The sequence below is a fragment of the Equus caballus genome, chromosome 21 (genome assembly GCF_041296265.1).
Source record: "Equus caballus isolate H_3958 breed thoroughbred chromosome 21, TB-T2T, whole genome shotgun sequence".
Lineage (NCBI taxonomy): Eukaryota > Metazoa > Chordata > Mammalia > Perissodactyla > Equidae > Equus > Equus caballus.
The window spans coordinates 64,253,526-64,379,193 of record NC_091704.1 but is presented as its reverse complement, the minus strand read 5'-3'; the positions used below and the strand labels follow the sequence as shown (position 1 = coordinate 64,379,193).

At 41.6% G+C, this 125,668-nt stretch overlaps 2 protein-coding genes across 4 annotated transcripts; both read left to right on the top strand.

Annotated features, from left to right (window-relative positions):
• The first annotated feature begins 18,641 nt into the window (after nt 1-18,641).
• MARCHF6 (membrane associated ring-CH-type finger 6) lies at nt 18,642-103,052 on the top strand. Of its 3 annotated transcripts, none has more exons than XM_023625850.2 (26): nt 18,642-18,948; nt 39,493-39,589; nt 40,393-40,466; nt 42,797-42,940; nt 48,190-48,262; nt 58,607-58,775; nt 60,258-60,447; nt 61,898-61,959; nt 62,570-62,602; nt 64,781-64,832; nt 68,294-68,352; nt 69,632-69,712; nt 69,947-70,015; nt 70,095-70,169; nt 71,228-71,362; nt 73,150-73,269; nt 74,531-74,631; nt 77,145-77,282; nt 78,787-78,991; nt 81,099-81,168; nt 84,007-84,188; nt 87,248-87,382; nt 90,812-90,901; nt 92,847-92,979; nt 94,327-94,462; nt 100,268-103,052. In XM_023625850.2, the coding sequence occupies exons 1-26, from the start codon at nt 18,930-18,932 to the stop codon at nt 100,356-100,358; spliced, it is 2,733 nt and encodes a 910-aa protein (XP_023481618.1). In that variant the 5' UTR covers nt 18,642-18,929; the 3' UTR covers nt 100,359-103,052. The 3 variants fall into 3 exon arrangements, with proteins under 3 accessions (XP_023481618.1, XP_070102145.1, XP_014590421.2); XM_070246044.1 differs by lacking the exon at nt 18,642-18,948 and adding an exon at nt 19,177-19,445; XM_014734935.3 differs by lacking the exon at nt 18,642-18,948 and adding an exon at nt 37,676-37,828.
• A 6,309-nt stretch (nt 103,053-109,361) lies between these two features.
• Nucleotides 109,362-124,763, top strand: ROPN1L (rhophilin associated tail protein 1 like). The gene is made up of 6 exons (XM_023625848.2): nt 109,362-109,865; nt 110,207-110,361; nt 113,939-114,062; nt 115,232-115,393; nt 123,062-123,237; nt 124,583-124,763. The coding sequence occupies exons 2-6, from the start codon at nt 110,231-110,233 to the stop codon at nt 124,644-124,646; spliced, it is 657 nt and encodes a 218-aa protein (XP_023481616.1). The 5' UTR covers nt 109,362-109,865; nt 110,207-110,230; the 3' UTR covers nt 124,647-124,763.
• Nucleotides 124,764-125,668: the final 905 nt, after the last annotated feature.

Genomic DNA, 125,668 nt, shown 5'->3' with positions numbered 1-125,668 from the left:
TTTTTCTTAAAGGTTGGCACCTGAGCTAACAACTGTTGCCAATCTTTCTACTTCCCCTTCTCCTTCTCCTCCCCAAAGCCTCCCAGTACAGAGTTATATATTTTAGTTGTGGGTCCTTCTAGTTGTGCCCATCCCTTTCTGAGGCCCAGATCCTTTCTTGACCTTCAGTTCTAGCAAACCGTATCCTTACAACAATGCCCCCTTTATGCATAAGATAATGTCACTGGGTTTCCGTACTTGCAACTCAAGAGTCTTGATACACATGCCTAAACCTACCTCACTCAGGTGTGCCCCTGAACATACCTGTGCTAGTTTCCTGGGGCTGCCCTAGCAAATACCAGCAATTTGGTGGCTTGAAACAACATTAATGTATTCTCTCACAGTTCTGGAGACTGGCCACACTCCCTCTGAGGGATCTAAAGAAGAATCCTTCCTTATCTTTTCTAGCTTCTGGAGGCTCCAGGCATTCCTTGACTTGTGGCTGCATAGCTCTAATCTCTAACTCCATTGTCATATGGCCTTCTCTGTCTGGATCTTCTCTTCTTCTGTCTCTTATAAGGGCGCTTGTCAGATTTAAGGCCCACCTAGATCATCCAGGATGATCTCATCTCAAGATCCCTAACTTAATTACGTCTACAAAGACTCTTTTTCAAAATAAGGTCACATTCACAGGGTCCGACTATTAGGACATGGACCTCATACCTCATGCAGGCTTCTCACCAGGCCTCAGCCAGTGGAACAGCCTCATAAATTGGTACATGTATGATATACAAAATTCAACTGGATAGCATTTTAAATACCCATAAGAGTTGGGTGTGCTCTGAAAAAATCAGAGAAAGCAAGACTCCAACAGGTTTAAAATTCCTTCATGTCAAAAGGAACAGGCATTTACATATTTTAGGATCCCTATTAAGTCATAAGTGTTTGAATTAAGCGATGTGTGTTACTGGAGCAGAGGAATGTGAGCTACACCAACACACTTTGTTGAGGCTGTTGAGTCATTGACTAAACAATTTTAAAAAGGGTTCCACATGACTGTCAGGCAGTGAGAAATCCATTCTAGATCTCTGCAGCATCAGGACTTATGTTTGCCTGAAGCCACTGGCCTGAGTAGCCTCTGTTAACTGGCATGGTCACTATCCACTCCTGTGGGTAAACATCTTTTAGTAGAAGAAGATTTAGAATTAAGTCTCAAAAACTTCATGAGAATCAAAACTGTAGTATTATCATGAAATTTGTTAAGTAGGATATGTGCATGTTTGGTATTTTATGTTCTTGGAATAGATAAGAGAATTTGACCTATTGGAAGGTCAGCCATGAATCCCCAATTTAAAATGTGTACAATTAATTTAGACTTGTGATTCAAGGACGAAGTCTTACTAGGTCCATTTACCATATTGAAACGATTAAGAGAACTTAAGTTTTGCTTCCTTTGTAAGTTTAATTTATTAGATTCCCTGTAATTATTTAGCATTCGGGAATGTTTTTTGTCATTAATTCAGACAACAAAAATACTTTAAAAGGAAATCAGTTATGTTACGTTTATAAATGCAGTTAAAAAGATTTGAAGATGGTTAATTAACTAAGTTAGAAAATGAAACCAAGTATGATCCAAAGACCTCTTGAAACGGACGCCTCAGATTTGCTAGATGTATAACAAGAAAAATGAGATCTGTGACTTGACTTTAATAACTAAGAGAGAATAAGGATTTGGGATTTGTAACTTTCATATAGTGAAAATTAAAATGTAAAGCCAAAATAAACATCTGCATGGTTCTTTCTGTACCCAAAAAACTACCCTCAAGGATACCAAGAAACGTAACAAATCCATGCCGTCTTTTACCTATTTCTGGCTGGCAATATATTGAATACTTTCTAAGGGCCATCCAAAGTGCATCAACTTCTTAAAAACTTTTCGATCTCCTCATCTTCAGATCATGTGTACAACTGCTCTGTTCCAAACCACCATTTTACTTTATTTGTGTCCGTTACACGGCCTCGATCCTCGCCTTGAGCTGTCGATTTGTGGGGTTGTAGTAAGTCAGGGTGGTGATTAACAAAAGATATTTATTTAATAAAAGTGATAATGCAAAGGAAATGCTCATTTAACCCCCCAAAACTACTAGAATAAACACTTTATATAAAAGTCAAAGTATCATTAACTATGGTTTAATGTTTCTGCTGCTAAGGTAGTTTTGAAATGAACAGCATTACAGTTTTATGAATTTAAATGGAGAGATATTTATAGCAGCTCTGTTCATAATTGCCCCAAATGGGAAACAACCCAAACATCTTTCAATGAGTGAAGAGATATACGGTGGTGGTGCATTTATATAATGGAATACTACTCAGAGATAAAAAAGAACAATTTATTTATACACCCAACACATGACCGGGTGAGTGAAAGAAGCCAGTCTCAAAAAGTCACATACATGATTCTGTGTATATGACATTTTTGAAAGGCTAAGCGGTAGGAGCGGAGCACACGGCAGAGGTTGCCAGGGGCTGGGGACTTGACAACGAAAGGCAGTTATGGGAGTTTTTTGGGTTGGTGGAAATATTCTTGATCCTGATTGTGGTGGTGGATACGCATACCTACACATTGGTTAAAACACACAGAACTTTGCCCAAAATCAAACATGTATTTTACAGTATGTAAATTTAAAATACATAAAGAAACAAATATAAAAAAGTCTAAACAGTAATTCCTTAACTTGCTCTTTTTCTCTAGGTATTTGTTGCTCAGTATTCTGGTGAACAAAGGAATAAATTCTGTTAGCGAATTTCTTAATTTCAAGAGAACCCCATGAACGTAGTATTGTCCAGTCATGTGTTTCTTTTTCAATAAAACAACAAAGAGGTCCTTCCTGAAATCCTGATACTGGGAGATAAGTTTTAACTTGAATTCCTGCAGGAGAGAAAGGTCACGATGTCAGGGTGAGAACACAGTGCCTGCACAGTGAGGCTGAGAGCTGCTGTGAGGGAAGTGCCAGCATCGAAGAGGGCAGAAAGGAGAGCATGATTTTGCTAAGTCAAAGCCAAGTGCAAAAGAGGACAGGTTCAAACTCCTTTGGGTTGGAAGTGAGCAAAGCATTGGTGAGGACAAAATGAGAAGCAATTGATGAACTCTTTTATCAGTTTCTCTTTCTTTCTCCCTAACCAGCCCTTAGTCTGAATAATAAAACTTCTCAGTTCTTTTTTTAAAGATTGGCACCTGAGCTAACATCTGTTGCCAACCTTCTTTTTTTCCTTCTTCTTCCCGCCAAGGCGCCGCAGTAAGTAGTCGTATATTCAAGTTGTAGGTCCTTCTGGCTGTGCTATGTGAGACACCACCCCAGCATGGCCTGATGAATAGTGCCATGTCCACGCCCAGGATCCAAACCAGTGAAACCCTGGGCAGCCGAAGCAGAGCGTGTGAACTTAACCTCTTGGCCATGGGGCCAGCCCCTCAGTTTTTCTTTTAATGGGTCAACATTATGATATTTTCGCATTCAAACCTAAATTCACAGACTTTCTTGAACAACTCTGCTTTCTTCATTTCAAAGGCAAAAACCCTACCTTACTGATCTGGAAAGTGGGGAAATATCTCATTTGTTTTTATTTTTCATTTTATTTTATTTTTTTGAGGAAGATTAGCCAATCCTCCTCTTATTTTTGCTCAGGAAGATTGGCCCTGAGCTAACGTCTGTGCCCATCTTACTCTATTTTATATGTGTGACACCTGCCACAGCATGGCTTGTTGAGTGGTGCGTAGGTCTGTGCCTGGGATCCGAACCAGTGAACCCTGAGCCACCAAAGCAGAGCGCACGAACTTAACTGCTATGCTGCCAGGCCAGCCCCTGTCTCATTTGTTTTTAGACACAAGGTCTATCTATATAGGAAAAGGATTCCATTCTGTCACCATTTAGAGTGCTATTTGTATTAGTTATCTACTGCTGCACAGCAAATGCCCCTGAAATATAGTGGCTTAAAGCAACAATATATTGTTTCCCAAGTTTCTTCTGGCCCCCCTGGGTTCAGACAGCTGGTGGAAATGCTGGGAATGGAAGGTCTAAGATGGCCTCAGTCACATCACTGGGGCCTTGGTCTGGCTGTCAGCTGGGCTTCCTTCTCCATGTGGTCTCTGTGTGTCCCAAGAGATTGAAATGGAATTTACAGTATCTCTTAAGGCCTAGTCTGAGAGGTTGCACAATGTCACTTCTGCTGCATTCTACAGGTGAAAGCAAGCCCAGAGGCAAGGGGTAGAGAAATAGGTCGCATCTCTTAATTTAGGGAGGAGCAGCAAAGGAGTAGGGACACAGGGATACCATTTGTTGGGGGACCATAACTGTCATAGTGCACCACGGTATTGTTAATGATGTTTAAAGCTCATATAAACATTAATTAAATTAGCTCTCAGCTCTGGAACTGTAAACTGGAAGAAATTAGGTTAAAGATATATTGTGGATCAGAAGCTTGCATTCACTCCAGCTTTGATGTAATTAATCTTTATTTTAAAACTCTCAGAAACCACTTATTGATGAGTCAGAGAAATCTGACCCTGTGGTTTTTATGGGGATTTTCACCATCACCTAAGAGAAAAGTAACGTGGAATCCATTAGCTATTTTTAAGTGCACTATTATTATCTGATTGTATGTCAACTCCCCTAGGTTTGTTAATGTCTAAACATTTCACAATGTTGTGGCATTACAAAAGGATCCAGTTCCCAAGAGGATGTGGGCACACCTGAACATGAAGGTGAACCAGAATTGGGATGCTGGTAGGTCCCTGGAGCAGCAGGCACAGAGAAAGGCGTATAACCATTGTGCATGCAGCTCAGACGTGGCCCTCTGCCACCGAAGGCTGCCAAACCTGTCACACTCTGGCAATACACAGGGAAGCTCAGACGGGGACCAGGGCCACGCAGACATCTGACCACCTCTGCAGTCTGTGCTAATTCCAAGAATTCCCTGGGAAGAAAGTGCCTGTAGGTTCAAGACCCAACTCCCTAGCACAGCATTGAAGTTGGGCCTAAATTTACCCTCCTGGGCCTGTCTCCCCTGCTGCCATCCGCCTCCTTTCTCCACAGCCAAGAGCATCAAGTATCACATGGCTAGGCTTTAATCCACGCTGTTCCCCTCTCCTTGCTGCGAAATCTCTTGGAAGTGGAGGTAAATATTATTTCAGCTGTAAAGCTGTGCTCCTCCCCACGCCTCACCAGAACCTCATCCCAACCAGCCAGCACTGGGTGGTCCTGTGGACTTCTGCACTCTCTGTGTTAAAGCCTCTGTAACCGGTTAAAGATGGGCGTTGGGATGTCTGTCTCTCTTCTTCCGGGGTAGAGGATGTCCTCCCTGGGTCCAGCCCTTCCTGAGCTCTGTCTCACTCCTCTCAGTACAGCGAGCAGTTCCTCTTGTAGGTCTCGATATAGTAGGCTTTCTGTAAGCAAGGTTCTCTGTCAACAGCTGGGAGGTGATTTATCCAGCACTTTTGTGATCTATTCAGTTGGCTTTTGAACTGGCTCCACCTCCCTCTTCCTAAAATACCTAAAATTAGGTCTTTGATGGTGTTTTTGAAATGTTAGAGTTGCTATATAACCCAACAATTCCATCCCAGGTATATAGCCAAGAGAATTGAAAACATATGTCCATACAAAAATTTATACATGGATGTTCATAGCAGCATTATTCACAATAGCCAAAAAGTGGAAACAACTCAAATGTCCATCAACTAATGAATGGAGAAATAAAACGTGCTATATTCATACAGTGGAATATTACCTGGCAATAAAAAGGAATGACGTACGGATACATGCTACAACATAGATGAACTTTGAAAACATTATGTTGAGTGAAAGAAGGCAGCTACAAAGGATCACACATTGTATGATTTCATTCACGTGAAATGTCCAAAATAGTCAAGTTTGTAGAGACAGAAAGGAGATTAGAGGTTGTCAGAGACTGTGGGAGAGGAGGTATGGGGAGTGACTGCTAATAGGTATAGGTTTCTTTTTACAGAGAGGAACACGTTCTAAAGTCGACTGTGATGATGGACGCACATGCCTGTGAATATACTCCACCAGTGAATTGTACACTATAAGTGGATGAATGGTATGGTATGTGAGTTATTCTCAATAACGAGGTTAAAAACAATTGTTCTTTGAGCACTGTTAAGGGGTATTCTAGTCTTTAGAGGGCTGTTTATGGTAGATCATTTATGTTCTAGGTGCAAAAAAATCCCACTGGGCCCGTTTCTTCAAGCCTCCATCTTCCCCTCTCTGATGGGTGGGTGGGGTTCCGGCCGGCAGAGGGCACCTCCAGGGAAACGGTGCCCGCGAGGCCGGCCTGCAGGCGCGCACGGACCGCCAGGGCGCGTCCCCGGGGCCTGCAGTCCGAGGAGAAGGGTGGCACCCGACACTAACGGAGCTGTTTGGTGCCAGGCGCCCCCCAGCCTCTCCGGAAGACCCCGAAACCAACCATAACCGGACCCGCGGCCGAGAAAGGGCTTCTCCGAGGACGCGGGTGGTGGTGGCAGCCCCTGGATCCCGTCCCTGTGGGGTCGCTGCCCACCTCAGGCTGCGGGGGGACAAAGGAGAACCGCGGGCTCCGCCAGGGGCCGGACGGGCGGTGTCCTTGGGTGGGCGCGAGGGAAACCGGGACGTATCAATAGAGGGTGCCGAGTCAGTGGAATCGGTCCTGACTCTCCGAGCGAGGAGACCTGGCTCAGAAACAAAGGGACCGTAGGGGTGGGGAGGTTTGAAAAACGGCAATATTGCACTGCGGAGAAAATCGGAATGTCGGAGCAGAAGGGATTCGAGAGGTCGCGGAGAAAGCAGGAACGAGACTCTCGGCCGAGAGCTAGTGTGGGAGGCCGGGAGCTCAGGGACCACGTGGGACCCCTGCCCGGCAGGGTGGACACCGTGGACAGGGCAGGCTGGGCGCGCGCGAAGAAGCAAAGAGCTTGCAAAGAGTGACAGCGGCGTAGATGCGGCATGCATAAGATGCACGGAAATGGATTAAACACCACCACCGTGTGCTTACGAACCTCTACTCAAATGGAAACCGCGTCCCAGCGCCCCACAGCGTCCTAGTTTTGCCTCTAAACGGTGTGCCAGCTGGAGGAATCTGAGAGACAGGAAAAGGGAGGACGCCTCCCCCGGGGAGCTGGGGGTTGGAAGGAGAGCCCCTGGCAGTCCGTTGTCATTCACCTGGAGGAGACCCTGGAGCTTTGCCTTCGGGGCCAGCTCGGGCCGCCTAGTCACAAGTTGCTCCCTCTCCTGCCCTCCAGCCAAAGTGGCGGGGGTGCGTCAGGAGCTGATGATAGATGCCAGCAAGAGTTGCAGGGGTGAGCAAGAGGGCGGCTGTCCCTCTGAGCCTTCTTTCTTACAACTGTTTTTACTATCACAGTAATTTACGTTCATTATTTAACAATATATAAAATACGTTGTGATAGAATAATGGCCCTCTAATGTCTACCTCCTAATCCGCAGACCCTGTAAATATGTTACAAGGCAAAAAAAAGAGGAGACTTTGTAGATCTTGTTAAGGATCTTGAGATGGATGAGTGTCCTGAATTGTCCAGGTGGGCCGAATGTAATCCCAGTGGTCCTTAGAAGAGGGCGGCGGGAGGGTGAGAATCAGAGAAGAACTATGAGGACAGAAGCAGAGGTCGGAGTGATGCCATTGCTGGCGCTGGAGATGGAGGAAGGGGACTCAAGTCACGGAACGCAAACAGCTTCTAGACGGAAAAGGCAAGGAAACAAATTCTCCCCAAGAGCCTCCAGAAGGATCCCAGTCCAGCGAACACCTTGATTCGGGCCAGTGAGACCCATTTCAGACTTCCGACCTCCACAACTGTAAGATAATAAATTTTTGTTGTTTGAAGCCACTAAGTTTGTGCTGGTTTTTTATATAGCAGAAATAGAAAATGGAAACATGAATACATACATTAAAAAAATAAAGTCAGTCACTTGTAATCCACCTCTCAGAATGAACTCATGGTTTTTAATATCTATCACTTAGCGGTCAAGTGATGACCGGAACTGGTGTGGGGAGGCACACGTACAGGGTGAAGTTCGGTATAGTTGACGCTGGCATGTCCAGATGAAGACACTCCAGTAATTCTGCCACCTAAGTAGGGCTCGAAGCTCACCCAGCACCCACATCTGGGTTTCCAAATACCATTCTCCACGAAAAGGAACCAGGGCTTCAGGTAGAAATGGCTAATTCCAGGGTTCAGGTAGGAACGGTACAAGATGAGCTGGAACACATTCTGTCACACTGTGAGGAAGTGCTCAGAGAATAATAGGAACTTAAAAGGACAAAAGAAAGTTAGCTTGAAGGGGCTCCCATTGGACAAATCTGGGATAATTTGACCAACAATAATGATAGTATTGAATCATAACTATTCTTACTTTATTATAATCATAGTCTAAAGAATTCACAAGCATATACTGATATAATTATAAAAATAAAAAATATAATAATAAAAATAAATAAATAAATAAATGGAGAGAATGGAAAGCTCTTCTTAAATGGAAAACTAAAAAATGTAGAAGGAATAGTAGAATTAGAAAGTGTCATTTGCAATCACCATGGTGAAAATTGTGTCAGGGAGAACCATCAATGGATACTAAAACGGTGGGTGAAAGTTTAATGAGAAACAGGATTTGTAAACGGTCTCAAAGTATCTCCCCAAGGATACCAACTACAAAAGGGGAAAGAGTAACTTTACAGTGGAGGAAGCTGGCAGCCATCTTACCAAGTGATCAGAGTTAACGTCACCAGTCACGGGACAAATTGACAACATGTGCCTGCGATCTGATGCAACAGAAGGCCACAACATCACTTCAGTGCTGCTCATGCCAAAAATGCATGAATTTCACTGTGAGGAAATATCAAGCAAACCAAATGGAGAGATGTTTTACAAAATAACTGGCCGGTACCCTACAAAAATGTCAATGTCATAAACAACAAAGAAAGACTAAGGAATTATTCCTTATTAAAGGCAACTAAAGAGATCTGACAGCTAAATGCAGTCTGGATTCTGTATTGCATCCTGGACCAGGAAAAAACACTTTTTGCCCCTTTTTGTTATAAAGGATGTTAGTCATGCTGCAACATAGATGAACCTTGAGGACATTATGCTAAATGAAATAATCCAGTCAAAAAAGGATAAATATTGTGTGATTCCACTTTTATGAGGTACCTAGAATAGTCAAATTCATAAAGACAGAGTAGACAGTAGTTACCAGGATCTGCGGGGGAATCAGGGAGTTGTTGTTCAATGAGGACAGAGTTTCCATTTGAGACGATGAGAAAGTACTGGAGATGGATCGTAGATGGTATAGGCTGAATGTTTGTGCCTCCCGAAATTCATATACAATATTGAAACCTAATACCCAATGTGATGATATTTGGAGGTGGGGCCTTTGAGGGTGGAGCCCTCAAGAATGACGTTACTGTCCTTATAAAAGAGAGCCCAGGGAGCTCCCTTGCCCCTTCTGTCATGTGAGGACACAGCGAGAAGACTGCTGTCTGTGACAAGGAAGTGGACTCTCGCCAGTCAACTAATCTGCCAGTGCTGTGAGCTTGGACTTCCAGCCTCTAGAACTGGAACATTTCTGTCGTTTATAAGCCACCCAGTCTATAGTATTTTGTTATAGCAGCCCAAACAGCCCAAGACAGTGCTGATGGTTGTGCAACACTGTGAATGTACTTAGTGCCACGAATTGTATACTTCTAAATGATTCAAATGGTAAATTTTATGTTATGTATATTTTACCACAATGGAAAATAATTTTTAAGAACTGCAACTTAAAAAAAAACAAATTAGTAGATGATTGGCAAAATTTGCATAAGGTCTGTAGATTATATAATGATGGTGTGCTCATGGTGTGTTAATTCCCTCATTTTGATAAATGTATTCGGGTTATCTAAGAAAATGTCCTTTCTTAAAAGAAATATATAGTGAAGTATTTAGGGGCAAAGAAGCATCATGTCTGTAATCTACTCTCAAACAGTTTAGAAAAATTAAAATGAATAATTAATACAAATTATTCATATATGGATAGAGAGAAAGAATGGCAAAGCAAAAGGGGCAATATATTAACATTTGTGAATGTGGGTGAAATGTATATAAGTATCCATACTATTGTTGCAACTTTTTTGTAAGTCTAAAATCATTTCAAAATAAGTGCTTTAAAAAATTAGAAGAGGGTCAGCTAACTGGAAGGGAAGGAGACATTGTCTGGAGAAAACAGAATGTAAGCCTGAGGTCCTGATGCAGTGAGCAGTCTGGGCCCTCGTGGCTCTGGGATGCACTAACTCAGGCAGCCCGAGAACAAGGGATGCATGCAGGGTCTCAGCCACACTGACTGGTGAGGAAGAAACAGGTTGGGAGCCCTTGGAATGGAGGCTAGGGCAGCCCCATCCACTTGCGGAGATAGGCCAGTATCCAAGGAGGCACGGTGAGCTTGGGTTTGGTTCAGATGGCCATTCATCCAGGGAATTTCAATGGTGTGGGTGAGGCAGAGAAGACAGGAGGCTGAAGCTCAAAGTCCTGACAGTCCTATTGCTGGAGGTGGAGGGAACAGTGTTTAAGCAGCAACTCATCCTCCTCCAGCTACACAAACAACATGGGAGAATCTCATAGACTTAGTGGTGAGTGAAATAAGTCATAGCCACAAGGTCCATACTGTCGGATTCCATTCATATGAAGTTCAGAAACAGGCAGAACAAATTGACGGTGATAGAAGTCACATTCATGTCCTCGGAGAGTGAGTATTGACTGAGAAGGGGCAGGAGGGAATTCTATGCGGTCTGGGAAATGTTCTATATCTTGATCTGGGTGCTGGTTACAATTATCATGATGTGCACTTGGGCTTTGTGCACTTTTTATTGTATGTGTTAATCCTCCATTTTAAAAGGTTTAGACCGCCCCCACCCCCGCCTTGGCATTGTGCACTGATATTGCATCCACGTAAACAAGGCATTCTCGCAGGTTCAATGGAGATTTGATTTACGTTGTTTGTTATTTCGTTGCTAAGCAGAACAGTCTAAGCTGCACAACCAAGTGACGCCAACTATTAACAGCCAACGTGGGGGATGCGCGAAGCCAAGGATCCAAGAGTGATCAACGTGTGCAATCCCCACTCCCAGCCTCTTTTTGCTCTGGAGGGGTGGGGGCTGGGAGGAGGTGAGGGTGGAGGTGGAGCAGCTCAGACGGAGCAGCAGGCCTGGCCCCTCCCTGGCGTGGGCTGGCTGCAGGGAGCCCTCGGCTGCATCCATCTCCATGGCAACTGCTTCCCGGTACTTGGGCTAAAATGAGGCTCTGTGGGTGTCACGGTGGTGATTGCTAGTCTCACAAGCCATGGAATCAAGTGGCCTGATGAGGAAATTGATGAGTCGCTGCAAAATAGGCTGATGCTTGTTGGGGAGGGCCATTCCTGTTGAAATGGGACAGATTCGAGGCTTGGGGTGAGGCCTCAGAGAGCGTGGCGAAGGTTATCTGAAGGGCAGGGATGGGCAGGGCACCAACAGAAAGACCTAAGGGCCAGCTAAAACTAAAACGATGTGGAAATAAACGAAGACCACTCAAAGGAGAAAAGCACAGGCTATTCAGAGCTTGCTTACAAAAGGAGTCAGCCACTGACAAGTGTTTGGCAGAGACTCAAAGGCAGGAGTGGGAAAGCTTTCTAGTGGTAAAAGAGAAGGCTTCAGATATGCTCTGATCAGAGGCCGTCGGCCTGGGGAAGCTGGAAGAGGGCATCCCGTGTGATTGGTTAGGGCGCACATTTGGCTTTCTCTGGTTGGTTCTAAATTGGAAGCTGGGCCAAAAATGAGGGAAGCTGTCAGGTATTGATTAAGCGTTGGCCCTTCTGGGCCAAATGCTGCGGTGGTTGTGATTTGGCTTCCTGGACTGGTTGCTGCAGATTGTGGGTCACAGTTCTATTGTCATAGACGGTCTGGCCACTGTCTGTCTATATATTCAGTCTCTCAATGAATACCCAGAAGTTAGACAGTCAAGAAAGTGGTCTTATTAACAAGAAGGTGAGGCACTGTGCAGTGTAGGGACACAGCTGGGAGGGCCACCCCAGGAGACGAGGGACATGGAGCATCACAGGGAGAAAAGTAAGGGAAGGAGGTGAGGTTAAACTCCCATCTGAACTCAGAAATATGGGAGCAGGGCCACCTCTAATGGGGACTCACGGAGTCTCCTGTGAACCCAGGATGTGTTCCTGGCACAGCCCTGGAGCCAAATGCTGAGTGCGGCCACATCAGAGGCATGGGACCTGGGTAACTCACTGAACCGGAGTGTCCCCTTCAGCTCCTGCCTCACCAGAGTGTTGAGAATTGAATGAGTTAATAAGCATCCAGTTTATTGGACAGTGCCTGGCACTCAGCAAGTGCTCCATCAATATCAGATATTATTTGAGAACTTCTGAGTAACTGGTCAAAACTTTGAATTAAAAATATTGTTAGGATCAATATCAAAACTATGTTGATATACCCTAGATCTAAAGAGTCAGAAACCTGGACTTGGAGCAGGGTGAAGGGTGGCGGGTGGATTGAAGGGGCCAGCAGTAGAAACACATCATCTGTGGGCACCAAGACATATACATTTGATCCAGCCTATATGGCAGCTTCTCCCCAGGGCCAGAGGAGGAAGGGGGGATGGGCCAGGGGGGAGACTGGCAGCTCCCCTGGAACTCTGAGTTTGGAGTGAGGGAAGAACAGTTCTCTAAGGGAAAGGCAGATATTGTTGCCAGGAGAAGGAGGGATAGAGACCTTCACAAACAAGAATAACATGTATATGTATTCATACACTTTAACATTTGTGGTCAAATAGAAGAGTTAAACCTAAGAAGTGTAGAAATTCTAATTAGAATCCAAAGTTACATCTAAGCAATCAGAATGGTAATCATTACATGGGTCCCCCAACTAAGGTTGTGAAGAAGATTCTTTCCCAGTAAAACTAGGCAGTAGCCCCTAATTCAATGGTAACCTTCTTTGGGGATAGGAATCAGGTCTTTGACCTGCCTGTTGGGTTCTAACATAGCATACTCCACAGAACAAATACTTGGTAAATGTTTGATGCTAATGAAGATACACGAGAAGATAACAAAAGAAATTCAGCTTCAGAGCTTAATGGTTTCCATAAATACAGGAGTGAGAGGTGCCAGACAGTCCCTAAAGTTTCCTTTGGGTTCCATATATCTAAGATAAAATCTCTGAGGAAGAGCTTCACTCTCAGGGAACTACGCAATTTCAGGTTAGAAGCCAACATATCAGAAGGAAATATATATTGCAAGAGACTCATCAGTTAGAGAGATGTTCCCTAGGGGCTCAGGGAGCTGCCCCCGAATGTCACCACGTGTGGCAGAGGGGGTTGAAACTGGAGGCATGGCTACAGCCTTTACAACCAGCAAGTCACTGTTGATGTCTGAACTGGTGGTGAGCATGAATGTTCCCTGACTGCTGTATTCGTTTCCTGTGGCTGCCGAAACAAATGACCACAACCTGGGGGGCTTGAAACAACAGAAATTTATTCTCTCACCGTTCTGGAGCCAAGAAGTCTGAAATGAAGGTGTTGGCAGGATCCCATTGCCTACGGGGGTTCTGAGGATGGTCCTTGGCTCTGGCTGCACCATTCCATTCTCGGCCTCTGTCTTCATGTGGCCTTCTCTTCTCTGTGTCTCAAATCTCCCTGGCCCTCACTCTTGTAAGGACGTCTGTCACTTGATTTATGGTCTTCCTGGATAAGGCAGGATGATCTCATCTCAAGATCCTTAACTTAGTTATGTCTGCAAAGACTGTTTTTCCAAATAAGGTAACATTCACAGGTTCCGGGGGTTAGGGCATGGACATATCTTTCAGGGGCCACTATTTAGACTGCTATTTCACATCCCAAAGGCAAGCACGTTAAGAATTTCATGGTTCACTCCTGAAAATGCTTGTCAACTGCCATGGAGCTCCCATGACATTCTGGAGCTGAGCCCGTGAGCTCACATGGGGCAACCCAGAATCCACTCTCAGAGACAGGATTTATTGCCAGCCTGGGGTGATCTGATTTAGCCTGGGAAATCCAACATGGCTTCAAGGAATTCCTGGGCTATAGGATCTTCTAGATGTGGAAGGTGCCATGGCCAATTTAGACGCTTTTCTACTCTCAAGGGTGGATCCCTTGGCTCATTTATCCTTGGGGTCTGTGGACTTGTGTGGTTCAGCATTTTACGGAGTGTATGCTTGGGCACTCCAGCTGTGTGAGACAGCCTTGTAGGGAAGGGTTCAGTGGCCGAGGACATGCAGACACCACTGGTGACCACATTCCCTCTTGTAGCTTCCCAACACATTTTAATAGACTAAAGGCACCCAGAAATCCTATAGTTGAGAAGCCTAGTATTTCCCAAGTTGCCTGCAACCCTTTGCAGTTCATAGATCATACTTTGCTTTGGAAGGGAGACCTACCTTAAAAGAAATGTGTGGACATGCCAACTCCATCTCCTCTGGGTTGGCAGAATGAGAGAATGTCAGATTACTCCCCCCTTCTGATCCTATTTGCAATCCCAGGGCAGGCACCAACTTCTGTCTTTAATGGGCTCCAGGCCTTGCTGGGCACCTGCTCACCTGCTGACGTTTTGCTGCATCCCAGGATTCAACTGTGTTTGCCCAGGACTTACTGACCTTGTTTGACGTTGCAACAGAGAGCTCAGAGTCCTCAGCTGCGCTGAGTCCCCTGCAGCCCTCCCACATTCTGCCCTTTCACAATAGTCACGGAACATGCCTTGTTTGTGGGTGAGCTTTTGTGTACATGGGCACTAAATAAAGTTTCTCCTGTATCTGGCTTCATTGAGCAACGAGGTCAGAAAAGTGGCAACTTGATCTGAATTTATGCGCGGCTCAAGAAGGGGTTCCCAACTTGTCTTTTTCCTCCTTTGGTCTCTTCAGAAGGAACTCTCAAAGCCTAATCTACATGATGCGGATAAACACTTAGGGCGCTGTCACTCAGGAACACCTGGAGGAGTCAACGGTGATTTGTCTTTCTTTTACTTTTTTTTTTTTTGCAAGAATTAGGAGATTAACACAAACAGAACAAGGTTTTATTTCACATGCCGAGACTCAGGCATACCTTCTTGGCAAGCTTTGCTTTTCTCATTATGTCAATCTGTCCCATCACTGGTGATGTTAACTTTGATCATCTAGTCATGTTGATGTCTTCACTGTAAAGCTACTGTTATTCTTTTGGAACTGTTGGAAAATATTCCAACAATATAATAAAATCCTGTTCCTTACTGAAACTTCGCCCAGGCTTAGCTTCCATTGACAACTCCAGCCTGAAGCACTCTTGTGGTTGGCAAATGATTTTCTATTTATATCATTCCTTTTGCATTTATTGGTTGATGTTATACTGCAAAGGAAGAGCTTTTCTTTCTCCTTATTTATTTATGTCACTATGAGCTCATAGATTCCTAGTTTATTCAATAGGTTATAATCTGTTACTGTATTTCTTTTAACGCGCAAATTGTCCCCAATTTGGCCAACGGGAACCCCTTTGAGCTGGTTTCTGTGTCCTTTTAACATGCTCCTGTCAGTCTCTGAGCACTTCCTTTGTTTCTGTCACAAGATGTTCCAGGCTCATCTTATAGTTTCCCTACTCCAGCCCTAAAATCTGACATTTCTTCAAAGAGTCTTGGATCTCTTTTTTCCAAAAATATGAATACTTCAAAAAAAATTCTCACTTTATTGTTTTAGAGCAGTTTAAGTTCACAGCAAAACTGAGAGAAAGTTAGAGTTTCCCATGTACCCCCTACCTCATACATGCATAGCCTCCCCTATTAGCAACATCCCCCAACAGAGGGGTACATTGTTACAACTGATAAACCTACATTGACACATCATAATCACCCAAAGTCCTACTTTACATTAGGGTTCACTCTTGGAGTTGTACCTTCTATGAGTTTGGAAAAATGTATAATGACACGTATCCATCATTATGTTATCACACAGTCTTGGTTCCTTTTAGTGGAGTGTGGTATTAGAACCCAAAATTTGTATGCTCAATGTGCTTACAGCTACTGGGCTATCACTGCATGTAGATTCTCTCAGAGGACAGAACTAGGAAATATATAATATACATATTCCTAGTATGTATACTAGGAATATAGTATATTTTTGATAGCATATATTTGATAGTATATATTTGGAGGTTACAATATATTCTCCTAGTGTATATATCTAAAATATAATACATATTACAACGTAGAGTCACACAGACGCATATATATTTCTACGTAGATTTACATCTTGTTAAAGTGAGTTCATTACAATACCTAAATTTCCATTCCAACATCTTAGGGTTCTTTCTAGCCTTTCTCCCTTCCATGTTAGTATTCCATGTTAGCATGACAAGACTACAGTATCCTCATGGCACAGTAAACACACACACAAATGAGACTGGAACACGTGTATGCTATATCTTTACATGTCTCTTTTGATAAAAAGAACATTTTTTTCAGATAGAAATTCTGTACCAATTCTAACACTGATAAAAGTGTGATAAATGAAAACATTTCTGTATAATAATCAAAAACAACGAGAACTTTAATATAATGGACATCTATTATTTTCTCCTCCCTTTTCTTGTGGGAAATGTTCTTTCTCCACCTCAATAATGTAGTTCAACAACGGTGTCCATGTTCTTACAGATCTTAGTTCTTTGGCACAATCATTTGGTTCAGGGATGGTCACCTAGCTAGACCAATTAAGTGTCTTTCTCTGGGAATTTTTCACTTGGGACCAGTGATCATCCTCCTCAGCCTGTCTGATGGTGAGGCTGAAGATGTGACCTTGAGAGCTGTCAGTGGCTTTGTCTCCAGCCATGTGGAGCAAGCTGGTCTGACAGCATGAAGCTAACATGCAGAGAGAAGCAGAGCTTAGGGATGGGGGCAGAGAGAAAGACTCTGGTGCTAGCAGTCCCTGAGGCCCAGTACACAACTACCCTTGTCACAGTTTGTTCATGTCAACAGTATATTCCTCCCGTTTGCCTACCAGTTTAGTTGGGTTCCTGTCAATGGCAACCAAGAGAGTTCTGTATCCCAAAGGGCTGTTGTGTTGCGGCACACAGTAGGGACTCAACGAATTTTGGTTTATTACTCTAATATTTAACCTCCAAAGGCCGAATGAAAAAAGGTTGGGGCAATTCTTAATTCTAGAAGTAACTTTCCTTTGAGCATCACTAAGGAAGACACCTAAAGACAAAAGGAGAAAGCCCTCCACCCCCACTCCCTACACATACATTCCTCCAATCCTAACTGGCTGTGCTGCCAGAAGCTTCGCATACCTGTCCTGAAATACGGCCAGCACTTCCCTCAGCAATTCTCAAAGCCTCCCTCTTGGAATCCTACCTCCTTATGCTATACCATATCTGAGACTGGATCTGGTGGTCCTGAACCTCACCCCTGGTCTGAGCTAAGTGAAGAGTGCTCTGCCACAGGCCTTAGGGCGTTGTGAGCTCATGTTGGTGTCGGGTGGGAGGGATGGGGTTTTGGCAATGGCCTCCTTCAAATTCAGTTTCTTGGGAGAGAGTATAAACATATTTAACGAAAGGCTTAAATATGCTCGATTCTCAACGTCAGCCCTTGAAATCAGTGGGTCTCCATTACCGCATCAAGAATTTGCTTGCTCACCTTGGGTAACAAGTGATATTAGTTAAATCAGTGACATTAGTCTTCAAGGGCTGCCCTCTTTCTGGAGGACTCCATTTTATTATTTTTATTCTAAGTCTCCTTCTGATTGATGAGGCTTGGGGGAGGGGTCTTCCCAATTTCTTCCCTCACACAGAGAAGAGATTGCTAGCATTCTTGAATCTGTTTCTGAGAGTCATCTGCATATCGTTTAAAATACTTTTTATTCAGGTTAGCGACATCTTTGCTTTACTCAGGCAGTCCTAAGGAGGTGGCTGGTCTAATGTGAATTCTCTAAATAGTTCTTCATTTAGAGAAAAGGCCAAGGATTACGGCGAGGAAAGGTGGTGTGCTCGTGCGGGCACACAGCTCAGCCTTGCATCAGGCCGAAGCAATTCAGCCCTGGCCAGGTAAGCGTCCACGACACAGAATATCAAGCCCTGTCCGCATCTGAACCGATTTCCCTCAGAGGTGGGTGTTTCGACTCCCAGACCAAGCGGTTTATTGAAGGAGTCTTTCCACTCAAATGCAGAAGTCTCTCTGGGAGGAATTTTGGTACAGCTAAAGCGTTTGTCTTCCTACACTGCAGTGATGTTTTAGTACTTCCTCAAAACGTGCATGAGAAGTACCCGGGTCCCGAGCAAAAATGCATATTCCTGGGCCCGCTCCATACCTGCGACACCAGAGTCCCGGGGCGGCGGGAGGGGGCGCAGAACCTGCATTTTCCCGGGTGCCCGGGAAATTCCTAAGCCCCCCGGAACCTTCGTCGTGCACGGCGGCCGGGATGGCACTGGGCTCGTTGCCTGGCGCCCACTGACGCTGCTCTGCGTCTCGGCTCTGCGCCCTTTGTCGCCTCCCTAGCTGCCACCCGAGTTCAGCTCCAGCTTAGGTTTCAGCCCCAACCCTGGTGGTTAGCTGGGCGCAGCACAGGACCCGCCGCGGTGAGACGGCCCCGCCCCTCCTCGTCCCGCCCTCTCCGGAAGTGACAGCACCTGTCGTCGGGCGCCCAGCCCCTTCCGGCCCGCGCCCCGCCCCGCCCGCCCCCGCGCTCCCCGCCCCTCCCCCCACGGCGCCCGCTCCGTCAGCCTCTCCCTCTCCCTCTCCCCTCTCCTTCCTCTCGCTCCCTCTCTCCACCTGAGCATACGCACCTGCCCGCGCGGCTCCGCTCCCTCCTCCCTTCCCCCTCCCTCCCTCCCTCCCCCGCCGGAAGGCTCGGGCCTGGGCCGCGGGCGCTCGCGGCTGCGTCACCGCCGCCCCCCAGACAAGATGGACACCGCCGAGGAAGGTAAGGCGGCGGCGCCCGCGCCCCGGCCTCGGCCCCGGCGCAGGTTCTGCCCGGGCGTGCGGGGGCCTCCCCTCGGGCGGGGGCGCGCGGAGGCCGCGGCGGGGCCGGCGCCCGGGCCGTTTGCCGCCGAGCCGCCGGCGCGAGGGGAAGCGGGAGCGGAAGGTGACCCTCGGCGCCCCCGCCGCTTCCCGCGCGCGCCGAGGGCGGGGACCCTGCGGGGCCGGGGCCGGGGGGCTGCGGGGCCGGGCCGGCGGCGTCTCCCGCGCGTTCCGCCAGGCCCGGGGCCGCCGCCGCCGCCGCCCGGGGGCATCTTCCGCACCCTCCCCCACTCGGTTTTGTCTTTTTTGTGGTCGTTGTGCCCGTCGCCGTACAGGCCCTACCCCCTCCCGACCGAACTTCTTTGTTGACTGTGAAACTTCGTGAAAAATAGCCCGCCAGGTGACGGCCGAGTGGGGGGGACTGACCCCTGCTTAAAACCTCGCTCTCCGCGGAAGAAGGTGTTTACTGAACGAGGAGGAGGAGGGTCCAGCGGGTGGTTGGAAGCGGGGAGGCTCTTTCGCATTCTTTTGTTTTGGTGTCATTTTGTTTTTCATCCGTGACACCAGGGCGCAGTGTTTTGCGTGTTCGCTTTGTTTTGTGAGTGCGTGTGTCTCGGAAGAAGCTGACCCGTGTAAATTGAACGCATAAGGTGTAAACACCCATGAGTATTGAAATGCATTTGCTGATGCAAATGCACTGAGGGTAGGTTATTTTTAAGCGGTTTTATGTTTTTAGAGCCTGTCAGATCATTTAGTGAGTCTCTGGAGGACATTACTAGATTATCCTGGGTCCTTGATGTTTTGGATATTTGATGTTTGGACATTTATGCTTTGGATATATTTTTGTGGGGATATGATAAGCGTCTTTCAGCCTTATGGATTGCGATTTTGGTGGTTTTACGTGAAAAATCTCGAGCACTGTCATGGTGTGGAATAATGAGTGATAAAAAGTTTGATATTGTCTATGCATGTTATCAGTTGATAGAGCTCGATTTATCGTTTTTTAAAAAAGTCTTTCTTTAGATAATCAGTAAGCACGTCAACTATGAGGACATTTGCATGTGACACTGGACAGTTTACAAAGCATACTCACATGCGTTCACATTTGATCCTCATAACAGCCCTATGGAGTAGATAGGTGTTATTATCTTTTATAGATGCGGAAATTCAGGCTTAGTTATCTTAGTAGCTTGTCCAAGTTTCATACACTAGTAAGAGACAGATTTGAACCTAGACATTCTGATTACAAATAGAGTTTCCTAAAAAAAAAAAAAACCAAAAAACCCCCCAAAAAAACCAAATAGAGTTTCCTTTTATTATGCCCCAGTCGTGTTTATTATACACAGTGAGTGACGCTAATCGCCACAGGAGACTCCCTTGGAAAAAATAGTAAAGTGAAACTACTGACAAGGGTAGGGATTACATTCTTTTTGACAGGTGGTCCGGTGTGTAAATTTCCATCTACATAGATTTCACATCCTTTCCGATTCACATTTTAATGACTCAATCTAGTAAGGCATGTATTTATTTATTTATGACTTGATGTGTACTGACAAATTATAGTAAATTCCATTCTTTCAGCCTGGGCACTTAAGTGCTTGTGTACATTCATGGTGCAATAGTGGTAACTCAGGAATTGTAGGATCTTGAAGTTTATATGGAATCCTGAAAGTATTTTTAGTGTACTTCTAGTGCTTAAACATATTTGTGTCATTGTACAGTTATAATCAAGGTGAGATATAAATGGTATTTATTTACTGACTTGAACAGTGTTCCCTGTAGGAATAACTAACATTTACTGAGGACTTGATGTATGGCACTTTATAAACATCTCATTTAATTCTCAACATTTTTAGGTGGGCAATATCCCCTTTTCACAGATGAGGATGGTTTGATTAACTTGCCCAAGGTTATACAGGTAGCACATGTCAGTGGCAAGAGTGATTTTCAGGTCTGTAGACTCCATGGTTGAATTAGGTGTTTCTAAGTGTATGCCCAGTGTCCACTGCTGTAATAGCTTATTTTTGTCACTCCCTTTATTGGATGAATTATTTGCATAATTTGACAGAACCTTATTTTGCATTTGTTTTGTAAAACTATTAGTCATGAAATGAAAGTGAGTTTTAATATTTCTCATGGCTATTTTTGCAAAATTCCAAATTGGGAGTCTTCTGAAATTTTCAAAATTAATTTAAATTTAACTTGAAAAAACACTGGAAGGAAAGGGAGGATTACAGAGGATTTTATGGTAAAAATGATACAGTGAAGAAAAAAGCTTGGAAACAGTTGTTCTATTTGCTAAATTAGTTATTATAGATTATTTCTTAGATTAAAAAAATAACATTTGGGTTTTTATCCGATTACAAAAGAAGCAGTTTTTATGTAGAAGGCTTGGAAAATATGGCTGAACAGAAAGAGAACTAAATTTAAAAAAATCTTTTAATCCTATTGCCCATTGTTAAAAACACTGATCATGTTGTTTACTTTTGTTTGTTAATATGTTAACTGAGCAAACAGACTAAGAATGTTACTAAAATACCAACCATGCAAAGAGTGTAACTCTTCCCTCTCTTTTAAAAATAGCACATTACTTTCCTCTAGTGGTACCATATATGATGTTATAATGTTCAGAATGTTTTGTATTTGTAGTAAATGATACTGAATTCTGTTAGAAAATTGGTTGTTGGCCAGATGGATTTTGGCCCTTCATAGTGTTTGCTAGATTTTAAAGCTCTCTAAAGTGTTCAATGTATTAAATTTTATTTTTTATTTTTTATTTTTTTTGCATTTCTTTATTTATTGAGAAGATTCAGTCATGAAAACTACTCATTTCCACTTTCCATTGATTGAGCTACAGACTTTAAATAATTTGGGATCTTAGCTTAATCACTTATTAATTATGGACACAGGGAATAAAATAAATGAACATATCTAAACCACTCTTGATTCTTGAGTTTTCTAAGAGTAAATGACAAATATGAAAAAATATAAGTTTTGTTTTGGTATTTTTTAGAAGGATACTGCAAGAGAATACTTCCCAGAACAAAGGGAAAGGATACAGGTAAATCCATTGCCCATTTCAGTAGCCTCTCACTCAATCATAGAATACTGGCGATTATGTTTTTGTGTTAGAGGTGGAAAAATTTAGGAAGAGAAATAGAGAATTTTGGCTTATAATAGAATTGTGAAATATTTTTTAGTTGTACTATTACTGGCACTGAGCAGATTCCCAGACATGCAAAACATATTGTAACTAATAAAATATAAAATTCTGTCTTTACAACATTCTCTTTATTGCATCAGGATCACAAAAGCACTGTGATCACTGAGAGAATGGGTCCTAATAGCCAAAACAACTAACTTGTCAAAGGCTATAACAGTATTAATTAGAGGAGCTTCCAGAGATATTATCAGTTGTATTTTAAATAAAAGGGAAATGAAGCACACAGGAATTAAATAACTTGCCATGATACAGAAAAATGAAGGTGTGATGTCACCGAGATATGTCTAATTGGAAAGTCTTTTCTTTACATATCCTCCGTACATCTCTCCCCACAATATGCACTCCTTGCCTTACTGAATTACATTTTGAGATATTTTGGGGTAGAAAAATAAGCACAGAACTATGCCAATCAGGGCAGAATCTGAAAATTCACAATTGTTATCATTGCTATTTCATGAGCCTATACAAGTTTTTACAAGTAAATCAGTCTGAGAGATTAATTCTCAGTCCATAATACCTTGTGTGAGCTTAATATAAGTGTGTTAAGAGAGTCACTAGATTTCAAATCAGTGTGAGCCAAATATTCTAGTCTATTGACAAGTCTTTACTGAAAACTTTCTATCATATGCAAGTTACTCAGAAAAGTTTCTTAAATTCTCCTGGCTGAACTCTAGCAAACCATATGAACATTGAAAAGAAATCCTAGAGTCTTCATTCACTGGGCTGATTCATAAGCATGCGGATTCTCCTGCTTGGAATAAATCATCCGTGTCACATGGCCAACTCTCAGTAATTTTTCAGGTCTAAGCCTAAATATCAATTCCTCCATGATATTCATCACTGTAAACATAGCTTCTCATTAGATAGCGAAGACTGTTGTTACAAAGTCTCATAACACTCTGTATGCTCCTTTATAATGTTTATCAGTGGAATTATATAGTGTTTTGTGTTTATGTGTTCAATTCCTATTTTTTTCAGTTGACATAAGCATCCATGGGAGCAGGAACTTTATCTCTCCTGTTCAATGCTATTTTCTCAGAGATGTCTCTTGGCCTTGAGGGCCCAGCCCTGTGGCCAAGTGGTTAAAGTTCTGCGCACTCCTCTTTGGTGACCTGGGTTTGGGGGTTTGGCTCCCAGGTACAGACCTATTCTGCTCACCAGCCACACTTATCCCAGAAGGGTGGAGTCAGATATGTTTGATGAAGACTGTTAACACCTACCACAGGACGACCTTGCTGGCAACTTGATCTTGGACTTCCCAGTCTCTTGAACCGTGAGCAATAAATTTCTGTTGCTCAAGCCACCCAGTCTGTGGTACTTTGTTATGGCAGCTCAGGTAGACTAATATCCTAGGTCCGGAAATTTGCATTCCTTACAAGTTCCCCAATGATGCTGATGCTGCTGGCCTGGCCGTCACACTTTGCAGCCGTTGTCTATGGAGCATGGCCTCAAAGATCAATGTAAACATAAGTCACGCAGGGATCTGGTTAAAGTCCACATCTTGATCCAATAGTTTAAGAGTAGGTGGGGCCCGAGATTTTGCATTTTTAACAAGCTCCCAGGTGATGTCGCTGGACTGTATTTTGAGTTGTTAGGTCATAGAGACGCTGAACTGTAGGAAAATGCCTCTTAAATTTTATTTTTGTAAAATCAACAAGTTTGTAATCCATTCTCATAATACATAGGATGGATGAATCATTCTTATTGTTTGTGTTTAGTTTGTATGAGTGCAGTTTTGTTATGTAAACTGCTATCCATCATCAAATCTTTACACCTCAGAGCTGCAGGAGACCTTAGATATGCAGCTTCTGACCCTGCAATGCACCGAGATATTTCAGTTTCAGGAAAAAAAAAATCTGTCCTTTGCCCAAGGATATACATTTTTTTAAAAGGAAAAGCGCTCACTGTTGGAATAGATATTGCAAGGAAGTATTGATATATGAAACTCCCATCAAGGGGCTGGCCCCGTGGCCGAGTGGTTACGTTCGCGCGCTCCGCTGCAGGCGGCCCAGTGTTTCGTTGGTTCGAATCCTGGGCGCGGACATGGCACTGCTCATCAAACCACGCTGAGGCAGCGTCCCACATGCCACAGCTAGAGGAACCCACAACGAAGAATACACAACTATGTACCGGGGGGCTTTGGGGAGAAAAAGGAAAAAATAAAATCTTTAAAAAAAAAAAAAAAAGAAACTCCCATCAAGATATTAAACGTTTTGCTATAGTAGAGTGCTTTCATTTCAGCCCAGTGATACATAGAACTCATTTTTTTTTCATTTTTCTAGATTACTTCTTACACTAACAGAATATAATGCAAAATCTTATCAGCAGTTTTTTAATGGAATGCTGCAGCAATTGTTCTTTACGCTTTATGAAACATTCATTGGGAAGGTATGAAGCTGAAGTGTATTGCAGTTGATCATGTTCTTTATTTACTATGGCAAAAACTTGAGGTGACTTAGATTTGGAAAAAATGAGTTAAAAGGTTGGGAAGTTGTCAGAACCAGGCAGCTAGTTACTGTCTTTCTAGAACCACATGGTCTTTTATCTCTGCTTCCAGACATGTTGGCTTCATACTTCTCACCACAGATCAGCTTTCACTGCTTTGGCATGCTCATGAGCAAGCAGACAGGCACTTATTTGACAAACGTTTATTGAGCACCTGTTATGAGCCAGGTACTATTTTATGCGCTTGGGCTAGGCAGGGAGCAAGATAGACAAAATCCCTTCTTTCTCAGAGCTTTGCATTCTTGTTTTTGGCTTGGTTGAGGAGGGACGGAAGACAGAAAAGAAGCATGTAATAAATTATCTGGCGTAACTAGAAGGTTGTAAGTGCCGAGGAGAACAGTCAATCAGGAGGGAATAAGGAGTGCCAGGATGTGAGGAAAGGGTTGCAGTTTTCAATGTGGTAGTAAAGGAAAGCCTCACTGAGAAGGAGCAAAGGAGAAGGGGCATTAGACATGTAGATTGCTCTGTGGGCAGAGTATTCTAGGCAGAGGGAATAGCCAATATGGAATCTCTAAGATGGGAGTATGCCAGGAATGTTCAAGGAATAACCAGCAGACCATTGTAGCTGCAGTGGAGTAAATGAGTTGAGGGAAGGGTAAGTAAAATATGAGGTCAGAGAGATCGTGGAGTCAGTGGGGAGTGAAGAGGGGGAGTGAGTATGTGGGACTTCCATGAGATAGGGGGCCGTGGGAGGGTTTTGAGCAGAGAGTTGAGACATGAGTTGTCTTGCCACTGTGTCACTGCCTCCTTCCCTGAACATACCTCTTTCCTGATGAACTGTTAAACTCAAATTTGTGGGAGCTAGAGTATGGTTCGCCCATCTTGGGTCAGGTGCTTACTCATGATCCAGGTAGGTGGGTGTTGGTGGGGAAGATAACATAAGAATACAAATTGTGTCAAAAGGTACAAACTTCCAGTTATGAAATAAGTCCTGGGGATGTAAAGTACAGCGTGATGACTGTAGTTAATAATACTATATTATATATTCCAAAGTTGCTAAGAGAGTAGATCTTAAAGGTTCTTATCACAAGAAAAAATATTTATAATTGTGTGGTTATAGGTTTAACTAGATTTATGATGGTGATTGTTTCACAATATGTGCATATTTGAATCTTTATGTTGTATACTTGAAACTAATATAATGTTATATGTCAGTTATATTTTTTAAAAACGGATAAAAATCATGGCTGACTGTGTCCATTCTTGATCTGGGCAGACATCCCAAAAGGTGTCTGCTGCATGGTTGAACTAGAATACCTTCCAGGTTGGAATGCTATGAGTGATTTAATACTGGGCTACCCATGTATCCTCTTCCAGACCAGGCTTATTTTAGTGGGTTTTACTTGTCTCCTGTAAGGACATGAAGATTGTTTATTTTTGCTATAATACAGGTAGAATAGAAAGAGTTCTTAAAAAGGAAATAGGAAGTAAGACCCCAAGGGAAAACTGTCATTAATTCAGTCTATATTTTAGAATGCTATTATAGTAGGCTGGGCAGGGTATTATAGGAGTTTAAATTATGGCAGAAGGAATGGAAAGAATGAGAAAGAAGAAACAGATCAGGGTAGAATTAATAGAATATAGTGATTGATGAAGTGATGTAGGGAGGAGGATTTAAAACAATTGATTTCTAGTATAGTTTGATCAGCTGTGAATGGGAAGAGATAAGTTCAGTTGTGGACATTGTATTAGTTTGCAAGGGCTGCCGTAATGAAGTACCACAGACTGGATGGCTTAAACAGCAGTTATTCTCTCACTGTTCTGGAGGCTAGACTAGACGTGTGAGATCAAGGTGTTGGCAGGGTTGGTTTCTTCTGAGGCCTCTCTTTTTGGCCTGCAGATTTTCGTCTTCTCCCTGTGTCTTCACATGGTTTTCCCTCTGTGCGTGTCTGTGTCCTAATTTCCTTTTTATAAAGGCACCAGTCATATTGGATTAGGGCCCACCCTAATGACCTCTTTTTTAACTTAATTACCTCTTTAAAGACCCTGTCTCCAAATATAGTCATTCTCAGGTACTAGGGGTTAGGACTTGAACATACGAATTTTGTTGGAGCAGGGGAAATGATACAGTTCAGTCCATAACAGACATGAGTTCTGGAAGGCTTGGAAGACTTTGGAGCGTTTTCTGTACATTTACTTCTTATAACTTAACTTTGTTATAATGTCCTTTTAACTGTGCTGTCTCTCTTCCTTACTCCCACTTGACTATGTATTTTTTACTGACAGAGTAATAAGGTATAATTACACACAATAAAATTTACCCTTTTTAGTGTGTAGTTCAGTTATAGCACTTTTGAGATAGAAGAGTTGGAGAGTCCTTGTCTTTTTTTTTTTCCTCCATTTGCCACATATTGAATACCTGCTATGTACTGAAGCCCTGTCCCAACAGTGTTTCCTACATAAATTTCATTTCCCCCATTATCAAACATTGTAAAATTCCTTAGAGGCACTTTTATTGAATAGAACAGTTTGAAGACCAATAGTCTTAGGATTGATTCCTTTATGTTCTTAAGAATTGAGGACCCAAAGGACTTTTGTTTATGTAGGGGATAAAAACACACACACACACTGTATTAGAATTGAAAACAGAACTTTAAACTTAACACACGTTAACAAAAATAGCTTTATGATAAATGTATTTTCCAAGACAAAAACAGTTTAGTGAGACCAATAGCATTGTTTACATTTTTTGCAAATCTCTTTTATATCCGGATTATTAGAAGACAGTTGGATTCTCATTTCTGCCTCCACACTTACTCTGTTGCCATGTGTTTTGGTTAAAGTGTATGAAGAAGTTTTGGCCTCAACACAGATAGTTTGGAAAGGGCGGGATGTTTTCAGGTAATTTTGGATGTTCTTTGTTAATATGCCAAAAGTCAACAGTGGAAGTTTCTTTTTTTTCCCCCCCTTTTTCTCCCCAAAGTCCCCCCTGGTACATAGTTGTATATTCTTAGCTGTGGGTCCTTCTAGTTGGGGCATGTGGGATGCTGCCTCAGCGTGGCTTGATGAGTGGTGCCATGTCCGCGCCCGGGATTTGAACCGACGAAACACTGGGCCGCCTGCATCGGAGTGCGCGAACTTAACCACTTGGCCACGGGGCCAGCCCCAAGTGGAAGGAAGTTTCTTACGCAGTGTTGTATCTGAAAACATATCAGTCAACTTTTTTCTTTTTGAGGCACATTAGCCCTGAACTAACATCTGCTGCCAGTCCTCCTCTTTTTGCTGAGTAAGAGTGACCCTGAGCTAACACCCACGCCCATTTTCCTCTAGTTTGTATGTGGGACGCCTGCCACAGCATAGCTTGACAAGCAGTGCATAGGTCTGCACCCGTGATCCAAACCTGCAAACCCCGGGCCGCCAAAGCAGAGTGTGTGAACTTAACTGCTGTGCCACCCGGCTGGCCCTCAGTCAGCTTTTTAAGAGTAAATCAACTTAAGTTAAAATCCATTGGTCTGGGGCTGGCCCCGTGGCTGAGTGGTTGAGTTCGCGCGCTCCGCTGCAGGCGGCCCAGTGTTTCGTTGGTTCGAATCCTGGGCGCGGACATGGCACTGCTCATCAAACCACGCTGAGGCGGCGTCCCACATGCCACAACTAGAAGAACCCACAACGAAGAATATACAACTATGTACTGGGGGGCTTTGGGGAGAAAAAGGAAAAAAATAAAAAAAATCTTTAAAAAAAAAAAAATCCATTGGTCTGATGGTTTAAGATAGTGAGTCCAGAAATAGACCCATACATATATGGATAATTGATTTTTGACTAAGGCACAAAAGCAATTCAATGGAAAAGGTATAGTTTTTCACTAGATGGTGCTGGAATAATTGAATATCCATAGGCAAAAAATGAACTTGAGCCATACCTTGCACCATATACCAAACAGAATTAACTCAAAGAGATGTTAGACCTAAATGAAAAACCTAAAACTGTGAAACTTATGGAACAAAATACAGGAGAAAATCTTTGTGATCTTGGCTTAGGCCAAGATTTCTTAAGTACAGTATTAAAAGCATGATAACTTGAAAGACACTGTTAAGAGAATGAAGACAGGCTGCGGAAAATGTTGGCAAAACATATCTGATAATGGATTCTCAAAACTCAATAATAAGAAAATGAATAACCTAATTTAAGAAATGGCCCAAAGATTTGAACAGACAGTTCACTGACAAATATATGCACATGGCTAATAAGCACATGGGAAGATGATAGGCATCATTTTCATTAGGTATATACAAGTCAAAACCATGATGGAATTCACACCCACTAGGATGGCTATAATCAAAAGGGACAGATAGTCAGTTTTGCCGAGGATGTGGAGAAGTTGGAACCTTCGTTCATTGCTGGTGAGAATGTAAAATAGTGCTGCTAATTAATCTCCAAAAGTTAAACTTATCATACGACTCAGCAATTCCATTTCTACGTATATATCCAAGAGAATTCAAAATGTATGTTCACAAGCAGTAGAAACAACTCGTTGTCCACCAACTGATGAATGGATAAACAAAATGTGTATATCAGTAAAATGGAGTATTATTTGGCAATAAATAGGAAAAGAAGTACTCATATATGCTATAACTTGGGTGAACCTAATAAATGTTATGCTAATGGAAGAAATCAGTCAAGAAAGATTACCACATTTTATATGATCCAATTTGTATGAAATGTCCAAAATAAGCAAATATATATGAAAAGAAAGTAGATTAGTGGGGAGGGCTAACAGAATGGGGAGTGACTGTAAATAGTTACAGGATTTCTTTTTGGGATGATGTTAAAAAATTAGATTATGGTGATGGTTGCATGACTTTGTAAATATATTCAAAACCATTGAATTGTACACTTTAAGTTGAACTTTATAATATGTAAATTATATTTCAATAAAGCTGTTAACAAATTAAAACTATGAGATATTACTACATACCTATTAGAATGGCTGCAGTTAGAAAGACTGACCATCACAAATGTTGATGAGAATGTGGAGTGACAGGAACTTTCATATACTGCTGATGGGAATGTAAAGTGGTACAGCCACTTTGGAAATCAGTGTAGCAGTTTCTTAAAAGGTTAAATTGCACCTACTCTGATCTGGCCATAGTCTCTGTGGTTATTTAGTAAGAGAAATGAGTGTATACAAAGACTTGTGTACGAATGTACATAGTTTTATTTGTGAAATCTGCAGACTTGAACCAACCCAAATGTCCATCAACAGATGAATGAGTAAACAAATTGTGATACATCTGTATAATGGAATACTAGTCTGCACTGAAAAGAAATTAACTTATTGATACACACTACAGTGTAGATGAATCTTAAAATTGTTATGCTGAGTGAAAGAAGCCAGACAAAAGAGAGTATGTTCCACTTATATAAAACTTTAGAAAATGCAAGTTAATCCATAGTAATAGAATGCAGATCAGTGGTTGCCTAGGAATAGGGGGGAGAGAAGGGTGGGATGGAAGGATTACAGAGGGATGAGAGTTAATTTTGACGGTGATAGATATGTTTATTATCGTGATTGTGGTGTCAGTTTTACTAGTGTCGAGCTTATCAAGTGATACCCTTTAAATAAGTACATTTTATTGTATGTCACTTATTCTTCAGTAAAACTATTTTTAAAAAATCCATTGGTTTGTCTCTTACTCATGTTGGGTTTTATAACATCAAATATAGATAATTGGTAGATATTGGATCATTGAATTATGCAGATCTTCCAAATGTTGACCCATTTCATGTATAATATAAAAACTTCACGTTCATTAACATCCCCACTTATCCCATCTTGAAAAGTCCTTAGGTATTGGGGAAGCTGCAATGCTCATTGTAGTGGATACAAGTTTTGTAAAATCCTAATTTTTGCTTGAAAGTTTGCTTTTTATGATTGGCAGCAAATATTATCAGTTATTTTCCTTGGCTCCTAGGCTCACTTCATTCTTTTGTGACAAAATGTCTGTCAAGTACCCAGATCTGTCTGAATAACTGTCAATTTTTTTTCCATAGTAAAAATAGTGTTTCATGGGAGAAAAAAAGCAGCTAGTTAGCTGACAACTCCAAAGAATTGTACCAGTGCTTTTTCTTGAGGCACCATTGCTTTTGAGCTTAAGTTGGGAGTGAGCCCGCTCTCCTTGTATTCTCCAATTCTAAAATTTCCACTCGATTCTTCTTTGTCTTCTATTTTTCTTTGCAGTCTGTGTCTAGTCAGGAAACAGAAATCTCAATAATCTAACCAGAGGAAGTTGAAAGAATTATTAAGCTATGATAAGAGGGTGACTATGTAGATGTAAAAAATAGTGTGAAGAGTACCCTGGGTGAGAGGGAGAGTATCCAAGTAGGGACAGACTTGGAAGGGCTGGGGCCCTCCTCTCAGCTGTGGTTCCCTCTTCATTGGAGGAGTCTGGAGTTGTCCAAGCCAGAGCTAGTCCACAGTGTCTGGGCAAGCAGGAAACAACCCTCCAGGGTGCAGGAGAGCCAAGGTTGATGGGTAGGCATGCAGAGGGGGTTGGGGTACCACGGTAGGTACTAGGCCTGGAGTGTGTCAGGTTCTTATCAATAGGGCTGTGGGAAGGTGTTCACTATAACAAACCTACTGACAGTGCAGCAGGAGCAAGAAAATGCTTCCTTCCTCCTGAATTGTCCCTCCAGCACCCTCTACTGACAAATCTGTTGTAAAAAATGCTTAAAAGAGCTTAGTCTCTTACCACTGTGCAGGTACTGAAGGATGAATTTGGAGCTGAGAGGAAATACACTGATACTTGGCACACTCCTGCTAAAACTGTTGAACCACTCCCTGTATTGCTGAACTTACAGTTGCCTACTGCTCTTGGAGCAGTGGATTGATTGGTAATTCGGCCTTGCAAACATAGATTTAGTTATTCTCCGTGTATCACAAAGTTTAGTTATTGTCTTATCTCTCTAGGTTACTGATCATTACAAAATTAACATTCACCCGTACTGTTGCTCCTGGAAACCTGAAAACTACATTTTTTGGCCTCCTTGCTGACTAGGCTTGAGCTGCATTTCGAGAAGCACTTGTGGGATCAGAATTTGGAGGGAAAGGGTGAAGCCGTTCTCTACTTCTGGCTCTAAAAACAGCAGTGCAGCTCATTGCAGGTACTGCAGATGCCTGCAGTAGTTATGGAGGTCATAGTGGTGATCTGCCCTTTCATGAGCAACCTCACCCCCAGACCCTGGCCACCACTGATGTCTTTCCATCTCTATAGTTTTGCCTTTTCCACAGTGTCGTGAATGGAACCATACAGTCTGTAGGTTTTTGAATCTGGCTTGTTTCACTTAACGTAATGCATTTGAGATTTATTCACATTGTCGAGTATATCAGTAGTTTGTTCTTTTTTGTTGCGTAGTATTCTGTTGTAGGGATGTACTGCAGTTGATTCATTCCCCAGTCGGGGAATGCTTGGGTTGGTTGTTTCCAGTTTGGGGGAATTATGAATGAAACCATTTTACATATTCCCATAGGTTTTTGTGCAAACATAAGTTTTCATTTTACTAGGTTAAATACCTAGGAATAGGATTGTTGGATTGTATGGTAAGAGTATGTTTTTTTTTTTGTCATTTTAATAGGTAGTGGTATCTTACTGTGATTTAAAAATTTTTTATGTTGTGGTTAAAATATACATAAAATTTACCATTCTAATCATTTTTAAGTGTGCAGTTCAGTGGCATTAAATACAGTCACATTGTTGTGCAACCATCACCATCTTACTGAGATTTTAATTTGCCTTTCCCTAATGACTTCAGCATTTTTTCATTTGTATACCTTCTTTGATGAAGTATCGCTTCAAATCTTTTGCTGATTTTTTTTTCTGGACTATTTTCTTATTGTTAAGACCCCAATTACTAAGCTGGCCAAAGGACTTAAACAGATAATTGACAAAGAAAGAGAACTTGGTAAAATGTGAAGATGTCCAGCTTCACTAGTAATGAAACTCCTTTTTAATTAGCTGCTGTACTACCTCATTATTTTTAACCTTATATTTCCATAATGTAATGTGTTTTACTAGAGGAGTGGTCTACTGTACAAATGGGAGAATATAATAAAGTTGGAGGAGTAGATAGTATGGGTATTATGTAGAATATTGACATTAAATTGTGAAAAAAACAAAACGTTCTAGAAAACTTGATCACACAACCAAGGTGGTTGGGGAGGAAGTGTGATAAAGTCAAAAGGAGTGCTCTTTTGCAGTTGGAGAGTAGGTTTAACCCTCATTTTCTCTTAGCTTGCTTGATAGTTTAGTGGGGCTTCAGTAACTGAGGTAGAGTGAGATAATCTGACTCTTCCCCACCGGCCCTGGCTGACAGAGGTGGTGTTGGGGCTGCAGTTTTTTCCTGCCGTCTTTGGCTGGGGTACAGAGGCAGTTATTGTTTAAAAGTTGTCAATCTTGCTAGGTTACCCCTTTCCTGGTCCTTGGGCTAGAGAAGGCAGGCTTTTGGGGGGAATTTTTTTCTGTCTTCTCACTGGTGTTTCTAGGTTGCCAGCTTCTCTACCTCTGCCTTCAGTCCCAGGATACGTGAAGCAAAAAGCAAACTGAGAGAATTCAGAGAACGTGAGTTCCTTGGGTCCCCAGCTCCCTTGCTGTTCTACCTTCTCTTGATCTTTTAGAGTCTTGTGTTTGTTTTGTATGTGATATCCTAGGTTTTTAACTGTCCTTGGTGGGAGCAGTAGGGAGAAGTGTGTCTATTTCATCTTGGTCTGAAACCTTAAGTCCTCATCGGTCCTCTTGTAGTCTTTACTGCCTTTTTCCCCTAGAGGTAACCACTCTCCTGACTTCTAACGATACATGTTAGTTTTTCTGGTTTTTGAACTTCTTACATGTGGAATTGTATAGTAGGTAGTCTCTCTGTCTGGTTTCTTAACTCAACATCGTTTCATATGATCAATCCAAACTGTGATTTGCAGTTTTAGTTGGTTTATTCTTATTGCCATATAGTATTCAATTGTATGAATATACTAAAATTTATTTATCCATTCTACTGTTGAGAGGCAATTTGAGTAGTCTCCATTTTGGAGGTGGTATTATGGATAGTGCTGCTATGAACATTCTGTACATGTCTTTGAACATAAGTGTAAAGGAAACTATTGATTTTAAGATACTAGCAACATACTACACAAATATATACTATAGACATCATGCACATATAAAACAAGGAAAGAACTTCTTTCCCGCAACCCTAATCCACCAAAGGTAGCAACTAGTAATAGTTCCTTATGTATCCTTCCAGAGTCAGTGTTTAGCTCTCGATACCTATGCCTTTTTTCCCCCGTGCTTTTTCTCCCCAAATGCCCCCAGTACGTAGTTGTATATTCTTAGTTGTGGGTCTTTCTGGTTGTGGCCTTGTTTCAGATTTTTCTGCTGGAACATGGATTGGCAGGGAAGAAGCTTCCATTCCTTCTAGTTCACACACAGACCAGCTAAGGAAATCTGGTTGAGGATATAGAGCAAGAGCAGGTTCAGCCTTTCTCTTCAGCAGCTTTTCCTGGCCTCCAGTTTCCTAATAAGGTGTGGACATGCCCATGACGCGTTCTGCGCAGGATTTGGGGCCTGCTAAACAGCTGAATGTTTGTCTTACAAGTGTTTTATAGCTAGGGTTTATCACCGGTCTAGTTGATTTATACCAACAATCTTTGCTCTTCCATTTAGGGGAGTATTTATGCATGAGGTGCTGTCAACAAAACTCACGTAGTCACATCTTCATCATTTGGGGGAAAAAATCAGTACTGCAAAAGAGGTTTGTGATAGTGTTTTTTGGACCAAGCTCCATATTAGTCATTTAGGTTAAATGATTTTAAGTTAGAATTGGGTTGTCAGTTGCACAGAACTAGTGTTTTCGGAGTGTGTTGAGACAGTATTTAAATCCTCTTCTGCTTTCTTCCTCTGATGAAGATAGAGCCAGTGAAAGTTTTAATCACGTTTTTAAAAAGATGACCAGTGAAATAAGAAAATTGCTGGGGCTGGCCCCGTGGCTGAGTGGTTAAGTTTGCACGCTCCGCTTCGGCAGCCCGGGGTTTTGCTGGTTTGGATCCTGGGGGCGGACATGGCGCTGCTCAGCAGGCCATATTGAGGCGGCGTCCCACATACCACAACTAGAGGGGCCTACAACTAACATATACAACCATGTACTGAGGGGATTTTGGGAGAAAAAGCAGGAAAACAAATTGCTAGCATGAGTTTTCAAATTCGTGTGTGTATATTAAATAAATCACATGCTGAGCCCTCTGGCTAAAGAACTTCATTGATAAAATTGAACTTGGAAGTGTAAGTAAAATAAAAGTTCAGCTGTGATATTTGCAAATTGCATGTTTAACCTTTGCTTATTTTTTTTTAAAGTTTTAGTCTTTAGCATTCCAAACACTCACAAAATAGTATAATATAATAAACCTCCGTATAACCAGCATCTAGACTCAACAGATGCAAGCATATGGCCAGTAATTCTTTCAACCCTTTCCCTCTCCCTCCTCCACACTTCTGCTGGATTATTTTAAAACAAATCACAGATATATCTTTGCATCCATTAATACGTATTCTAAGAGATAATTTCTTTAAAAAGACACATAACCACAATAGCACTATCATTCTACTTACTGACTTTATCCTGCAAGTTTTAAAATGACTGAATATTATTGCTATTAACACGACGTTTACTGGATTCTGTTTAGGATTTCTTTGCAGTTCTTTCTGTTTTAGGATATAGCCTACTAGGGATGTATGATCATATTACCTTTTTAAAGTCTCTAAAATCTTTTCTGTGGTAAACTTGATATACATATGTTTGATTTGTTTTTGATTTAGGAGTTGCTTGTTTTCCATTTTGATGTAGCTTTTTTTATAATTATGTAAAAGATTTCCATAGTTCTAAAACAAGTTGATTCAGAAGTCTCATGTTTCCTTCCCTTTTCTTTTATAGAATCGTTGGAGGCTTGTGAAGCTTGTGATAAAATAATGAAAATTTTGTGTATGTGTGTATTTTGAGAGAAGCTTAGTTATTATCCGAATTTTTTCAAAGGTTCCATGAGCAAGAAAAAAGATTGGAACTACTACTATAGAGCAGTAATTCTCAAACCTTTTTGGTCTCAAGATCCCTTTACACTCTTAAAAACATAAAGACTCAGAAGAGCTTTTATTTGCCATATGAAAAACCCACAAAATTTGGAAATATTTATTAATTTACTTAACAGCACACCCATTCCGTGCTAATATAATTTTTTTCGTGAAAATAACTATATACTCCAAATCTAAAATATTGATGAGAAGAGTGGATTTGTTTCATATTGGCAAATCTCTTAAATGTCTAGTTTAATGGGAGGCAGCTGGATTTTTTCATCTGTGGCTGCATTCAATCAGTTTCCTCATGTGGCATCTGGAAAACTTCACTGTACACTGGCAAGACAATGAGAGTACACTGTCTTAGTGTTACGATAAAAATAGTTTTGACCTTGCAGAGGCTGGGTGAGTCCCGGTTCTCTACTCTAGACTCTGTGTTAAGCAGAACCCTGAGGCCTGATTTAGATTTGTTATTTGCTTTGCTTATTTTTTTTGTTTTAAAGATTTTATTTTTACTTTTTCTCCCCCAAACCCCCCAGTACATAGCTGTATATTTTTAGTTGTGAGTCCTTCTAGTTGTGGCATGTGGGATGCCATGTCGGCATGGCCTGATGAGCAGTGCCATGTCTGTGCCCAGGATTCGAACCAGCAAAACCCTGGGCAGTTGAAGCCCAGGTGCGTGAACTTAACCTCTTGGCCACAGGGCCGGCCCCTGCCCTGCTTATTTTTGTTTGTTGGTTTGTCATTCAGAAGGACGGGGGTCTTCTGAAAATGGGTCCTGCTTTATTCATATGTGTTTCTCCGTCTCTCTAAGTGCAGGTCCTGTGTCTTCAATTCCTGGCCCTGGCTTCCCGGGAATGTTGGGAGGTGTGCCTCCTGGAGTGAGTGCACCCGCGAGCTGGATGTTATGCGGCCCTTACTGCAGCTACCTCGTGCTGCCCTGCGTGGGGGCTGGTCAAATTGCAGGACAAGCCTACCTAGCAACCGTTGGCACCCCTCGGTGTCTCCCTGCATGCCCTGCGGGTAGCAGCCCAACAAAGGCAATCACTGCTCCACCCCAGTTCATCGCTGCATATGCAGTGGCTGACCAGTCAGCGTATATCTGGAGGGCCATGTGGCAACCCTTGTTCCTGTGATCCGGCAGTGTCCTCTGCCCTCGCAGCTTGCCTCTGCACTGTGTTCTTGCCACGCTGTCACTGCTGCAGCCTACTTCCTGCTTCCACAGCCCCCTGCAATGGCTTTGAGTACTTTTTCCCTCCAGCCTGGCTAACTGGTATTTCTAGAACTAATCCATCCCTGTGGGTGCCAGCAGCTCTGGTGATTTTAGAACCTAGATCTATCGCGCGTCTCATGGCCCTATCAGCTACTTTAGGTGGAAGTTGTAGTGCCTATAGTAGTGACCACAGTGACTTGGAATCCAGGTGATGGGGAATCTGGGTGTGTTCGGTTCCACGGAGGGAGCCTCATAATCAACTACCCCAACCAAGGAAGGCAGCAGTCGCGCAAATTACCTGCTCGCGACCCAGGAGAGCAGTGATGAAAAACAACACTGGACTCTTTCGAGGTCCTGTAATTGGAATAAGTCCGCTTTAAATCCTTTGAGGAGGATCCATTGCAGGGCAAGTCTGGTGCCGGCAGCTGCAGTAATCCCGGCTTCAATGCAGAGTATTGAATTCAGTGCAGTTAAAATGCTTGTGCGGATCTTCGGCGCCGCAGGATTCTCAGCGCCCTGGCGTGTCGACCACGGGGGAGCCCCTGCCCCCGCCCCCTGCCTCTGGACGTCCTCTTGGCTCTTAGCTGAGTTTCTTTAGTCTGAAGTGTGTACTGGGAGAAAATTAGAGTGTTCAAAGCAGGCGCCAGCTGTATGGATACTGTCCCTGGCACTCGTGGAACGAGGGCACGGTTCTATTTTGTTTGTGTCGGAACTTTGATAGCGGAGGCTGATTGGGCGGAGTGGGCTGGGGCGTTGGTATTGCACCGCTAGAGCTCAGAGTCTTAGACCGGTCAAGACGGAGCAGACACAGAGCTGTTGCCAAGGATGTTTTCATTAATCAAGGATGAAGGTGAAGGTGGGGGGTTTGAAGAGGTTCAGATCCCCGGTAGTTCTGACTATAAACGATGCTGACCGCCAGCGTTGTTCCAGTGACCCGTGGACAGCTTCCGGGAAACCAAAGTCCTTCGGCTGATGGTAGCTGAAGGGTCTAGTTCCAAAGCTGAAATTGAAAGGCACAGCAGTGGAGTCTGCGCCTAATTTGACTCAACTTGGGCACTCACCTGGCTCCGGCGTGGACAGGGCTGATAATTGATAGCTCTTTCTTGGGTGGTGGTACATGGCCTTTCTGCATTGGTGGAGTGATTTGTCTGGCTTACTGATAACCAAGGGGTCTAGCTTGCTAACCACTTAGGGCACTCTGAGTGCTCAGTATCCCTCAACTTCGACAGGTGGCGTTCCGCCACCCGAGATTGAGCATTCGCAAGTCTGTGATGCTCTTAAATATCGCGGACCACGCGCAGCACCTCTCAATGTGTACGTACCCCAGTTCATCGTTTGCCCGGGACCCGTTAAACCCATTAGTGATGGGCTTGACTTGCAATTATTCCCCATTAATGAGGAATTACCTGTAAGAGAGTAGATTAAAAGCCTGCAGTAAGTCCCTGCCCCTTCTACACACTGCCCATCGCTCCTCAGATTGCCCAGTTGGTATCGGCACTTGGCCCTGGCAGGTCGCAAAGAAGACAGTCGAAATAAAAGTTACAACCAGGTTTGGGTAGGTGGTCCTGCGGGAGGAGCATTATGGAGTGAGCGAGCAGGGTGGATCGGTTGTCATTCCTTCTCCGTAGTCACGGGCCACCCCAGGGGAGGAGGTGGACAGATGTGCCCCGAGGACCACTTGGTGCGGTGGGTTGGGGGAAGGGTGAACGGTGAGCTGCTGCCATCTAGCCACTGACTTGGTAGTCGTGGGCTCTGGTAGCTTCTGTTTAAGGCGGCCACTGGCTCGCCTCTCTCTGGCCTGGTGCCTCCCTGATCTTGGGGTGCCCTCGACCCAAATTGTGTGTGGATGGGTGTCTGTCTCTTTCCCTCTCATGGAGTAAGGTGAAGCTAAAAGGGATGTCTTTCATGCTCGCCCACTGCTGTTACTATGTTTAAGTCCTTAGATCTGTTTCTGTGGAGTGTAATCTGTTAGGACCCGACTTAACTTAGGACTTTTAAACTGTTAGGACTGGAGTTTAAAACTGTCAGGACGCTAATGGTGACCTGATTTTGCATATTTCTGTTAGCATTTGTTGGTTATGGTGGAATGCAGTTTTAAATAAAAACTTTATTTTTAACTTTTTATTTTTTTCTTTTATTGTGTCTGTGTGTTTATTGAGGTAACATTGGTTTATAACAGCATATAAATTTCAGGTGTACATCATTATATTTCAACTTCTGTATAGACTATATCATGTTCACCACCAAAAGTCTAGTTTCCATTGTTATTTTCGATTTTGATTTGTTTACAGAGCTCTCATACAAAGGTATGGTTGACCTTTTTATATATTAGGAAATTTCTTAGTTTCAGATATATTCTTGAATATTATCCTAATCAGACTTTTCAGTTTTCCGTGACGTTGATTGTTTTATCTAGTAATAGATTCTTGCTTTAACATGCAGTATTTTAGTTTTTGGTGGTTTTTTTTTAAAGTTATAACCAAAGATAATTTAATTTTTCTTTTTCTTTAACAGACATATGTAGAGTGTGTCGGTCCGAAGGAACCCCTGAGAAACCTCTCTATCACCCTTGTGTGTGTACTGGCAGTATTAAGTTTATCCATCAAGAATGGTGAGTCACCCTTTTAGAAAATTTTATGTCTAAGCTACAGTTTTGTCATCTATATAATAAGGGGGATTGTTTCAATGAGCTTCCTCTATAATTAATTTTTTAAAAATTTTGTTAAAAAAATTTGAAAATTACCCATGCTGCTTATTACCATGCCGTGTCATTTTGGTATCTAGTCTTCCAGATACATGCGGCTGTTTGTTTATTTCTACCATGGAGAGCTTCTTTTGTTCTTTGAAAGTGTTAACGTTTTCTAGTTTTGGTTGGCGTGATAATAGCTTACGTTTATGAAATGCTTTGTGGTAGGTAGTGCCCAGTGCTTTTACACAACTTAACTCATTTCTTACAACAAAACTGTGGCCTGAGGTAGTAGTAGTAGAATTTTGCAGTTGAGGAAACTGAAGCAGAGAAAGGTTAAGTAACTTGTCCTAGGTAACACAGCTAGCCAGTTATTTACAGAACTAGGATTCAGACCTCACCACCAGGGTAACAGTATTATCAGACAAGTATTAGAGTTCATGTTGAAGCTTGGAGAGTCTTTGATATTCATTTAGTTTTGGGGAGATTACAATTTAGATTAATTGAACCTTTTTAATAGTAGAAAAAATACTGTTTTTATCTGTTATAGTTTTGTACTCTCAGAAGGCATCAGTTATGAAAAGTTGAGTATTATAAATTTGAAATTGTCAAAGTTGTAAAAACTCTTTGATTATAAAGTTTTAATGAAACAGAAGATTAGTTTTCGGTGAAACCTTAAAGTTTCTTTGTTATAAACACTGTACTTATGAATGTATTTGTAATTGCAGCTTAGTTCAGTGGCTGAAACACAGTCGAAAAGAATACTGTGAATTATGCAAGCACAGATTTGCATTCACACCAAGTAAGTTCTTTAGAAGTTGTCACTGCATTTTTGAATTATAACTGACCGCATAAAGGGATTTCAGCAGCTTTAAAGCAACTATTTTGAACTTAATTTGTTTTTGATAGTAATAGACAGTACTGCTATAACATTTTGGAAAATATTTTTAAAAACTACGTCAGCTTTTAACACACACATATGAGATGGAGAGTGATTTAACTTGTGAGATAGTTCTTTTTTCTTTGTTCTTTAATTTTGTGGAAAAGTTCAAATGTATACAAAGGAATAATGAGCCCATATATACCCGTCACTCAATTTGACCCATTTTTAACTCATGTCCTTTGTATGGCATCACCTGTACTGTTACTCCCCACCTCTCCATCCTTTTTAAAGCAAATCCTATCATTTATAATTTCATCTGTACATATTTTAGTATGTATCTCTAAGAGTAAGGGTTCTTTTTAAAAAGCATAACTGTAATACCATTATTCACTCAGAAAAATTAATGGTGCCTTGATTTTATCAAATATCCCATCATTGTTCAAATTTGGGGTATCTTTTGAGTTAAAATTGTGTAAATTGGAATGAAAATAATAAAGGCAAAGTTTTAGTTTACCTTTTTCTTCTTTTTTTTCTTTTTTTGCTGAGGAAGATTTACCCTGAGCTAACTTCTGTTGCCAGTCTTCCTCTTTTTGCTTGGGGAAGATTTGCCCTGAGCTAATAACATCTTTGCTAATCTTCCTCTGTTTTGTATGTGGGTCGCTGCCACAGCATGGCCACTAATGAGTGGTGTGGGTCCCCACCTGGGAACCGAATCTGGGCTGCTGAAGTGGAGTGCGCTGAACTTAACCACTAGGCCACGGGGCTGATCCTGAGACTTTTTAAGCTCAATATTTTGTATGCCTATGTTAAATATTTTGCAGGTCTTTAAAATTTCAATTATATATTATAATTCCTGCACCTACTGATTGATACGTAATGTTCATCTTAAATAAGAGGAGGACTATACTGGCAATTTATCAAGAATTTGAAGCATAATTTTCATTCTGGAATCCTAGTAAATTGCCCTCCTCCCTCAAAGTTTTTATTTTTTTTTAAAGTACCTTGAGCTGCTCAGTATAAAGGCTGTAAATAGTATTAGTTTTACTTTTATATATGATGAGTATAAAAGATTAAAGTCATTACAATTTCACTTTTGAAGCTTTATATTCATCACCACCAAAAAACGTCAGTTCTGTTAATTTGTGGTCTTTAATTTTCTGTAGGGCATAATAGCAAACTATAAGACTGAGTATCTTCATGAAGTTTGATTGATAGGAAATACTCCTGTGACCTTTTTTACTTTGAGGCCATTAAAGGCTTGTGTTTGTACGTTTTAGTTTTCATCTGACAGTCATATACTGTTTTATCTTTCTCAAAAACTATTTTTGGTTAATGACTTATTCTTGTGTATTGAATATCCTTTTAAAGTAAGTGATCTTGTGGGTGTGTTGTAAAAAGTTGCTACTTCTTGTGTATTTCTTAATGTTTGTAGCTGTAATGGCTACATTTATAATTATAGCATTTATAATAGTGCTCTCATAAATTTCAGATTATTGATTTTAAAACTTTATACGTCATAATTCCTTGTTTTGGCCTCACTGGAATAGGAGGCGTGCGTTTGTTCTTCCTACATGTTCTTTCTGAGATGCCTGTGGTAGAGCAGTGGTTTTCATTGGAACCATTTAAAATAGGGAAATCTTTCTAGAACATCTTGCAGAGAGATGGGAAGACTTGAATTTACCATTTGGAATGTTGATTATTGTGCTCAAATTGAGGTGGGGGGTGGCTAGCAAATGCCAGCAGGCTGTGTGCTCCCACATAAGATGGCTCTGCTACAGATTGCTGTGGTTTTTAACTGCTGTGTCTAAGACTTGTGTTTGGGAGGAGGGGTCGCTTCTTGATTACATGCCATCAGTTTCACTTTTTTCCTCTGTTGGTTTATCTAATCTTTTATAATTTGGGAAACCAGGTAGTTAGATTGTGTGAGTGCTAAAATATGTATAAATTAGCTTTGCATGAAGTTCATGGCTGTGAGTGAGGGATGTGAACTTCCCTTGAATCTTTGCTCCTGCTCAGAGGACTTTTTTGTTGGCTTCTACACTTCACATGTGATTTGCTTTCGTAAGTGACTTCTGGGTAAATGTGGTGTTGTTGTAACTATTTGATTCGGTTTTTTTTATATTAAGAAAAAATATTAAGTGCAATACAAATGTTGAAAGTTAAGATAGTTCCTCATGCCTATTTTATATTTATGAATTAAGCTGTTTTTAAATCTTCATGAAATTGTGTGTACTTTTTTCCTTTTATAGTTTATTCCCCAGATATGCCTTCACGGCTTCCAATCCAGGACATATTTGCTGGACTGGTCACGAGTATTGGCACTGCAATACGATATTGGTTTCATTATACACTTGTGGCCTTCGCGTGGTTGGGAGTTGTTCCTCTTACAGCATGTGAGTATTCATTCCTCTGTGGTTGGAGTTAAAAACATTGCATAGCTATTTATTATTATAAAGTAATATTGCATTGTGTTTTTGTTCAAATGATATTTAATTATTTGATATTGTAATGTCAGATATTACGAAAACCTCACTTAGAAAACATTCACTTGAGTTAAGGACTATTTTTTAACAGGTCAGTTTCTTGAATGAATGTGGGAAAGGAAAACACAGCATATAGAAGCTAATAATGAAAGTCATGAAAGAATTGAAAAAGCAGAATCAAACCATAATTGCAAGAAACTTGGATTTTATTCTTGAAGTATATTAGAGCTTTTAAGGACTGCAAAAGATGGGTTCTTTTGAGTTTTTTTCACCCTTTTAAAAGAAACTCACATATTTAATGGTCGTGAATAATTGAGAGGCTTGTCTTTCGGATATGGAAGGCTTTCTGGGAGGTTGGTGCACTAACCCTTATTTGACCTCTTTTGGGTTCTTCGTTGTTCTTAGACATGAAGAGGGGTAGATAAGCCTATGGTGCCAGAGTATACAGATATGATTCTTTGGAGTTAAATGCGAATAGGATTTTTGAATAAGTATAATTAATATCCTCATGTCTCCTTAAAATAAAATGAACTTGATCATTTATGAAAATGAAAGTATTGGGAGATACACCAAGCAGTAGAATAGGTGCAGAATAGTGAATTAGTGAGCTGGAAGATTGAGCAAAGAGTTCTCCAGGAGGTAACTCACATAGACCAGAAGTTGCAAGTATAAGGAAAAAAGTGAAAGGTGGAGGCTACATCCACTCGTTTCAGTATCTGTTAAGTAGTTCCAGAAGGTAAAAGAGATAATGGAGATGAAGAAAAGATGGACATATTTTAGATTGGACAAGAGAGAGCTGACAGTGATAAGGGAAAGAGACTCAGAAACCTAGATACCTTCTCAAGTTTTCCAGTGCTGAGTAGGGTGGTGTATAGAATTTACACTTCCCGATTATCCTCCAAAGTAAGGAAAATCAGACTGGCATCAGACTTAAAATGAGCAACATTGAGTCGTGGAAGACAGCAGAAACTTGAAAATTTGACAATTTTTTTTTTTTTTAAAGATTTTATTTTTTCCTTTTTCTCCCCAAAGCCCCCCGGTACATAGTTGTGTATTCTTCGTTGTGGGTTCTTCTAGTTGTGGCATGTGGGACGCTGCCTCAGCGTGGTCTGATGAGCAGTGCCATGTCCGCGCCCAGGATTCGAACTAACGAAACACTGGGCCGCCTGCAGCGGAGCGCGCGAACCCAACCACTCGGCCATGGGGCCAGCCCGAAAATTTGACAATTTTTAAACCTAAAATATTCTACCCGTAAGTTGTTCTCAGATGGAAGAACAAAATACAGACATTACAGTAGATGCAAGGGCTTGGCAAGTTTATCACCTCACACTATTTATCAAAAAAGTGTTTGAGAATATACTAAAATGAGCAAGGAATCGAAGAGAGAGAAAGGTGTGAGCTACAAAGGAAAACAAATGCTTCTTATAGCTAAATTGCAATTATTGTTAACCTACAATAATTAATAATTCTTAGGTAACAGCATGGAACTAAAATTCTGGATGATCTTAACAGGGGAGAAATTGTGAAGGGAAGATAGAAATGAGAGCTTTTTAAGTTGTCTTATTTATGGGGCGATTCTAGATGCCCTAGAAACAGATAGCAAAGTACGGTGCAACAATGCATTAAAAATATAGAGGTGACCAAATAGAGTCCAGAACTAGACCCACAGTAGCGTCATCACCTGATTAACAACAGAGGTGCCGCCACTGTTCCGTGGAGGAAAGATGGTCTTTTCAATAAATGGTATAGCATCTACTGGATGACCGTAAGGAGAAAAATGAACCATATCATTACCTCACACCTGACACAAAAATTTGTTCGAGATGGATCATAAGCCTGAGTGTGAACATTTAAACCAAAAAACTTCTGAAAGAAAATAGATCATAACCATAAAAGAAAATACTAATAAATTGGACTTAATTAAAATTAAGAATTTTTATTCATGCTCAGATACCTTTAAGAGAGAGAGGCAAGCCGCAGAATGAGAGAAGATATTTGCATTACACATATCCGACAAAGGACTTGAATCGAGTATATAAAGAACTATAAATCAGTAAGAAAAGAGCAGACAACCCAATTACAAAGTGGATGGAAGATTTGGACATGTGTTTCTGGAAAGAAGATTATCCAAATAGCCAGTAAACACATGAAAAGATGCTCATGAGGGAAATGCACAGGAACATACTGATACGGACTCAGCAGTGTGGCTGAAATTAAAAGACAAGAGAATGCCAAATGTCTCTTAGGATGTGGAGCATCTGGAACATGCTTACGTTGATGATGGAAGTATATATGCTATAACCACTTTGGAAAACTATTTGGCATTATCTACCAATGCTAGATATTACAAATACCTTATGATCCAGCACTTTCATTTCTGAGACTGTAGCTGACAGAAACATGAGCTTTGTGTCTGCTAAAAGATGTGTATAAGAATGATCACAGCAGTTTTGCTAATGGTAGTTAAAAAGTGGAACCAACCAGATGCCTGTCCATAACAGTAGAATGGATACATTGTGGTTTATCCACACAATGGGATGCTACTTAGCAGTGAAAAACAGAGCTGATTATTGTGACATGGAATAACATGGATGAATTTCACTTCTTTGAGAAAAAGAAACTAGGTGTGAAAGAGTATGGATTATATGATTGCATCTGTGCAAAATTTAAAAATAGGCCAAATTGATCTATGGTGATAGAGATCAGAATAGCGGTTACCTTTTCCTGGAGATACTGACTTGGAATGGGCTTGAGGAAGACTTCTGGGGAGCTGGAAATGTTGAGTATCTTGATCTGGGTGGCACATGCTGCGTAATGATGTTTTGGTCAGTGATGGACTGCATATATAAGAGTGGTCCCATAAGATTAGTACCATATAGCCTAGGTGTGTAGTAGGCTACAGCATCTAGGTTTGTGTAAATACACTTTATGATGTTTGAACAGTGATGAAATCACCTAACGATGGATTTCTCAGAATGTATCCCTGCTGTTAAATGACGCATGACTGTATAAAATTCACCCCAGAGATACAGTTAAGATTTATGTGAATTTTACCTTAATAAAAAAGCAACGAAAGATTTAAAGATAACTGCTGGAACAATAGAAATAGGATGATCAGTTTTCATCCTGGGGAATGGGAGTTGGAAACAACAAATGAAATTTGGAAAGTCCAACAAAAGATAGGAAAGATGGGAAGGGAGGGCGGGGGCGGGGGGAGGTGAAAGAGAGGAGAGGATGTGGTTGCAGCATCTGTAGTCGTGAAGGTTTAGATATCTCTACTGCAGGACAGAGCCTCACAGTTGTGTAGGTATAAAAGTGTTCCACTATGGGAGATAAGTACAGAGCAGCCAAGGTTAGTGCTAAAGGGATTTGTTAGCAAATGCTAACAAAACGCAGGAGCAGTATTAATCAGCCAGATATCTTCAAAATGAAAAGCTTTAGACGGGGAAAAGCATTATATTGCATATTAATGAAAGGCGTGGTCCAATAAGAAAATAAAACTTAAAAACTTTTATGCACCAGAAAACCAGACTTAGAAATATATTTGTAAAGCATCCAGTCACAGTGGAAGACTTAACCCCTCTCTCAGGAGATCACACAGTCAGACGTTAGTAAGAACTTCGAGGATTTAAGGAGCACAGCCAACAAGCTTGGTTGCTGTTCTGACTTGTCTACCTGTACACAGACATGATTAAAATCTAAATTATATCACACAATACATATCCTGTAACTTTTTTCTTAAGTTAGCAGTGTACGCTGACTGTCTTTCCATGCAGCTAGGTGTTGAGCTACCTTGTTTTTTGATGGATGAATAGCACTCTGTAATAAGGAGGCCTATAATTTATGAATCCCTTTTCCTGTCTACAAACATTGGGTTTGTTGTCACTTGTACTTTGTTACAGGCATTCTTTTTTTTTTTTTTCATTTGTTTGTTTATTTTCAGATGTACATCATAATATATTTTGAATTCTGTGTAGAATTACGTCATGTTCACCACCCGAAAACATTATAGTCCATCCCTCACATGTGAGCCTAATCACCCCTTTGCCCTCCCTCCTCCCCCTTCCCCGTTACAGACATTCTTGCTTTGAATATTTTATACACATATATGTTAAGTAATTTCTTTTACAGGAAATCTTTTCCTACCTTGCCATTTTGACTTGGCTTTTCAAAACAGCCATTCAAGTCACCGAGAATTTCTGATACACAGCTATAGGGATGCTTAAGCTAAACACAAGTACTGGTTTGAGAGTAAACAGAAACTGGTTGAGAGGAACCTTTCCTCTTGGGACCCCATTTCCAAATCTTTTCCTGCCTTTTCTGAGAGGATAAGGGGACTGCCGTGCCTTCACCCACACTTCCTCTTTCCCTTCATGGCCAGTTTTAAGATTTTCTCCTTTTGAGGACCCTTGAATCTGCTTTTAAAAAATTGGTCGATAGTTTGCTGTTCATGGCGTTGGAGCATATACTCTACTGAAAAGCCTTCTTAATTTAAAACATTTGCATGCCTAAAACTGAAACCCTTTATTTTCATGAGCAGACTCAATGAATGTTAGAAGTCTGGGTTAAAAAAAGTAATCCAGGGGCCGGCCCTGTGGCTGAGTGGTTAAGTTCACGCGTTCTACTTTGGCGGCCCAGGGTTTTACTGGTTTGGATCCTGGGCACTGACATGGCACTGCTCGTCAGGCCATGCTGAGGTGGTGTCCCACGTGCCTCAACTAGAAGGACTCACAACTAAAATCTGCAACTGTGTAGTAGGGGGATTGAGGGAGAAAAAGCTGGAAAAAAAAATAGAAGATTGGCAACAGTTGTTAGCTCAGGTGCCAATCTTTAAAAAAAAACCAAAACCTTATAATTTTGGAGATCTTTAGATTGTTTTTTTCCTTTTCAAAAATCTATGCTCATTCAGTTAAAACAAATCTAGAGAGAATCTAAACTTTAAACTTATTTTATAACATTTATTCCTCACTCTCACTATTTTTATGCTTGACCATGTGTGTTTTCTTTTTAATTTAGTATTTTGAGACTCAGACTTGCAAAGACTCAATGCTCATTTCAGTGACATTCACAGCGTTCCACTTTACCTCTGTTTAATTGAGCAACTGTCTGCGTTCATGATGAGAGTTGTGACTGTGTGCCTTCATGCCCTTTTTTTGTAGGCCGCATCTACAAGTGCTTGTTTACTGGCTCTGTGAGCTCACTACTGACACTGCCACTAGACATGCTGTCCACGTGAGTATGGACCTTTGTGACAGAGGAAGGCTGCACAGTGTAGATGGTGCTCGTGTTTTTCTCCACGTATTTATTTTTGTTGTAATTTGAAAAGTCCTCTGTTCCAAGGACAAATAATTTCTCTCTCTTATTCTAACAGTTATAGCTACAGTAGAAGTAGCTGACCTATATAAGTGATGTCTGTTTTAAAACACACTTGTTGTAAAGGACTGTTTTGTAATGGAGGGACAGGTTGTTAAATAGGCTGTTGTATAGTGCAAGTATGTTCATAGTTGAGTGTTCATTTAAGCGTGTGTTTTTAATAACAGACATTCAAATTCAAATTGATTTTTAAAATGTTTCTCATGATTATTAGGATATGGGCCCTAAAAGCTTGTTCACTGTAGTTGTTTTACTGGATCTTAATTTGACATTAAGCGGTGTAATTGCATTTTTGGGGAAAGACATACTACATGTGTTTTATTTATTACTGATGTCAGAACTACAAATGCTGTAAATGATGAACTATATCAAGATCATTAGAATATTAAGCCTTCAAAAGATTGCACCCATATTTGCTAAATCTTCTTTTGTACCCAACTGGTCTTTGGTTCCTGATCCCTGTGCCAGTAAAGGCAAGAACAGTATAAGACTCTTATGGGACAGAAGCACTGGGAGTATATTACCATAAAAATAAGCCAAATGACAATGGAAGAGAGGCAGAGATGTATGTTACATTTCTGATAGAAAAGGAGTTAGGAAGGAAGTCTTTTAAGTATCTTGTGTCTGCATCATTTATTTTTTATTTGTTTTTTATTGAGTTCATAATAGTTTACATCAATGTGAGATTTCAGTGGTACATTATTTCTTGACTGTCACCACGTGAGTGCTCCCTTCACCCCAAGTGCCTCCCCCTTCCCCTGGTAACCACTGAACTGTTTTCTTTGTCCATGTGCTTGTTTATCTTCTACATATGAGTGAAATCATCTCGTGTTTGTCTTTCTCAGACTGGCTTATTTCGCTTAGCATAACTCCTTCTAAGTCCTTCCATGTTAGTGCAAATGGGATGAATTTCTCTTTTTTTCTGGCTGAGTAGTAGTCCATTGTATATATATACCACATCTTCTTTATCCAATCATCAGTCGATGGGCAGTTGGGTTGCTTCCATGTCTTGGCTATTGTGAAAAGTCCTGCAGTGAACATAGGGGTGCGTATGTTATTTTGGATTGTTGATTTCAAATTGTTTGGGTAGATACCCAGTAGTGGGATAGCTGGGTCATATGGTAGGTCTCTTTTTAGTTTTTCGAGGAATCTCCATATTGTTTTCCATAGTGGTTGCACCAGTTTGCATTCTCACCAGTAGTGTGTGAGGGTTCCCTTCTCTCCACACCCTCTCCAACATTTGTTATTTTTAGTCTTAGTGATTATAGCCATTCTAACAGGCATAAGGTGGTATCTTAGTGTAGTTTTGATTTGCATTTCCCTGATGATAAGTGATGTTGGACATGTTTTCATGTGTTTTTTGGCCACCTGTATATCTTCTTTGGAAAAATGTCTGCTCATCTCCTCTGCCCAATTTTTGATCCGGTGGTTTGCTTTTTTATTGTTCATATGTGTGAGTGAGTTCCTTATATGTTATGGAGATTAACCCCTTGTCAGATAAATGATTTGCAAATATTTTCTCCCAATTGGTGGGTTGTCTCTTTGTTTTGATCCTAGTTTCTTTTGCGTTGCAGAAGCTCTTTAGTCTGATGAATTCCCACTTGTTTATTTTTTCTTTTGTTTCCATTGTCTGAGAGGACATGGTATTTGAAAACATCCTTTATAGTTCAATGTCAAGGAGTGTACTACCAGTATTATCCTCCAGGAGTTTTATAGTTTCGGGGTGTATCTTCAAGTCTTTCATCCATTTTGGGTTTATTTTTGTGTATGGTGTGACATAGTGGTTTACCTTCATTCTTTTGCATGCGGCTGTCCAGTTTTCCCAGCACCATTTATTGAGGAGACTGTCTTTTCTCCATTGTATGTTCTTGGCACCTTTGTCAAAGATTAGCTGACCGTATATGTGTGATTTTATTTCTGGGCTTTCAGTTCTGTTCCCTGGATCTGTGTACCTGTTTTTGTACCAGTACCACGCTATTTTGGTCACTACGGCTTTGTGGTACATTTTGAAGTCAGGGATTGTGATGCCTCCAGCTTTGTTCTTTTTTCTCAGGATTACCTTAGCAATTCGAGGTCTTTGATTGCCCCATATGAATTTTAGTTTTCTTTGCTCTGTTTTTGTGAAGAATGTCATTGGGATTCTGATAGGGATTACATGGAATCTGTAGATTGCTTTGGGTAGTATGGACATTTTAAACTATGTTTATTCTTCCAATCCATGAACAAGGAATCTCTTTCCATCTCTTTAAGTCGTTATCAGTTTCTCTCAGTAATGTCATAGTTTTCATTGTATAAGTCCTTCACGTCCTTGGTTAAATTTATTCCTAGGTACTTTATTTTTTTAGTTTCAATTGCAAATGGAATTATATTTTTGAGTTCTCTTTCTGTAAGTTTGTTATTGGAGTATAGAAAAGCAACTGATTTTTATACGTTGACTCTGTACCCTGCAACTTTACTGTAGTTGTTGATTACGTCTAAGAGTTTTCCAGTGGATCTTTTGGGGTTTTCTATATATAAGATCATGTCATCTGCAAACAGCAAGAGTTTCACTTCTTCACTCCCTATTTGGATTCCTTTTATTCCTTTCTCTTGCCTAATTGCTCTGGCCAAAACCTCCAGTATTTTGTCGAATAAGAGGGGTGATAGTTGGCATCCTTGTCTCATTCCTGTTCTCAGGGGCATGACGCTCAGTTTTTGTCCATTGAGTGTGATGTTGGCTGTGGGTTTGTCACATATGGCCTTTATTATGTTGAGGTAATTTCCTTCTATGCCCATTTTGTTCAGAGTTTTTATCATAAATGGCTGTTGAATCTTGACAAATGCTTTGTCTGCATCTATTGAGATGATCATGTGGTTTTTATTCCTCAGTTTGTTGATGTGGTGTATCACGTTGATTGATTTGCGGATGTTGAACCATCCCTGTGTCCCTGGTATGAATCCCACTTGATTGTGATGTATGATCCTTTTGATGTATTGCTGTATTCGGGTTGCGAAAATTTTGTTGAGAATTTTTGCATCTTTGTTCGTCAGTGATATTGGCCTATAGTTCTCCTTTGTTGTGCTGTCCTTGTCAGGCTTTGGTATCAGAGTGATGCTGGCCTAGTAGAATGTGTTAGGAAGTGTTCCATCCTCCCTAATTTTTTGTAATAGCTTGAAAAGGATAGGTCTTAAATCCTCTTTGAAAGTTTGGGTAGAATTCCCCAGGGAAGCCATCTGGTCCTGGGGTTTTATTCTTTGGGATGATTTTGATTGCTGTTTCAATCTCTTTCCTTGTGATTGGTCTGTTCAGATTGTCTTGTTTCTTGACTCAGCTTTGGGAGGTTGTAAGAATCAAAGAATTTATCTATTTTGTTGGCATAGAGTTTTTTGTAGTATTCTTTTATAATCCGTTGTATTTCTGTGGAGTCTGTTGTTTTTTCTCCTCTTTCATTTCTGATTTTGTTTATTTGAGCTTTCTCTCTTTTTTTCTTTGTAAGTCTGGCTAGGAGTTTGTCAATTTTATTTATCTTCTCAAAGAACCAGCTCTTTGTTACATTGATCCTTTCTGCTGCCATTTTTGTTTCAATAGCATTTATTTCTGCATTGATTTTTATTATCTCTCTCCTTCTGCTGACTTTGGGCTTTGTTCTTTTTCTAATTCAGTTAGGTGTAATTTGAGATTGCTTATTTGGGATTTTTCTTGTTTGTTAAGGTGTGCCTGTATTGCGATGAATTTCCATCTTAATACAGCTTTTCCTGCATCCCATATGAGTTGGTATGGCATGTTATGATGTTCGTTTGACTCCAGATGTTTTTTGATTTCTTCTTTAATTTCTTCAGTGATCCATTGCTTGTTCAATAGCATATTGTTTAGTCTCCACATCTTTGCCCCTTTTTCAGCTTTTTTCTTGTAATTAATTTCTAGCTTTATAGCATTATGATCGGAGAAGATGCTTGTTATTATTTCAATTTTTTAAAATTTATAGAGGCTTGCCTTGTTTCCCAGCATATGGTCTATCCTTGAGGATGTTCTGTGAGCACTTGAGAAGAATGTATATTCTGCTGTTTTTGGATGGAGTGTTCTATATGTGTCTGTTAAGTCCAACTGTTTAGCTTTTTGTTTAATTCCGCTGTTTCTTTGTTGATTTTCTGCCTGGATGATCTGTCCAATGATGTGAGTGGGGTGTTGAGGTCCCCTACTATCATTGTGTTATTTTTAATATGTTCTTTTATGTTTGTTAATAGTTGCTTTATGAACTTTGGTGCTCCTGTGTAGGGTGCATAGATATTTATAAGCGTTATTTCTTCTTGATGGACTGTCCCTTTGATCATTATATGTTGCCCCTCTTTGTCTCTCTTTACCTGCCTAATCTCGAAGTCTACTTTGTCTGATATAGGTATTGCGACACCTGTTCTCTCTTGTTTGCCATTTGCTTGGAGTATCGTCTTCCTCCCCTTCACTCTGAGCCTGTATTTGTCACTGGAGCTGAGATGTGTTTCCTGGAGGCAACAAATTGTTTGATCTTGTTCTTTAATCCGTCTCGCCACTCTGTGTCTTTTTATTAGAGAGTTCAGTCTGTTTACACTGAGGGTGATTATTGATGTATGAGGGCTTAATGCCATCATTATATCACTCATTTTCCAGTTTTCCTGCATTTCCTTGCTTTCTTGTCCTGTGTGTTTTGGTCTACTCATTGAATTATGCAGTTTTTTATGCTGTGTTCTTTGGTTTTTCCTTATTTATTTTTTGTGTGTCTGTTCTGCTTTTTAGTTCAGTGGCTACACTGAAGTTTATTTTCAGAATCTCATGCATAACGTAGTCCATTTTCTGATGGCTCCTTATTTCCTTAGTCTAAATCAGTCCCTTTCCTCCTCCCCTCCTAAGTTATTATTCTCATTTCTTATTCCAACTTGTGTTGTGAGTTTATGGTTGAAGTGACAAGTTTGTCTTTGTTTTTGATGTTTTCCTTCCCTTTAGCCTAATGCTACAGTTGAATATTTCCTATCCTATTCGGATTCTGTCTTCTTACTCTGTGTTTTGTGATCCTTTTCTCTCTCTTTCTCTTTTTCTAGATATGAGAGCCTTCTTGAGGATTTCTTATGGGGGGGATCTTGTGGCAATGAAAGTCCCTTAGCTTTTGTTTGGCAAAGATTTAACTTCTCTCTCATATCTGAAGGGTATTTTTGCTGGATAGAGTATCCTTGGCTGAAGATTTTTATCTTTTAAAGTTTTGAATATGTCATTTCATTCTCTCCTAGCTTGTGAAGTTTCTGCAGAGAAATCTGCTGAAAGTTTGATAGGGATTCCTTTGTAGGTTATTTTCTTCTGCCTTGCTGCCCTGAGTATTCTTTATTTGTCATTCATTTTTGCCAGTTTTACTACTATATGCCTTGGAGTAGGTCTTTTTACATTGACGAATCTAAGAGATCTGGAAGCTTCCTCCACACACATTTCCCTCTCATTCCCTAGATTTGGGAAGTTCTCTGCTATTATTTCTTCGAGCAAGCTTTCTGCTCCATTCTCCTGTTCACCTTCTGGAGTACCTCTAATTCTTATGTTGCATTTCCTCATCGAGTCAGATATTGCTTGAGACTTTGTTCATTTCCTTTTAGTCGCGGTTCTCTCTCCTCTGTCTGGAGCATTTCAGCATGTCTATCTTAGATTATGATGATTGGCTCCTCTGTGGTGTCCACACAAGCATTCAGGGAATCCATATTTTGTTTTCTCTCCTCCATTGTGTCTTTCATCCTTAATATTTTTCTTTTAAGATTTTATTTTTCCTTTTTTTTCTGAAGCCCCCCGGTACATAGTTGTGTATTTTTAGTTGTGGGTCCTTCTAGTTGTGGCATGTAGCATGCCGCCTCAGCACAACCTGATGAGTGGTGCCATGTCCACACCCAGGATTCAAACTGGCGAAACCCTGAGCCAAGGAAGCAGAGTGCGCAAACTTAACCACTCGGCCATGGGGCCGGCCTCGCCATCTCTAATATTTCTGATTGATTGTTCTTTATAGTTTCAATCTCTTTTGTGAAGTAGCTCCTGAACTTGTTGAATTGTTTCTCTATATTCTCTTTTACTTCATTGAGTTTTTTGATGATAACTATTTTGAATTCATTGTTATTTAGTTTACTTATATCTGTGTCCTCAAGACTGAATTCTGGGTGCTTGTTGTTTTCTATCTGGTCTGGAGATTTGATGAATTGCCTGATGCTGGAAGGATGAGTTTTCCCCATTGTGCTATTATTCAGTTGCAGTTACAGCCTATAGCCACTGGGTGGGGGTCGAGAACCAGGTATTCTGAGCCTTCCACTTTCAGCTGAGATGGCATGGGTGGGTCAGGGGAGGGGCGATTTCTCCTGCGTGCAGTCCCGGGTTTCCCGATGGGCTCTCATTATCTGGTCTCCTGGGGTCTTGGCTTGATGAGGTTACCCCACACGAAAGCTTTCGCCACGTTAGAGGGCTTACCTCTAGGCTGCAAGGGCCCTAGGGAGTCCTGGGTGGTCCCGCGGACACGTGACCCCTCCTCCATTCCTTCCCTCACAGAGCCTCCTGCAGCAGCGACTGCAGTCTTTAGGGAAGGGAGTGACATTCTCTCTTACCCAGTTCCAGCTCCTCCCAGGAGGGCTCCAGCCTCTCTGCCCTCCGTCGTGTGGCTGCCGTGATTCTCCGAGGATTTTTGTGCTTTTGGGGTATTTTCTGTTGGAATATGGTTGCTCCTTTTTGTTGTATGTTGAAGGGGAGAGAGTCCTGGACAAGCTCACTCCACCATGACGTTGACATCACTATTTTTAATAATGACTGAAAATACTTAGAAACATTAGCTGTGTCTGTGACTTGGTTTCCTACTTACTAGTTATATCTTTTTTGGATAAAACAGGCAAGTTATTTAATTTATGTCTGTTTCTTTGGCAGTAAAAGAAATAGATAAAAAGGTTTTGAACTTGAACCTTGTTTACATTAGAATTGTTTTTTGTTTTCATTATTGAAGAACAGCTTTGATAAAGTAACGTTTAGGGGTAGACAAGCACCTTAAAAATATAGAGCAGTAATGTCTATAGGCTTGACAAAAAGGAGAAGTAGTAATTGGACACACTTGAAAGTTTGGAAAGGGTATAGGAAGGTTACCCTTTGTATGATAATATGGATCTTCTGTGAAGTGATGCAGTAGAAACAAAGAGGACAGCGTTTCTATTTCTGAACATCAGATTTTCCTCTCAGCCATCCAGAGCACCGTCTTAGTATAAAAGCAAGAAAAATCAGTCTTACATGCTCAGCCATCATTGATTTTGTCTCTGTGTGTGACGTAGTTCATCGCTGGCTTTCATTTAGGAATTGTATATGTAAGAAAGATGCATATTGGAAGTAGTGAGGGAGGTCAGAGAAAAGCAAAGAACGTCTGCTCTGAGAGGTGGCAATTACATTTTAACAACTATAAACTCATAAATCACCGTTTCACACAGGGCAGCCTTGTTCCACTTAATTCAAGGCGAAAATTCTGTACGTCATTGTAGTTCTTGAGGGTGCAGTGTAGCAGCCAGTCAGTATCTCAGTTGTCTGGAAAAGATGACTTGAGCTCCCATCTGTGCTGTTTAAGCGGCAGAGCTATACTACTTCTTTAATGGTTTCTGTTTTAAATGGCTAAGTGGGGTAATGTTTACCAAAACTTAAATTGGAGGCTTTGGCTATGTGAAAAACCATCGTTTCTGGAAGTACATCAGTGGAAATGCCAGAGAACTGGGGTAGTGCCATACTTGTGCCACCTTTGCTTCTTGTCGGTGGAACCGTGGAAAATCTGGGTGTTTGGCCCTGTGATCACTTAGGTGATGGAGTGCGGTAGCTGGTTGTAACAGAAGGAATAAAAAAAATAGCATTGGAATAAAAACGTTCCTGCTTCTGCCAGTTTTCTGGTGACCTTGGGCAAATCATTGGACTCTTCTGAACCCTAGTTTCCTCATCTGTAAAATGAGGAAGATCATGCCTCAGGGATTTGGGTGGGCTGTTCAAAGATTAAACTCACAAACATCTGTAAAAACTACGTGTAAATTTTGAGCACTATTTTAATGTATAGCATAATTATCACGAAAACTCAGAGCTCTTGCTTGCCTTATATTGGCGGGCTCCCCTTTTCTCTCTGACCTGGTTGGTTAGGGGGCCGCCTGAATTGCCTCCATGAGACTGCTCATTGACGTGAGATGAGTGCTGGAGGCATGGCAGGGACAGTCAAAAGAAATTGTAACCATGGTGTGCTTTTATAATCCTGTGCTGTCTGTTACACTTTGAGGAATTGAGTCAGTTTTTCTGAAAGTACTTGTTAACTAAACTACTTTCTTTTCCTGAGTAATGTTTCGTTTTCTCTGTAAATTTAATTTTTGAAATTTTAGTTTAAATTTCTTAATATATTAGCAGCTGCTGTGTATTCTTTTTTTTTTTTCCCTTTTCTCCCCAAAGCCCCCCAGTACATAGTTGGATATTCTTAGTTGTGGGTACTTCTAGTTGTGGCGTGTGGGACGCCGCCTCAGCGTGGCTTGATGAGCGGTGCCATGTCCACGCCCAGGATTTGAACCGACGAAACACTGAGCCGCCTGCAGCGGAGTGTGCGAACTTAACCACTTGGCCACGGGGCCGGCCCCACAGCTGCTGTATATTCTGTAGCTCAGTTCTTCAGGCCGTCTCTAGGCACAGCATATCAATTAACCATTGCTGCAAAACATACTGTCTCCAGAATTTTGTAGCTTAGGACAGCCATTTTATTTACTCCTGATTCTAGGGGTTAGCAGTTGGTCTGGTCTAAGCTGATCAGTTCATCTCTTGGGCTTGCCTCTGTCGTTCATCCGTTTCACTGGGGTTGGATGGTCTAAGGTGACCCTGGCTGGGGTGCCTTGGTTGTCTTCCGTATGGCCTCTCATCTTCCAGAAGGCTGGCAGGGCTTTATTACATGGTAGTCTCAGGGCAGCATTCTCAAAGGGTGATCATGGAAGCCCAAAAGCTCTCTTCTAGGCTCTGGGACTCTGGCAACATCACCTCTCATCTTGGCAGTTCACAAAACCAGCCCAGATTCAAGGTGTGAGGAAAAAGGACTTGGTAAAGAGCTTGTCACCATTTAAAATCCTCAGCAACCAGTTGTTATTGCTGATGACAAAAAAGGAGTATTTTAGTCCCCACCTATCAAAGTTTTAATGATCTGGAGAGTTCCTTAGCAAGGCGGTGGTTAGGATTCCTCTTTTGGTTAGGGCTGTGTGATATCTGAGGGCCAAGTGATATCTGATATCTTTTGCCATTTCTATTGAGTCAGTGCAGTTTGGAAGGCACAGGTCTTTAAAATTGACCCTTACTCAGGTTTTCTATGGAGGAAAAACTTCTTCCATTATGATAGTAGATTTTCCAAAGGCTACCAAGATTCTTGAGTTACCTTTGAATTATTCTGAAATCAGACATAGCCCCTGAAGAGAGGAAAAGAACCAAGAGGTCTTCAGTACTAGAGTACTCCATGTATTTTCATGTATGGTTATAAAGGAATCATATTTGTCTGTCTGAATTTGTTAAGGAACTGATATACTTTTGGTATATTTGCAGTTATCCTCAAAGTTTAATCTGCTTTCTAAGTGATAGGTTTCTGAAACGCACCGTAGACTTCTTTGTCTTACAGTTCACGTGCTGAAAATCTCCGCCTTCCTCTCTTTACATTGTCAGTGGGCCTTTCTGGAGGTACTTCTCCACTGTTCTGATTTGCTGATTTTGTTGATTAGTGTGGGCTCAGGGATCAGCTAACCAAGTTCGTTAAACTTGTGAGTGAGATAAGGATAAGGAAATTCCTAGTGATGGTTGGATGGAGTCATTCACCTTTAGTAAATTAGATACATTGACTACTTGACCTTAGTTGTTTTTGGCTTTTGCTTGCTGCCCTCCTCTTTCTCAGCCATGTTTAAAGACAGGCTGTGGACAGCTAATTTCTATGTAGTTCTGATGTTATTCTTTGCCTACTATAAAATAAACACATATAATACAAATATATAAGTAAATATATTTGATCAGCTTGTATAAGATAGATAGAACTTCACTATCCTCAGAAATAATTGTTTTTGAAAAACTGATTTTCGCCCAGAAAATTATGACTGACTTTTCTGGCTGCTCTTTCTGAGATTTTACCGTAAAAGGAAATGTTATTTTGATTTCTTAATTTGAAGTGTCCTTTGGAGTAATTCTATATAATTTTTTTTTAATAGGGACAATTTGTTGGCAGATTGTTTGCAGGGTTGTTTTGTTGTGACATGTACACTGTGCGCATTCATCAGCCTGGTGTGGTTGCGAGAGCAGATCGTCCATGGGGGAGCACCAGTTTGGTTGGAGCACGCTGCTCCACCCTTCAATGCTGCTGGGCACCACCAGAATGAGGTAACTCCCTCCAACCCCAAGTTGGTTTTATTTGGGTAGGAGATGAAAATTACTGTCACCCTCTAAGACCTAAACGCTTGATTCCCATGCAAGGAAGGAGTCCCCTTGCAAAGCAGGTCATGAAAAAGTTTGGGAGAAGGTTAAAGGAGATGTGAAAAATGTAAGAATGCTGCTGTGACTTTGCCTGTGAATTTTCTGGCGAGATTGGGAACAATATTCGGGGTATCCTACAGTGCTGATTGTTCCTTTAGCCTGGGTTAACTGCTTATTGCAGTCCTGGAAGTTAAGATACAAACTCCAGCATTGCGCATGCTTCTGACATGCTGCATGACATTGAGGACGCTTTCTGCCCTCTTTGTTCACTGCTTTCTTTGTGTGTAAAATGTCTCAGTTTTGCTGCTCCCAGTAGAAACATCAACAGAAGTAGAAAAGTTGGAGTACTGTTTATAACAATCTTGTGCAGTTTTATTTTTTCTTAATGAGAGATGACATGCTTAGATGTAAGAGCATTTGCTAGAGGTATTACAAAGAGAAGGAGGATGTAATAAATGATTTTTAGTGTCTTGCTTGCTGAGAAATTATGGGGCTGAAGAGGTCCCAAAACTTAGCTACTTCTATATGAAAACAATTTACACTTCATAAAATTTTTGTTCTTAAAAATTGACCGTGAAATACTCAAAATGATAATTTCTGCTTTTGTCACTGTATAGCTTGATTTCATCAAATTCTGGCATACCTTTTTCTCAGTAGAATTAAGAGTGCAACTACTCCTTTGAAAACTACACATGTAAAACATGGCACTATAAAGAAAGAGCACTGTTCTTGTCTAGTATTACTTTTATCATTGTACCTTGTATTTTGAAGCACTTAATATAGTTCTCCTTTTAGGATCTTCGTTAACTCCATGGTAGTTCAATGTTTTAGTTAACTGCAGCTATATCTTTGCATTTGGTAGGTAGCAGGACTCAGGAAGGGCCAAAGGAGATGCATGTGGGAACGGGTAAAGTCCATATGGACAAGCTTTCCTACTAAGCAGAAATTAGCAACCTTTTCCTCAAGTGTTTAACTGATTACTGAGAATTAAGTTATATATCTATACATGTGTAAACAAACAAACAAATAGATGCATAAATATATTTTCATTCCTGAGGCAGTCAGTAAAGATAAGAAATGCCTTATAAAGAAGGATTGTGGAGTGATATATTCTAGATAGCTAGATTTGTTAACCCATTTTCTATAATGCTTTGTGAAATGTTAATCTCTAAATTATATACACTGTGAGGTGAGTTTATGTGCCTCATATACCAGATTGATCCCAAATCAGATGTGTTTAGAAAAGATGACTTTGAGAAGTGTTTTTTGGAAATTTTGTAGGGTTTGTGTTTGTTAGTTTTGTTTTTTTTTAGAAGGGGGAGTGCAATTTGGAAATAGAGCAAAACTGAGACACATTAGCTAAATTTCTGGGCTCTTCCATCATTTTAGGCTCCAGCAGGAGGAAATGGTGCTGAAAATGTTGCCCCTGACCAGCCTGCTAACCCACCAGCTGAGAATGCAGTGGTGGGGGAAAACCCTGATGCCCAAGATGACCAGGCAGAAGAGGAGGAAGAGGAGAATGAGGAGGAAGATGATGCTGGTGGGGAGGACGCAGCTGATGCCAACAACGGGGCCCAGGGTAATGGCTGCTGCCTGTTCTCACCCTTCCCTCATGACCTTGAGTCAATGCCCAGCCTACCTTGGGGAGAAGGACTGGAGTTTTCAAAATTTAATGGATTTGATGTTCTATTTCTGTTTTTACTTTATTTTGGCAAACTTGCATTTATCAATATGTGGATGCATAAATATATTTTTTGTCTATGAAACAGCGCACTTTGTGTTTTAAAATCTTACTTTACATAGGACTTTTATAGGAGGGATAGGACAAAATTATTTGTGAATTAGAACATATCCTAGTTTTTGGTTTAAAGGAATTTGATACAGATTTACCTTACTCTTCTGCCATTTCTATTGAGTCAGTGCAATTTTTAATATCAAAGAATTCTTGAAGTGTTAAGTACAGGTCACATGCCACCCAAAGAAACTAATTACTCATTTTCTAGCAGTGTAACTCTAGAATGTAAAAGAAGATCTGAGACCAGGCCTGCCAGTCAGCTGTCAGTAGTTCACAGCCTCCTTTTCTCTCTTCCCACCCCAGAGTTTTCCTGTCAAAAGCTGAATTGTTTCTGAATCCACTTGACGTTACTGATATCTGAGTGTCTCCTGTGTGCCAGGCACTCAAATACCAAGTCCCCATGTTAGTGGAGTTTCTGGTCTAGTGAAGAAGTAGGAATACCCAAGTGAACAAATTTATCGTTACACATTGTGACAAATTGGGTGCAGATTGCTCTGAGGATGCTTCTGGGGAGAGACCTATTTTAAATAAGATTCCCTGGGTAGCTCAGAGTAAGTGATACTTGAGCTGAGATCTGAAGGATGAGAAGAAGCAAGTTGTGTAGTGGGAGCAAGGGGCTTTTGCAGGGAGAGGTGAGTGTATGTTTAAAGGCTCTGAGAATGTGACCTGCTGCTGCCTTCGTGCAGGCCATCATTTCTTTCTCTTGTCTAATCCAAGAGCTCCTAACTGGTCTCCTTTCTTTCATTCTTGTTTCGCATAGTATTCATATAGCTCTCCTGCCTTTAAAATCTTTCAGTGGTTTTTCCATCACACTAAAGAACAGAATAAAATCCAGGCCTCACATTCCTCTCGTATGATCTCATCCCTGTCTTCCTTTGATACTACATCTTCTACCACCCCCCTCCTCACCCAGAGAATTCTAGTCCCCTGGCTTCCTTTTCTCAAATCCACTAAATTTATTCTTGATTCAGAGCTGTTGCATTCCTCTCTTTTCCATAACTTTATTTCCTTTTTTAGCTCTTATCACAATATAGAATCATCTTATTTTATGTTTTGTGTTTATTTATCTGTATTGTTATTTATTGCCTAACAAGCAAATTCTCTGTATGGAAAAATTTTAAATGCGTTTTAGCTTCTCAACAGCAGCTTACAAAACACCAAATTAAAAGAGTGCATTTTATTATTTATGGTTCAAGTTCCATCAGTAATCTTTAAACTACAATTATATTTCCAGATGACATGAACTGGAATGCTTTAGAATGGGACCGAGCTGCAGAAGAGCTTACGTGGGAAAGAGTGAGTAAGACTTCTTTCTCTCAAGCATCCTAGTGTTTTAATCCTAAAGTAAATTTTAAAGTTGGGCATACTTACATGTATATACAAATTTTGTACTTACATTTGATGAAAACTTTAATAGAACTTTAATTTCTAGAGAAAATTAAGTGATGTATTGTTTGTGGTGAAAATATTATGATGAAGATGTATTGATGACTTTTTCTGTCTTCTGGTCTTTAATACAAACCTTTCTCCACTTAAGGGAATGTTTAACCTGAAATGGTGGACTTTCGAAAAATGAAGTAACAATTTAAGTATTAGTCTGATGCTTTGGTTGACAAAATAATACAGTTGTGTCATGAAATCTTGCCTGGGTCTGTATCTGATAGAAGAATTAAACCTAAGACGGATTTCTTTTGACTTTATAATCATATCATTTGGAATAAAAGGAGACCCAAGATAAACAACTCTCATAAACAGAAGTTTTTTACTCTGAAAAATGATAGACCGTATTGGAAAGTAGTGGGTAAGGATTATGTTGAAAGATATTGAAAGGAAAATGAGCTTTTTTCATAAATAGAATAAAAAATGTGTTGTGTCTTGAATTAATGCATATTATTATTTATTTTAGATGCTAGGACTTGATGGATCACTAGTTTTTCTAGTAAGTAAAGCTAATATTTTTTAATAATAGAATTGTGACTTAATTGTGTTAGTGATTCAGGGGGTTTCAAATTTATGGTATATGCCAGTTTTTTATACTAACGGTCAAAATACCCTTTGATTTTTGATTATTTGACATGTTGAAGAAGGTCTATTTTGTATATTGGAAATATTGGCAAAGTGTAAAGGTTATACTTTTAAAAAGGAAATTATTAAATATTTGATTTTTAGACAAGAAAATGAAATACCAAGTTAATGGTAGTTAAGAAGCACTTGGTCTTTTAAAGTTCCACCTTGCAATGTTTAATGTCTGAACTGGTGAAAACAGCCACTTTGCGATGTTCCCAGTGAGAGCCCCAGGCCCATTGTAGGCCTCTGCTATTTCCTGAACCCCATTTATTAGCTTCTTAGTAAAGAGGACAACTCAAAGGTGAGGAACAATTCTTTAAAGAACCTGTTCTTTAAAGGGGAAATGATGCTCTTTTTAGGTTCTGTAATATAAAACCACTTGTCATTTGGGATTTTCCTATAGCTTTGGGTATCAAGATGACTTTGGCTGCATGTTGTAGAACCCCTGCTGACCAAAACAATAGCATCAGAGGAACTCCAGAGGAAGGATGGGCTTGGGGGTGCTTGATCCAGAGGCCCAACAGTGTCATCAGAGACCCAAATAATTTCCATTTGTCTCCTCTGCTGTCCACAGTGTGGGCTTCCTCCTTGGGCTGGTTCCAGATGGGAGCCAGAATAGGAAGTTGAAGGTAGTAGGGTGAGGCTATTGAGGAATGTATCTGGTGGTAATTCACAGGTTAGTGAGAATGTGATATTAGTGAGTTCCTGTTCAAGATTTGATCAAGGTCAGTATAGAAGGTGTTATTTGGCTCCATATTCATTTATGTCCCTTACTTCGTCAATCCCTCATAGATGAGTGACAGAAGTTGTTGGAAGCAGTGGTCACTCAAACTCATTCTAATTATTGGAAAAAACTGTTTATAGGATGACTTCATTGTTGATTGAAAATTATTTTTTGTGTCTTCCATGTCCCAGCTGTTGTGATAGTTACTGGGAGATTCAGAGATGAGTGAAATAGGACCCTTCTTCTCAAAGATGGTTTGAGTTTGGTAGAGAGAAACGAACATGTAAAGGAGGAACTTTAGAGATACTGTCTATTAAAGACTCAGTGACAAAAAGTCATAAGGGACCCAGGAGAGGGCTTGGTCAGGTCTTAGTGGAGGCTTGTCAGCAGGGAATTTTTAGAGAAGATAACTTAGAGGTTGCTGCCCAAAAGATATTAGGGATAAGGACAGTTTGAGAGCCCTTAAGCCAAGGTAAGGTGAAAAAATTCGAGTGATGATAAACTGGTGTGGTGAGTAGGAATGGTAGCAGTCATCTCTTAGACAAACTAATCATCCTTCTTGCAGATTGAGGACCTGATCAGAATAATCTTTCTAGAAAGAAAATCTTACCATGTTGCCCGCCTTGGAAAGATCATTTAACTTGATGGTGAGGGGAGATGGTAGGCCTGGACAAATGGGCTTGGTGGTTCTAGTGAGTGTCAGCATGGAGCATGACTAAAGTATATGTGACGTGGCTGGAGGAAATAGACAGTAGCAGTCATCTGGAGGTGATGATACGTAACTGTGGAAGTGGATCAATGGCCAAGTGAGAATGAGTATTCTGAGAGGTGAACAAAGAAAACCAGGACACCACAGGAAGAAAAGGGACCAGAGACAATCAGGCGACCTTGCACAAGTCATGAGAACAAAATGGACAGTGAAAGAAGCACTGTGAAGGTTACATTATATGTAGTTTAGAAGTAACATGGTTTTCAAATATTTCTCCATTTGGAATTTTTCAGTGTCATTTGATTTAAATGAAATCTGGCAATTATTTGTGAGAATCTGTGTAGTTTGTGGTGTGGTAGATTGTTAATTTTTGAAGAGGAAATATTTATGGATTGATTTATTTGTTTTTTTTTCTGTATGTAACATGAACTTTGAGTTTTATTAGGTTTAGTTTTATGGGCTATCTAATGGAAAATGAAAAGTTGTGCATAATTTCTGTGAAGAGATCTCAGAATTAAAGAGTGAAAATTTCAATTTTCTAACTAAATAAGTGGAATAGTCCAGTTAACCACATATCAACTAGGAATTGATGTTTTATTAATGCTCTTTTCCTTTAGGAACATGTCTTCTGGGTGGTGTCTTTAAACACTCTGTTCATTCTTGTTTTTGGTAAGTGGTCTTTATGCTTTTATTTATGGTATTATGGCAGGAGTTCAGTTTTTCGGAGCCTTGTTATAAATTTTTCTATCATTTTGTTTTTAAACATAGGCGTATATGAAACAGATTTGGATAATAAGCCTGTATAGGAAGGCCTCAGGTATACAGATTCTTTCCTAAGCAAGACTGACGACAGTTACCTACTGTCTTTGCTTCTGTTGGGCATTTCTGTCTCTTTTTGTAGAAGCTGATTTTAGATTGACTTGAGAATATTCAGTATCTTACCTCTGTAATTAATTTTGTGCTGATTATCTTGTGCTCTTCCCTGTGGCTGAAGATTAGTTTCCATCTGTCAGAATCTGACCAAGGCCTTACCAGTGACACTGGCTTCTGAGCTGTCACCAGAGATGGATGTAGGCTTGAGGAAAGACAGTGAGCCTTCCCCAAGTGTGAATTCCCCTTAGAAGCAGATTCCGGTCCCTGTAAAGTCACTTCCGAACACTTTCACAACTGCAGCTGTGAGGATTCTTCTGACGCCACGCACTAGTCCTCCCACTGGGAATAATTAGAGAAAGGAAGGCAGGATTGAGGAGATGCAGTTGACAGGTTTTTCTGCTTTGGGAAAGATAAGGGAAACTGAGTTAAGTAAACCAAGACTTTAGAATTCAATTCCTGTGTCTCTTGGGAGTGAAGGTAGAGTCTGATGGAATCAGGTTATTGTTAGACTGTGCTATGGTTTGTGTCTCAGAGAGAGACCTCAGGCTACAGATCTCTCTGTAGGGATGATCTTTGAGAAATTCCTTGCTTAGTGCATGTGAGTCACCCCTCGGTTCTGCTGAGGAGGAGGAGTAAAGATTTTCAAATGCTCTGTGTTGGGGACCACATTGTGACTCAGAAAGCAGTTGTCTTCAACAGAAAGCCATGTGGTCAAAAAGACACTGAGTATGTAGGTTGAGGATGAGAAAAAATTAATTTCTGAATATTATCTATGAACAAAAGAAATGTACAGGTATCTTGCTGAAACAAAATATCTTGAAAAAGTTCCATTGATTCTTCATTTTTAGTGTAAATATTTAAGGTGGTGCAAATTAACAGGAAGCTCATTCTTTGTTAATCTTGCATATGGGGGTGAAAATGTGTCTGCAGATTATTCTGCATTTATTTTTTATTATGGAAAATGATTGATTATAGAGTGTGAAACTGTTTTGATCTTGGCCATGTTTTCTTTGAGAGAAAAAATCATCTATAGAATTTAATCTTTGCTCTTGCAGGAAAAGATTAATGCTAAATTAATGTTTGGAGGAACAAGAAGTGACAGCTCTCATTTATATAAAGCAAATCTCATCTAAGTAAATTTTTTTCTAATCCAACCTCCTAAGCTTATACTATGAAGAAAATTTTGTCTTAGTAAACTTATATACATTATACTATATTTAGGATCTTCTGAAATGAAACAAGAACCTTTTCTCTTTTAGGAATATACTTTTCCTTCTAGGTGAGCAGTCTTTGGCATTAAGCACTCATGCTTCTTTCCTACTTGGGTTGCTCTACTGCAGTTTTCCACTGGCATTTTTTGGGATTCTTGTGGTCATATACTTTGCAGAAATATAACCCAAGGGAATGATCCTGAGAAAGTGACCATAATTTCAAAATACGTGTTTAGTAGTTGCTACATGATCAGATAGAGATTGATTGTTAGAATTGGTGCTTCAGGTTGGTATTTACCTGTGAAAATAGAGTTGGAACTTCAAAGGTTGCCTTTCCCACGGGCCTACTTGAGTCATCCTCAAAGTTGAGTATGAGAAGAAAATTGGAAAAATTCTGCATATTTTCTTACCCTATAAAAATTTTTTGTGCTTTATAATAGATGTAATATAGTAGTAAAATAATGCCTGTGTATAATATATAAATAAGTTTAAATATATTGGGAATACCTGTTCAAAAAAATTTCTCCCCGTGGAGTACTGGATCGGAAGGGTTTGGCGGCCAGGTCTCTGTAGACTCACTGTCACGTTTGTCTTAATGGTTCAGTCCCCTTCCCTCTTCCCTAATGAATCTATGTTCAGTTATTTTTGCCGTAAAGAAAAGATAACTAAATCTTATTGAGAACGAATTAATTGTGATGTTAGGCAAGCAAGACTTGAGGAAAAGAGACTATAAAAATTCTTATTATGAAAATGTTAAGGATATTTTCTTATTTAACCATAGTATCATCATCAGACTTAAGAAAATTACAGGAATTTAATATTTCCTAATAATCTATCATATTAAAAATTCCTAGGTTGTCTCCTTAAATGTTATTTTACAGCTGGTTTGTTTGAATGAGGATCCAAATAAGGTCTACACATTACTTTTGATTGTTAACTTTTAAGTTCCTTTTGATCGAGAATATTCTTCGCTTTGCTCCCCTCATCTAACCCCCCCCCCCCCCCCCATCTTGTGATTGTTTTGTTAAAGAGTCTAGTTCAGCAGTCCTAGGATAGCTGCCTGGTGTTCAGTGCCTCATCTTCTATGTTTGTCCGATTGCTTCCTGACGATATCAGCTACTTTGCTCCTTTGTCTCCATATTTCTTTTAACTGGAAATTAGATTCAGATTCAATATGTTTAGGACAAAACCTTCACTGGTCATCCTTTGTCAATTAATACAGTGTTATCAGGAGGTCAGTGATGTCTGGTTATCCACCTTTATCCGTGGTTCAGGTGATGGTATCTTGCCTCTATTGTTAGGTTTCATTTTTCCCTTAACCATCAAAAGGTAATCTGTGGGGGATGGTGTTTTAGTATCACGCAAATATCTAGTGTTCCATCAGCATTTCACGTAATGATTTTATTATCCCTTGATGATGCTTGCCTGGAATAATTTATTTCATTAGGCATTGCAAAATGGTGGTTTTCAACTTCTGTCATTTTGTACATTTATTGGCTACCTTTTCTATAAAGAAGAGCTTGTGCTTATCAGCTAGAACTGTTCAGTTAACCTGAACTTGTCTGTTCAGAAGCAGCAGGACAGATGTGCAGTTCTTTCCCTTTAATTATCAGTTTTCAGGGTAAGGAGTTGATGCTCTCTTTCCACTGGTGATGAAAGTGTTTTCTCTTATGTTGCTTTTTTTCCTGGTGTGGTCTATGTTTTTGACTTTCTCCTTTTTGAGTATTATGAACTCTCATGGATTTGTATGTATTCAGTGTTTGCATCAGCTTTGATCACTATTCTTTTTGATGCTCATGTCATCCTCTCTTTCAGCCTGTGAGACCCTCTTCACAATGGTTCCTGTGTCTTTCTGTCATGAGCCTATTAGAACTTGATAGCTTTTCTCTGGTTATAGAGAATGTTCTAGGCAGTATATTTTTGGCCCTGGTTCTGGAATCTTTCATTTCTCTAAGAAGCCCTCGTTCCTTTTAGTGGGGATTGGTACTAGGAGTGTTCATTGTTTTGATTTTGAAATTTTCATTGAGTTTTTTCCCCCCTTTTTAGCATTTTGTCCTTACCACATTGGTCATTTCTCCCTTGTTGGTTTGGGATTTGAAGAACACGTGAGTATAATACTTTTACAAATTTACTTTCGTTAATTATCCCCAACTTTGATACTGTTGAGTAAGTGATAATGTTGTAGAGTTACTTCATTTCTCAGTCTGCCTTATACAAAGAAATAATTATCTAACGTGGTCTCGGTCTTTTCTTTTGAACTAACAGTGGCTCAAGACAGAGTAGGTCATGTTGCCAGCTAAGGGAGATGGGGTGTGAATCCTGTGATGTATTCCCTTCCTTCCTCTTGAGGGAGACCAGAGGCATACTACGGGAAAGTTTTCTTACAGGCAGGCTGATTTTCAACTTGTTCCATTATGACTCCTGTGCTCCCTTCTTTGCTTTTTCCCCAGGTACCCCATATTGAATTTAGAAAAGTAACAGTGTATCAGTAAGCTAAAAAAAGGGCTGGTCTGTCTTGGAATATGGGCTGCAGTGTTATCTAAAGAATTTGCTTTAATCTTGACATTTTATCGTTTTTCAGAGGTAGATAAATATTTGGATGGACAACTACTACTATTTTGGGGAGGCCCTAGAAAAATTTAGTCGTTTAAGGTAGAGCTGACATATGTGGAATATTCTGTTCAATTTGTGTATATGAATCCTGAGAGATCACATTCTGAAGTGTCTGAAAGGACAAGAGACGTGTTCCAGTATTTAATACAGCTCTCCGAATTCTCACTAGTTGAATGCAAGAACTTAAAAGGTTCAGATAAATGCTTTGATAAATTTTGACTTTCCAAACTGTTGCCACTTGCTATCTGAAATTCAGGAGCCAAAAAGATGAGCAGTGTTTGTCACTATCCAACTTAGTCTCTGTAAATTTCGAGTGGAACAGATTTGGCAAACAGGGGAAGCTTAGTCTCCTCAGTGGTAGGAAATGGGGTGGCAGGATGTACCGGCCGGGGGCTGCTTGGGCAGTGTGTTGCTGCTTTCCATGCTCAGCCTTTAGCAGGTCTGCTTCAGAATGGAAGGGAGTGCAGACCGTTGTAGTATTACAGCTTTTCCTTTATTTTTGTCAAATCTAATTCACTCTACCCTTATTTTGTCTGCTTGAGTCAAGTGTTATTCTTTAATTTTTCCTCACTCTTGTGTATACATAGCAGTCAGTGGGAGAGTCTGGTTTGTAGAGATGTATCCAAATGGGCTTTTATCTAGTTATACATCTATTTATAGATTGTCTAGACGGTTCATTTTTAGTCTGTCAGGACTGGTTAAGACATTGTTAAACTGGGGTGTAGGCCATGAGGTAAAATTAAATTTTATTTGTTTTCTTCTTATTTCCAGGTCCAAGCATCTCATTTTGAAGGCCTAATCACAACCATAGTAGGTTATATACTTTTAGCAATAACACTGATAATTTGTCATGTATCCTTTAATGAACCAACTTGGGTGTTCAAAAAAGAATTGTTCCTATTAATGACAAAACTATGTCTCTCCCCTTGTCCTCTTAGTGCAAGTTGTAGGTATTTGTACTAAGGATGAGGGCAGACAAGATATGAAATAAATTAATTCTGTCAAATAATATTAAATGTTGCCTAAATAGTTGCCTGTTTCATTGTACCTTTAAATGTTCAGTTTTTCCTTAACTAGATGCTGTAGGGCTTGGCAACTCTTGTTAAATTTCATAGGTCTCGTCGCTTGCTGGGAGTCTGCTATATTGTTGTTAAGGTAATTCCTTTTATAAGTTAAAACTGGAAACCATTTCTCCCCATTTGGCTGATATTGATGACCTTTATTTTTACTTAAGGTCTCTTTGTTAGTGGTGGTAGAAATTGGAGTGTTCCCTCTCATTTGTGGCTGGTGGCTGGACATCTGTTCCCTGGTGAGTTTCCTGTTCATTATTATACAATCTAATCTAAAGGCTTCAAAAAAGGAGGTCTTTAGTATGGGTTCCTTTTAAAGGAAGGTCAATATTTGATAATTTGCTTGTTTTTTTGAGAATGTATCATTGTGGAGTCAATGTTAATTTTTCTCAAGTACCTGGGTTTCTTGAGGCTTTGTAAATTGTTGATGTCAGAGTCTTTTGGCTGGAACCTTTCTAATAACCAGTGGAGAATTTTCTTAATCATTTTACCCTTCTAAATTTTATATAAATTTTAATATAATGCCAAGATATTATGTACAGTCATGCATGCTTAACAGAGGGGATAGATTCTGAGATATGTGTCATAAGGCAATTTCATCATTGTACAAACATCACAGAGCGTACTTATACAAACCTAGATGGTATAGCCTAGTACACACCTAGGCTAGATGCTATTAAACCTGTGGGACCCCCGTCATTTATGTGGTCCCTTGTTGATTGAAATGTTGTTATGCAGTGCATGAGTGTGCATAAAAAGAGTAATCTGGTGAGAAGACCGTCTTTGTAGTAATCAATTCAACCCTAGCCATTTGTTTTAACTATGATGCTCAGTTTTGATTATAGTCTTTAATGGCTGTCAGTAATAATCAGTTTCTGACTTTTCAAAAATATTTTATATGTAGAAAAGCTACTTTTGGTTCTGAAATAACATTTTCTTCCATATCTTACTATTAAAACTTTTCATGAATGTAGACCTGTAACCACTAAAAGAAGGTAGTGTGTTAACCAAAAATGATTCTTTCACAGTAGCAGTATTAGTAAAGTTCTTACTAATTGGTTTATCAGTCTTGCTTAGTATATTTAAAAACTTTAAAGTGTCGTATACATCTTTGAAATAGTATCCAATGTTGTATCATTTATATTTCTGTAACACTATGAAATGGCATTAAAAGAACTCTAGTCCTAGAACATCATAACCTACATGCATAGCGATTTATTCACTGCTTAGAAGATGGAGATTTTAATTTGGCAAATGTAAGTGGTACAAATCTCTCACCTGTTCTGTTTTGATTTAGGAAATGTTTGATGCTACTCTGAAAGATCGAGAACTGAGCTTTCAGTCAGCTCCAGGTACCACCATGTTTCTGCACTGGCTAGTGGGAATGGTGTACGTGTTCTACTTTGCCTCCTTCATTTTATTACTCAGAGAGGTAAGTTCTGTAGGGAAGTGCCGACACTATATATTTATGAAAAGGACTTTTGCTTTAACCAGAAGTTATGCCTCAAAGGCTGTGATGATTTCCTAACTAAATCATTTTCTTCATTATTTTATTCTAAGGAGGGATAACTGATAGACGAATTTGGCTTAATTGCTTTAAGCTGTTTTCAGTCATTTGTTTCAAAAATTGACAAGTTGTCTTATTTCTGTCTATAATTATTTATACTTTGAAAGATGAATAGACAGCAAACAAAATCATTTATTTTACTTGGTATATATTGTAGTCATCCTGTAATACAAATTTTTGGAATCTTACGTGATGTGAGTTTGTCTTGGACTTCCTTCAAGGAAATGTAACGCTAGAAATATCCAAAGGGTATGATTTTGTAGGATCTAATATGTAAAATAGTCTTGAAGCAGGCTTCTTAAGTATAGAATTAGACTGAGAGTCCTTTATGATTCTAGTTTGGGTGCCGTAATTAATCCTACTTTTGGAGTACAGTCCTTACTGATTTGAAGACAATGAAAATGAGTATTTGGTTATTATACATCTCATGCTTAGTCTGGTGCAATAGGAAGTATAAAATTGAGTAATTACGATTAGGTGTTCTTGCCACTGTGCATTCTTTCCCCGAATATTACTGCCTGCTCACTCTGTGCCAGACCGTGTGCTGTCTGCTGGGGTAGTAGTGAGAAACAAGGACACGGTACTCATTCTCCTTGATTTTCCATTTTGGGAAGGAATACAGCCATTGATCAAGTCAGCTTACTCCATCGAGAATAGTGAGAGAGATGTGCAGGGCCCAAAGAGCAGGCCGACTCATCCGGTGGGAACGGAATACAAAGGCACAAAGGTTTAACGCTCTTGTTTCCTTTGCTCTTTGAGAGATTTGAGGAGTTGGGGAGGGGGCCAGGGGCCAAAATGTTCTCCTGAATCATGTAGTGTAAGTTTAGTAAATTCTCTTTTTGAAAAAAAAGTGATTGAGGCTAACTTAATAATGTTTTTCTTTTAAATTGTAATTATATATGACCTCTAAATTACATTGTTAAGTGTTAAAGTGTTTTATACTGAATTTTTTCATTTCATCAATGTGGTGGTTTTTTGTTGACACCGAATTCTAGTCTTTGGGAGTTAGATGGAACCTTAGAGGTCATATCTCATAACCTCCTCATTTGGAAGGTGAGAAGTAGAGTTTGGGCAGATGAGACCCTTTACACAGGGCAATGCGGTGACTTTGAACCACCCAGGATTATTACCGAGACTCAGCCATTGCCCTATCACCCATAGCCTCTTTGGGTTGGTGATTTCCACTGAGAAAGAGAAAAAGATGTAGATAATAAAATGAAGATCCTGAGAAACTGTAGAGTTCCTTAATTAAGATGAACTAGTCTCCAGAAGTGTCACACTGAAATCAGATCTTCTGTTTAGAACATTTATAAATTACAACCTAATCCTTTTACCAGATGATAGAATATAGCGACAATTTTTTAAAAAAATATTTTTCTTCTCATAGATCTAGATTTCTTGGCAAATTGTACTTAATAAATTTTTTTCATTGAATGGTTAAAAGCATCACAAGACATCAAACACTGGATAGTTTTCATAGAGATTCTGATTTAGGAACTTCTTTTCCCAGGAAAGCCATATGGATTTTCTGGGGCTCATTTTATAAGATGCCAAAGTAATTTTAAGAGCTTATTTTTCTGTTAACGTTTTAACTCGTATATAGAGCCTAAAGACATTGGTGAGTATTTATAGCATTTAAAATATATTTGCAGGTACTTCGACCTGGTGTCTTGTGGTTTCTGAGGAACTTGAATGATCCAGATTTTAATCCAGTACAAGAAATGATCCACCTTCCCATTTATAGGCATCTCCGAAGATTTATTTTGTCAGTGGTAAGCATAACTTTTTTTGTTGTTGTAGTGAAGTGTGCTACCCTTTGGAGAGATAGATGTATTTTTTGGTAATGGGGACTGGTAGAGTAGATTGAATAATTTATGTTTATTTAGGTCTGTGGAACTCGGTTGTCAAATAGCTATTTTATTGACTACCTTGATAAAATAAATAAAAAATTTACTAAAGCAAAAATACCTTGTAGTTCTTTAGTAGTATAATTGATTACCAAATTATGGGTTTCTGAATTACATTTAATTTGTGTTGAAGCAATGGAGATTTGTTGATACCTTCTAAATTCAATTCAGTTCAATTCACTTCTTTTTTTTAGTGAGGAAGATTGGCCCTGAGCTAAGATATGTTGCCAGTCTTCCTCCTTTTGTTTGAGGAAGATTGTCACATCTGTGGCAGTCGTCTTCTCTTTTGTATGTGGGATGCCACCACAGCATGGCTCAATCAGCGGTGCGTAGGTCCATGCCTGGGATCCAAACCTGCGAACCCTGGGCCACTGAAGCAGAGCACACGAACCTAACCACAAAGCTATCGGGCTGCCCTAAATTAAATTCTTAACAGAAGCATCTAAAAGTCTTTCCCACCTGAAACAAGAAATTATGTAGTTAAATCTAAGTTTTTCCAAAATAAAATTCTAAAGGCATTATTGTACTCTTTGGAAACTTTTTTAGGAGTTTACATGGGTTATGTTTTATAATGGTTACAGGTGATACATTAAGTTGCAGACAGTTCTCCTTCATTATGAATTTCTAGCACTCTCCTCACATAACATGCAGTGATTATCCTCTGTGGCCCCTGTGTGAGCTCTTGTGTCCTAGAGAGAGAGAGAAAAGCAGCTGTCCCAAGAACGCATTTTTTGTGTGTGTGAGGAAGATTGGCTCTGAGCTACCATCTGTTGCCAATCTTCCTCTTTTTTTGCGTGAGGAAGATTGTCCCAGAGGTAACATCTGTGCCAGTGTTCCTGTATTTGCTATTTGGGCTGCTGACAAGTGGCGTAGGTCCACACCCTGGATCCAAACCCACGAACCTGGGCTGCTGAAGCAGAGCGTGCTGGACTTAACCACTATGCCATGGGGCCGGCCCACAGGAATGCACTCTTTACACAGAGTGACTCAAGTATAGTGTGTCCAGTGAGAACACTGGGGGCCCTGGTGGGTGTAGACTTGGACTGCATATTGGTTGAGTATGTTCTGAAGTATGTCTCTCACTGGAGTGATTTATGTTGGTGTCCTGCCCTTTTCCTTCCTGCAGATTGTCTTCGGCTCCATTGTCCTCCTGATGCTTTGGCTTCCTATACGTATAATTAAGAGTCTCCTGCCTAATTTTCTTCCATACAATGTCATGCTCTATAGGTAAGGTTTTGAAATTTGGAAGCTTTACCAATTTAGCTCTGTTAGGGATTTGATATTCAGAGTACATACATTTAAAACATTCATTTCTTACAGATAGTAGAAATCACCTGATAGTTAAATTTTACCATGTTCTGGATCATGTAAACATTAGTTTAGCAGTTACAGTATCCAAAGAAAGACTGACTGATTTTTCTGCAGATGAAGTGTGCCTTTGTTCAGCATTGAGATGATTATCATATCTAATGAGAGTGTGTTAGTAGCATAATCTTTATATGAAAAGCACATCATAGAGAATGCAGCCATAATTGTACGTTTAATTGTGGATTAAAAATAGGGTATAAGGCTCATAGATGGAAAACCTTTTTTGATTTAAAAACTTGTCACCTGGAAACCTAGTCTCCCCAACTCCTTCCTGTATTCCCTTTTTCAGTCTTGCATTATCCCTTCAGTCACCTAAACCAGAAATCTGCCAGGCAAATTGGATTTCTTCCTCAAATTTACTTCTAATTAGTCTTTAAATCTTGTTAATTCTGATTCTTTAAGATCTCTTATCTAATCCAATTTGATTTACCACCTACTACCTTAGTTCAGGCCTTCTCTGGTTTTCCATTTAGAATCCATCCCTAACAGCCCTGCCTCTTCCTCCATAACCCGCAGTCATTTAGAATGACATACAGGACTTGGCATCATCTCAGCTGTCTTTCCAGCATCTTGTCCCAGCTCTGTCTGACTTGAATTCCACTCTCCGCCAGGCTCAACCTCCGTTGAGTCTCCCCATAAATGCCTAGCTGTTCCTCGTCTCTCTCTCTCTTTGGAATGATCTTCTTTCCCACATTTGCCTGGCAAACTTTTTCTCTCTCTCCTGAAAATCTAAATCAAGGTCTTATTCTCTGAGTTTTTCCCTAACTGGAGTAAATCATCACTCTCTATGTAGTTGGGTCTGGTCATAGTGAGAACCCAGAAGTGCAGATTCTGGCTTTATATTGTTGGGATAGACCCATTTTGGTAGTCAGTTATACTTAGAAGTTTAGCTAAGTTTTTGGGCTGTATAGCAATATGTAGTCCGTTCTTCATTCAACAAAATTGAAGGCCCATTATATGCCAGGTACTTTCTATGCAGGAGGGACGTAACAGTGTGCAAACAGAATCAAGAAAAATCTCTGCCCTTGTGGAGCTTACATTTCATTGGGGCAGACAGCCATTAAAATAGGTGAAATATATAGTATGTCATAAGTGCTGTGGGGAAAAATGAAGCAGAGAAAGGGCATAGGGAGAATGGCTAGGATGGGGTTGTAGTTTAGAAGTGACTGGAGGACCTGAGAAGGTGGTAGATGAGGGAAGCCCTGAAGGAGGTGAGGAGCCACGTGGATCTCTGAAGCAGAGTGTCCTTGCAGGGGTCAGGCAAGTGCAGTGGCATTGGGGTCTGTTTGAGGAGCAGCAGGGAGGCCAGTTTGGCTGCAGTAGAAGAAGGGGAGCAAAATGGTTGGCCATGAGGTCAGAGAGGTCATGGAAAGCCACACCCTAGAGAGCCTTGTAAGCCATTATAAGCACTTTGGCTTTAGCTTGAGTGATTCGGGGAATTCTTGGAAAGGTTTGAGCAGAGGAGTGATCAGACGCTGGCTGCTATGATGAGAAAAGACTGGGTAGGGTGGCCAGGGCAGAAGCAGGAAGCCAGCTGGAGGATAATGCAGTGCTCCTGGTGAGAGGTGAGCATGGTTGAGATGAAGGAAGTAGCAGTGGAGGTAACAAAAGTGGTTAGATTTAGGATATTGTTAGGGTATAGTCAACAGGATTCTCTGGCTGTTTGAATGTGGGGTGAAAAAAAGGTGGTCAGGGATCCAAGTTTCTGTCCTGAGCACCTGAAAGGACGTAGTTGCCATTTACTGAGATGAGGAAGACTGTGGAAGAGCAAGATTAAAAAGGAAGAGTGGGAATTTGATATTGAACATGACGAATTTAAGGTGTCTAATGTCTACGTGAAACATTGAGCTGGCGCTTTGAATATATAGGTTAGCAGTTAGTGAAGATGTCAGAGCAGTACAAGGAAATTTCCAGAAAGGTGCTATTTTAAGCCACATGAGGTTGCATGCTTCCAGAGAGCACGTGTGGACAGCAGGAGAGAGGACAGCGCATGGGGCCCTTCATTGTCTCCAGGTCCGGGAGATGAAAGGGGGAACCAGTGGGTCTTGGAAAAGCATTCAAGGACAAAGTGTTTTGAGCAAGGAGTGACTAATTGTGTAACGTGCTACTCATATAGCAAGTGAGGTGAGGACCAAGACCTGAGCATTGGATTGCACACCACGAAGGGCATTGGCGACGCTTGTCAGGAATAGTTTTGGTGGAGTTTGAGGGGGAAGCCTTGCTGGCTTCGGTGGAAGAGAGGTGATAAAGACAATGACTTCATTTTATTCTTCAAGGAGTTTTGTTATCATCTCATTGAATGTTTAATATGATATAGTTATAATGGAAATAGAATTCACATTGTAAATTATGGCTCTTTGTGATTGTCTTAGTGATGCTCCAGTGAGCGAACTGTCCCTTGAGCTGCTTCTGCTGCAGGTTGTCTTGCCAGCATTACTTGAGCAGGGACACACACGGCAGTGGCTGAAGGGGCTTGTGCGAGCATGGACTGTTACTGCTGGATACTTGCTGTAAGTACAGGCAGGTGACTCGTGGGCGTGTCATTTGTGTTGGTCTAATAACCTTTCTGAAAAAGTATGTTCCATGCTCCACTCGGGAAAAATTAGTTTTTTAAAAAGACTTTGTTTCTCCTTTTTCTCCCCAAAGCCCCCTGGTACATAGTTGTATATTTGCTTTTTTAGTTGTGGGACCTTCTAGTTGTGGCATGTGGGACACCACCTCAGCATGGCCTGATGAGCGGTGCCACGTCTGCATGCAAGATCCAAACCAGGGAAATCCTGGGCCGTGGAAGCAGAGTGCGTCAGCTTAACCACTCAGCCACGGGGCCGGCCCCTGGAAAAATTAGTTTTAATAAGAGAGAGTTCAGTGATATCTGCAGGTGTACATAATAATTATTTCTAAAATTTTTAATTTTTCTTAATTTTGTAATCATTGTTCATCCTTTTATGGAGAATGTATGCATGTTTTTACCCTTTTACTGAGGTTTACGACTGCCCCAAAATCTTTCATTTCATTACACAGAGTAAAAATAAAAATTTTCTTAGTGCCTTAAAAACAAACCAACTTACTCTTATTTTAGAAGTCCTAACCTGGGAAATAGGCTCTTTTCAGATTTGGTTTCTCAGTCATTTAGTCAGCATGTTGCATTTATCTTTTTCAAGGTTTATATATTATATGCTATTTAAAAGTTGAATCTTGGGGCTGGCCCAGTGGCCCAGTGGTTAAGTGCGCACGTTCCGCTTCGGCGGCCCAGGGTTCACTGGTTCGGATCCCGGGTGTGGACATGGCACCGCTTGGCAAGCCATGCTCTGGTAGGCGTCCCGCATATAAAGTAGAGGAAGGTGGGCACTGATGTTGGCTCAGGGCCAGTCTTCCTCAGCAAAAAGAAAAGGATTGGCAGCAGATGTTAGCTCAGAGCTAATCTTCCTCAAAAAAAAAGAGAGAGAAAAAAAAGTTAAATCTTTGTGATTTAAACGTTTCTTCAGAAAGTGTGTGGCATCCTGTGAATAACTTAATCTGAAGTATGCATTTGGTTGTATTTGACTGAAGATTTTTCCTTCTCTGTCTGCCTCATGTCCCTGTCGGACCCGCCTCCTTGCCCCATCTCATTTTTGTCTTGGCTGATTGGGAGGTTTTAGTTGAGCTACATGTTGGAGCAGACACAGTAGCCATCCTTAGAGAAGGAAAAAAGCTGAATTTTCCCCTTGAGATCGTCACATAGAGTATCTTGTACATTGTACTTTTTTTTTTCAGTTACTGATTTCTTCTCAGATACTGGCTAAAGAAAACATAAAAGAGATTGAATTTATGGGGTATTCTGTAAGTTAACGTTAAATTTGGAAGTTTTAATTTAAAGCATGCACCAACTTTTAGACCAGATTGAGGTAATGGTGCTACATATAGATTCTACTTGTACATTTTCTGCCCTAAGTAGTAATTGCTACAAAAGTCAGTCTCATGTCTGCCATTTTATTCTGAAGTGAGAATTTTCACTGTTGTAAACTTTTTATGCAGGGATCTTCATTCCTATTTGCTGGGAGACCAGGAAGAAAATGAGAACAGTGCAAACCAACAAGTTAACAATAACCAGCACGCTCGAAATAACAACGCTATCCCTGTGGTGGGGGAAGGCCTGCATGCAGCTCACCAAGCCATACTCCAGCAGGGAGGGCCCGTCGGCTTTCAGCCTTACCGCCGGCCTTTAAATTTTCCACTCAGGGTGGGTACTGCACAGACTTAACCAGAAGTCGAGTGTTTTCAGATTTCTCTTGAGAAATTTTGGTGCTGTTATTGGTGCTATTAGCATGTAGTCCTCTGTGTAGACATGTCTTAGAGTCTTCTAACGAGAACCTGTGTCTTTTGGTCCTCTAATATATGTAAATATCAGTAAGTTTATCAAATTTTAGAAATCGGTCCTAGTGTTGGGATTCCTGTGCTATTGCTGTGCTGTTGCTCCTTGCTGTTTGAAAGGAACAGTATGAAAGACCCTACAGCAAATGAAAAATTAACATTATTGATACATTTCAACTGTCTGTCGGGAAGTGGAATGGGCATTTTAATATTTTTCTCCCATTTAATCCTTATCCCAATAATGTAAGGTATGAGTAATAATCTCATGTTTGCAGCTGATGAAACTGAAGACCAAATTGATTAAGGAAGGGCCTGTCCCACTGAGAGACTTTTCCCCCCAAAACTCCACCAAAACCGTTCTTGACAAGGGTTGCCACTGACCTTCATGATGTTAAATCCAGTGGTCAGGTCTTGGTCCTCATTTTCCTTCCTGTATTAGCAGCATGTTACACGATTGCTCACTTCTTGCTCTGCAGAACACTTTTTTGGAAAGCCTTCAAGAATCTTCATGGAGGGGGTGATGCCTCTAGGTCTTTAAAGCTAGGAGGCCAGGCAGAGAGAAAAATAGAAGGTGGGAAGGGCATTCTAGGCTTGTGTCAGTTAGACGTGGTAGCTTTGTGACCGCAGGGAGTTGAGTGTATCTCGAGGGTGGGGGATGCAGGAGAGCTGCGGGAGATGGGGGGCTGTTGGATGAGCAAAAGGTACTTTCTGACCCAGATTAGAGAATCATGAAAGAGTTTCTCAAGCAGTGAGAGCTGACAAAGCCGCAGAGGCTCCTCTCGGAGTGTTGCTGTCTGTCCTTTTCAGTCTTCCCAGTGAGCTCTGCCCCTGAACTTGGGAAGACCTGTGCCTGGTAAGGTAGACAGCCAGCAGCAGTTGCACCTTTCTGTCTGGGATAGCCGCTTCCCTCCTCTCTCAGTGTGTTCTCTTTTATCTGCTCTTCTCAGTACAGGTGACCCAGCTACACATGGCTGTTTACATTTAAACTTAATTAAAAGTAAATACAATTTGTAAATATGTGAGGTGATGGATGTGGTAATTACCTTGATGGTGGGAATCCCTTCACAATGTGTATATATATCAAATCACATCGTAGACTTTAAATATATTGCAATTTTATTTGTCAGTTATACCTCAGTAAAGCTGAAAAAAGAAAAAAGTAAATTTCTTGTAGGCAACACACACACACACAAAGAAGATATAATTTCTTTTTTTTTGGCTGGGAAAGATTCGCCCTGAGGTAACATCTGTTGCCCATCTTTCTCTCATTTTTTTTTTCCTCCCCAGAGCTCCAGTACATAGTTGCACACTAGTTGTAAGTTCTTCTAGTTCTTCTGTGTGAGCCACCACCACAGCGTGGTTACTGACAGACGAGTGGTGTGGTTCTGCGCCCAGGAACCAAACCCGGGCTGCTGAAATGAAGTGTGCCAAAGTTTAACTGCTAGGCCATCAGGGCTGGCTCAGTAAATATAATTTAAAATTCTGTTACTCATTCATACTGACCCCATGTTAAGTGCTTGATGGCTCCTTTGTTGGGCAGTGCAGATGGAGACATTTCCATCACCACAGAAAGTTCTAATTGGACTGTGCTGTTAGAGAGTATGCTTTGCTTTCATAAAAAGATGTTTTTCATAATTTGATTAAAAAGTGAATATTTATTTTTAATAGGGAAAATTTAAGCTGATTGCTTTATTTTTAGGCTCTCAGAGTAAAAAATATATTTACTTGTTACTTGCTGACATTTTTGTTTATATGAAACAAAATGAAAATGAACACTTATTTTCTTTTTGGCTGAAATTATAGGTGATTTTACCTAAAATAAGACTTTCCTTTTTATGTGGAATGGAAGGAAACCTGGAAATGCAAATATGGGCAGTTTCTTCTTACGGGGAAAATTGTGTTGATTCCTTCAGGGGTGTGATAAACTATGTTGAGCACATATATATGATTTATGCAGTCTTATTTTTGCCTTGCAGATATTTTTGTTGATTGTCTTCATGTGTATAACCTTACTGATCGCCAGCCTCATCTGCCTTACTCTACCAGGTGGGAGCTCATCCTTGCTATCTGCTGATGACATTGTGAAAAGTCGCTTTGTTTATAAGTGTATATCTTGCTGTGATGTGATCTTTCATCAAATATAAACTTGAAGTAGTTTTCCCCTAATTTTTGATTGAATATGGAACATTGATCTATTTAGAGCTGTCTGTCTCGTTGGACTCATTTTTATCAGAGCAGGGGGGGACAAAGTCAGGATATAATTTATGGTTCATTTTTGCAAGTAAAGTACTTTAGTTTTATTTGGCAAGTACTTTACTTGAAAAAATGTGGTCATTGAGTTTTCATGGACATTGTCCTGTTACATTATGGGTCTTCAAAAAGTCATCTGTGCGGCTTAAGTCATTTTTTTAGAGCCAGTCTTTTGATGTTAATTAACGTTTGCCCTCATTATATATGTAATTACCTTTCCAATCTGCTAATTGCTGTCGCTGGAGACCTTTATGAAGCCAGACTGTTTTCCTTTATTGTCTGGTATTCACAAATACTAATCTTTAAATTTCAGCTAAGCAACATTTCTTCATCTGACAAGTAAGGAGCTGTGGATGAGTATAGTAGTTTGTCATCTTCTGCAGAGGTCAGGGGTAAATGGAGTGGAGTCCAAAGCCAATGACAAAGTGTCAGGAACAGCTTACTGGCCCCACCCTGCCAGTTAGTGTTTATATTGAGCTAGAAAATTCTAAATCATACTGATAGGTGTTAGCCACTTAAATAATCATTAAGTGAAAGATAATTTTCAGCTCTTATCAGGCCTATAAGTGTACATTGAGTTAGTGTCTTGAGTATAACACTAACTCAGTATAATTTGGTATGTCAGATTTGTATTAAGTACTTGAGTTTTCCCATGAGGGCTAAGGCCAGGAAGGAACAACTGGGAAATTTAGTTTCAAGTGAGGTTTCTAAAAAAAAAAGAATGTTTTCTAATCTGTAGGAATTGTCATTTACCTTAACCTGGTAAAAATGAAGATTTTTTTTTTTTTACCGTATGATGATTTTTGACGTTTAAAACTTTGCTCTTAAGCTCACTGCTCCTTATATCACACCTGTTAAAATGACAAAGTCTCATTTACCATTGGGTGCAACGTAGTAAATGTATTGCTGAGAAAACTTAGTTTCTGAGCTTTGGACAGTTTTACATTTGTGGTTTTTGTGTTCCATATTCATGTTTTTATCAGAAATACTAATACAAAGTTAACAAAAGAAGGAAACTTAGTTTTATACTTGAATGTGGCAATAAAAGTACTTTAATTTTATTGAAGACTTACTAAATGTTTCCCAGTTAATCCAGTCCCGCCATCTAATGGAAAGAATGCAGTTATGTTTAACCACAGAAACGCTTGGTGTCATAGTACATGCTTAAGGCGGGAGGAGGCTGTTCCCCCCATAGGTTACTTGTCTGTAGCTGTAATTTAACTGATAGTGAGTTACTGCAAACTGCAAACTGACTCTGTCCTCTCAAAAACACTTGATTAGAAGTATGTGCAGTTTAGAATAAAAAGTTGGCAATTAAATTTTTTAAAACCGGCCAACCAAACAACAAGAAAAAAAGCGTTGGAGTAGAAATATATTGAGAGAACACTAGACATTTCTACAGAATTATCAGTGATCATTTTTATATCTTCAAATTAAGATGCACATGCGTTTATATTTCATGTAACATCTACATGTTTTTGCCTTTAAAAATGAGTTATTTTCACACCCATGCTGTTTCGTGAGGTTGCAAGGAAGTCTGTGGTTATCAGCATTATGGCTTGTAAGACTTGACTGTTGAGCTTGTCTAGTTTGATTGGAGGTAGTGTAGTTCAGTGGTCAAGAGCATGAGCTTTGTCCTGTAGACCTGAGTTCAAATTCAGCCTCCACCTTTGTGTCACCTTGGTTGGGCAAGGCTCTATTGCTGACCCTGTTTCTTACTCTTCAAATGGAGGTGGTAGCTTGTTGGGAGGATTATTGAGATAATATATGGAAAATGCTCAGAACAGCCACTGGCTCGTGTTAGATATTCAAAAGTAACAGTCTTCTATTCAGGAGAAATCAATCCATAGAAAAATACACTGGAAATCTGGGTCTTGCTGTTCTAGCTAGCCTTGTTAAGAAGTAACCATGGAAAGAAATTTGCTATATAAATGATCTTGCCTGAGAGTTAGGTTTTTGTGAATACAAAGAGAATTTTTTTTGTAATTGTTTCAGTGTGAGGCAATCCCTTAGACAACTCTCAGATCTCTTTCCCAAGCTTCAGTATATTTAGATCTTACTTTTTTCCTGAGAAAATTAATATGATATTCTTTGGTTATTGTGTTTTAAAATGTTATTGTGCCCATTTTCTTACTAAAATAAGCTTAGTTTCCTATTTTGATGAACAAGCCAATTGAAAGGAAGTTACTCTAAATTATTTGTAATATTCCTAAAAATTGAAAGTATTGACAGCACAAATAATAGAAAGTAAATTCTCCACTTTTGTCCTATTATGTGTATATTGGTTTTATTTGGTGGTAAAAACAATGAAAACAACAACTCTCTCAAGCTTTTTCAAACCTGGAAGAACAGGTAATTGGCATGGCAAGCCAGAGTGCACGTCACAGGAGAGCTCGTCCCCAGTGACCGACTGTGGTTGAGTTGTGTCTTAATCAAATAATTGCATTCTTTAGAGTTTGTGGAGTTTTTTTTCTTGGTTTTTGTTGTTAATGAAGACACTGATATATCAAAATATGATGTGTTTTTACTAATCACTTAGAATGATGAAAAATACTAGTAGTACAAAATTAGCATCAGGATTACAGTTCTCTTTACATAGTCAAGTATCTCATTTATCAGACTTTCTCTTTTCAGTTTTTGCTGGCCGTTGGTTAATGTCATTTTGGACGGGGACTGCCAAAATCCATGAGCTCTACACAGCTGCCTGTGGTCTCTATGTTTGTTGGCTAACCATAAGGGCGGTGACGGTGCTGGTGGCGTGGATGCCGCAGGGGCGCAGAGTGATCTTCCAGAAGGTTAAAGAGTGGTCCCTCATGGTAGGTTTTTCTCATAACGACTGATCTTGTCTGACAGGACTAGTAGATATTTTTCCAGTCATTTCTCTAAATCTTTTCTCTTTTGCTTCTTCATTATTCTGATAGTGTCAAGAGAGTTGATTTTTTTGAGTTGGAAGGAATATTCCTTTAAGACAATAGCTTTCTAGGTCATTCTGAGAACCACAGTCAGATGTATTTCGGGGTTAAAAGAAAATCATGCTATTAAGTGATCCAGTAAGACCCTTGAGTTAGAAATGTAATTAGAAAACTTATTTTGGAGCTGGATTACATGTTTTAAGAAATAAGATGTTCTGGGGGCTGGCCCCATGGCGCAGTGGTTAAGTTCGTGTGCTCTGCTTTGGCGGCCCAGGGTTTGCTGGTTCAGATCCTGGGTGTGGACCTAGGACTGCTCATCAAGCCATGCTGTCATCAAGTCATACTGTGGCAGGCGTCCCACATATAAAGTAGAGGAAAATGGGCACAGATACTAGCTGAGGGCCAGTCTTCCTCAGCAAAAGAAGAGGAGGATTGGTGGCAGATGTTAGCTCAGGGCTAATCTTCCTCAAAAAAATTAAAAAAAAAAATTAAAAAAAGATATTCTGTAGAATTTAAAATCAATTTGTTAAAGTAGAAATTTCTTTTAATGATATTTTTTCTAAAACTTGATTTTTTGATCTATATGAATATGTAAAATCTTGACTTCATGATCAAGTCAATGTTTTTCATGTAATTGGGATTCCTTTAATTACACAGTCTAGCTAATTCAAGAGTGTCTTGGCTAATGTGGAAGTGTAGTGAGTGATGGATATTATTCTCAATGAAGAACTTAGTTGCCACAAAGGTGGGGGGAAAGTGTCTCTGTAAGGTGTGTGGCTAAGTGTGGTGATTTATTGATTGTGTTGTTGGCTGTAGCTGGCAAATATTTTTAGGTCGCTGCTTATGCCTTTTCATTTGTGTAATCAGCTCTAATTTTGTATCTGAATTTATATTTCAATTTCACCGAAAGTTTAATATCCACTTAATAATAGTGTTGAAAGAAAAACATGAGATTCATTGCATATTATGATTGGAGGAATGTAATTGCTATTTAAGCCATAAGATAATGAGGTACTTAACCATATTTAAGTACAGAACCAACTAATAGCAGTTTGCATTTAATGCTCTTCCATATCATCCAGTTGCCATGTGTAGAAGCAAGTACTGTGTCTTCACGCGTACCATGTTAGTATCTTGTTGAAACAAGTGTATTCACTGAAGCTACCTTAGGAAAAAGGGAGGTCGTCAGACATCAAGGCCACTTTAAAGATGGATTTTTCTGTCAGGATTTTGTAGTGGCTCTTTTTTTTTTTTAATTTTTTTTTAATTAAGGTTATGAAAGTTAACATCCTTGTGAAATTACAGTTGTACATCATTATTAGTCATGTTGTAGGTATACCACTTCACCCCTAGTGCCCTCCCCCCACCCCCTTTTCCCCTGGCAACCACCAGTCAGTTCTCTTTGTCCATATGTTAACTACCACCTTATGAGTGGAGTCATACAGAGTTCGTCTTTCTCTGTCTGGCTTATTTCACTCAACATAATACCCTCAAGGTCTATCCATGTTGTTGTGAACGGGACGACTTTGTCCTTTTTTATGGCTGAGTAGTATTCCATTGTATATATATACCACATCTTCTTTATCCAGTCATCAGTTGCTGGGCACTTAGGTTGGTTCCATGCTTGGCTATTGTGAATAATGCTGCGATGAACATAGGGGTGCATGGAACTTCTGGAATTGCTGATTTCAGGTTCTTAGGATAGATACCCAGTAGTGGGATAGCTGGGTCATAGGGTATTTCTATTCTTAACTTTTTGAGGAATCTCCATACTGTTTTCCATAGTGGCTGCACCAGTTTGCATTCCCACCAACAGTGTATGAGGGTTCCCTTTTCTCCACAGCCTCTCCAACATTTGTCACTCTTGGTTTTGGATATTTTTGCCATTCTAACAGGTGTAAGGTGGTATCTTAGTGTAGTTTTGATTTGCATTTCCCTGATGATTAGTGATGATGAGCATCTTTTCATGTGCCTATTGGCCATCCGTATATCTTCTTTGGAGAAATGTCTTTTCATGTCCCCTGCCCATTTTGTAATTGGGTGGTTTGATTTTTTATTGTTGAGTTGTGTGAGTTCTTTGTATATTATGGAGATTAACCCTTTGTCAGATAAATAACTTATGAATATTTTTTCCCAATTAGTGGGCTGTTTTTTTGTTTCAATCCTGTTTTCCTTTGCCTTGAAGAAGCTCTTTAGTCTGATGAAGTCCCATTTGTTTATTCTTTCTATTGTTTCCCTCATGTGAGGGGTTATGGTGTCCGAAAAGATTCTTTTGAAGCTGATGTCAAATGTAGTGGCTGTTTTTTAGTATCTCTTCTTTTCGTTTTGTGTCTACTTTGTTTTCACTTGCCACTTGGTCCAAATTCTAGAGCTGTGCTAATACAGTAGCCATGTGGCTAATGGCTACCATGTTGGACAATGTGGATGTAGGACATTTCTGTCATCATAGTAAGTTCCGTTGGACTGCACTGTTCTAGAGGGAGTCAGTTTGATCAGCTTGATTAATTACCTTAACTAGGGTTATGCAGAGCCCTTCTTCTATACCAGTCCCTCTCAGGGGCCACCAGTCAGCTGGTGGGTGGGCCACCATTGGGTCGGAGGCTCGGGACAACCAGTAGCTTTTCTTGGACAAACAAAAGCCAACTCCTGAGAATGAGATTGAAAAAAATGGCAAAACCACCTGGTTTAGTATATGTAATAAAATTAATTTTGTAGCAAAAAATTAATTTTGTAGCAACAATGGATAGTAATTTCGTGTTTTCATTATAGCTTGAGCTTTTATAGTTCCTCATTCAAATCTTAATTAAACATGTAACACAAAATGTGTGTAAGTTGTTTAAGGTAATATATTGGTTCTGTTAGGCATCAGGTCAAAGAAGAAAAATAACTTCCAAATGGAATAAAGAGTTTGGCTAATAATCAGAAAGACTGTCTTGAGTGACGTTCCTCTCATTTCCTGATAGATAATGAAGACTTTGATAGTTGCAGTGCTCCTGGCTGGAGTCGTCCCGCTCCTCCTGGGGCTCCTGTTTGAGCTGGTTATTGTTGCTCCCTTGAGGGTTCCCTTGGATCAGACTCCTCTTTTTTACCCATGGCAGGTAAGTGTGCATCTTTTACTCGTATTTTTATTGTTTTGGAATCAGAAAAATCCTTAATTTTTTTGTTATTTTAAACAGTTTGTTTAGAAGGACTCCTTAATTTTTCCTATTCTAGGAAGCCTTGTAAAATTGATTAAACAATGCATTTTAATCTGTTCTTTCAAAATATGCAGGTCATGTAATTCCTTTAAAAGACATTACTTTATGCTGTTAAAATGTCACTAACCATTCGTTAGGCTTCACCAATATTTAAAGACACAAACTAATACATGTTGATCTTTCTACTTTTAGTTAGGGTGAGAGATCGCTTGCTCCTTTTGGCTTTGAGACTTTAGCTTAAGCAGTAAGTTGTACTTTTTGAATAATTACAGCATGTTTTCCCACAAAGTCATAGGCTTATTAAAAAGAGCATTCTGAGGAAATCTATGTAGGTCACAGCAAAGGTCTTAAAGCTCACAGAAAAAGAAATTTAACTTTTCTGTAGTACTTAAAGCCCGAAGGTAACGTCATAGACCTCAAATTCTTAAGAGATATTAGGGGAAAGAGCTAGGCATCAACTTCAGTCCTTCAAAGGTTTTCCAGCCTTGTTTTTACCTTCTTTAAATATATTACAATGAATTTTCTGGAAATGAAAATTATTTGGGTTATATTTCACTTCCTCTACTTTCCAGATGAAGAATTTCCACAACTTTCATTTAACAGCAAGTATTTGCTTGAGTGCTTTAATGTGTGCCAAAACCCTGTACTGTATCCCTAAGATGGAAATGGGGCTCTTGAGGACCTCACAGGCTGGTGGGAGGGATAGGCAGGCACACAGGTAGACTGTGCTCTGAGTGGAGCAAGCACAGGGAGCTGCGGTGTTGTGTAGCAGAGCTATCTAACCTAGCTTTGGGAGTTTCAGGTAGAGTTTTCTGTAGAAGATACTGTCTAGGACAGCCTGGTAGAGTACAGAGGAGTGGGGAAGGAAGGAAGCAATGTATTCCAGGAAGTGAGACAGAGCACGCACATGTAGGAAACTGCCTCTGATCCACTGTGCTCATAGAATCAGAGACAGAAATGAGTCATAAAGGGAAATAGTTAAGTATATATGATGCTTTTCTTGTAAGAGCTGTATTACAGCTATACAAATAGCATCCGTGATTGAGGGAAAGACATTTTTTATAGAATGAGTAGATGAAATTACAGAATTAGAAAATCACCATGTTGCAATAGTTAAAATAGTTGATTCCGGCAGGAATGGTCAGTGGCTGCTGAACTCATCAGGTGAAAATTGATTGGTCTTCACTTACTATTGCTCTGCAGTGTTATCTCACAACTTAGTGGCTTAAAATAACCATTTATTTTACCCACAGAGTCTGAGTGTCTGTGGGTCAGAAATTAAGACAGAGCATATCAGTCTGTCTCTGCTCCATGTTTTCTGGGGCCTCAGCAGGGAAGACCCCGTGGCTGAGTGTGATTTGACAGTTGAGGCTGGAATCATTTGTAGATGTCACCACCGACATGTGAGGGTTGATGCTGGTTGTCGGTTGCACCCCATCTAGGCTATTGATTCGGGCCCTTGGATGTACCTGGGCTTCCTCACAGCTTGTTAGCCTCAAGTGTTTCTTACACTGCACTTCAGGGAAATGAGTGTCCAAACAAATGCAGAAGTGGCATCACCTTTTATGAACTCTTCTCAGAAGTCCTACAGCATCGCTTTGTACTACATTCTACTGGGTACAAGCAAGTTGCAAAGAATGGCCCAGATTCAAGGGAAGGGGACATAGACTCCACCACCACTCAATGGGAGAGGAATTTGCGGGCATGTTTTGACACCACTACAATGTGAAAGTGGTTATTTGCGTGGTGGCAAAGTGTCACCTTACAGATTACTTGATATCTCAAAGGGGGAACACACAGCTTTACAGTGGAGGGGTCAGGCAGACGCTGCCTTAACCCAGTGATCACTGCAAATGCAGCAGACAGATAGCATGTGATGTTATGCAATCTGCCACACTGAAAAAGAGCAGAGCAGCCCCAGACACCCAGGAGTTGGCCTGGCACTATCAGCTAGGCCTTGGTGTTCTCCTGCTGGACAGAAACAATTTCAGAGAACATCAGCATCACACAGGGCCACTCTATGACCATGATGGATCAAGACAAAAACAAGACCCCGCCATAATCATGTCTGAACACAGGCAAGATGTAAGCATTGTCCAAACCACAAAAATCACCAAAGATTCCCCTTATCCTGGCTAACATCATTGGTTGCTGCTTTGTTATCAATTATATATTTTTGAGTAGAGGAGAAATGCAAGTTGTAGATGGATATGTGCAGCATGGTATCCTTAATATTCTGGATAAAGCCCTGAAGTCTGCAGGAAGAGCTTGCCTTTCCACCATTCCTGACTCCAGGCCACTTGCCCTTCCTGCGTCAGGCAGCTGCAGATCCTTGGGAGACTGGGCTCTTTTGGAATTCTAGCAGAGGAGCTAGTGTGGTATGTCCTGTTCTGTGGAAAAGGACTGGAATACAGTGGATCTTGAAAGAGCTTGAACCTCAGCACTCTGGCCCTCCTCAGGTGAACGTTAACCTCACTTGGGTGCCTTCTGGACTCCCAAAGGCCAAGAGAAAGCTGAATTGGGGGGTTGGCTCTTTTCTCCCTCCCCTCGGAGGGTACAGAAAAAGCAGGGAGGCTTTCTCATTGGGGGCTGTTCGCTTGCTGTCCCAAAGGTCTAAAGGGCAAGAGATCCTTTTTTAGCCCTTTAGAATATTCTCAGTCTGACTTGAGCCTCAAGGAGCCTGCAGAGAAAAAGAACAAATCTTTATCTAAGAGAGGCCCAGTAGCCACAGAAAGAAAGGTGAGGCAGAGCAATCAGAGCAGATGCTTAGTGATAGAGAACTGCTTGTGGAGCCTGAGCATCCAAGTAGGAGGATGAAAACCCAGGAGGCAGAGGGAAGACTGTGCATATGCACACAAAACAGCAGTAAAAGTGAAAGTGTTCTGGTGAATGACCCAGTCAAGAAGCTTTGTGTGTTTCTTTAGGCCAAACATGGCTCCAACATGTTATTTTGACATAATTAGCCTAGCCAAAACCAATAAAACAGCCTAAGGATGGTTTGATGGAATAAAATCATGGCACTGGTTTTTTTTGTTTGCTTGTTGAGATCTCCATTAATGTTCACACTTTTCCGAATTCTTTTGGGAAAATAATGTAGATTTCTGAAAGATACTGAGTTTTGATAGAAACATCGAACTTGAGCTGTTGAGCTGTTGGGGGAAAAATTCCCTGGATTTTCCAGTATATATTTTTCAGTCTTCTAGAAAATTGTTACTAATCCTTCAGAACTTCTGTTTTGAAACAAAATAATGCAAGAAAATTGTATAGCCTCTATGCTGAGTTATTGCTAAAAACAAACAAAAATCAGTTAAATGGTTTTTATTACCCTAGGACTGGGCACTTGGAGTCCTGCACGCCAAAATCATTGCAGCAATAACATTGATGGGGCCTCAGTGGTGGTTGAAAACTGTAATTGAGCAGGTAAGCAAAACTGGTTTTCAGAAAAAGACTGGGCATGATAGTGATTATGTTTGGCTGATGGGATTCTTATTTTTTATTTTTCTGCTTTTCTGAGTTTTTCTACATTTTCTTTAATGAGCGTATATAACTATTTTTTTTAAAAAGAAGAAGGCAGTTTGCTGTTTTATCACCATGAATTTTCAATCAACCACTCTTAAGACTTCCCTTATCTGAAGGTTAACCAGTGGCTTAAAGTACCTAGAATCCTGTCCAAAGTAAAGGCAAAATTAGCATGTGTGCTTTTTTTTCAGGGCAGGAGTTCTGATGAAGGCTTGGTATTTAGGTTTCTGAACCTGTAGTAGAGAAAAGAGGTTGTTGTTCAAGGCAATAAATAAAGGAAAGGCAGAAAAAATAAGAGATTTAAAAAGCAGAGTTTTGGGGGAATATTCTAGCTGTGTAGCACCTAAGACTATTAGTGTATTATGGAACCATCAGATAATTTGGTCGTTGTGGTGATAACCTTGAAAAAGGTAGATTGTGCTTCTATACTTTGATAATAAGACTGGGAAGTATGATAATTCATTTTAGGAAGATTTCTAATACAAAATAACCGACATAACAGATTTAGGTACTTATTTCTTTAAGTTTGTGGACAACCCCTCTTATCCTTAGGTCAGTACCAAATAAATAGGGGTAGTATAGTTCTGTAGCAGTAAAGGTCCACCTTTTGATGTATAGGAAATAAAGACGGTGGCTTTTCGCCCAGTATGTGTAAGAAAATCAGTCAAAAAAATTTCTATACCTGGAGATTTGTGGGGGTGGGGAGAGCCAGGGACTTGCTTTATGTTTTCATGTGCCTCTCGAGTGCAGGCTGATCTGAAGCCCAGTGGAAGTGAGCACCATTCATGATAAGAATGCAGGCCAGTCCACCCCAGAGTCTCCAGGTGACACTGGCCCTTGCAAAGGAACATGGAGGATAAGGGTTTAGTCACGGCAGGAGGCTGTGAAACACTGCTGGTCATTATATTTTGTTCTGCGATGCCGCCTTTTCTCATACCAGTGTCTAAGTTTAAAATGGTTGAGAACACTGCGGTACCTTGCGGCATTAATTTCAGTGCAGTTGGTTTAATAGGTTTCTTTGGGACAGGAAGTGTGCCATTGGAGGGTTCTGCCCGTTTGTCATTCACATCCGAATGCTCCGGCCTGTTTGTGAGGGATTCCACTTCTGAGGGAGCGGGTGGAGGTGCCCCACGCTGTGTTGACTGTGGGCCAGGGGGAGGTTCGAGTGCTGGGGGAAAAACAAGAGCAACACTCTTCTGTTTTGTCCCCCTCTGCATGCCATCTTTATTCCCATTATTCCCAAGGTTCTCCAACTTCCATTCTTCTCTGCAGTCCTATCCAGTAGAACTTCCTGGAAATATTTTAGAAATTCTAGAACTTTAAATACTCACTGTAGAATTCTTTCACTCTAAGTTTTTACATAAAATACCTTTTCATTTGTGAAAATTTGCTTTATACAAGCTTTTCAGAAACATGTTTCCCGTTTATGTTTCCCTATATTCACATAAAATGAATGCAGTCTTGAGTAGTAAGGCAGATCACTCTTACACGAGACATTATGAAGTTATTTCAAGTTATGTGATCTTCGGCTGATATTATTGGATGCTGTCTGGTATTGTACAGTGCAAGGCTAGTGGAGTTATGATTCTAGATTAGTGTCTTATTTCATTCTTTACCAGAGTCAAATGCAAAGTATAAGGAAGCAAATGCATTTCTTTAAAAACTTATGGGTACCATACTTAGTTTGTGTTCAGAATTTGCCTTGACTTTGGAAAAAATAACTAGTTTGAATCCTTTTGGGCTGGTAGATTCAGCTCCTTGTGGCTTGGATTCAGTAGACGTTGCTCTGTTAACCTGGAGGAATTTGTCTTATATCCTTGTTCTAATCTTTTCCCCCATGTTTCAGGTTTACGCAAATGGCATCCGGAACATTGACCTTCACTATATCATTCGTAAACTGGCAGCACCAGTGATCTCTGTGCTGTTGCTTTCCCTGTGTGTACCTTACGTCATAGCATCCGGCGTCGTTCCTTTACTAGGTGGGTAATGCTGCTTGGGGAGCTTGAGAGAGAGCACCTTTATGAACATCGTTATGTTCTCCCTTTTTTTGGTGAGGAAGATCAGCCCTGAGTTAACATCTGTTGGTAGTCTTCTTCTTTTTGCTTGAGGAAGATTGTCCCTGAGCTAACAGCTGTGCCAATCTTCCTGTTTTTTTGTATATGGGACACCACCACAGCATGGCTTAATGAGCAGTGTGTGGGTCTGCACCTGGGATCTGAGCCCTCAAAGCCTGGGCCGCCTCAACAGAGCAGGCGGACTTAACCACTACGCCACCAGGCTGGCCCAGTGTGGTTACATTCTAGTCACTCCTAGTATCATAGTCTGCCTGGCTCCTCATGCTTTATTTGTGAATATTAAATTCACCTAAAACAATAATTTCAAAAGACTGTTTTTCTTAGATTTGACTACTCAGGGCAACATGAGGAGAATCGTAAAGCTCTTTGGTTTAGTTTTTTTCTCTAGGCAGGTGAGAAAGTATTGACATTTACACTCTCTCCGAAATAGGCAGGAGTAGATTTCCCTTCCAGCTGTCTTCTCCTGAATAGAAGTGCTGTGAGCCCATACTTCTAAAATTAACGTTGTTATATTTAATTTAAAAAATGTTCTTTCACGTAAAAAGAAAACCAAAGAGGAGATGCTAGTTTGTGACACTTCTACAACTAGGCATTGTCTTATCAGTTGTGTACTGAAGAATCCTTGCAGGACCTTAAACATAGCATATGTTCAAAATTATCATCCCAGGTATTTCGCCTCCAGATCTTTTTCTCCTCCTGAATTTCCTCTTGGTGACTAGCATTGTCATTCAGCAAGTTGTGTAACTCAGAAAGCTTGAAGGGTCATGCTTGTTACCTGAGCCTCTCTGCTCTCATACTCAAAATGGTCTCCAAGCCCCATGAATCCGGCCTCCAGAACCTGTTCTCTGGGCTCTGGCGCCTTTTTCTCTGGCTGTTGTAGAGGCAGATGTCAGCTCTCACCTTGACGTCAACAGCCTCCTCTCTGCTATCCCTTCTTTGAAGCTGCCATTCGTTCTCCACGCTGCGGCCATGATGACCTTTCAAAAGAATGAATCTCATTGTTCCTCTTTGGTGAACATCCTTTCGTTGGTCCTTCTGTGGCTTTTAAAACACCATCCCTCACCATCCAGCTCCTTGGCATAGTTCACAAGGCTTCTCCTCTAGCTGTGGCTGCCTCCAGTTTGACCTCACTCTATTTGGTACACAGTGAGTTTCGGTTAAGCACCACCAGTCCCCTCTTAGGAAAAGGCCGTCTTTTCATTCACTATCATTGTGAGACACTTAGAGTTTTCCTTTTTTTTGTTTTCACAGGTGTAACTGCAGAAATGCAAAACTTGGTCCACCGGCGGATTTATCCGTTTTTACTGATGGTTGTGGTATTGATGGGAATCTTGTCCTTCCAGGTCCGCCAGTTTAAGCGCCTTTATGAACACATTAAAAATGACAAGTAAGTTTAGACTGCCATTCATCTAGCCACTCTTGTTAAAGTGTCTCATTTCTTAATTTTGAAAAGTTCTCAGAGTCTGGACGTATTTTGAGATAGAATTAACAAGATTTGCTAACAGACTGGATGTAGGATGTGAAAGGGAACATTATCAAGGACTCAGTTGGGCGAGCAACTGGGAATGTGGAGTTGTCATTTATGGAAACCAAAAAGACTGGGAGAAACTGGTTTGGGGAAGAAGATTTTTAAATTTCAAATATATTTGTTGTAATGTTTTTAATTTCAAAAAACATTTCACATAGTTTTCAGTTTTTAGATAAAAAGCCTACATTAAGAATCAGCAGTGCCTGCCCAAGCCCTTCTTGCAAGCAAAGCCCGTTGGGTTACTCTGACCATTGTTGAGCAAGGCTGTAAGGTTACTGCAAAAGTATTGTGGGGCCCTCTCTTTTGAGGAAACTCTACGACTTAGCTCAGTGAGAGACTGAGGAAAACACCTTCCAGGGAGAACAGCCACTTGACTTTCTGTGTCCTAACGGAAGGCTGAATCTGCTTCTGCTTTAATGGCGTCTAGCAGAGAAAGTGAGTTTATAACTAACTGCCTGTCCTGGTTTGCCTAGCAATTTACACATGCTGCCTTCTCGTCATTGTTTTAACAGCACCCCCTTTTACTCGTGAGTGCCTCGGTTTGGACAACAAATTATGTGGTCACTATATTTACCCCAAGGACTCTTAAGAGTACAGCATGCCTTGTTTTATTGTGTGTCACAGATACTGCGCTTGTTTTACACATTGAAGCTTTGTGGCAAGCCTGTGTCAAGCTTGTCTACCAGCACCATTTTTCCAACAGCGTTTGCTCACTTTGTGTCACATTTTGGTAACTCATAATATTTCAAACTTTTTCATCATCATTACATTTGTTCTGGTGATCTGTGATCAGTGATCTTTGATGTTACTATTGTAGTTGCTTTGGGGCACCACAAACCACGCCCAGATAAGACAGCGAACTTAATCGATAAATGTGTGTGTTCTGACTGCTCCACTGAGCAGCCATTCCCTCATCCCTCCCTCTCTCCTCGGGCCTCCTTGTTTCCTGAGACACGGCAGTATTAAGATTAGGCCAGTTAACAACCCTACAATGGCCTCTAAGTGTTCAGGTGAAAGGAACCGTTGCACGTCTCTCCCTTTAAGTTGGAAGCTGGAAGTGATTAAGCTTGATGAGGAAGACATGTCGAAAGCTGAGATAGGCCAAAAGCTAGGCCTCTTGTGCCAGTCAGTGAAGTTGTGAATGCAAAGGAAAAGTTCTTGAAGGAAATTAAAAGTGCTACTCCAGTGAACACATGAATGATAAGAAAGTGAAGCAGCCTTACTGCTGATATGGAGAAAGTTTCAGTGGTCTGGATGGACGATCAAACCAGCCAGTACATTCCCTTAAGCCAAAGCCTAATCCAGAGGAAGACGCTAACTCTCTTCAGGTAGAAGTTGGTTCATGAGGTTTAAGGAAGGAAGCCGTCTCTGTAACATAAGAGTGCGAGGTGAAGCAGCAAGTGCTGATGTCTAGAAGCTGCTGCAAGTTAATCCAGAAAATCTAGCTAAGATCATTAATGAAGGTGCCTACACTAAACAACAGATTTTCAATGTCTATGAAACAGCCTTCTGTTAGAAGAAGATGCCATCTAGGACTTTCATAGCTAGAGAGGAGAAGTCAGTAGTACCTGGCTTTAAAGCTGCAGAGGACAGGCTGACTCTCTTGTTAGGGGCTAATATAGCTAATAACTTTACAGTTTGGAAAATCTGGGGGCCCTTAAGAATTACACTAGGGCTGGCCCCGTGGCTGAGTAGTTTGCATGCTCTGCTTTGGTGGCCCAGGGCTTTACTGGTCCAGATCCTGGGCATGAACATGGTACTGCTCATCAGTCCATGCTGAGGTGGGCATCCCCCATAGCACAACCAGAGGTACTCACAGCTAGAATATACAACTATGTACTGGGGGGCTTTGGGGAGAAGGAAAAAAAAGAAGAAGATTGGCAATAGTTGTTAGCTCAGGTGCCAATCTTTAAAAAGAAAAAAAGAATTATGCTAACTCTGCTCTGCCTGTGCTCTGTAATTGGAATGGCAAAGCCTGGATGACATCAGATCTGTTTACAGCATGGTTTACTGAATATTTTAAGCACACTGCTCAGGAAAAAAGATTCCTTTCAAAATAGTACTGCTCATTGACAATGCATCTGGTCACCCAAGAGCTCTGATGGAGATATACAATGAGATTAATGTTGTTTTCATGCTTGCTAACACAGCATCCATTCTGCAGCCCATAGATAAAGGAGTAATTTTGACTTCCAGGTCTTATTTAAGAAATACGTTGCATAATGCTGTAGCTACTCTAGATAGTGATTCCTCTGACGAATCTGGGCAAAGTAAATTGAAAAGCTTCTGGGAAGGATTCACCATTCTAGATGCTATTAAGAACATTTGTGATTCATAGGAAGAAGTCACAATATCAACATTAAGGGGCTGGCCCAGTGATACAGCGGTTAAGTTTGCACATTCCGCTTCAGCTGTCCGGGGTTTGCTGGTTTGGATCCCAGGTGCAGACCTACCCACGGCTTACTGAGCCATGCTGTGGTAGGCATCCCACATATAAAGTAGAGGAAGATGGGCATGGATGTTAGCTCAGGGCCTGTCTTCTTCAGCAAAAAGAGGAGGATTGGTGGCAGACGTTAGCTCAGGGCTAATCTTCCTCAAAAAAAAAAATCAACTTTAAGAAGAATTTGGAGGAAGTTGATTCCAGCCCTCATGGATGACTTTGAGGGCTTCAGGACTTCAGTGGAAGAAGTAATTGCAGATGTGGTAGAAATAGCAAGAGAACTAGAATTAGAAGTGAAGCCTGAAAGATGTGACTGAACTGTTGCAATCTCATGATAAAACTTTAACAGATGAGGAATTGCTTCTCATGGGTGAGCAAAGAAGATGGCTTCTTCAGATGGAATCTGCTCCTGCTGAAGATACCATGAAAATTGTTAAAATGACAACAAAGGATTTAGAATACATACAGTTAGTTGATAAAGCAGTGGCAGGATTTCAGAGGATTGACCCCAGTTTTGAAAGAAGTTCTTCTGTGGGTAAAATACTACCAAACATCCCATGCTACAGAGAAATCGTTTTGAAAGAAGAGTCAGTCAATGCAGCAAACTTCATTATTGTCTTAAGAAATTGCCACAGCCACCTGAACCTTGAGCAACCACCATGCTGATTGGTCAGCTGCATCAACATTGAGGCAAGACCCTCCACCAGCAGAAAGATTAGAACTTGCTGAAGGCACACATGATGGTTAGCGTTTTTTAGCAATAACGTGTTTTTTAACTAAGGTATGTACTCTTTTGAGACATAGTGCTATTGCACACATAACAATGTAGTGTGAACATAGCTTTATATGCACTGAGAAACCAAAAAAGTTGTGTGACTTACTTTATTTTGGTATTTGCTTTGTTGCGGTGGTCTGGAACCAAACCCGTAGTATCTCTGAGGCATGCCTGTAATATTTTTAAGAACGTAATTTAGAGTGTTCAAGGCTTCTTCAGAGTGTTTACTGCTGGTAAAAAGCACGACTACACTTAGGCAGTCAGAGGACAAAGTTCTGGCAACCCTGGAAGGATGAGGAGGGGTTCAGTGATGAGAGTCAGTGAATACTGTGGACAGAATGCAAACAAGACAGGCCCTGGGAGCCTTCTGCTGCTCTCTTCTTCACCCCTGTCGCCCGCCCTTCTTGTCTTCCCCAGTGCTCCTTTCCCACCCAGGTCTCATCATTTCTTACCTGTTATTTGCTGCTCTTTTCTTGCAGCCCAGTATACTCTATTAATCTTTCCCTTCTATTGCTTCATGGAGAGAACCATTGAACTGCAGGCTGCAGGAAGGGCGTGTCTTGTCTGCTGTTGTATATCCATGCTATAGCAGTATTTGGTCTGTAGGGGGTGCTGAGTGTTCGCGTGTGTGCACGTGGTGAACTGGAGGTGTGAGGGTGCTAGGGTAATAGAGTTGGGAATGGGTTCAGTCTCCTTTTTCTGCCACTGAGTTACTTTTCAGTCCCGGGCAAGTTAACATTGCTTTTCTCTGTGTTTTTTAGTGCTTTTTCATTGCCACAATGCTAACCCCATTCTTGGCATATCTTGACAGGGTTTGTGATTACATGGGTGTCAGGTTGTGCTTTGTGTATTGTATCAGATATTACTCAGTTGTCATTGTTTAAAACATTTACAAAATACAGTTTTAAACACTGGTTGGTTGGGAAACAGTAGGGTAAGGAATGGTTAACTTCAGGAAAAGAATTATTATGATAAAAAGAAAAAGGATTAAGCAGTGATATTATGGATGAAGAAACAGTAGGATTAGCGAAATGTTTTAAGAAGTAAAATGTTAAACTACTTGACATAAACTGCCAAAATAGCTCATTAGGCTTACATGTGTTGACAGAAAAGTGACAGATGAAAGTCAGGGTGGAGAAAGTTCCCACACTGAGCATTCAGCCCATGCCAGGCCTTTGTTACCAATACCAAGGCTTTTGCATACTTTCTATTTCTTAAAACAATTGTAGGACATTGGACTGTTGTTCTCATTTTATTGATAAGTAAACTGAGTCTCAGAGACCTCAGCTGCCTGGCAGCCGTGTCACATGCTGGCTTCACTCTCCTACTCTTACTCAGATGAGTAAGGCTTTACTGGGCACTCCTGCATCTGCATTGCTGCCTCCAAATGAGTACCCAGCACGTTTGTACCCCAGCCACCTCCTCGTCGCTGTCAGCTTTGTCACCCACTGTCCTTCAGGGGTCAACCTCCAGGCCATTCCCCCATGTTCAGTGAGGTGTGTCATTGCTTCTCCCTTACAGCTCCCACCCGTGTTGTAGGGATGCAGTGTCGTGGTGGAGGACCTCCAGCCTTGTCATTCCAATCATAGGAACTTCTGTCTCTGTTTCTACAGTCCTGCACTCTTTGCCATCACGTCACATAAGTTAGGAGCACTTAATACTCTGTTCTTGGACCATAATCTCCTACCTTCTGTTGTTCACATACACTCACTTCTCTGCCATCTCCCCTTTGCCCTCGTTGAAATCTCTTGTCTTTTTTTTTTTCTGCTTTATCTCCCCAACCCCCCCCCCCCCCCCCCCCCCCCGTACATAGTTGTATATCTTAGTTGCAGGTCCTTCGAGTTGTGGGATGTGGGACGCTGCCTCAGTGTGGCCTGATGAGCGGTGCCATGTCCGCACCCAGGAGCGCGCGAACTTAACCACTCGGCCACGGAGCTGACCCCTCTGTTGTCTTTTGATTTCTCCTTTTCGTGGAGCTTTTCAGGTCTTAATTTCCTCCCTGCCCAGATTCCTGATTATTGTATTTCCATTCTTTTTCTTTAGATCTGTCACTAAATTGTTTTATTAAATATGATCCATAACAGATAAATCCCCTGAATAAGTTTACTCTCCCTTCCCCACCTTTGGCCTCCAAGTATCTGAGTTTATGAGAACCCCTAACCCACAGACTGGAGCATGTGCTCATTGCACAGCTTCTGAGACCTTCTGACCTTTGCTGCCCTCCTGTCTTCCCACAAACCCATACCTTGCCATGCGCTGCCTGCTTCTGTGCCTTTCACAAGTGCTCATTCTGGACTCCCCTCTACCTACCTAACTGTTGAAGGGTTTGAAATGGGAGTGAAGTGATTTGATTTGTATTTTAAAAACTGTATCACTGGCTGCTCTTAGGAAGAATGTTTTGATACGTAAGACCATATAAGAGAGTAACCACCCTGCTTTTACAACCTAGATACCTTGTGGGCCAACGCCTCGTGAACTATGAACGGAAGTCTGGGAAACAAGGCACATCTCCACCACCTCCGCAGTCGTCCCAAGAATAAAGAGGTTGTCTCAACTACCTTGACCTTCCCCTTGCCTTTACGTGTCCTTTTTTGTGGACTTCTCTCTTTGGAGATTTTTCCCAGTGATCTCTCAGCATTGTTTTTAAGTTAAATGTATTTGACTTGTGTTCTCAGCATTCAGAGAGCAGCATGGCAAGGCTTTGCTGCCTCCCTGCATCTTCTGACATCATTGCTGTCTGAGATCTGTACATGTGTAAATAGAAGTTCCCGGATCCCCTAAACCTTGGATTAAACAGAATGTGCATTGTACATCTTTAAACAAAATGTATATTAATTTATTAAATCTAGTTGTCACTTTATTTTGGACCTGCTGTGATCTTGACAGGAAACGTGCCACAGAGCCAAAGTGCAGAGGCAAGACTTTTTAATGACATCTTTTGGAGCGCACTGTCATGGTGTTCCTAGCAGTTCTTACTAAGTAAACTACATTCTGCCTTTCTTGGCTCTTCAGACCTTACCAAGAAAGTAAAAGGAAACAAGTAGAAACCAGCAGCGGATTGCCTGTGGTAAGAAAACATGGACTTTGTGCTTCACTGTCAATCGTTTTTGGAAGTTATTTTGTATAACACCAAAGCTGTTGTACATTTTCTACTGCCTGATTTTTTTTCGTGTGTCTGTGTTTGTAATATTGTATAGTATCTTGTACTAGGTGAGGAGATTATTTTTAATTTTGATAATTTAATATCCCTAGTGATCAGCATTGGGAGTTGGGTTTTTGTGCTTGTTAGGGGCATGTCTATATTTATAGGAAAAAAGTCCAAAAGAAGATTTTCATTAGTTCCCCCTCACACCCTCTTCCCACACACAGATATCTTTTTTCTTTTTGGCAGCAGTGGCCAAAAGTCATGCCAGATCATAAATCTTATGGAATAACATCACCAACGGTACTGCATCTTACTGGCATTAGGACATACTGAGATGTTTGTTAAGTGTAGATGTGGTTTGTGGTCTTAGATCGACAGCATTAGAGAAGACTAGTTAGAATACCTGGTCCTGCTGGTAGTGCATCATTGGGTGAGGACTAGGGACTATATTTCTCCTAGTTTTCCATGAGTAAATCCCCAAATTTCTAAAGCTTTTTATTTACAGAATAAAACTACAAATAAAACCAACTTGATTTTGTTTGTCCAGAAGGAAGCTGGCTGAGCTGGCCTTTTAACATAGGAGTGTAGAATGTATTTCATTGGAAACGTGCTGTAAAATCTCAGAAAACTGAATACTTACAAACTTCGTTTTCCTTTGTAACCAAAGCTTCAAGTTAGAAGTTTAGAGAAATAGTGAAAATGGTTGGGCACATGATCCAAGTTTTAATAATAATGGTATATTGTAAGGGTAGTGTTTGTTGTTGAACAGTAACTTAGAAGTTCTCAGAGAAAATGGACAGCATACATCTTCAGACCATAAAAGAATTTCCATATAGTATTAAAATCCATAGACTCAAATCTGAGGATTTTTTAAAATACGAAAGTCAGCCAAACATAAGCTACCAAAATCAAAGCAATATGTTCTGGTGGTTTTATATTTCAACAAATTTTCCCAAAGTAGTAAGTGATTACTTTACTTTAAAATATATTTTAAAACATCAGTATCAAAAAGAGCTTGACATAGGATTCAGTGTTACACTTTTTGGCACTTTTTAGCAGCCCTTTCTCTTGTATTTGAAATAAGGTCTTTGCTAGCCCTACCTTTACTTAGAAACTTAGTCCTACTGTTAAAAATTAGGTGCATTTTAAAACGTAATGCCACCTGTCATGGTGTATGTCTATATGAATTATTCTCTTTGGGAGAAAATAGTATCAAATTGGGCATATAACTTGATTATGTTAATTTAGGTTTCTTTTTTAATTTTTCAGAGAATTTGTAGATCTTGATATAAAGTCATTGAAACACATTTATCTGTTTTACCAGAAAGAGATCTAGACAGATAGCATAAAAGATGAAAAATTGTTCTTCTACAAAATTTTAAATGAGTCTTATATTTTGTAAAAAAAAAAAATATGAATGGTCCAAAAGTTGCCCTCCGTTTCACTGACAGATAACTTTATTTTGTCTTTCTGAAGCAGTTGCCCTGGTTTCTCAGTTGTGCTTTGTCCTGTTGTTTTCAATAAGCTGGATACTTTCATAAAGAAAGCGTTTGCTGGCATAATATTTACTTGGGTAGCATCAAGATTTTATTATTAACCAATAGTCCTGAATATTTCAAACCTCTAGGTCAGAAGGTCCTTGGATTGCTGCCCCTCTTCATGTAGAATTTTTTAAATAATAGTGTAGTTTTGCTTCATTTTACATTGGGCTAAAACAGTCTTCAAGGAAGTTAATTAGGAAAGACCTTTTTGCTTTATTTTTGCTATTTATAAATTGAAGACAAATCAACATTTAGGGTTAGTTTTACATGACCAGTTATCAAGTGGTCATAGTATGGAGTGTGCAGTTGTTCATTATTAGCAAATTATGTTTGATTTTTAAACTATTAAGTACTAATAGTTGAGATGAAAACTGAAGAAAAATGCCAATGTGAAGTTTGTGTATAGCTAGCCTTAAAAAAGCTCCATGTTTTTAGGTGATTTTTCCTGTTAGTTCTCTGGAGAAACAATGGATATTGGACATCTCAATTCCAGATGTAAACAAAAAGTAATTTTTATTTCGACATTTAATATAATTGTTATTACTGTGGATTCTTGTCTTGTGTTTTTTCTTTCCCTTATTCAAGTAAGAGAGAATAACTCTTCCTTTAAATGATTTGATCTGAGATATGTCATTTCTGTATTGGCAAAATGCTATTATTAAAGTGTAATTCTTGAATTTAGGTTGAATTGATGACTTTTTAAAACAAAACAAAGAAGCACTGGATGTTTCTCCATTGTATTGTATTTGTAAACACACACACTGGACATTTCTTCATCGTATTGCATTCACAGACACGCACACACACTGGAGAACGTAGGGCCAATATAAGAACACTGGCACTTTTTTAAACTTCGCAAGTTAGCTACTTATCCTCATTTTCAGGATTGAGTATTTTCAGCTCTCTACTTACTGTGACAAGTTTTTTACATTGTAAAATTAAATGATTATGTTTAAAATACTCCTTTAGGATCTTACCTTTTCAGTTGCCATCAAGAAAAGACAACAGTAAAATGTCTTGCTGCTAAAGTATTCTTAAAAGTCTCGTTTGTGGAGATTCTCTAACTGCCTCGGCTCAGCTGTCTTGTATGTCCTTATTTAATTTGCCCTCAACCACGTGGTTTCCTTGCAGCCTGTTTACTGCCCTGTGTCATTTTTAAAACAGCCATCGTTAGTAAGGGCTCTTTTCGGATAATCCCCAGCAGTATCTTGGCATTAATACAACATAAAGACAAAGACAGTATTTATCTGTTTTCATTCCCATCTGTTTTGTAGGACTGCCTCATTTTGTAGTCGTGAAAATAACATAGTACCTTAAATGAAAATGTAATGAGTGTAAGGCCTAGAAGTGACTTGTAGAAGCTAAATAGAATACTAGTTATTTGGGCTATCAATTTTTCTATTAAAGCAAGCAGACACCTTAGATACCCAGGCTAATTTTATGTACATATTCTAAAGTGCTCCCTTTTTTATGTGGTCATTTGTTGCCTCCTGAGTTGAGAGAACAAAATTGAATAAAGTGAATGTTAGTTGTAGCCTGGTGTTTTTGGTTTGTTTGGTTTTGCTTTATTGCAAGGTTACTTCAGAATTACAGAAATGTGCATTATTAGCATAGATAAAATAATCCAGATTTTGGTTTTCTTCTTTTTTTTTTTTTTTGGTGAGGAAGATTGTCACTGAGCTACCGTCTGTGCCCATCTTCCTCTGTTTTGTACGTGGGATGCTGCCACAGCATGGCTTGGTGAATAGTGTGTAGGTCTGTGCCCAGAATCCAAACCCGCAAGAAGTGGGCCGCTGAAGCAGAGTGCACGGATCCAACCACCATGCCACTGGGCTGGCCCCAGATATTTTTTAATATGGTAGTTACGTAAGGAGAAGAATTAACTGAAGTCACATGTTATTGTGGCCCCTTTGTTTGGTTTTAAGTCTAACAGTCTGGTTGCGGAGGACACGGCCTTCCCCTCCCCTCTGCCCACTGTAACTCTAGACTGTCTTCACTGGGAACAGTAAAGCCCTCATCGTGTGCCACCCACCTCTGCGCCTCTGCTCAAGATCCACATGTCGAATCTTCTCCAGCTTGTCTCTTAGATGGATATTTGGGTACCGAGTAAAACCAATCATATCTGTTTTTCGGAGTTGACTGTGTGTCTCAGAGGAAAAGGAAAGGGTTGCATGAGGGTTTTTGCCCTCCTAAGTGCCCTGTATGAAGAGATCCTTTTGCTTATGGTTTTTCTTTGTTTGTAGGTTCAAATTTTTTTCTGTGATTTTTTTTCATCAAGTGCATTTTTGTCTTAGTGCAAAGGTGTTAGACGAAATGCTGTTTAAATCATAGAGCGTCTTTAATCTGTGAAGTTGAAATTTTACAGCAAAGGCAGTTGCATGGTGAATCTCAGACAGTGGCCATTAATTTCCCCTCCCACCCCGCGATGTGCAGCCACTGTTGTTGCAGACATAGAGCCCACGTCACAAGTGGATTGAGGGTCTGAGGAGGTAACGTTCTCCCCGCCTCCCCTTCCCCATGTTTTGTTGGTGTCTGTTTTGTTTGCAGCCCTGTACTTAGTACTGTAGTTGAATGAAGTATGGGATCTGCTTTCAAGGAGCCCAATTAGAGTGGGAAAAAACAGAAAAAGGAGCAAAAGCTTCTATTATAGAGATGAATAAAATGCCACAAGGAACACAGAGAAAGGATCCACCTGGGGGAGTCTGCGATGAGCTCGCTGTGCCCTTCATTACTGTGTTGTGTATTTAGGGCTCTCTCCCCGACACACACTCGCTTCCTCTTTCAGCCTCCTACAGTCCACTTCCATTCAGTCCCACACTTCACAAAAACCGTCCATCTGTCAACAGCCAGGAACCTGGCTGGAGCTCCCTTTTTGACCCACTTGTAGGTCGTTTACTTTTCTTTTGAAATGTCTTCGTTTGTATATGTAGCAGTGCCCGGGTCCTTCTGCTTCTCCATGTTTGTTCGTTAACTCCCTTTAGGACAAGAAGCTTCGTGCCAGGAACCTCGTTTATTCGCTCCTTGTTCTTTGCTCAGTTGCCTTAGTTCCTTCTGCTGACTGCACAAGGCCATTGGTCTGATGCAGCAGAATAGAGAGTCCAGAAAACACCCACACGTATAGGGATAGCTGATGTTTTTTTCAATTATTTAAATTTTATTTATTTTTAAAATTATTGTGGTCATAATGGTTTATAACATTGCATAATTTCAAGTGTACATTATTTTTTATCATTTTCTCTGTAGATTGCATTGTATTCACACACAATAGTCTGATTTTTATCCATCACCATACATATGTGCCTCTTTACCCCTTTTGCCCACCCCTCAAACCCCTTGTCTGGTGACCACTGATCTGTTCTCTTTATCCCTGTGTTCATCTTCCACACATGAGTGAAATCATACAGTGTTTGTCTTTCTCTGTCTGGCTTATTTCACTTAACATAATACCCTCAAGGTCCATCCATGTTGTTGCAAATGGGACAATTTTGTCTTTTTTTATGGCGGAGTAGTAAGTATTCCATTGTATGTATGTACCATATCTTCTTTATCCAATCATCAGTTGATGGGCACTTGGGTTGCTTCCATGTCTTGGCTATTGTGAATAATGCTGCGATGAACATAGGGGTGCATGAGTCTCTTTGTATTGTTGATTTCAAGTTCTTTGGATAAATACCCAATAGTGGGATGGCTGGATTATATGGCATTTCATTTTTAATTTTTTGAGAAATCTGCAGAGAGGCTGCACCAGTTTGCATTCCCATCAGCAGTGTATGAGGGTTCCCTTTTCTCCACATCCCCTCCAATGTTTATTTTTTGTCATGTTAATTATAGCCATTCTGACAGGTGTAAGGTGATATCTCACTGTATTTTGATTTGCATTTCCCTAATAATTGGTGATGTTGAACATCTTTTCATGTGCCTGTTGGCCATTTGTATATCTTCTTTGGAAAAACGTCTGTTCGTAAGGGATAGCTGAGTTTTCGCAAAGGTGCAGAAGTCTAACAAACGGTGCTGGAATAATTGGACATCCAGATGGAAAATTAAAAATTGATCCATATTTCTATGCAAAAATGAACTCAAAATAGATTATAGTCCTAAACATAAAACCCCAAACTTTATAACTTCTAGAAGAAAACAAAGGGGAAAATGTTCAGCCTTGAGTTAGGCAAAGATTTAGATTAGATACAACCCCAAAAGCACAATCTGTAGAAGAAAAACTTGATGAATTGGACTTCATCAAAATTTAAAACATCTGCTCTTTGAAATATACTGTTTAGAGAAAAAAAAGACAAGTCGTAGAGTGACAGAAAATATTTGCAAAACATTTCTAATAAAGGACAGGCATTCAGAATATATAAAGAAGTCTCAAAACACAATAGTAAGAAAATTCATCTGCTCATTTAAAAAATGAGAAGCTGTTCAACATCAATCTTTAGGAAAATGGAAATTAAAACCATAATGAGGTACCACCACATATCTGTTAGAATGGCTAAAATTAAAAATCCTGCACCATGTGCTGCTGAGGATGTGGAGGAACTGGAACTCTCATACTCTGCTGGAGGAAATGTCAAACGGTACAGCTACTTTGGAAAATAGTTGGGCAGTTCTTAAACAGTCAAAAGTATGTACTTACCACTCCTAGTTATTTACCAACAGAGAAGAAAGCATAAATCCACATGAAGCCTTCTACATGAATGTTCATGGTAGCTTTATCTGTAATAGCCCAAAGCTGGAAATAATTCACATGCCCATCAACAGGTGAATGGATAAATGATTATCTATACAATGAAATATTGCTCAGCAATACAAAGGAATTAGCTGTTGATAGACACAACATGGACAAATCTCAATTATGCCGAGTGAAAGTAGACCAAAAGTGTATTGCCTGCTTTTGTTTATATAAAATTCTAGAAAATGCAAAGTAAGCTACAGAAATCTATAGACAGCGGTTCAGTGGGGGTGGGGGTTGGTGAGGAGGGGCTTGGAGGGATCTCAGGGGCGTGAAGAAACAGGTGCCGGATGTGCTCGCTGTCTTGATGTGGTTCTGGTTTGACATGTGTACAGTCTGCCGAAACTTACCAAATTGTACACTTCAAATTTGTGCAATTGATGGCATGTTCATTACATCTCAGTTTTAAAAAGTAATACTACGTTCATACATGCTCTCTAACAGACCATGCACACCTTCTCTTTCCTCAAAGCTCTGTCTTCTCGTTTCTCACTTTTGGCTTATGACTTTTATTCCAATTTCACTGAGAAAATAAAAGCAATCAGAACAGAACTTTTCACAGGTTCACAACCTCTCTGACCTGTCACCTCCCTGTGTTCAGTGTGCTCCAAGCAGCCTCCCTTTTCCCACAACAGGTCAAACCTCAGGGCCTTTGGACTTGCCATTTGCCATGTGCTAGTGTTCTTCATCCAAGCTCTCTCCCACTCCTCATTCCGTGCTGAAGTGTCATTCGTAGTGAAGCTTACCTAAAATTGCAGCTACTGGGGCATTCCCAGTAGCTGCTTCTCTGCCTTATTTTGCTCATTCATATTTATTAACATACTACACGGTTTACCTATCTTGTTTATATTTGTTCTATTTGCATGTTTTCCCTCACTTGAATGTAAGCTCCAGAGATTTTTTTTTTTTTTTTAACTATTTGGAGATTACTTCTGTGTTCCAGAACAGTCCTTGGGACATATTCAACATTCAATAAATATTGTTGAGTAAGTAAATGAATGAGATGGACTGAATATAATGTGTATATGGTTAAAATGAAACCTGAAAGCCCTGTCGTTCCCCAGAGGTAGCCCTGTCCATAGTTTAGTGCGTTCCTCCCAACTGCTCTGCAGAAACGCACATTCACAGCTCCTTCTGTCTCAGGACGGGTGCTGCTCCCCAGACCGATCTACAGGGTGCTTGCTTTCATTTTGTAGTTCATGAACACTTTTTTATGTTAGTACATAAGTAACTACCCCATTTTAATGTTCTCGCTGTATTGTATTCCATTGTGTGGATAAGACTATGATTTTTTAAGTTTTCTGAAAGACGGCTAACCCATTTTATTATATGCTATAGTAAACACTTCTGTCCGTATTACTTTCCATACTCAGGCTAGTATTTCTGTAGGATAAACCCCTAGAAGTAAGATTGCAAAGTCAACAAAAATATTTAAAGTGCCACTTAGCCCCCAAATGTACTAGTTAACACTCCTCTCTCATCAGTGTATGAGATTCCTTCTTTTCCCGTATGGTTATCTACATTAAATAGTGACTGTTTTCAGTTGCTGTTAATTTGATAACGTGTGTGTCTCCATGTGGCTGGTAAGTTGTTGGGGTAGAGGAGGCGTGGCTGGGGCTGGATGCCTCCAGGAGGGACGCAGGGCTTGTCATCACTGGCCTCATTGGAAATACTTCCTTCGGGTTCTCCATCTTCTGTCTAGAGGTGAGCAAGAGGAGGTGGGTGTCACAGCCGCTTTGTTCTGTGTGGGTGCTAAGGGCCGCTGCAGCCGCCAGCCAGGATACCCCTACACCAAGGTTCACACCTTGTGTGCTGCCTGGTCAGCACCCGCCAGTCTCTCCTACCTTGGACCCAAAGCCCTTGTATCAGAAGAGGAGGCTTATTTCCTGAGAGACCAAATCAGATTGTCTCAACTACCCTGTCTTACTTAGGAAAACAAGTGAAATAGACTCATCTATTAGTTGGAAACCACTCAGTGTCTAAACTCCCTAAGTTTTTTAAAGATCTTTTTAGGGCATTTAAAGATCTGCAGAGTGAGTTCACTCAGGGGATCGGTTGGGCAATGGGAACTGCGTGTGCGAAGGCGCCCAGGCCGGAATGTCTTGGACAAGCTGCCAGGGGCACGTGCAGGATGAACGAGGCGTCCAGGAAGGCAGGGGCTTTCGGGGAGGCTCGGGCTGCCTGTACTGACCAGCCCGCATGACTCTAACGGCTTCCTACCTAGGAGGGCTCGTGTCACCTCGTCCCTAAGCTTCATGTAACCAGAGCAAGGGAAATGGGAGTCCTTTGTGATTTCGCCGCTCACATTCGGCAGTGGGAAATTGATCAAAAGGTCCTTTCCTAAGAGAGACTCTCCCGCGTGCAGCTCTAAACTACCAGTTAGTAGGAAAAATGGGTGCGGAGACAGACTGCGCAGGCGCATTGCCTCCCGGACCTGCGCCGGCGACAGTTGTCTCAGCCCGAGGCGTGTGCGTGTGCGCTTGCGCGGAGCCAGGGGGCGGGGCCCTTGCGCGTCCCGGTTGCCTGGATACCACTGTGGAACAATAGCAGCGGCGTGAGCTCCTGGGCAGTTGGGTCTGGGCTAGAACGGGCGGTTGGTCCTCATTCTCCGCGGAGCCCCGAGGAGGAACAGGTGGGAGCCCCCGCCGGCCGCCTGGGCCTCGCGAAGCCGGCGTCTCGGCCGGCCCCGAAACCTAGAACTCCGGCCTGGCCCCGGTCCCCGGGATCCTACAAACTCGGGACCCCGGCCCGGCCCCAGACCACGGCCCCCAGTCCGGCCCCAAACTCCGACCCACAGGCCGCCTTCAAATCCGGGATCCTGAAACCCGGATCCCGGCCTGGCTCCAAACCTGGGGGAGGGCGTGAGTCCCGGCGCCTGAGCCCCGCGGCCGTCGCGGCTCCCCCCCCGCCCCCGCCCCGGACTCTAGAGGCTGACCCATCCGCCCCCCTCTGGCACACCTTGATTCTTCCCAGCCTGGTCGCGGTCTGCGAAGAGCGATGCCGCTTCCCGATTCCATGTTCTGCGCGCAGCAGATCCACATTCCCCCAGAGCTGCCGGACATCCTGAAGCAGTTCACCAAGGCTGCGATCCGCACCCAGCCCGCCGACGTGCTGCAGTGGTCCGCGGGGTAAGCGCCTGGCCGTGCCTCGTGAATCCTCTCTCCTGGAGCAGTGGTCCAACGCTCAGGACACCTAGAGTCCTGCAAAACTTTCTCTTTAGCTTTTGTGGTCTATATCTAAGTATCTATCCAGGAAGCATCATGGTTTATTGACAGTGAGACCAGAAATTAACCGCAAAATGCTCAAGTCTACAAAGTAATGACAACTCTGTTGTTGGAAAGAGGTGTTTATGCCGGATAGCCTAAAACTTATAGGCGGTTGCATTGGGTAAAAAGTTTCTGCATTTTGTTATAAAATCAAACTATTAGTCCCTTTATTTTATTTGTGAAATGATTTTTACAAGGAGGAATCTTATGGCTATGTTTCTCATTCTCAGAAAACCCTCTCATGGTTGAGTTTACTGGAAGCAGAAGACTGAGGTCGTACTGGGGTGATCATCTCAAGGCTGCTATAAGATTAAACTCTGCCCAGCTTAGTTAAGAGCAAATGTGAGCCTTCACAGTGTCTTGCAGCAAACATTCTAACCATTTCCAGGAACAGACGTTCTTAATTTTAAAGTTATAAGTCAACAGAACCTAGGAGCATTAAGATAAACCCTTTTGATTTGATTTGATTTTACAGGAAAACTCTTTGCGCTTTTTCACTAAACAGACTTAGAAGCTCAATTTTGTGATCACAAGAATCAGTATAAGCATAAATTTAACGTACCTTTTTTAGTAACCTTCATGTCACATTCCTCTGACGCCCTCTAAACTGTATATCCAAGGTGCGTTCGTTTCCTCTGACTGCTGTAACAAATAACCACAAACCCATGGCTGAAAACAACAGCCGTTTATTCTCTTACAGTTCTAGAGGCCAAACAGTCCAAAACCAGTTTCACCAGGCTAGTCAAGATGTTGACAGGGCCTTGCTCTCTCCAGAGGCTCCACGGAGAATCCTTGCTGTTTCCAGCTTCGGGAGCTGCATTCTGTGACTCTGGCTCATGGCCCCTTCCTCCATCTTTAAAGCCAGTAGTGTGGCATCTCCCTCTGCCTCTCTCTTCTAGGGACACTTGTGATGGTATTTAGGATGTGTCCAGATAACCCGGGATAGATTTCCCATCTCAAAATCCTCATATCTGCAGAGTCCCTGTTACCATGTAAAGTAAGATGCACAGGTTCCAGGATGAGGACCTGAGTATCTCTGGGGCGGTTATTGAACCTACCACACAAGGTTACTTGTTAATCCAGCACTTTACCTTCTGACAAACACTTCTGTCAGTTGCTTCTGCAAGATTCTCTCAAAGTTCCTGCCAAAAAAATCATGCCCTCTGGTTTTAACCATTCTTCAAGCCTAAATAAAAGATAGTAGGACTCATAAGAGTTTATTTGCACTTTACAAAATATTCCAAGATTTAGTCATATTTTTTGTTGGAACAGTCAATTATATTTGGTAACACTTCAGAGACAACTATTTTAAGCTTCACTTTAATTTGAAAGGGTTAACTGAGAATTTCTGAATGTTCTATGCAACTAATTTCTCTCAAGAACAGTTTTGGAGTTCAGGAGCAAAATCAAGCATTAGTCATTAAGCGATGTCTGTGTAATGGGCTTGCGTGTGCCCCAGCTCTCAGAACAGAGTCTGTTAGGAAGAGATGTTGTTCAGAAGTGGGTGAATTGGCTTTTGAAAGATTTCATAGGCAGAGATTGGGGTTAAGACAAGGCGAGAGTATTCCAGGAAGAGGGGACAGCATACAACAAAGGGGCAGAGACAAGAAGAAGAGTCCTGAGAACAGAGCAGAAAACCAGGCTGCATATGGGAGGAACTCTGCTGTGGGAGACTCGAGGAGGCACTCAGGGTAGGATTCTTTTCAAATGAGGTTTTTAGGTGGCGAAGGTGAGTCAGCCTTCCTCCACAGCCTGTGTACTCTGCTGTGATGCAACAGCTTGTCGGCCGTGCTTTATGATGTCATCAAGCACTTATGCATCTCACAGCGTGGTGGAGGCGAGGATTGGCCGGGTACTAAGGCTGCTTTGCTCCCATGTGCCTTCCAGGGAACTCACAGAGTATAACACAAGGTGGTCTTGCCCTGAACGCAGGCTTTCTCACCCTCGGCACTAGTGACACTGGACGGAACAGTTCTTTGGGGGATGTGTCAGAGCGGAGGGTGAGGAGAAGCTGGGGGTGTCCTGGCATTGTAGGATCCTGAGCAGCATCCTGGCCTGTACCCGCTAGATGCCAGTAGCACCATCCACACCCTGTTGTGACAACCAAAAATGTCTCCAGAAATTGCCGGTGCCTTCTTGGGGAGGGGACAGGACCAAAACTGCCCGCTGTTCAGAACCACTACTCTAGAGGCTGTGTCAGCCTTGGTGATGGGCTTGATCAGTTGTGAGGAATACATAAAGTCCACGAAAGAGATGAAAACCCAATCAGGAACAGTGTGGCAAACCTCGGCACCATCCTTCAGCCTGACACTGTGGATCTTCAGGGCCGCCTGTTCCAACTCCCGCTGCCTTCACGAAGACTTTCCCTCACACTGTTAACAAAACATGACTGGAGTTGTCTTAAAAGCCTGAAAACAAAGTTGAATTTGAGGAGTAGGGAGAGAAAAAAGGGATAAGATATAAAATTTAGCGTATCAAATATCTATTTATCTACGTTTTGTTACATATTCAGAGATGTTTCTAAGCACTCGTATCTTTTGAATTATCACCCATGCCCTGATGGGTGGGTTAGTGTACATGTTCCGGGATATGTCATTTCTGTTCATGGTGTTAGTTGTTAGAGCAACAAATGATGTGGCTTCAGCAGCCAGTCACCTATGACACGCGGTGCCCCAGGGGAGTGAGTTTCACAGAAAACCCTGCCTCACACCCCCTCCCACTCCCCACCCACTCCTGACTGTTGCCCTGAACTGTTTCCATGCCCCCGCTCATCCCCAATGTAAGCAGCAATATCTGTGTCCCAGAAAGGAACAATCAAGGGAAAAAAAATACTAAAAAGATACCAGACAGGAAAAGTGAGGGGTCGGGGGTCGGTGGCGTCTGACTTAGCCCAGCGAGCAGAGCTGTCTCTTCCCAGTGGAGCACACGAGGGCTCCCCTGGTCCGGGCGCCTTAGAGTTGAAAGGCAGAGATGGTTAAGTCAAGCCCTTGAAAAGGCAGCAAGGCCAAGCAAAGGTGAGTCCAGGCCCCAGCTGTCAAGATGGGGTGACTGGACCATGACACTGCGCTTGGATCACTGCAGGGCCCAGAATCTGCCCTCTGGCCATGTTTCAGGACCGCTCAGGTGTTAGCGTGATGAGAATAGCAGTGTTTTGAGAGCCCCTGCCTAGCGCCATGCTAAGCCCTCTGCAGGTATCGCGCTTAGTGCTCCCAGGAGTCCCAAGACTGTCATTATCCTTGCTTCACAGTCAGAGAAACTGAGGCACACAGGGAAACTCAGGTCAGGGAGCTACGTGGAGGAGCCAGGACTGAAGCCCACCCATGGACTCCAGAGCTCTCTTCCTTAAACACATCGCGCTGGGTCATTTAAGAAACCTCGTTACTTAAGGTGCTTTTTGTGTATGATGAGCCTTAGAGATGTCTCTTGTTGCTGTTGTTAGGTATTTTTCAGCTTTGGCAAGAGGAGATCCACTTCCTGTAAAGGACCGAATCGAAATGCCCGTGGCCACTCAGAAAACAGACACAGGCCTGACTCAAGGACTCCTGAAAGTTTTGCACAAGCAGGTAGAGGAGAGTCTCCGTGATCAGTCAGCTTAGCTTGAGATGAAGCGCGGCCTGCCAGTTACCCCGTGACGGGAACCACACCACCCCCCTTGCAAATCCACTTTCCCTGCGATAAACCTTCCAGGGTCACTCAAAGAAGGAATCTGTTGTGTTCCCTGGCCTTTTTCTAGTTTAAAGAACCCCAAAGAGCTATTCATGATTAGATTGTAGGAAATGAACTCTAATTTCTTTTAAATACAGTACCAAATTAAGACGCTAGATGCTGCTGGACTAAAAATTCTGAAAACAGGAAATTCTAGAGATGGGGGTTGCAAGTCTCTTCTTGAAATACGTGTTTATAAAAATTATGTACACACTAAAGTGGTGATCTGCTGCCTTGTTAATCTGAAAGGTGATTGCCCTTGGCGTCTGGTTTCCAGCCCTCCAGAGCACGTGAGCATCCGCATTCATAATGACTGGGTGGTCTTGCTAAAAACGACATCAACGGTATAACCTTGATTTTTAAAGTGACTCGTCCCCACTATACCTTTCAAAGTACTGTGCTTTGGTGCAAGATACATTCACTTCTGAGAATAAGACTTTTCCATGACTTTCTGCCTTCAGGGAAAATGAATAACCACCAAAAGGAATAGTTTGGAAAAAGACATGCTAAAATGCTCAAAGCTTTTTCACACAGAGTCCTACTAGCAGATTGCAGAAGTTAGCAATTTTCATTTGTTTACCATAGTAGAAAGAATACATTTATTTTCAGTTTTAAGATTTCTCCTATTTAACTATTAACATGTTCTGGGGTTGGATTTTAAATGTTTTTATTTTGTTCACTGAAGTTTATTGTGAAGTATTTCACACAGACAAGAGAGAATCATATACCCAATATCTGAAGGCCCTTTTTATTAAGTCATAACATAATGCCATAATTGCTTCACAGTCCTTTTGTCTTTTAAGAAGCAAATTGTTGCCAGTATCTGGCTCACTGCCCGCTCCCCGCCCGAGTGTCCCTCCCACCCCGCTCATTCCCACCCTCCCTCCCCAGAGCTAACCGAATCGCGAATTCCAAGCTCGTCCTTCTCTGAGTGGGGTGGAGTGTGTTTGAGTATTCACAAGCCTTATATTATTTCTCGAGTTTTTTAAACTTATATAAATTGTGTCATACCGTGTTTTCTAAACAGTGTGGCCACAAGCAATATGTGGACTTGGCAGATCTTGAGCAGAAATGGAAGAATTTGTGCCTGCCGGTAGAAAAATTCCGAGCTCTCTTACAGTTGGATCCTTGTGGAAAGAACATGGAGTGGATGAAGTTTTTAGCGCTTGGATGTAGCATGCTTGGTGGGGTAGGTACCTTTAAACAGTGTATTCATAATTCTGTGTAATCATAGGCCTGGCTCAAAAACGACTTAGGTGTTTCAGTAACTGAAGGAAACACTTTCATTACTTTAGTAACTTTGTCTTAGAAAGGGAATTCTTTTTAGATGCCTGTTGTATTTTTAGGCTTATGGTTATTTTACTTTACAGAAGTTAAAGACCTATGGATACCTCAATTTAGAAGATATTAACAGTAGATGAAATATATAGATACTATTAAAATGTATTTCGGTTTTAGAAGAGAAGGCATCCGTGACTTTTTATTCAACTACACATGATTTGTGGTACTGACAATATCTGTTTTCCTCATCTGTGGAAAGAGGCATGGAATTAGTTTATGCTTTAGTTAAAATCTATTATTGGGCACTGAGAGATTCAGGGCAACTTTGCCGCTGTTAAAGTACAACCCAGACGACTCAGGAATGGAGACGCAGATGACCCTCCAGTGCGTGAGGTGAGGGCGTTTGTGAACCAGAGGTCGGAGGTTGAGAGGTCAGAGGTTGAGAGGTGGGGTGTGGTGGGGAGGCCCTGGGAGGACGTGGTCAGGACTTCCTTCTCCAGCGCCATGGCTCTGTGAGGCCCGGGGGTGAGGGAAGGAGGGCTGCATTGAAGCTCGTGAAGAGGGGTTGAGCAGAGAGAACCGGCCCCCTTGACTGCAGAGATGAGATTTTTTTTTACCCCCTCCCTTCAGTCTTTGGAGCCCAGAGCACATAACTGGATAACTCGTGACCCTCACTGCATGGCGCACCCTCATCTCGGGCCGGTGCATGAGCTCCTTTAATTGCTTTCTAATTTTTAAAAATTACTTTATGTGATAAATACCCATGAACTACCACCCTGCACGATCAGTAACTGACAGCAACCTGCGACTCCCTGTCTTCTCCTCTCCCGCCGCCCCCGCCTCCCCCGCCGTGAGCATCAGCCGCCCTGAATCTCCTGCTTCTCTTCGATCGCATATATACCCCAGGAAATACAGTATTTAACTTTAGTTGGTTTTAACTTTATGAAAAGATAATTATGTTGTTAGTAATCATCTGAAACTTTTTTTATTCCCAATTAGAGTTCTATATTCGTTCATTTGCATCATTACATACCGCTACAGCTCGTTCATCTTCCCTGCTGTGTGATAGCAGCTGTGTGAAAGTACCGCAATTTTCTGGTTCTATCAGGAGCCCCAGTGAGAAGCTCTGAAATCCCATAAAGTCCGGCGTTAGGCTGGTCGTTGCGTAATGAGCAACATGTTTGTTATGTAACTGCCCAAAGCCAGTATTTCTGGTCAGCCCTGGGCTAATTGTGCGGAGGGCTGGACGCCCGCAGGCCCAGAAGCACACCCGTAGCAGACACAGGCTCCGATGTCACCAGGGGAGGGTCTCTGGGGGTGTGCAAGTGGGAAGGACAAAGACAAATTGAACTATTGGAGAAAATTTTCTGTTGCTTTGTCTGTCTGGAACTCTGTGAAAGCAAGGTTTTAATCATATAAAATTATTGTCTACTATTTGAATTAATGGGTCTGCTTTGTGCCTCTCAACTTGGTTGTGAAATTTAGATTTTAATAATAGTGAGAAAGTAGGATATTTCATATTTTGGGCATCCATCTTTGTAATTTCTGCCTCCCTAATCATGAAAATGAGGGCCTGGATGTGTATCCGGATGGAATCTGTTTGGGAAGGTGGAATCTTTCGTGCATGTGTGGCCTGTGACGCTAGATGGAGACATTTTGTTAAAGATGGTGCATCAGCCTCTTAAACTGAGTGCCGGGGAAGGGACGTAAGAAACAGCGCACATGCTTCTCTTTTCTTCCTGTGATGTGTTACTTATCCCCATCGGCCAGTGTGGGACCTTCTCTGTCCCCTACTTAGGCCACCTGGGCAGCAGCGTTGCGTTGGTCCTGACTCTCTCCCGGTGCCAGCGGCCCCCTTCCTGCTGTGGGAAGCCGTGGCCGTCCTCTGCTCTGGGCCGGCTGGACTCGGGGTTGTGGTTTTCCTGCTCTGCCCTGTCCAGTTCACTGCAGCCTGGGCTGGTTCACTGCCCGGCTCCAGGCTCTGCCCGGCCTCCCTGCCCCACAAATGCAGAGCAGGAGTTCAAAGGGCACCCTCCATCTGCCCTGGTCTGCAGGTCAGGGCGGCCCTGGGGGAGCCGTGCCTTGTTGACACCACTGTGTGCCTGGGTAGCTTGAAGGTGCACTGGGAACATGATGCTGTGACCTCCAGGAGATGATCCTTGGGGTAGTCTGGCATCTTAGCATTTATCTTTATGCTAAAAAAATCCCCCAAAACCTTCAAAAAGGAGGAAACAAGTGAAGCGAGATGATGAGGAGTAGTTGTGATGGGTTACTGCCTGTTCATTCTTGTCCACAGAGGATTCTGTAGGATTGGAATCTAGTTGCTCTGCATCAGCACCACATGCTCTTCGTGCCAGTTCATCCCCGGCCCCTGCACGCCTTGTGGCAGATACTTTCTCCGTGCTCTTAAATTTCTCCTCAAATTCACCCTAGTCAGATGGATTAAGTTTAAGGTCTCTACAAAGACTAGAACCGCCACGTGAATTTCTGAGTCATATGCGTCATTCATTCATTCATTCATCCCACCACACACCTTTGTCTGCACTGCTTTGTGCTGGGCCCTGTTCTGAGTTCTGAAGGTTCTGGAACAAACAGGCGAGGCACGTGCCCCTCTGTCCTTGGACTGACCTTCTGTTATGTCCGTGAAGCACTGAGTGCTGCTCTAGCCGTGCCTTGGAAGCTGCAGATGGGGTTAAGGGGCATGGTAGGCTGCCCCAGGCGGGGCGTGTGTGGGCGTGTTCGTGCTTCCTGTCCTCTTCCCCAAGGCCGTGGTGTGCTCGCCGGGAGAAATGATCACATTTCATGTTGTGACCTTTATCGGTAGGTTTCTGCAGCACCGTCAGTGGTCCTGAGCCTTAAAGCGGTGGATCAGAATTTTTTTCATCTTGTTTTTTAAGCATGGGATTTTTTTTTTTTTTTTGAGGAAGATTAGCCCTGAGCTAACATCCGCCACCAATCCTTCTCTTTTTGCTAAGGAAGACTGGCCCTGAGCTAACATCCGTGCCCATCTTCCTCTACTTTACACGTGGGACGCCTGCCACAGCATGGCTTGATGAGCTGTGCATAGGGCCATGCCTGGATCTGAGCCAGCGAACCCGGGACTGCCACAGTGGAGCACGAGAACGTAACCACTACACCACCGGGCTGCCCTGGAATTTTTTTTTTAACATAAATATTGTGAACCAAGTCCCCACCCCCCCCCGCCCCCACACCCTGACTGAGAAAGTCTATCACCATGACACACAAACCTGCCTCTAGTTGGGCTTCAAAAAGCATTAGAACTTTATTAATCAGGAGAGCATCTCTCTCTGTTTACAACTGCAAATATACATGCGTGTGACGTAATTTTCCATCTGAATGTATTGCTCAGGACAGTGGGCATCACTTCTAGGGTTCTCGTCATGGGCAGGAATGTCTGGAGCCCTTTCTATGCTCCTTTATCCTCCCCGCGGCCCTCTGAGGAAGGTCCTGGTTCCAGTCGTAGGATGGGGAACTGTGAGGCGGAAGTGGCTCAGACTGGAAGTGGTGGAGCAGGATTCAAACTCAGAGCACAGGCTCCAGAGCTGCTGCTACCAGTGCATGGACACTGAGGATGGAGGGACCCCTGCTAGTGACTCTGTAGCCAAGGAGTGTGCTGCCTACCGGTTGGGACCACCTTGCAAGAGCCTGAAATTTCCTGTCTCAGAGAATAGCAACTCCTAAGGATTATCATTAATATCATTTTATAACCTAAAATGATTTACGCCCTAAGAAGCTTTTGATGTCGGCCTCCTAACAGCAGTCACTTTGGAGTTCTTAGAACATCATCCATGCGTGGCTGTGCTTCCACACGTTGGGTTTGGTGTTGCTGACCCACTGAGGCACCCGTTGGCCCAAAGTGGCAGCAGGTGTCCCGTGGTGGAGGCGGCGTCCCACACTCTCCATTCACGTTTCCCCAGCGAGGCCTCTGCAGCCTGCTCTGAGACGCCCAGGAAGATTCCTTTCATCCCCCAGTGTGACTGTGAGCCTCAGGCGCTCACAGCTTCAGTGACTGCCTCCCACGAGGAAGGGGCTGCTCTCGGGCCCCTGGGCTCACTGCCCCCCGCACTGGTCACCCCACTGCTGGGGGAGAGGCGAGATGGGGTGCGCTCACCCCCCACGCCTTTCCACTGGTCTTGGTGCTGCGCTCACATCCGACCCACACGTGTCGGCGGATGCTGGACGTGGTGGCCCCTGCATCCCTTTCCCGGACAATGATGGGGCAGGGTGGGGCTGAACAGATGGGCTTCACCCTAGGACTGTGTCCCAGCCACCTGGAGAACGTGGGTCTCCCACCCTCACCTGCCACAAGTGTTTAGATTAGGAAACCTGTGAGGATAAGAAGACAGAATGAAAAGAATCACAGGCTTTTAAAAACTGAGATTCTGGGGTTAATACCACTGCTTGCCATTGTCAGGTCCCCCTCCTGAGCAGGGTCCGGCCACACCCCGGGGACTGAGAGCCCCTCTGTTCTTGTTCTATTAAAGGGGTCAGTCAAGATACTGTTCTCACTTTTATTTCCCTGCTAGCAGAAGGGGACACTTTGGGAGCTGTGAGGTGGCTCTGTGTCGTCACGAGAGCAGCCAAACTTCTGAAACTGAAAAATTCCACAGAGCTGGCATGCCGAGGATGCTCAGGAAGCAGCAGTGGCCTCCACACCCGTTTTCCGTGTCTCCACGTTAATTTCAGATGACAGCTCGGGTGGAAACTTGTGGCTAAAACAAAGTGCAGCTTGTCGTCACCACTTCCAGCATGTCTTTGGTACCTGAGAATAAATCAGCAACAGGCAGCTTAGAAGGGGGGCCGCCTGCCTTGGAGGGGGATCTTTTGACTGGCGAGCAAGCAGCCTTACTACCTATCACCATTTGGAATTGAGAAACCTGTTTATAAGAAACATAACTCTCTGTGCAAAACTAGGCAAGTTGCTTTATGGATCCTTTTGGATATAAAAATTGCTGCAAATCTTATTGTCAGAAATGTTAACACCGATAATGTCATCGTGCCTTTGCAGAAGGCAGTGATGCTAGAATGTTTTGATGTATTTTTTTCCTTAAACACCTCCTCCTCGGAAGCGTTTGAACATCATGTTACGCGATCTCGTCTGCCTGCTCCTCGCCAGCTGCTTCCTTCCCCCCATCCCTCTGGAGGCTCCGCACTTGCACACTCTGAGGCCCCTTCTTCCACTTGTGTCGGATATAAAAGCAAAACTTAACGTAATGTGTCTTTGAAAAGTTTCAAGCAAGGTGCATGTATTGTAAAACACACAACTGTATTTTTCCCGAGTCTTCTCCCAAGGACAGTCTTTAGAGGGGTGACTTGCGCTGTATCCTTAGAGAAATGCTGCTGCTCCACAGAATGAATACAATAGATTTTTCTCATTCGAGCATCGTTTTGCCTCCAGAGGTAGACTGACGTCAGAACTGTGCTATATGTGCCCAGCCGTCGACAGCCAGGGCCGTCAGTCCCAGTGAGTGTGGGAAGTGGTTTTCCAGACGCCCCAGAGTCCCAGCTGAGGATGATGGGGGAGATGTGTTCAGGCCCTCACCTCCTCCAGCCGAATGCCTGGAATCCCGGAATGTGGCAGCGTGTCTGTCCCTGTCACTCACTCCCTGAGCCAGCCCAGCGGCTGTTAGTGGTGATGGAACACGGTGGTCTAGGGACGTGCTCAGGAGGCCAACTGCCTGTGTTCCCACCCAGCTGGCTTACCTTGGGCAAGTGACTTAGCCTCTCTGGGCCCCACTGTCCTTGTGTCATGTGGTTGCTGTGAGGAGTGAAGGAGATGCCGAGGCAACGTCTCAGAGGGCGCCTGGAACATGGCAAGTGCTGGCCGTTAGTGATGTTCTGTGCATGAACCTCATTTCAGTCCTGCTGCGTTTTCCCTCCCCCCTGCCAGAAGCACAAGGCAATTGTTCTCTGATATCTACTGTGAGAACCTGGTTGAGCTCCTGGAGCTTTGAAGAAGCAAGGTGTCCCATTGTGAGAGGGCCTACAGAGAGGGCCCTGTGTCAGGGAACTGCGGGCCGCCTTTAGGGTCTTAGGGTGGCCTCCAGCCAAGAACCAGCAAGGAGCTTGGCCCCTCCAACTTACAGCCAACAGCCTAAGTGAGATCGGAATTGGATCTGTCACCAGTCAAGCCTCCAGATGAGAAGCAAACCCTGGCCAACACCTCAACTGGGGCCTTACAGAGGACCCAGCTCAGCTGTGTCCAGACTCCTGACCCACAGAAACTGGGAGATATTGGTTTAAAAAAAAAAACCTGGATCCAGCCCTTCACACGTCCCTAAGGACGTGGATTTGTTTCCCCACAGTTGCGGCCCAGTCGAGCAGATCTCTGTGTGACTCCCTGCACCTGTGGCTTTCCTCTGGGGACGATCCTCTGTACCATCCCACTGGTTTTTCTCTTGTTCTTTCCTCTTCCTAAGTGCAGCCCAGATTGCTCCCGCAGGTGCTTCCCGGAGCATTCGAGTCTGTCTTTGGAGGCTGGCTGCAGCTGTCACCTCCACCTTGTCTGCAGGGTGTGTCGGGGGGCCCTTATTTGCAGTGCTTGCCCGTAAACGTGGTGTGAAGACTCCCACCATGGCTGATTCCAAGCTACCGACGTGAGAGCAGCCATCTCACAGAAATCCTGGAGATGTAGCAGTGGGCTGGTAGGAGCCGCTCCCACACTCCACCATGGCACACGCTCCTGTGGATGTAGGCTGTGGACCCTTCCACTCCTCCAAGATGCTCCCGGGAAGCCACCAGGGATCAGACAAAACCTGGTACTACCACCAGCCCTCGTCCTTGTGGGCCTTCCCGGTGTGTTTGACATAGGCGATGGCTCCCCCAGCCCGGAACACATTTCCTCAGGCCCGGGGCTTGAAAGGGAGGGTCAGCATGCTCTGGAAGCTTATGCTGTGTTGGGAGGAAGGGACCAGAGTTCAGGCTGAAAGTCAAGGATGTTGCCAGGGTGGGGTGGGGTGACTGACCTATTCAGAGGGGAGGAGCATAAGAGAGATGTGGGGAGGGGGTGGGGGGGGGCATGGTGTTCCCGGAGCTGAGGCAAGGCCCAGAGCAAGGGCGAGTCCTGCACGGAGCCCCACGGGCGGGTGGGCGTCAGCATGGCGCACGGGGCAACCGCCCTGCCAGCCCCCCCCTCCCCAAGTGGTCCCTCTGGTTGGTGACAGTGTGCTGTCCGTAGGTATGTCCGTAGGTATGTCGTGGCGCTGGAGGTTCTGCGTTGCCTCAGAAAGTCCGTCTTTAATGAGACTGATGCTTCCTCTTGTCCTTGAGAGTCATTCCCATTTTAACGTAAAATAAAACCTAGGAATTAAAATTTTTTTCAGGTCAGTGGCATCCCGATCAAACCTTCCCTTTTTCTTTCTTTCCTCATGGCGATTATAAACTCACCTCCTTCTTAGTTTAGATCGAGAACATACTTTTTGAAGAATTTCTGAAAAATACACTTGAGTGTTTATTCCGCTGGTGTCTTTGCTTTCGATTTTAGTGAATCCAAGTAGTGATTGTCGTGTCGTCCCCCCCCGCCCCCACCCCCGCCTCCCGTCTGTGGTGTTTCTAGTCCTTAAACTCTGCGATGAAGAACCTGTGCGAGATCCTGACCACGGACCCCGAGGGCGGGCCCGCCCGCATCCCGTTCGAGACGTTCTCCTACGTCTACCGGTACTTGTCCGGCCTGGACTCAGAAATCCCCGCGGCCGACACCGAATCCTATCTTGCCTCTTTGAAGGAAAACATGTAAGTCTCAGCGCTCCCCGAATTCAGGTGTATTGACCATTAGAGAACTCCTTTCCCTCCCCTCCTCTTTTCTCAGACGGCTTTGTCGCAGCTGACTCTGCCTGTGGGAGTGGCACTCGGGGATGTCTCCAGGTGGCGCTGAGGGGGGAGCCCGCGGGAGGCGGCTCCTCCTCCGTGTGGTCCAGGGCAGTTCCGGGTGCAAGGCTGGCTCTCTCCACACTTCCGAGGGAGAAGATTTATCCTGTCTTTAAGAAAATTTTATCCAGAATTTATCTTGATTCTTAAATACAGTATCGCAAATGGTTTAAAATTATGGCATGCTAAAAAAGATAGAATTTACTTCTCAACAAGGAGACACAGAAATGGGTTCCTGCAGGAGGACGGGGGGACGTCAGTCGTTCCTGAACATTTCTCTGTATGGCTTTGGGCCCTGCTGTGCCTCCTTGGGGGGTGCAGAGGAAGAGCAGCCCTGGGGGGCAGGTGGGGCGGTGGTGGCAGGGGAGGGAGCTGTAGCCCAGACCCCTAGATGAGGCTCTTCCCAGGGTAGTGACGGTGCTGCCCAGGTGGTCAAGCCCAGGAAGCTGGTGATGACAGGGAAGGGGGCTGTCAGTGAGGCTCCAGCCCAGAGAGAAGCTGGGCTCCCCAGGCCTTCCGGCACCTCCCAGGCCACCACCTCCCAAGTGCCCGCGTGAGCAATTGTCCCCAAGCCCCACAGCTTTCATCCTGAGCTGTTTGCCCACAACACGCGTTTATAGAGCGCCTGCTGTGTGCCAGGCACCGTCCCAGGGCCAGGATGCAGTCGGTGGGTCTGGTGACACCCTGACCCTGTGGAGCTGTCAGGACAGACAGCAAACAGACACTGCAGACATGCAGATACTAAGGCAGCAGGCAGGGTTGAGGGCTGTGAGAACAAGAGGCCAGAGACACGAGAGAGTCGGAGAGTCAGGAATGAAGGGTGGTCCCGGAGGACGTGCCCCCCTCACCTGACTCAAGAAGGCCCCTATACTATTGTCAATGAGCGTTCATAGACAAGACGGTTCTTTGAGTTTTATTGGACCAGCTTTTTAAATAGAAGGATGCTTTTGTTACCCTAGTGACTAGAACTTGAGTTGTCAGTAAAGAAAAATCCATAAAGACAGTACTGATTTTTTCAGCTAGCAATAAATACCCATTTTTGTACAAGGAAAAAGAATGCTTTGTGTTTAGAAGTAAGATTTACTGATTAGAGACGGTAAATAATCAATTTTTTTTAAGTAAAACTTTTTAATTATTTTGTGTTTCATAAAAATTTTATTGTGTGCTGTGAGAAATTACTAATAAGCGTCTTTATCTGTTTCCAATTTAGAAGCACTAGAAAGTCCGGCCTGATAGCCCTTTCAGATTTCTTCGTCCTGAAGAGGAAATTCTAGAAAACTCTGAAAAGAACTCAGAAGGCATAGGGCATTAATTCAGAGAAGAACCCATTTTAATGTCAAAACAGTGCTTTTAAAAACCTTGGCACCAAATACAACTTGTCCTTAACCACATCCATACGTAGTGTGAGTTTTTCTTGTAATGGAAATTTAGTGTGACCAATGTGCCATGGGGCCTATTTCATTTGTCTGCACTGTGTTCTTAAATGTAAGGCATTCATAGCAGTAAAATGTAAGGCATTCATAGCAGTAAAATGATCTATTTGAGTAAAACAATCTATTTTGATGCTACAGAGCAGGGAGGGGGGATGGGCAGTTTAAAGTGGCAGTTCTTTCCTTCTTTCAAAGCTCTTGGCCGGCCCGAATGAGGATGCTCTTGCTCCCACCCCTAAGACTCCTGAGGAAGAGAGTCTTCTGCTGAAGCTGGACCTTTTCTGTGGACGGTGGGCCCAGGGGCCTTATGCTCGCTGGAAGAGCATCTGTGGCCGGGAAGCAGACCAGACAATCTGTGGACCAGCACTGCGTCCGCTGCCCAGAAATAAGCCACCAAAGATCCTTCGTTTGCTTTCTTTATATGAAGTCTTCAGAATGCCGATGCCAAGTGAAACGTCTTACATTGTTTTTCTGAGCCCCTGGGATGCTTTGGCTCATTGGTCTCTGCAGATTGGCCACCGTGCTAACAAGTTTATCAGGTTCAAAGACTTGTGAAAACCCCAAGTTATGAGAAATACTTTGCTCTTATCTTAGCAAGTCTCCCATTTTTTGCCCTGAGACGTACAAAGTATATTTTTCATCTAGACACTAGACACTAAACTACCTTATTTGAGATGATCATTTGCCTGGACTTTTGGTCACCCTCCCCTGAATAGACAATGTATAGAGATTATTCATAAAATTACAAGGAACTTTTCAGAGTTGGGGTTTCAAAAGCTTTTACAGTTTTTAAATTACTTGAAACCTTCTCAAAACTTGACTCCCCAAAGAATTTAAATACTTTTTCCCCTAACTATGATGCCTCA

Bases quoted from the DNA above. Each gene is read 5' to 3' on its own strand.
- MARCHF6 (XM_014734935.3), top strand. From the start codon at position 37,804: ATGTTTTCATTAATCAAGGATGAAG. The intron at 70,016-70,094 runs GTAATTCCTTTT...TTTTTACTTAAG, and splicing joins TCTGCTATATTGTTGTTAAG to GTCTCTTTGTTAGTGGTGGT. The intron at 81,169-84,006 runs GTGGGAGCTCAT...TTCTCTTTTCAG, and splicing joins CATCTGCCTTACTCTACCAG to TTTTTGCTGGCCGTTGGTTA.
- ROPN1L (XM_023625848.2), top strand. From the start codon at position 110,231: ATGCCGCTTCCCGATTCCATGTTCTGCGCGCAGCAGATCCACATTCCC. The intron at 115,394-123,061 runs GTAGGTACCTTT...TGGTGTTTCTAG, and splicing joins GATGTAGCATGCTTGGTGGG to TCCTTAAACTCTGCGATGAA. The intron at 123,238-124,582 runs GTAAGTCTCAGC...TTTCCAATTTAG, and splicing joins GCCTCTTTGAAGGAAAACAT to AAGCACTAGAAAGTCCGGCC.